Below are 144,179 nucleotides of genomic sequence, written 5' to 3'. Positions count from 1 at the left end.
GCAGAATTGCCCTGGCATGAAAATTTGAGTTTTACCCTTGGCAACTTATTACAACAAAATGAAAAGAGTCAAGAACAAAGAAGAGGGAATGGCCAAACTGTGAATCCGTCACAGACAGCTTAAAGAGGTTCAGGATCATTTTTTTTTTTTTGCGTTACGCGGGCTTCTCACTGTTGTGGTCTCTCCCGTTGCGGAGCGCAGGCTCCAGACGCGCAGGCGCAGCCGCCGTGGCTCACAGGCCCAGCCGCTCCGCGGCATGTGGGATCTTCCCGGACCGGGGCACGAACCCGTGTCCCCTGCATCGGCAGGCGGGTTCTCAACCACTGCGCCATCAGGGAAGCCCCAGGATCATTTTAAATGAAAAGATTCCAATGCTCACCAGTAGCTAAGGGGCCATATTTCACACATGACCGGCTGATCAGGACACACCATCAGATATCTGATCTGCAACAGGACAGAATGTTTAAAATTGGGACTACCCCAGAAGGTCTGACAAATCCGTGAGTTTCCCTGTAATGGATTCTGTTGCTGGCTTAGAAGAAAGTCATGTTTATGATGGCTTCTCCCATTCCTTCCTGAGTTCTGCAGTCCAGCATCTAACTCATCAACTTCTGTCCCTGAAAAATCTTTCCTCCACAGCTTTTGTGTCTGCATGTTTGTATACACAGCCTCACACATATCACCCACTTGTTTTCCAATGACTAAAATAGTCCTCATTTTATCTACAGCATCCCATGTCTGCTAAAAAGAAAGTGTTATTTTACCAAAAACGTGAAGCTTAGTTCCAATAACTTGCTACCCAAAGGCAAAGGATTTGAGGCAGCTCTTTGGGGCTAAAAACACATTAGTAAAAGCTTAGGTAGAATAAGGGAAAAGAATTAGTTTTGGAATTGTTTTCTGTATCTAGCTGTTGGGAGAATCTTTTCATGTAGGTGGTCTCCAAACCTTAAAAAAAAAAAAAAATTAGCATTCTTTCTTTTTAAAAAAATTTCTCTAAACAGAGACTATCTTAATATTGCACAACTGAACTGCAGCCAATTGTGCTGCAATCACCATCATCCAAGGATGGTTATAAGGAAGGTGGGATACTAAACCTTCTCTGGTGGGATTTCAACATGGTGCCTGAAGTCAAAAAAACCTGTGTGCCGGGCTTCCCTGGTGGCGCAGTGGTTGAGAATCCGCCTGCTGATGCAGGGGACACGGGTTCGTGCCCCGGTCCGGCAAGATCCCACATGCCGCTGAGCGGCTGGGCCCGTGAGCCATGGCTGCTGAGCCTGCGCGTCTGGAGCCTTTGCTCCGCAACGGGAGAGGCCACAACAGTGAGAGGCCCGCGTACTATAGAAAAAAAAAAAAAAAAAAAAAAACCTGTGTGCCTACTTGTGCCAGTCAAGTGTGGGAATGTGATAAATAAGATAAGGTCCTCAGAAGGCTGCAAAGCACTTAAGACATGAGCATGGGTTTTGGAATCAGATAACCCTGGAATCCAACCCCAAAGTGATAGATGCTAAAATTACTTGTCTAATCAATCTCTTCTTATCCTCGCTAAAAGAATCCAGCTTTACGTTCATTGTTCAGATAAAAATACTGTTTCCTGGCTTTCCTGGCAGATAGAGGTAGCCATGAAACATGTTCTGGCCAATGAGATGCCGGATATGATTCTGGGGAAACTTTTTAATTAAGAAGGGCAGCCGCAGCTGGCAGGGTCCTTCGCCTCTCAATCCTCTTCCCCTCTTCCTGCTAGAGGTCTAGCAGCCACATGGCAATGACGAACCCAAGGACAAAAGCCAACACGCTCTGAATGGCAGAGTGGAAAGACACAAAGAGCCTGGGACTTTGAGCCAATGCAGCAACCCTAGGTGGCCTCCCTGCGACATCTCTTTGCATAGACCAAGTAAACTCCAACTTGCATTAAGCCACCAGTTGTCAGGTGTTCTACAATTTGCAACCAAGCCATTTCTGAATGATAAATCAATGTCTCTGAGCTTCATTTCCTTATCTACAAAATGGAGATCTAATCTTTATCAACTTTGAAGATTTGCTGTAAAACCTGGTTGGTACATGTATAATTCCTAGCCCAATACCTGACTCACAGTAATAATTGGAGGCTATTATTATTATTTATTGGTAAGATTGAAATGAGTATTTATTTTTCTTTCAGGAAACTTAAAGGAGCAGAGCCCAGCTTTCCCTGAGATGGGGACTCTTCTGGGCAAGGTGCTGAGGTCATACTGGGGTGGAAGCCTCACCTAAGTAGGATGGTCTATAAATAGTCAATATCCAAAAACTACATCCTTCTGTTCTTGCTTTAGGAGATTTTTCTGGCTTATTGTTAATGCACACTAGCTGCTTCTAACACTTAGAGAGCAAGCTGTTGCTTTGTTTATAGTGAAACCGAATTCCTTGGCTGTATTTCATTCCTGAGCAGTAATAACAGCAGCAAACCGCAAAATTAGCATCTAATAGGGCATTTCAATTAAAAACCAGAGAAACATTATTTGGACCACAGATTTTTGCCTCCAAAGATAGCACTTCTTTTTTTTCTTTCTTTTTTTTTTCTTGAGTATGTGGAATTGCCATTAACTCTGTTTTATTTAGTGTGATATGCTTTTGGCCTCCTGGTTTCAATTTTGGGGACAAAATGATCAGTTGTTGCTTTTTCAACTTGTATAAATTAGTTTTAGGAGAAGGCTGTTTATATTTGGGGTCCAGCACAATCAATACAAGGGGCTTAAAAATAAATCACATGTGGTGATTTAGAGCATCCCTGGCCATGTACATCACAGCAGCAAGGCGCTGGGCGTTACTGCCCTACTCCTTCTGTTACTTTGCTACAACTCAGCCGAATAACTTAACAGTAGCACCTCTTTTTCTGAACTTCAGCTAAGCTAAATTTGGAATACTAGTCAATGAAGCGTGAGATTTGGTCCAGGCCAGAAAAAAGAGCACCTATTTGTTAAGGGGCCTGTTTGAGGAATGATAACTGGGGCACATAGCTATAATGACTCTCTCTGTCAGTAAAGCAGGAGTTTTCCACACTACAAAAATTCCAGGGCTTCCCTGGTGGCGCAGTGGTTGAGAGTCCGCCTGCCAATGCAGGGGACACGGGTTCGTGCCCCGGTCCGGGAAGATCCCACATGCCGCGGAGTGGCTGGGCCCGTGAGCCATGGCCGCTGAGCCTGCACGTCCGGAGCCTGTGCTCTGCAACGGGAGAGGCCACAGCGGTGAGAGGCCCGCGTACCACAAAAAACAAACAAACAAACAAAAATTCCAGTCAACTTTTCCAAGGTATTTTGAGTTTCTCAGTTTCCTAGAGGCAGGTGTATGCTAGCACTGTCCAGCAGAAACATAATGTGAACCACAAATGCCAGTCACATATGTAATTTCACGGTTTTCAGTAATCACTTTTTTTAAAAAAGTAAAAAGACACAGGTAAAATTAATTTCAATAATATATTTTATGCCAAAATATATCCAAAATATTATCATTCCAACATGTAATCAAAAAAGTTAATGAGATAGGTTTACCTTTTTTTAAAAAAATTAAATCCTTGAGACGGCTTAAAGATGGCGGAAGAGTAAGACGCGGAGATCACCTTCCTCCTCACAGAGACATCAGAAATACATCTACACGTGGAACCTCTCCTATAGAACACCCACCGAACGCTGGCAGAAGACCTCAAACCTCCCAAAAGGCAAGAAACTCCCCCACGTACCTGGGTAGGGCAAAAGAAAAAAAGAATAAACAGAGACAAAGAATAGGGACGGGACCTACACCAGTGGGAGGGAGCTGTGAAGGAGGAAAGATTCCCACACACTAGAAGCCCCTTCGCGGGCAGAGACTGCGGGTGGCGGAGGGGTAAGCTCCGGAGCTGCGAAGGACAGCTCGGCCACAGGGTGCGGAGGGCAAAGCGGAGAGATTCCCGCAGAGGATAGGTGCCGATCAGCACTCACCAGCCCGAGAGGCCTGTCTGCTCACCTGCTGCGGCGGGCGGGGCTGGGAACTGAGCCTCGGGCAGATCCCAGGGAAAGGTCTGGAGTTGGCAGAGTGAAAACAGCCTGAAGGTGTTAGTGCGCCACGGCTGGCTGGGAGGCAGTTCGGGAGAAGTCTGAAGCTGCCGAAGAGGCAAGTGACCTTTTCTTCCCTCTGATTCCTGGGCGCGAGGAGAGGGGATTAAGCGCGCCGCTTAAAGGAGCCCCAGAAACGGGCGCGGAGCTGCCGAAGAGATAAGAGACTTTTTCTTGCCTCTTTGCCTCCTCGGGCGCGAGGAGAGGGGATTAGGAGCACCGCGTGAAGGAGCTCCAGAGGCGGGCGCGGGCCGCGGCTGTCGGCGCAGACAGTGGAGACGCGTGTGGGACGCTGGGGTTGCTGCTGCCGCCACCAAGGGGCCTGTGAGTGGGCGCGGGCCGCTCTCCGCGCCGGCCCTCCCGGGAGCCCGTGCAGCCCGCCGCTGCCGGGGTCCCGGGATCCAGGGACAGCTTCCACGAGGACGCGCGGTGCACCTCGGGCCGGTGCAGCGTCACGCCGGCCTCTGCCGCCCCGGACTCGCCCCGCCCCCGTGCCACTCCCTTCCCCCAGCCTGAGTGAGGCGGAGCCCCCCAATCAGCTGCTCCTTTAACCCCGTCCTGTCTGAGCAAAGGGCAGAGGCCCTCAGACGACCTACACGCAAAGGCGGGACCAAGTCCAAAGCTGACCCCAGGAGCTGTGCGAACAGAGAGGAGAGGGGGAGGTCTCTCCCAGCAGCCTCAGAAGCGGCAGATTAAAGCTCCACAATCAACTTGAAGTGCCCTGCATCTGTGGAAAACCTGAATAGACAACTAATCATCCCAAGTTGAGGAGGTGGACTTTGGGAGCAAGATATACTATTATTTTCCCCTTTTTTTCTTTTTGTGAGTGCTTCTGTGTGAGATTTTGTCTGTATAGCTTTGCTTTCACCATTTGTCCTAGGGTTAGACTGACCCGTTTTTCTGTTTATTTTTTTAATATAAATTTTTCTTCTTAATAATTATTTTTTATTTTAATAACTATACTTTATTCTACTTTGTCTTCTCCCTTTCTTTCTTCCTTCCTTTCTTCCCTCCTTCCCTCACTTCTTCCTTCCTTCCCCCCTTCTTTCCTCCCTTCCTTCCTCCCTTCCTCTCTTCCTTCCTCCCTTTCCTCCTCTCCACCTTCCTTCCTTCCTTTCTTGCTTTCGTCCTTCCTTCATTTCTTCCTTCCTTTCTTCCTTCCTTCCCTCCCTCCCTCCTTCCTTCCTTCCTCCCTTTTCTTTCCTTTCTATTTTTTCTCCCTTTTATTTTGAGCTGTGTGGATTAAAGGCTCTTGGCGCCCCATCCAGACACCAGGGCTGTGTCTCTGAGGTGGGAGAACCAACCTCAAGACACTAGTCCACAAGAGACCTCCCAGCTCCATGTAATATCAGACGGCGAAAATCTCCCAGAGATCTCCATCTCAACACCAAGACCCAGCTTCACTCAAGGACCAGCAACGAACAGTGCTGGACACCCTATTCCCAACAAAGAGCAAGACAGGTCTAGAGCCCCATCCATTAGCAGAGAGGCTGCCTAAAATCATAATAAGGCTACCAACATCCCGAAACACACCACCAGACGTGGACCTGCCCACCAGAAAGACAAGATCCAGCCTCATCCACCAGAACAGAGGCACTAGAACCCCAACCAGGGAACCTACTCAACCCACTGAACCAACCTTAGCCACTGGGGACAGCCACCAAAAACAACGGGAACTACGAACCTGCAGCGTGCAAAAAGGAGACCCCAAACACAGTAAGATAAGCAAAATGAGAAGACAGAAAAACACAACAGATGAAGGAGCAAGATGAAAAGACACCAGACCTAACAAATGAAGAGGAAATAGGCAGTCTACCTGAAAAAGAATTCAGAATAATGATAGTAAAGATGATTCAAAATCTTGGAAATAGAATAGACAAATTGCAAGAAACAGTTAACAAGGACCTAGAAGAACTAAAGAGGAAACAAGCAACGTTGAACAACACAATAAATGAAATTTAAAATACTCTAGATGGGATGAATAGCAGAAAAACTGAGGGAGGAGAACGGATAAGTGACCTGGAAGATATAATAGTGGAAATAACTACTGCAGAGCAGAAGAAAGAAAAAAGAATGAAAAGAACTGAGGACAGTCTCAGAGACCTCTGGGACAACATTAAACGCACCAACATTCGAATTATAGGGGTCCCAGAAGAAGAAGAGAAAAAGAAAGGGACTGAGAAAATATTTGAAGAGATTATAGATGAAAACTTCCCTAATATAGGAAAGGAATTAGTCAATCAAGTCCAGGAAGCACAGAGAGTCCCATACAGGATAAACCCAAAGAGAAACACGCCAAGACACATAATAATCAAACTGTCAAAAATTAAATACAAAGAAAACATATTAAAAGCAGCAAGGGAAAAACAACAAATAACACACAAGGGAATCCCCATAAGGCTAACATCTGATCTTTCAGCAGAAACTCTACAAGCCAGAAGGGAGTGGCAGGACATATTTAAAGTGATGAAGGAAAAAAACCTACAACCAAGATTACTCTACCCAGCAAGGATCTCATTCAGATTTGATGGAGAAATTAAAACCTTTACAGACAAGCAAAAGCTGAGAGAGTTCAGCACCACCAAACCAGCTCTACAACAAATGCTAAAGGAACTTCTCTAAGCAAGAAACACAAGAGAAGGAAAAGACCTACAAGAACAACCCGAAACAATTAAGTAAATGGTAATAGGAACATACATATCGATAATTACCTTAAATGTAAATGGAGTAAATGCTCCCACCAAAAGACACAGACTGGCTGAATGGATACAAAAACAAGACCCATATATATGCTGTCTACAAGAGACCCACTTCAAACCTAGGGACACATACAGACTGAAAGTAAGGGGATGGAAAAAGATATTCCATGCAAATGGAAATCAGAAGAAAGCTGGAGTAGCAATTCTCATATCAGACAAAATAGACTTTAAAATAAAGTCTATTACAAGAGACAAAGAAGGACACTACATAATGATCAAGGGATCAACCCATGAAGAAAATATAACAATTGTAAATATTTATGCACCCAACATAGGAGCACCTCAATACATAAGGCAAATACTAACAGCCTTAAAAGGGGAAATCGACAGTAACACAATTATAGTAGGGGACTTTAACACCCCACTTTCACCAATGGACAGATCATCCAAAATGAAAATAAATAAGGAAACACAAGCTTTAAATGATACATTACACAAGATGGACTTAATTGATATTTATAGGACATTCCATCCCAAAACAACATAATACACATTTTTTCTCAAGTGCTCATGGAACATTCTCCAGGATCCATCATATATTGGGTCACAAATCTAGCCTTGGCAAATTTAAGAAAATTGAAATCGTATCAAGTATCTTTTCTGACCACAATGCTATGAGACTAGATATCAATTACAGGAAAAGATCTGTAAAAACTACAAACACATGGAGGCTAAACAATACACTACTTAATAACGAAGTGATCACTGAAGAAATCAAAGAGGAAATCAAAAAAACTTAGAAACAAATGACAATGGAGACACGACGACCCAAAACCTATGGGATACAGCCAGAGCAGTTCTGAAAGGGAAGTTTATAGCAATACAATCATACCTTAAGAAACAGGAAACATCTCGAATAAACAACCTAACTTTACACTTAAAGCAATTAGAGAAAGAAGAACAAAAAAACCCCAAATTTAGCAGAAGGAAAGAAATCATAAAGATCAGATCAGAAATAAATGAAAAAGAAGCGAAGGAAACAATAGCAAAGATCAATAAAACTAAAAGCTGGTTCTTTGAGAAGATAAATAAAATTGATAAACCATTAGCCAGACTCATCAAGAATAAAAGGGAGAAGACTCAGATCAATAGAATTAGAAATGAAAAAGGAGATGTAACAACTGACACTGCAGAAATACAAAAGATTATTAGAGATTACTACAAGCAACTCTATGCCAATAAAATGGACAACCTGGAAGAAATGGACAAATTCTTAGAAATGCACAACCTGCTGAGACTGAACCAGGAAGAAATAGAAAATATGAACAGACCAATCACAAGCACTGAAACTGAAACTGTGATGAAAAATCTTACAACAAACAAAAGCCCAGGACCAGATGGCCTCACAGGCGAATTCTATCAAACATTTAGAGAAGAGCTAACACCTATCCTTCTCAAACTCTTCCAAAAGATAGCAGAGGGAGGAACACTCCCAAACTCATTCTATGAGGCCACCATCACCCTGATACCAAAACCAGACAAAGACGTCAGAAAGAAAGAAAACTACAGGCCAATATCACTGATGAACATAGATGCAAAAATCCTCAACAAAATATTAGCAAACAGAATCCAACAGCACAATAAAAGGATCATACACCATGATCAAGTGGGGTTTATTCCAGGAATGCAAGGATTCTTCAATATACGCAAATCAATCAACGTGATATACCATATCAACAAACTGAAAGAGAAAAACCATATGATCATCTCAATTAATGCAGAGAAAGCTTTTGACAAAATTCAACACTCATTTATGATAAAAACCCTGCAGAAAGTAGGCATACAGGGAACTTTCCTCCACATAATAAAGGCCATATATGACAAACCCACAGCTAGCATCGTTCTCAATGGTGAAAAACTGAAACCATTTCCACTAAGATCAGGAACAAGACAAGGTTGCCCACTTCACCACTCTTATTCAACATAGTTTTGGAAGTTCTAGCCACAGCAATCAGAGAAAATAAAGAAATAAAAGGAATCCAAATAGGAAAAGAAGAAGTAAAGCTGTCACTGTTTGCAGATGACATGATACTATACATAGAGAATCCTAAGGATGCTACCAGAAAACTACTAGAGCTAATCAATGAATTTGGTAAAGTTGCAGGATACAAAATTAATGCACAGAAATCTCTGGCATTCTTATACACTAATGATGAAAAATCTGAGAGTGAAATGAAGAAAACACTCCCATTTACATTGCAACAAAAAGAATAAAATATCTAGGAATAAACCTACCTAAGGAGACAAAAGACTTGTATGCAGAAAACTATAAGACACTGATGAAAGAAATTAAAGATGATAGAAATAGGTGGAGAAATATACCATGTTCTTGGATTGGAAGAATCAACATTGTGAAAATGACTCTACTACCCAAAGCAATCTACAGATTCAATGCTATCCCTATCAAATTACCACTGGCATTTTTTACAGAACTAGAACAAAACATTTCACAATTTGTATGGAAACACAAAAGACCCCGAATAGCCAAAGCAATCTTGAGAACGAAAAATGGAGCTGGAGGAATCAGGCTCCCTGACTTCAGACTCTACTACAAGGCTACAGTAATCAAGACAGTATGGTACTGGCACAAAAACAGAAATATAGATCAATGGAACAGGATAGAAAGCCCAGAGATAAACCCACACACATATGGTCACCTTATCTTTGATAAAGGAGGGAAGGAAACACAGTGGAGAAAAGACAGCCTCTTCAATAAGTGGTGCTGGGAAAACTGGACAGCTACCTGTAAAAGTATGAAATTAGAACACTCCCTAACACCACACACAAAAATAAACTCAAAATGGGTTAAAGACCTAAATGTAAGGCCAGACACTATCAAACTCTTAGAGGAAAACATAGGCAGAACACTCTACGACATAAATCACAGCAAGATCCTTTTTGACCCATCTCCTAGGGAAATGGAAATCAAAACAAAAATAAATAAATGGGACCTAATAAAACTTAAAAGCTTTTGCATAGCAAAAGATACTATAAACAAGAACAAAAGACAACCCTCAGAATGGGAGAAAATATTTGCAAATGAAGCAACTGACAAAGGATTAATATCCAAAATTTATAAGCAACTCATGCAGCTCAATAACAAAAAAACAAACAACCCAATCCAAAAATGGGCAGAAGAACTAAATAGACATTTCTCCAAAGAAGATATACAGATAGCCAACAAACACATGACAGAATGCTCAACATCATTAATCATTAGAGAAATGCAAATCAAAACTACAATGAGATATCATCTCACACCGGTCAGATTGGCCATCATCAAAAACTCTAGAAACAATAAATGCTGGAGAGGGTGTGGAGAAAAGGGAACCTCTTGCACTGCTGGTGGGAATGTAAGTTGATACAGCCACTATGGAGAACAGTATGGAGGTTCCTTAAAAAACTACAAATAGAACTACCATACGACCCAGCAATCCCACTACTGGGCATATACCCTGAAAAAACCATAATTCAAAAAGACTCATGTACCAAAATGTTCATTGCAGCTCTGTTTACAATAGCCAGGACATGGAAGCAACCTAAGTGTCCATCAACAGATGAATGGATAAAGAAGATGTGGCACATATATACAATGGAATATTACTCAGCCATAAAAAGAAATGAAACTGAGTTATTTATAATGAGGTGGATGGACCTGGAGTCTGTCATACAGAGTGAAGTAAGTCAGAAGGAGAAAAACAAATACCGTATGCTAACACATATATATGGACTCTAAGGGAAAAAAATGTCATGAAGAGATTAGTGGTAGGACAGGAATAAAACACAGACTTACTAGAGCATGGACTTGAGGATATGGGGAGGGGGAAGGGTGGGCTGTGATGAAGTGGGAGAGTGGCAGGGACATAAATACACTACCAAATGTAAATTAGATAGCTAGTGGGAAGCTGCCACATAGCACAGGGAGATCACCTCTGTGCTTTGCGACCACCTAAAGAGGTGGGATAGGGAGGGTGAGAGAGAGGGTGATGCAAGAGTGAAGAAATATGGGAACATATGTATATGTATAACTGATTCACTTTGTTGTAAAGGAAAAACTAACACACTATTGTAAAACAGTTATACTCCAATAAAGATGTTTAAAAAAAAAATTAAATCCTTAAACTCTGGTGTGTATTTTACACTTACAGCATATCCCAGTGCAGACTAGTCACATTTCAGGTGTTCAATAGCCACATGTGGCCAGTGGCTAACTTACTAGATTGTAAGGCCTAAAATTTCATGTGTTGCCTTGACATCTTTGAGCCTCACAGGGCCAAGTCCTAACTCTGAGCTCTCCTGCTCTTAACAGATATGTCTCCCACACTAGGGAGGAAAGGCTCCCTAGCCAGCTAGTTCCCCCAGCAGCCAGACCAGCTGCTCCGCACCTGGTCCTCCACCTAATGAGTTTCACCTCTCTGCAAGCCGGTGGCATTATTCCGACAAGAAAATCACATCCTCCTGTGGGAACCAGACATCATCGCACCCTCTTGCTACTACAGAGCTTGTCTCCTACAGTCCCTGCTGCTTCACTTTATGACCTGTATGTGGCTCTGCATGGTATGTGGTGTCCTCCCCCAGGCTGTGAGTACATGGGACCAATAAACTGCTGTCAATCTCATCTGTTGTGTCCAGTGTCACTTATTCAGTTTTCCCTGGAACCTTAGGGCGAGACTCTCTCTCGCACCCACGAGGTTAAGAGAAGATAAGCAAAACAATAGCATGAGTCTATACTTTTAAGGAGTTTTATAGTCAATATTTCAAAATATCTGGAAGAATTTGGACTCATCTCTTAGTTTTCCAACTTTAACATTTATAGCACATTGTCTGTGATTTACATTGTCTGAAAAAGTTTAGTGGTATCTTTGTCATATATTTTCTTACTTTGTTAACATTTTTGGTATTGCCTCATCTTTTAGCTCAGATTTGTAGGTTGTTCTGTATTGGTTCTGTATTATCTTGTTGCATCTTCTGTCCCTAATTCCTACCTAAAAGAAACGATAGATTGAATTTAACCTATTAAAAAAAAACCCCACACATTGCAACATAAGACATTGTCCACGAGGAAGCACCTGAGTTCTCCCTCTAGGACCATGCATAATCCCCTCCATCAGTGATGCTAGACATAACAGGTAGCTTTGAGTCATCACCTGCTCCCAACGGTGATTTGTTTTATCAGTAAAAGTAGCTATAAGGAAAAATTTCATCTATAAACATATGATAAAATATAAATTGGATTTCACTTCATACAGTCTATTGAGGCTCAGCTTTGTGAGAACCACTCCTAGGACAGTGTAAAGAACACCATTTCTGTGTTCATTCAGAAGGGACTAGAAATCCTAGCTTTATCAATTAGTAGAGATGTTTTACTTCTCTGGCCTCAGTTTTCTCATCTGTAAAATGCAGATGATAAGTTACGTACCTCCTAGAACTTTTGAAGGATGTAATGAGAAGATCCACATTATGTACTTACACAGAACATATAAATGGTACTATTACTGTATGTCGCATGCTTTTTTTAAAAAAATTATTTATTTATTTTTGGCTGCCTTGGGTCTTTGTTGCTGCACGTGGGCTTTCTCTAGTTGCAGCGAGAGGGGGCTACTTTTTGTTGCGGTGCGCAGGCTTCTCATTGTGGTGGCTTCTCTTGTTGCAGAGCATGGGCTCTAGGTGCATGGGCTTCACTAGTTGTTGCACAGGGGCTCAGTAGTTGTGGCTTGAGGGCTCTAGAGCACAGGCTCAGTAATTGTGGCACATGGGCTTAGTTGCTCCGCGGCATGTGGGATCTTCCCGGAGCGGGGCTCGAACCCGTGTCCCCTGCATTGGCAGGCGGATTCCTAACCACTGCGCCACGAGGGGACTCCTCACACGCTTATTTTTAATTCTAACAACCATCACAGGAAACTATCTTAGAAAGAAAACTCTCTGATTGGAAAAAATACTTTAATAAATGCCCACTATAGAATATGGGACCACAAAAGTCTTTTTTTGCTTGTTTTTTCATATCACAAGAATACACTATTTATGACAACCCCACCAGTGATTAGAATCAGAGGGTAGCCCTATTTTGCTATCTCCAGTGACTGGCATCTAATAAAAGCAAAAGACTCCCTTATCTATGGGCTGGTGTCTAGGCTTCTGTTAGAGTTTCTTTCCCCTTGACAGTTATTTACCCACATTTTTCAGCTTGGAGAAATTTCAGATTTTTTTCCTGAAAATAGGTGCTTTAAACAGAAGACACAGGAGCATTAGAGACTCACCAGGGAGGGAGAGAAGCATATGGTGAGGGAATGTGCCCCAAACAAATTTCTCCTCCTTCATCCCTCCCTAACGCTGGTGCTGAGCAAATTATCATCTTAAATAACAAGGAAGAAGGGAGTGAATATTTATTGAGTGTCTACCTCACACATGTGTTTTGCTGGGTACTTTAGATAATAATTAAAACAACAATATTAGCTATCATTTAAAAAATAAGCATTTGCTAAGTATTGTACTAATTGTTTAACATCTATTTTTTTCAGTTCATCCTCATGACAATGTTATAAAGCAGATAAGTAGTTACCTCCATTTTACAGAGGAAGAAATAGAAGCTCAGAAAGGCTAAGTAATTTATCCAAGGTCACATAGCTAGTTATTCTAATTCCAGCATCTGGAACGGAGAAGCTGGAGCCGCCTGACTCTAGTTCATGTGTGTGCTCTTTTTTTTTTTTTTTTTTTTTGCGGTATGCGGACCTCTCACTGTTGTGGCCTCTCCCGTTGCAGAGCACAGGCTCCGGACGCACAGGCTCAGCGGCCATGGCTCACGGGCTTAGTTGCTCCGCGGCATGTGGGATCTTCCCGGACCGGGGCACGAACCCGTGTCTCCTACATCGGCAGGCGGATTCTCAACCACTGCGCCACCAGGGAAGCCCCCATGTGTGTGCTCTTTTCCACCCACCTCGGTACCTCTCAATAGGCAAAGATCTCCGTGAGAAAGATTGCCCTTTCTTATTAATCTTCACATGTCCAGTTCTAGTGGAGTCCCTCACTCATAGTAGGTGCTCAGTAAATGTTTATAGAATGAATAATAGTAGAGAAAAGACTGGAGAAAAGTAGTATGGTGTGTTAACATACTGCAAAGGAGCAAGCGAGGGAATGAAACAAGTGGGTGTCCTTCATAATTCAGAGTGACACCACGGAACACGCTGCACCATCCTTGGTCGGCTACATTTAATGACGCCCATACCTGATTTGCAAGGTCAGAAATAAAGTCAACTGCAGCGACCATCATTTTGTGAGTCTGGTTGGTCTCTTCATACCTGCTGATTTTCATTAAACGCTGTTTAGAAAAATAATTGTGTGACTCTGCCCTGTTGGCATTAAATATAAATCATTGGTTTGGCTGCTAAAATACAACATTCAAGGAGTGCAGAGGCTTTTTTTTTTTTTTTTTTTAAGATGGTTTAGCTGAAGACAGGAGATACTCGATTCTTTCCCATTGCAATCTGTCATAAGTGCGTCGTTCGCTTTGCTGGAGGTGCCGTGCTGCCCGTGTCGAAGAGCCATCAGTCACGGATTATGGTTGCAAGGGGTGCCTGGGTTTAATCTCATTTTTGAATGAATTAATATTATTAGTTTTGACAAATTAATGGTATTAAATGTGCAAGGTTAGTATGAATTATGTCCACATCCATCTATTACTAGATGTGCCTCATTCTTGTGTATGAAAGCTTATTGAATCAATTCAGTGGAATCCTCTCTCTTTTCTATTTTCTAAATACTTTCTTTGAAGCTTTAAAAAATGGACTAGTATACCTATGGACAAGAGTTTACTGATATAAATCTGTACTTCAGTCCATGCTATAAGGGGCTATATAACTGAGTCAGTTAACAGAGGAAGATAAGATTTTGTGGTAGTTTATTATATGTCCTTACAAATGTAATCACAGGTATGCTCCATCCAGGGAAATCCTATCCTCTAGAAAAGCTTCAAGTCTCCCCTCCTGCACTTTTTCCTTCCAATTAAAAAAAAAAATCAGTGCTAATATATACACATTTCCTCCACAGGGAAGGAAGGTGAGAAGGAGGGAGGGAGGGAAGGAAGGAAGGAAGGAAGGAAGGAAGGAAAAGAGGGCCATACGCTTCTGTGTATCTTTTTCAATTTGAAACCAATTTTTTTCTAACATAAGTCTAAATGAAACACATATTGTTAGAGTTGTATGTCAGCAAAACTAAAATTCATGCCCATGGTTGAAGTTTTTGGAGAGATGATGATCAAATGTGAATGACCCCAAATGATTTTTGTAATAGTATTTTTTAATTATTAATTTAAGGGGTCATAATGTTGAATGCTGTGAACCTGCTCATTTTTTAACCAGGACACCAGTGCATACGTTGATTGTGGCATACAGCAATTGTCACCTTTACTCCCTGTTTTAAAAACCTCAGATTTTCTTCAGATAATAGGCAGAGATTTCTTGATTTTAAGAAAGGTAGACTCTTCCTACCAGGTCTATGGTAATGTCATTATCCTTTGTGGTGATTCTGGTCAGTGAGATGTAAGAAGAAGGATAAAGCTTTTTAACTCCAATGTCAAGCGCAGTGTCTGGTACTCAATAACCATGTATTGCATTCATGTGATATATTCAATCTATATGTTATTAATGGGTATTTAACATAAAGATATTCTATACACTTGTACCTTTAATAACTTCTACAGACTTTTTCCTAGAATGTACATATATGTACTCAAGTGACCTATTATTCCCCTCCTGGATACCTATATCTCTTCATTTAAAATTTCCACCGTTTTCCATTTCATTAAAGCCTTTTGCTGACATTCTATAGAAGTGCTATCCAATAAAAATATAATACAAGCCACATACATAGCTTTTAATTTATTGGTGGCCACATTTAACAAGTAAAGAGAAACAGATGAAGTTAATTTTAGTGTTATGTTTAACCAATATATTCAATATTATTTTATTTCAACACAGAATCAGTATAAAATTTTGAGATATTTTACTTTCTCTTTTTCATATTAAGTCCTTTTTCCAGTGTGTGTCATATACAACAGCACATCTCAATTCACAATAGCCATTAGTGGCCAGACTTTCTTTTTCCCAGTCTAACTTATCCTATTGACCAGATAATTTCATATCATGTTCAATGTTTTAAAGTGTTTCCTTCCCCCAGTTATCAAATTTCTACTCATTTTATATCTTTCAATTTAATAAGTATATATTATTTAGTGCCTACTATAAAAACTGAAGGAAATACTTCCTACTTTTTTTTTTTTTTTTTTTTTTTTTGCGGTGCGCGGGCCTCACACTGCTGTGGCCTCTCCCGTTGCGGAGCACAGGCTCCGGACGCGCAGGCTCAGCGGCCGTGGCTCACGGGCCCAGCCGCTCGGCGGCATGTGGGATCTTCCCGGACCGGGGCAGTAACCCGTGTCCCCTGCATCGGCAGACGGACTCTCAACCACTGCGCCACCAGGGAAGCCCAATACTTCCTACTTTTGAGCCACTTGTTTGGTAAAGAGAGCCTACTCAGAACTCCTACTTTTCTCTCCCCATCATGCTTTGTATGCACCTGTCTTACAGTAATTATTAGGCCTTCTGCACTTAGGAAATGGCTAGGGAGACAGAGAGCACTGATTCTGCTTACAGGAGAGATTTTTGCCTATGTACTAGTGATAAGTATGGTTTTTTATCACAGAGGTATAAACTGGAAGAGGCTTCAGAAGGTGGGAAGGTTAATTTTATGTGTCAACTTGACTGGGCCATGAGGTACCCAGATATTTGGTCAAGCATGACTTCATGTATCTGTGAGGGAATTTGGGGATGCACTTAACAGTTAAATCAGCAGCCTGAGTAAATGGAATTGCCCTCCATAATGTGCGTGAGCCTCATCCAATCAGTTGAAGGTCTGAATAGAACAAAAGACTGACCTTCCCCAAGTGAGAGTGTTCTTCCTGTCTGAAGGCCTTTGAACTGAGACATCAGCTTTTTTCTGCCTTCCAACTCAAACTGAAACATCAAGTCTTCCTGGGTTTCACGTCTGCTGGCCTCCAGCCGGGAACCATACGGTCAGCTCTCCTAGGTCTCCAACCTGCTGACTCACCCTGCAGATCCTGGGACTCGCCAGCCTCCTTAAATCACACAAGCCAATTCCTTATAATAAATAAATAAATATCCTATTGGTTCTATTTCTTTGGAGAACCCTAATACAGAAAGCTTTTCATCCAACCTCCCTCATTTTAGAGCAGAATCAGCTAAAGACCAGAGAGATTCGTGATTTGCTCAAGGTCACACAGCCAGTTGGGGATGGACCAGGATCGGAAACCAAGTCCTCAAATTCCTACTTCAGTGCTCGTGCACCCTGTACCACATGTGTACAGCACCACGCTGGGACGCTCACATGCTCGCACTTTTTAAAAATGAAAGCAACCTACTTCAATGAGAATTTTGCTTTTGTACCCAGCAGGAGATATTTTTGGAGCTCAAATCATGATAGAAAGTCCATCAGTTATATGAAGAGAATTCATTAGCTAGGAGGTGCAATTAAGGTTGGTGGTGAGACGTCTGGAGCAGCGGGTGGTTTTTCAATAGCAATGGTAAAACCTGCCTGGAGTTGTGGCTGCACCTGTGGATCTGGGTTAATGATTTAATGAGTGAGCTGATCTGAGATCTGAGGTTTCTGTTTGGCACATTCTCCTAGTGTTCTGTGTTCCAACCCAGAGTATCAGAACCTTGAGACGCTCAGGGATCTATGTTAGAAAATAGCAATGCTGGGGTGAGCCGGAGGTCCCAGCACAGAGGAGACACACAGCTGCTGAGACAGCCTGTCTTTGCCAAGGTGGAGTGAGAATAGTGGCCAACATTTACTGGTTGCCATGGCCAGGCACTCTTCTAGGCCTTTTCCTAGAGTTAACTCTTTTATTCTTTCTTTTTTTTTTTTTTTTTTTTTTAAGTCACATCGCACCGCATGCAGCATTTTTGTTCCCCAAACAGGGATCAAACCTGTGCGCCCTGCAGTGGAAGCAGGGAGTCTTAACCACTGGACCGCCAGGGAAGCCCCTGGAGATAACTCATTGAATCCGACACTAATTCCATGAGGAGGTGCTGTCGATACCCCCTTTTTACGTGTGGCAAAACTGAGGGACACAGAGGTCAGGAAATTGTGGGTCTGGGGTCTAGCCCAGGGGGTCTGGCTAAAGAGCCTGTGCCCTTTGCACACAGAAGCCTGGGCATGTTTCCTCAGAAAACTTGAAGTTTTATGTTTAATTCGAATATCTGACTTCCTCCACTGCTCCCTGGGTGAGAGTGAGTAGACTTGATTTGGTCCCAGGTCTGTCACTATTTAGCCACCTGCCCTTTGGCAAGTCACACAGCCACTCTAGGCAACCATTTCCTTATATACAAATTATGTTGTTAGTTTAATTCCAACAATCACATCTAGCTATCAAGTTCTATGATCCTAATCACTCACTCTGAGATTATCCTGTTTAAAACTTAGTTTTATCATTACATGGATTCTTATTATAATCTTTTTCATTATATTCAGGAAATACCCTTAATAATACATAGGTGACAACTAATTTGTGAGTAAAACTCTGAGGGTATATATTTTATCCTTTGAATGATATTTTAATATCATGCCCTTCTAATATTTTCAAATGGGATCAGAAAAGAAGGATTTCAGAAGGAATTTTTCTGAGACAAGGTCGAGCAATGTATTAAGCTAAATTTTCTAAGGGTACACGGAACTGTCATGAGTGGGGAAATACACGATGCTTTGATTAATAGAGAGTCATTTGTGCCATAGGTTGTATTAATCACTGTCAGTGAAAAGAGCATGGTGTAGGCAGACAGGAGACAGGAATTGTAGCCCCAGCTCTGGCATCAGCTAGACTTGAGATCTCGGGCAAGTCCCCTTACCTCTTAGTTCTGTGTTTGAAGAGATTTGTTTAGTACAACCAATTTCCTTACCAGTATAATGGTGAAGATGTGGGCAGGGCCTACTGAAAGGGCTCGTTTCTGGGGCCACTCCCCTAATGTGGACCACCCAAGGTAATTGCACTCCTGGCATCTTTTACAGGCTCCGTGGGATATATTGTTAAAGGTGAACATTTCAAACTTGCATTGAAACGATGTTGAGAAAAGAGCAAGAGGACATGGTCTCCCTCACCCTCTCTCCAACCCCAAGCACAGGATCCAGGAGAAGCTGCCCAGGGGTCATGCCCAATAGCTAGACTCTAAAGGATCACCCTTCAAGAGCTAATGTTTTCCTTGAAGAGTAATGGAAGGTTATTGCCTCTTATGACTATTTCCCTTAGAAGCAGGGCTTTCAGAAACTACTCCCTAAAACCCAGCAGAACCACCATTACCTGAATATTTTAATTCATTTGGCCCTTTACAAGGGAGGTTACTTTATATTCCATCTGGTCTTTCCCAGAAATTCAATTTAATTCCATTCTGTTCAGTTCAGTGTAATTTGACTCTGAGTATATCTTCTAAGGAGCAGGGTCCCAGGCCTAGCTCTCCCATTCTCTAGTCCCATGATGTTGGGAAAATCACATACCCTATAATCTGTTCTAGCATTTCCCAGTAATGCTCCATCAGAATTCCTAAACTAATCTCTCCATTTTTTCCTGGTTGGAGAACTAGTCAATAAAACAATGTTTCTATATGTAAGTAGAGACAACTGTTCATCTTCATGACCTTTATGTGTGTGTGTGTGTCCGTGTGTCCTAAAGCTGCTTTCAAACTTGAGTTTTGGGCTTCCCTGGTGGCGCAGTGGTTGAGAGTCCGCCTGCCGATGCAGCGGACACGGGTTCGTGTCCCGGTCTGGGAAGATCCCACATGCCGCGGAGCGGCTGGGCCCGTGAGCCGTGGCCGCTGAAACACTTGAGTTTTGCCATATCTTTTTTTTTTTTTTTTTTGCGGTAGGCGGGCCTCTCACTGTTGTGGCCTCTCCCGTTGCGGAGCACAGGCTCCGGACGCGCAGGCTCAGCGGCCATGGCTCACAGGCCCAGGCGCTCTGCGGCATATGGGATCTTCCCGGACCGGGGCACGAACCTGTGTCCCCTGCATCGGCAGGCGGACTCTCTACCATTGTGCCACCAGGGAAGCCCCGAATTTTGCCATTCTTAAACACCTTTTTGGCGCTTCTCTAAAGATTCTGGGTGTTCTTTTTGTACCAGTGTATTTTGTACCACACCTACTAACCCCCAAGTAGGCACCAATCCCCTACAGTGACTAGCCCTAACCAATATTTAAGTCCTTAATTTTTTTTCAAGGTATGTGTGTTTTGCCCATGACGCTAATTTACGGTTAGGTTATAACAATGGCTATTTAAATTGCTGGGGACCTTATTTAAGGGAGAAAAAACCCTAAAGTGTTGTTTATTTTTATCATTATTCTTGTTTTAAAATTCTTCCAGGATTTTCTCTCCATACTTCACCTCATTCTAGGTATTTTAGGAATAACTAACAGTGAACTTGTCTGAGTAAAACTGCCCTGAGCTATTCTTTAAGTTAATTATCACTTCTTTTGGTCCTGTGAATTGCTGTTCAATGACTGTCAGCAAGTGGAATGAACCAAATTACTTTAATTATGGAGTAATTGCACAGAGTGATGGTAATTAAATCTTGATCAGTTTAAGTGAGTGAATTAATTGCTCTAACTTGGAATGCACACCACAGCAAGAGGAGTTGTTTTGTAGCTTAATTAACACCATCCACTAAAGTCTTATCATATCTAAAATGTAGACAATTAATGAGTTTGATATTATTCTCACCTTGACAAGAACTAGGACAGAATGCATGCTGAGAAAGGTAGTGTACTAGGGGAAAGACAGAAAACTTAATATTCGTGTCACTTGTATAGATACATTGGTTGCAATCTCTACTTTGCCTTCTGGAGAAATGTGCAAATAGAAATATTTCCATATAATTAGCTTCTGGCTCCATCTCATTTCAGCATTTCCTGAAATATGCAACAGTGTACATTTCCAAATTTGTTAATGTCTTAAATTTCTACTGCCTGAATTTCATTGTGAATCTATCCATCATTTCTTTCCTTTTAGTTTGGAGGAGTACTGCCCTTACGAAGGTGTGCCTGGGGTCTTCATAAAATTTGATCATTTATCAATCACTTATTCGATATAGATTTCCATGCTTGTTTTATTATCCATTTGCCAGTCCTAGGAAATGCTTTATGTTTTTAGAGGAACTTTGCTGCCTAGATCTAGATCAGTGATGCTCAGCCCTGAATATGAGCTAGACCTACAAAACTTTAAAAAGATTATTCATGCCCAGGCAGCCCTCCAGAATTTAGAGGGTAGACCCAGGCATGGGTATGTTTCAAAAGCTCCTTCTAGGGCTTCCCTGGTGGCGCAGTGGTTGAGAGTCCGCCTGCCGATGCAGGGGACACGGGTTCGTGCCCTGGTCTGGGAGGATCCCACATGCCGCGGAGCGGCTGGGCCCGTGAGCCATGGCCGCTGAGCCTGCGCGTCCGGAGCCTGTGCTCCGCAATGGGAGAGGCCACAACAGTGAGAGGCCCGCGTACCACAAAAAAAAAAAAAAAAAAAAAAAAAAGCTCCTTCTAATGTAATCACAGGTCGAGAACCACTGATTTAGAAAGTTCATACAGCCCATCCATTAACCCTCAGAGGAAAATGTTATTATCACAAATTTTCAGATGGAGACCCTCTGGCTTGGTCAAGTGGTCAGGACAGAATCTGAGGATTGAGACCTCAGACCCTCTACCACTGTCTCTTAAGAGCCAATTCTTCATATATGTTTCATAACCATGCTCTAGAATAAATCAAATTGATAATTCCCAGTTTACAAACTCGAGAAGCAAAGAAAATGAACATGATTTATTTAGCTATCTTGGGCATTGTCTCACTAAGCTCCAAATAATAAAAAGATGTATTGTTCTCAGCCCCAGGACTATTAATAGGTGTGTAGTTAGTTTCAGGGTTGTTTCTTAAGTGAGAAAGAGGGTGGTAAGGATTAAACAGAATTCGTTGGGGGAATAGCATTTGCTAGTTCAGCCCTAATTTGAGTAGAAAGTAAGCGTCTCAAAGTCATACATTGCAAAACCCAGAACTTGAATCTGGTCTTCTCTGATTTCAATGTCCATAGAGGTTGAGCCTCTATGTCAGAGGCTCTGGCTGAGCATTAACATAAAACAATGGGAACTTGACCCAAGAAAGTGTGTACGTTCTTGGAAGTGTTCACACATGACTTGACATGGGAGTTGGATTTTGAAAATTAAGATAGAGTTTTCTATGTGGAGAAACGGAGGAAAAATGTCTTGGAAGCCAAGGGAGCTGCCAGTGCTAAAGGATGCATGTTTGGGAAACTGCATGTGGGCTTGCTGTGACCAGAGCATCCGCTGTGGAGGGGAGAGATGTGTTAAAGCCCATGGACCAAAACCATCAAATCGGTTATTATTTGCTTTAAAACCTATACAAAGCTGGGATGAAGTGAGAGAGTAACATTGACATATATACACTACCAAATGTAAAATAGATAGCTAGTGGGAAGCTGCCGCATAGCACAGGGAGATCACCTCTGTGCTTTGTGACCACCTAGAGGGGTGGGATAGGGATGGTGGGGGGGAGGGTGACGCAAGAGGGAAGAGATATGGGAACATATGTATATGTGTAACTGATTCAGTTTGTTGTAATGCAGAAACTAACACATCATTGTAAAGCAATTATACTCCAATAAAGATGTTAAAAAAAAAAAAACCTACACCTGGGCAAAAAGGGTAAATTTATTTAGCTTGTTGTAGCAGGAGAGGATGATCAGGGAAGGTAATAGGAAGTTGACAGGGGCTCATTCGGGCTTCTGCTGAGTGGTTTTAAGGAGGGTGTAAGCAAGTGCAGGCCTGTTCTGGATTGAGTCCCATCCAGAACAGGGGCTATTCAGTAGTTGCATATTTAATTTAATCTAGGAGATGGAAGGATTAAAGCTGGGTTAGAATTATCGTGGTAGAGTCTTCCATGTTGGTTGGGAAGAGGGGATATTTACTCATTTTTGTGGTTGTGGAGCCTCCTTGTCTGTTTCAGACATGGTCATGGAGAGAAGGTGTCTGATCACTGTTCTGTGAGCACAGTTTATGTTCAGTTGGGAACATCACAGCCTGGCTGCCCCAGATGCTTTTTACTTTCTCAAGCAACCTCTCCCTTGATATACATGTTGAAGAGTTTTTAAAAGTGGAATAACATAATAACGTTTCTGTTTGGGGAACTCCCCTCAGGTGGCTATGTGGAGGATAGTTTTGAATGCGGCAAGACTAGATACAGATGGCCCAATAGGAGCAGAGGAAAGAAAATGCCCTGGGAATGGGGATGGAAAGGAAAGCTCTGCTAACAGATGCTTTAAGAGCAGAAAAGAGAAAACTTGTGCTACAAAACAATTCAGAGAGAAATAACAATGTAAACTTACTGGGACACACCACAGGATGTCTCTTTATCTCCATTGTTTCATTGGGGAAAACTACTTAGGGGGTAAAATTATAAAGGGTTTCCATTTCTTTGAAAACTAAAACCCAGGGTTTATTAAGTTCCTGCAGGGCAAATATAATTTCTCAGGCACCTGAAACTTGTTTCAGCTATGGTAATGGCCCTACAGTAGCCTTTTCTTACTTCGGATGCAAATAGTTTGTAATCTATTCATCCTGGTACAATTCAGAGCAAATAGACCAAGCACAGAGAGAGACTGCTGATTCCAGGTTTTCTTGGGAGATGGACTCTCTTCATCCAAGACTGTGAGTCCTGAATCAGCTGCCAGGAGCTTGAACAGCAGATAGAAAAGGCGGGTGATAAAAGAGAGTCAGGTTGCCCAGCACCTAGTTCCCAAGGAAAAGAGTAAATGGGCCATGCTGGAGAAACAAGAGATTAGTAGAATGCAGTAGAACCCTGGAAATTAGGAGGGGGGGGGGAAAAGAGGGAGAAAAGAAAGAAAATTTTCTTTAATGTCAGGCAGGAGGTTGGTAGTAACTGAGCATAAAGGAGAGGAGACCACCTTCTTCTAAAGAAACAGAGTGCTGGGCTTCCCTGGTGGCACAGTGGTTGAGAGTCCGCCTACGGATGCAGGGGACATGGGTTCGTGCCCCGGTCCAGGAAGATCCCACATGCCGCGGAGCGGCTGGGCCCGTGAGCCATGGCCACTGAGCCTGTGCGTCCAGAGCCTGTGCTCCGCAACGGGAGAGGCCACAGCAGTGAGAGGCCCGCGTACCACAAAAAAACAAAAAAAAAGAAAGAAAAGAAAGAAACAGAGTGCTTCAGATGTAGAGAACAAACGTATGGACACCAAGGGGGGAAGGTGGAGGGGTGTTGAATTGGGAGATTTGGATTGACATGTATACACTACTATGTATAAAATAGATAACTAAAAAGAACTTGCTGTATAAAAAAATTAAATTTAATTTTAAAAAAGAGTGCTAATTATATTGTTGTCTGACTTTTTTTATCCATAAAATTGTCATTTACTGATGTAAAAAGAGATGCATAGAGAAGATACACGCGATAGAGGGGAAAGTGAAAAGAACAATGAAATAAGTAAAATAAATCATTTAGTGTTACAACTCTTAATGGCCGTAAGATAGAAATTTTAGCCATGTAGAAGGAAAAATGTTATGGAAAAATCCAGTCTTTCCTTTTAGTCTTGTTTTGTTTGGGGGAGATTGCCTCAAGTCACTTAATTTTAATCTGTGACGGCACATTTACATAAAGAGCTTTGAGCAGAGTGCTTCTTAACATTTACTTCTACTCCATTTAACATAAATATTTTGAGGAGCAGACATTACTTTGAGAGCAACATTTCCTAAAACTCAGATGGCTTATTTACCCAGTTCTTCTACAGGCCTATCCTGCAGATTAATCTTTCCTAAAACTGTTTTTTTTAAAGCCAACTGAAACCCTCAGAAAGTGAGGATTCTATTAGTTCACGACCTTATGTTTTAGTGGAGAAAAAGTGGCTTTGCAACCCATAAAATGTATTAATGTAGGGATAGAAATCTTTATCCTTCCACTGATACTAGGTCCAATCAACAGAATGGATTAGACCTTAAGTCATCTGACATTAGTATTAAAACATATTTAAAAACACGTGTATCCATTACTGGCACACTATGTATGGGGCTTTATTTCTTGGTATTAAGACATATCCTGACCCCAAAAACATTGAGTAGAAATCATGACTATATGTGAAGTTGGGTAGGGAATACAGATTATGACTTACATCACTTTTTCAGTTAGTAGCAGAGCAAAGATTTGATGGCCATTTGAGAACTGATTAGTGAGACAGCGGATTAAAAAGAGGGGACCTTGTGACATATTTTGCTTCCCTGACTTTGAATGTGTCTGATTGCAGTGAAGGACATCTGCCATGATCAACCAGCGAGTCAATGTTCAGACTTCACAACCAAACAATGTTTTAACAAGCACATAAAGGCAGGTCCAAGTCTCCAAAAAGCAAAAACCAACTCTATTACCAACAAATTGGAAGTGGCATTGCAACAGCTATTTGTATGGTTAATTTAAATCATCTTCAGAAAATACGATTTTACATATTTCAAAATGTACCTCATTTTCCATTCAACTGCCTACATTTTTCCAGTGCCTAATTATGACTAAGTAACTCATTTCTTTAACATATTTTATGTTGAGCACCTGCCATCCATTTTCATGCTGACAAACCCCATGGAGTATATAGATGCACATCACATTGTTCCTGCTCTCATGGAGCTTAAAATCCACATGAAGAATCATTAAAGGTTAAATGGTGGCATGTTCAGAAAATAACTCTGAAAACATCCTAAGCCACAATATACTGGTTAAGTGTCAAATAAGTGGAATAGATCGTATATGTGCCCTCAAGCTGTGGCAGGCAGGAGATCACTGAGTTGGAGTTGAAGCTTTATGAGGAAATGAGTATTAAGCTGGTTCATGAAAGATGGATAGGAGCAGGGGTGTGCTTGTGGGCTGGGGGAGCCTGATCTGTAACATCTGCTATTTCCATAAACACTCCCACCATCGCTGATTGAAAGCTACCAACCTGATCTCACTGAATGTGACATGCGGAGAAATGTTCATAACTGGCTCTTGTGAGCCAGTGCAAGCCGATTCCAACACCACTGAACACACCTAGAAGTGATGAAGATTCATTCAGTTCAACAAGCGTTTTGAAAACAGAAAAGATGGTGTTGTTTGAGGTCTTCCTAAGAAGTAAAATAGCATTTGCCTTATCTCTTTTCCCCCATCAATCCCAAATTCAAGCATGGTCGTAATTATAAGTGGAACACTTTTGAAAACTCCAGAAGGATCTTTCCTATTAAAGGTGGCAGTGCTGACCTAGCACCAGCAATGCCTTTGAGGTGCTTTTCCCAGGGGTGCTGGTGGTAGCCTTGCCCTATGTATTTACCCCTTCTTTCTCAGCATCCCTTATGAGCAGGACGATCGGCCCAGATTAGAAGTTCAGGCTGTGTTCCTAAAACAGGTCAGAGTTACACACACGCACAGAATTAGACTGGATATAAAACTTGGTAGAACCTGGCTGATTTGCTCTCTCTTAGCTGTACATTTGAAGTGTTCGGTGGGGACCCCAAGTCCTGATCCCATCACTCAAGAAATGTTAAAATTCCTCTAGTGAATCTGATTTTAATTCAACGTGACTGCTAAAACAGAGGCTTTGGAAACGAAAGGAGTAGCAAATCTCCTATGTGAGATCAGAACTGGTAGGGGAATATTCTGCAGCAGCTGCTTTGGCTATATCTGTGGATCCAAAAGAATAAAATAAGCATTTCTAGCAACTTTCCAAGTGCAAATGCATGGCTGAAGGGGTAAAGAGGCAATTCATTCATTTGGTTCTAAAAGGATTAGAACAGACCTCATTTTCCTTGCTTCAAACCTTGCCTCCTTTCTTTTTCTTTTTCGCTTTTTCTCTACATCATCCCTTTTTCGGCTACCTCCCTTTCCATGACCTTGATTAACAGGCAACCCCCAAGCTTACAAAAACAGCTCTGGAAAGAACTATTCTGACGGTTGCTGGGGTGAGATTGCTCCAGTGATCTCCAGCAAGAATCACGAACATCCAGAGCAATCTCCAACCATTTGCTGCAAGGCAAATTTTGCAGCAGTTAGAGATCAAGAAAATTGCAACTTGGGCCAGACCAAAAGGTCACATACTCCTCGCTTCTCAGTTTATAAGACACCAATACTGCTTCCCCTTGGAAAGTTTCTGGGTCTTCAGAGCCAGATTTGCATCAGCTGAATAAAGCCTTTAACCTCTGTTTGAATCACTTGAACTATTTCCCTCCAACACAACAAATATTTATTGAGCATCTCCTCTGGCCAAGCAGTAATCTTGGTGCTTTCGGTACACAAATGAACACTACAAGGAAAGGACCCCGGCCCACATGGGGCCTACATTCCAGCTATCCACAGCACCATGGGCTGACTGATTCTGGATGAGACAACCGGTTTACATGGGGAGTCGAAAGTAAAGGCTGAAGGCAAAATTCTAGGATTTTAGACCCATTGCCTATTCCCTGAATGTTGTTTATGTACATAATCCTCTCACTGATGTCCCCTTTTCATTCTAAATTGGAATAATGTTCTGACTTTTACCAAATACTGGACTTTCCAGAAAGGTGAGGTGAGAGATTGAAAATAGAAAGCTTAACTTATTTGACAGAAGGAATGGGGAGGTCAAATACTTGAGACAGAAAGACACTGATTTCTCTGAGAGTAAATATAAAGTACCCAGCTCATAGTGTTTTGTAAGTATTACTAGGGCAATAAAGGACTATTACCAGGATAATCTTTTATTATCTAGAATTGCTGGTCCACAATGATAATAAAAAGTGGACTGACTTTTAGTTGGTTTTATTGTTTTTAGATTCTCTCCAGAGAACACCTTCCTTTTGCCTGCACCCGGGGATAACCACTCTTATGACTCTGCCCCCCACCCCCTTGGTACACCACTGCTCCTCCTTCAAACATTTTCTTAGGTTCATCTCATCTATAACATCTTTTTGACCAGCCCATGTCAAGCTGACTCCTAGTACTTGTTTCTTCTAGCATCTCGTATAGTCATTATACTCTGTCCATCTTCATTAGCCCTTATCTAAACATAAATGTTAATTACCCCTTTCTGTACACCCTGTACCTCCTCAAAAAGCACATAACAAGGATAGGACTGGGTCCGGCATCCATCACCTGCTGAATGACCTAACAGGTGCACAGTAATTGTTCATCAGTTGGTAGTGGAAGAGGGTGGGGATGGCGACGTGCAGACCAGTAACCCCCCAAAGGCCCTCCTTCTCTCATGGAGGGAAAGCGCATCAGTGTCCCAGCCTGGCCCAAGCTGTGCTCTCTGCAGAGATTCAGCTCTGTGTGCCCAGCAATGTCTAATGACCCGGTGTAGGTGGGGCACAGAGGGAGTCAGGCCGTTAAGCACAACCTGGTAGCAACATTTAAGGAGTAAAGGGCAGAATATGCTTCTGAGTACAAGGCAGGGACTTATGCCTGTGTCAGAGGGAGAAAAGGAAGCAAGTAAAAGCTTAGTGAGACTTTGGGGCCCAAGCAGTCCTGCCCCGGGAACCTGCATAACAAAATGTCTCACAAAAGGCTGGGACTCTGCTCATCTTTGCTACGAGCCCCCGTGCAGTCTCCAGACAATGGCAGGAGCATCGTGAGGAAGCAGTCTGATGCGGAAAAAACAGCAGCTTCGGGAAGGGACAGCAGGGCCTGGCAAACGGAGTGGTGCCTGGCAGGGTGGCCGAGCCCGGCGGGTGTCACCTGTCCGTGGTAAAAACCCCTAACATTTACTGAAAACATGCCTTGTTCCAAACACTAGGCTAACGTACATCATGTACGTTATTTATTTACTATGCACAATCCTCTGAGGTACTTTGAGGTCTCAGATATGGCGCAACAGAACAAGGAAGGTAACAGACTGGATTTGTTCGAGAACACACGTGAGCGCACTGCCCCATCCCCAGGAAACAGACACCTGTGGGGTGAGGTCTCCAGAGGCTAAATATTGGGGTTTTTCTGCTGACTATTTTAATCAAACCCCATTGGATTTCATGGGTTGGAGAATAAAATAATCATACTGGGTTAAGGAGAAGGTAGATAACCACAAATCAGAAATAATGTAGTCCTAGCTCGAATATCCCGAGAGAAGGAGCTGTGCAGTGCTGATGTCCCCGGGGCAGAGATGTAACTAGGAAGAAACTGATTAGCATTGATGGCTGGCAGATTGCTGTTCTGGCAAGTTGGAAAAGAAGAAAGCCAAGCCTTGGGGGTGTGCATGAGAGGGGGGTGGGCAGCCTCTCCCCCTCCCCCTTTCCTCCCCACCGCTCCTGGGGCAGGCTAATTAGCTAGTGCGCATTACTAGGCTTCTTAGCTACAGGTAGACCAGTGGTTCTCAATCTAGGCTGAACATTTGAACCGCCTGGGGCTTTAAAATAGCCTCCACCCACACTCACCCCCTCAGAGATTATCGTTTAATTGGGCTGTAGTGTGGTGGAGGAGGAAGGAGGGCAGAATTGGGTTTTTCTGAACTCCTCCAAGGGATTCTTATGTGCAGCTGCCTAGGTGCCAAGTTTGAAAACCCGTGGATTAGAGCAAGTCCTGATGGAGTTAATTGCACCTGATATTTATTGAGCAACTACCATCTCCAGGCACTGCGCTGGGCACTTTACATGGATCCTTTCCAATCCTTAAAATCAACTTGCAGGTAGGTATGCTCATCCCGTTTTGAGAAGTGAATACACTAAGCCTTAAGGCTAAATCAGGGTCACAGAGAGTCTGTCCCATCTGCCTAACCTCAAACGTAATCCTTTCCTGCTGTAACTGCTGCTCCCCTGGAAGGACAGTACCACCATTTCAAACACTGAAAAGAGAAGTAGAAAGAGACCAGAGATGCTCTTCTCAAACATTCTTCATGAGAGACTATAAAGACATGAAGAGAGGCTCTCGGACACCTTTTCTGCCAATATCACACATTGTCCTTGAAACTAAGGGTCCTTCCGTGCAGCTGTGCTGCCATCACCTCTGAAAGAGTTTGCCTCTGAAACTGTTAGTTACTTCATCTTTCTTGTTCTGATGATGGCGCTAGGCTATGAGCTAAGGGGTATAACCAAGGAGCTAGAATACGCAGTGCTTGTCTTTGGGAGATAGATCTCTTGTTGAGTTGAATAGCAATTCTTAAATGAAACTACTTTGAAATAATATGGGGGGGTGTGATTATTTGAAAGACCAGTAAATTGCTCTAGCCCCTAATTATTTAAAATGTGGTCCTCAGACCAGCTGCACAGACATCCTCTGGTGTCAGAAATGCAGAGTCTCAGACCCTACCCCAGATCTACTGGTTCACAGTCTGCATCTTACACAATCCCCGGGTGACATATTTATATATTTACACATTAAAGTTGGAAGGCGTGGTCAGGAGAAATATTGGCATTACTTCTCTCCCACTTTGTTGCTTTAGGAACATCTGTTTTACCCTTTTTCCTAAGAATTTCTCTCATACATGCTTTTTTTTTTTTTTTTTTTTAAAGAGCATAGCTGCAATTCTCCCAATTCTCCCTGCCCTTCTTAAAGTACATGAAACCACGATGAGCTGAGAACTGGGATCTCGTTCATAACTAAGTCTTTTGTCAGGTTTCCTTTTATGGCCCCAGGTGCCCTGGCACAGCTGCTGATATTTAGTTACTTTCTGCACCAGCAATTCTAGCATTTGGGAAGTGAAATTCATCTTTCTCTCTCTGGCTTATGAAAGCCTGGGGCAAAGGAGGTAAAGAAAGGGGAGCTTGGAGGAAATCAGCATTGGAAGTATCAGATGTAGTAGTGAGGTCAAACCATTTTCGTTTTAGGTTCTGGCGTTGTATTTAGACCTTGGCGATCTATCCCTTTACATGGAGATGGGAGGATTTCTTCTTAAGGACACAGACAAAGGTTTGTAGTTCTAAGGACTCAACATTTGACTCACAAGTCCTTAAACTGAGTTACACCCTAAACAGGGGTTGTGTGCCGCTCTGTGTTTGGAATGATTACTCTCGGAAATGTTCAGTGAAGTCCTCCTAAGCATGATCTTCAGACACTTGTAATATTAATTGTTCCATTTAATAAGGGAACCGCAGTCCCACTGAACCTTACATGAAGCTATGATTTTCATTTAGTCAAGTAATAAGGTGAATGGCTTTCTCAGATCCCAGATCTCCTCTTTCATAAACCTGTTCTGCTCCTTATTTTAGCATTGAGACTAAAGACCTACCTTTGTTATTGAACAGATTCACAAGCAAAACCTACTCAAAGCGAGGAATGAATCTGCACATATTGGGAAACTCTTTGGAGTTTAAGGATGTGGGTGACTGAAACTAACTGTATTATTCTTGCAAAGTTGCAGAATTATGCTATATGATGTTTGCATTTGGAAAAGTTAATTATCCTAAGTCATGGGTTAGAAATATAAACTGATTAGTGTCATAGGATAAAAATAAAAAGCAAGGCCTGTGACAGCTTCCCACTTTCCCTTGACTCCCCAGAAAGCCTCTTAAAGGAACATTTAAAACATGAGCCTTTGTTCCCTCAATCTATGGTGCTCAGGTCAGGTGGACCCTGCAGCGTGGCTGCAATATTTCAAGCAGGCACTCACAAATGTGTCATTTGACCTGCTGTTCTTCCAAAGAGGTAGGAAAAATGTGTTCCTTGCTGAGATAACTTGAAATCAAATAAACAAAATCTCTTTAATTCTTTGTAAATAGTTCCATATTTTAAGTGTAAACACAATAGAACACAAAGCTTCTGGCTTTTTTTAAAAAGTTTTTATTTTTTTATATGTGTGTGGTTGGATTTTTTTCTTCCAGTTTGTGTTTGTTTGATTTTAACAGTATAATTTACCTTTCAAACGTAGTGAATCTATTTCCTTTGGTCAAGAGTAACACACAAAAGATGGTAACATTGTTACTTGGTTAAATGCATACGGGTGCTTTTCTAAGAGTGCTATCTGTAAGCAAAGACAGATGTTCTTATTTATATTAACCATCACTTGATAGACCAGAGAAAAGTCTAAACCAAGGCCTGCAAAAAATTGAATGATATTTCCTTATGTAAAATTGGTTCTGGTCCATTGTTTTTATTTATCTGCAATAATGGTACTCACTCAAGTTTGTAATAACACCGTCATGCCTGAAGGGAGTTTGTTTTAGGTATTATATCTATTATCTGCTTCCTCTCCTTTCTTTAAACAGAATCTCCAAGGAGAAAGTCTGAATGTGGCTTGGATTTAAGAAGAAAAGAAAAAACAAAAGCTTTCCCAAATCCTCACTGGGTAGGATGTTATTTTAGATTGTTTTACAATTTTGAATAATTCTTGTTTGTTTGCCTTTGGCATTGAACATTGGATAAAACAGAACTTGCCTTATTCTTAGAGGAGAATTATAAGGCTTGGAGTCATCATAAATGTTCTACTAATTCCCTTAGCTGTTTTGAGGCAAGCCTACCTAACCTTTTGCCCAAACAAGGAATATTTATCTAGTGCTCCCTCGCAGCGGATAAATTTAGCAGTTTTGAAGTACTTGCTTTGCTTCACCACCACTAGAGTGTGCTCTAGTGCCATAAGATTCAGAATGTTTTCTTTAGGAAGTTGGCAAGGTAGACAGATGAAATGCCTAGGAAAAAAATCTTTTGCATCTAATTTCACAAGTGTCCCTTTAAGTGTCTTGGTAAGGTTGGATTATGCTTGTGGATATGATTAAAGTGGAACCGGAGACTTTACCTTCAATATTAATGTATACTGTTTTGAGTGAATTCATCAGTATTAACGTACACTGTTTTGAGTGAGTTCATTTTTTGTATTTGGAATTTGCCTCGTTTAGCTCCAATGGTAAGAATTATTTTCCTCTCCATCTACAAGCTATGTTTTCAGGCAGCAAGTCTTGATTTGTAAAATAACCGTCACCATGGCCCAGTGCATGGATGTATAGTGACATGACTTGGAAAGAATTCATTCCTTGAGTGTACTTTGCCCTTGTCTCAGTTCCTGGAAGAAGAGCCCTCCCCCAGTCTTGGACACCCTGATGGTGATGAGAGCACAATCTCAGTCTCCACACTGGGGGCCGGTCATGCTGGAGGACAGCACCGCACTCATCACTGTGATGCTAGCACGTTTTAGCATCACCTCCTCCTCCTTCAGTTCCGCCACTGGAACAGAGTTCTGCTTTTCATCTTTACTCCTCCCCAAGAGAAAGTGGCCCCTCATACCTCCACTGACCCACTCTTTTGCTCTTAGGCCTTTAAACAGCTTGAGATCCAGTATAACTTCCTTTTTTAGGCATCAGTATAGTTGCTCCAAAAAAGTCTGCAACAACATCCTTGTAGCTGGGACCCCTTGTCTGTCTGGATGTCTAAGGCTCGCTGCCCAGGGTTCAGCGACCACCACCTCTGGGGCTTACATTCTCCTTCTAACCAGAGGATAGCCCAGGACCACTTTCACAGCAGTATGTGGCTGGGTCCTGCCTAGACAGATGGAGAGCCAGCCCAGGTCCCGCTCTGGAGGCCACCCTGAAGCAGACTGGCCCTAAAGGGACCACAGCCCAGGGTGCTGAGGTGGCCCAATGCGCCAGGCTTCCTTTGCCCCTGGAGAGACCCCCCCATGGGTGTCTAACTACCCCTGTGCAACTTGTGCCCCCTCTTCCTATGAACCTCAGATTTAGAACAGACAGCATTCCAGCCCTCTTTTCAGCTGGGAGGTGGTGGTGAACAGTCTTTAGTTCAAAGTTTCTCTTGCACAATGGAGCCACAAAGAGGTAGCTTGGAAGATTTCAGGCCCCCCTCCTCCCTGCAGCCCTTGTTTAACCAGCAAGGGCTTGCTGCCCGAAATGCACAGAAGCCAGTAATATAGCACTTTTTGAGAAAAGAAAGAGGGTATTGCAAGGCTGACTGACAAAGAGACAGGCAGCAAGACTCTCAAATCTCATCTCCTAGATCCAGGGTTCCCTGCGAAATTCAAGGAGTTAGGGGAATTTTAAACTCAGAAGCTGATTGGCTAGTCTTGAATCAGTCCATATAAGCTACTCCAGCTGCTGGAAGCCAGATTTTCCTTACTGCAGGTCTTCTCACTTCGTAAAGGGCGCCGGTGGCATCATTTCTATTCTTTGAGTTCCGAAGACTGAAGATTCTTGGTTCTGGGGTCACACTGGAGGCAAGGGTTCCGGGCTGGCCCATGTGCTGTAAAATAACACAAGGTTTGATCAATCAACTACCTATAGAAGGAGGCAAAACCAGCTTAAGCTGGTGCTGCTTCAATTTGATTAATCAACGACCTATTGAAGGAGGCAAAACCAGTTTAAGCTGGTCAATGTCTTAGGTGCTGTTTCATAACCTACACCTAGGGCCTTTCAAAGCCACCCCAAATAAAAGCAGAATCTAAATAAAGGCAGCACGCTTGCTACATCAGTACAGTTTTAAGCCAAGTCACGTGAGGAGCAGCTTCTCTGGCTTCCAAGCAGAGCCCCATCCATGTGGACACAGGAGCTGTCTTTCTTCCGCTGCGGCTCCTGAACAGTGGGTCCTTCTGACTCCCCTTCCAGAAACCCAGGGGAACTAGCCTCTGTGGACTCTAGGCCTCCAGAGGCAAATGAGCACCATCTGTCCCACTCCTGACCCCGAGATGCTATCAGGACCAGGAGCCCCTCAAATACCACGGAGCCCCTCAAATACCACGGTTTGGGCACCTCGTTGGCTTCTGAGAACACCCATAAGGATTGTTTGTGTGACAGCAAAGCTCCCTTGCTGGTCCTGCCTTTTCTCTCACTCTCCAAGCTCCTCCAGCCTTTGTGCTCCTGTGACTTTGGGCAGAAAAGACGAACACAAACCCCGCAGCGTGATGCTAGGTATGGAAAGAGTGCAGGCCCCCAGTTTCTCAGCTTGTCAGTTGTGTGGTCGAAGTTTACTCAAACTTTCTAGGCCTCAGTTTCCTTCTTTGTAAAAGAGAGGTCCTTGGAGAACCAGGCTTGTGTGGTGCACTGCCAAAAGAGAAAATCATTGCTGTTAACTCAGAGGATTCTTCAATCTATAGAATGGTTTCTGCAATCCCATTTGTCAAAATTGCCTTTAAAAAAGAAGATAATTACTCCTTCTAGGGTTTATATTATGTACCAAACAAGCTGTACTTTCAAAAGCAACAAAGCTTTGACAGACTTAAAAAGAGAAAAGAATTTTGAGATTTGCCCCAAAATCAATGCTTTCCTACTGAACGTATGTTGGCTTTTTAAAAGTCATTGCAGGGCTTCCCTTCCCTGGTGGCGCAGTGGTTGAGAGTCCGCCTGCCGATGCCGGGGACACGGGTTCGTGTCCCGGTCGGGAAAGATGCCACGTGCCGCGGAGCGGCTGGGCCCGTGATCCATGGCCGCTGAGCCTGCGCGTCCGGAGCCTGTGCTCCGCAATGGGAGAGGCCACAACAGTGAGAGGCCCGTGTACCGCAAAAAAATTTTTTTAAAAATAAATAAAAGTCATTGTAGTTATTTAACATGGGAGAAATTGGCGACATACAAATGGCAAAAATAATATGGTTCCAGCTTCTGAGCTGCTCACATTCCCCTTGAGGATAGAACCACACACCTTGAAGTTGTGAAGAGAGACTCACATAGAATGTATATTGTGCATAATTATGGTTACTCCCAGTTTATGATGATGAATACTATATGATAATGGCATACCAAAACACAAATGCACTTATATTTGGGTGTTTTTCCCCCGAAAGCATTGGACCCATTCAATATAGTGACAGAAAGGTAGAATGTTGTGGAAAGAACATTGCACTAAAGCCCATTTCCACTTCTGCCATCAACCAGCTGTGTGGCTCAGGTGAGACGCTTAACCTCCCTGGCATCTGCTTCTTTATCTATAAAATGAAGGGTTATAACTTTAGATCAGTGGGCCCCAGACCAAGCCAGTCAACAGGTTCACCTGGGAAGCTTTGAAAATGTGAAGATACCCAAGATCTACCTGGAACTACTAATTAAAATCTCCAGGGGTGGGCCCAGGCATTTACATTTTTTAAAAGCATTGCCAAATGTTTCTGACGATCAGCCAGGTCTAAGAAATACCACCTTAGAAAACTGGCCATCCTTGGCCTTTCTTTAACACACCTGTTTTCTCATCCTGATTAAAGAAATCTCTCTCAAATTCACCCCAGTCTCTTCCATCACTTTCCCACTCCGTGCTGAGGGGTTTCATGATGTGCTCCTTTGCACCTGTGGCCACAGACAGACATCTCTGCTCCTCCTATGTCCTCAGGTCCCTCCTCCACTGAGAGCCCCGTCACTGTTCCCACTGCTTGGATTCCTGCCCCGGCAGCTCACTACCCCCGGCAAGCTGAAGCCACCGATAGGATGAACCCAGTCCCTCGAGCACATCGGTACCACCCACATATCCACATACCCAGGCTCTGGGGCGAAGGCTAGCCCAAGACAAGGTCACTTCAAATGCTCATTGAAGGACGTGGTGTCAAAGCAAGGGGTACGGACGAGACAGTTGCCCGTCATGGTTAATGTGTGGGCCCTGAGATGAAACACGTGGCTCCACCACTAACTGGCAAGTTAACTAACCTCTCCATAGCTCCCTTCCCTCCTCTGTAAAACAGGAATAAAAATGGTTTCTAGCTCACAGGGTTGCTGTAATGTAAAATGAGATCATGTGCCACAGCTACCTTTGTTTCAGGTGCTTGCTGCGCAGCAGGCAGCGTTCTAAGTACTGTACGAGGATTGACACATGTCACCGGTGGACGCGGGTCTCCAACCCAGGGAGGTAGGCTCAGACCCCACGGCCTCAGCCACTACTCCACAACCCACATAACGCACTTGCTGAAGTGCCTGGCACACAGTAGGAGTTCAATAATATTAATTTAAAGAAAGTCTGTCCAGACGACTCCAGGGCTGGCCTTTGTTTGTGACATTTGGACTCATGGATGTTGGCTTGTCCTGTAGAGGGGGAGGAAGGGCACAAGAGCGGAGGATTTAAGAAACCGAAGTAGCCAAACTAGACAGGTGAGAGAGATTTCCAGAGAGACCAGATTCTCAAAGGTTTTCAAGCAGGTGGAGATCCAGCTTCACCTGTTAGCACCACCTGAGACTAAGGACTGACGGAGTGGAGTGAGGGGAACAAGGGTGGGGTACATACACAGAGAGACATCTCTTTGGTATCCAGGTGGGAAAAATCTCTGCTGGCCCGAACTTGGCATTGGCGTAGATGACACCTGCCTTCAAGAGACCAGGGGGACTTGAACAACAAGTACATCACCAGAGGCCACTATGTAGATTAAGCCCAGAGTGTGGTGGCTGTATAAACCCCAAGACTCTCATGTGACCTGGATGGGATGGAAAGGAGCCCCAATAATGACTAGGTGAATTTCCTGACAACCAAGTGGGATGGAGAAATAATGCCTGCCATACTTAATAAGTTTACACAGTGCACAAAGCCTGGCACACAGATACCCAGCAGATTTTTTTTTTTTTTTTTTCAGTACCCGGGCCTCTCACTGTTGTGGCCTCTCCCATTGCGGAGCACAGGCTCCGGATGCGCAGGCTCAGCGGCCATGGCTCACGGGCCTAGCCGCTCCGCGGCATGTGGGATCTTCCCGGACCGGGGCACGAACCCGAGTCCCCTGCATCGGCAGGCGGACTCTCAACAACTGCGCCACCAGGGAAGCCCCCCAGCAGAGATTTTTGAAGTGAATAATAATAGAACAACAAACACTGTTGTTCTGGCTTACTCTGTGCCAGGCTGGCTGCTAAGCACTTAACCTAGATTATTTTATTTAATTCTGACAATATCACCGTTTTATACATGGGAAAAATAAGGTAAGAGCAGTTAAGAAACTTGCTCAGCTCCTAAGTGATGGAGGTGGGATTTGAACTCAGGTAGCCTAATTCCACAGCCCATGGACTTAAGCACTGCCCTGAAAGGAGCACAGCTCCTGGTAGGCCAGGTACCACCATCTTCCTGGGCTCTAGCGAGACTACTACTCTGCTGAGAGGCCCACCTCACGGTTCATGACCACTTCCTGCAATCTGTGCTTACTCTCGGTTCACTCCACGCTCCCCACCTGCTGCTCTTGCAACCTTCCTTTATGTCTACGAACATACATGCTTTATGTGCTACCCTCATATCCAGGACATTGCCTTCCAAGGTGAACACTCTAGAACTTACTAACCCCATCTTCTTTCATGTGCACAGGGGAGAAAGGTCTCATTTGCCCTTCAGGTTGCATATTTGAATTTTAATAATAACACTTGATGAATGCTCCCTCAATTAACTCCACTGATTTACTGGCAGCTTATTCCCAATGTCCTGAGCCCAAACTCGTGGTTGAACTAAATGATGCACTTAACATGGTGCATTCCCACAGGGGAGCAAAGCCCTTTTATTGGGTTTGTGGGGGGAAAATCCCACTAGAAATGGCACTAATTGCCCAGTCTGCCGTACTCCTTCTCCTGACCCCGTGACAGAAGTCTAGTATGTTCACGCCTTCTTCATCTCAGCTTATCTTTGGCTTCACAGGGACCTGCTGTTAACATCCTTCTAAAATGAAGACTCAACTGTCAGCGTCCTCACCTTTTCCATCTGGAAACGAGTAGGAGGGCTGGATCTGGGGCATCCTCTTACAGGATGTAATGCCAGCCCCAGAAGCCTTGGGGCGTGTAGGGCTCAGGCCCCCAGAAGGGTCCCCTCTCCCTACTCTCCTCAAGCTCCCATCCTTCAGAGAAAAGCCAGTTTCCCACTCGGCTCTATTACCTGGGAAGTAAGGGGCTTCTCCCTCACTCTTAAGGCTCAGGCAGAAGAAAGATGACCCATCTTATCTTACTTAGCAAGACAAATTTAACACTCTTGGGTTGTGTTATGGGTTGTGAAACACTAAGTTGTCCTTTGACTGTCAACATTTGGAGACACTATTCGCCTTCTTCTAAACCCCAGTTATTAGTGTGTGGCTATTTTCTAAAGGGAAAGAAAAGAATCAGTATCAGAAAATCAGTGATTTTACTTTTCTTCTTCTCCAACTTCCAAGATTAGATCATCAAAAGCAAACTGACACTTCTGCAGACAACTTTCTCAACTTTGGTGTTTAGTGTGGCTGAATGACAAACCATAGAATTTCAGGTCAGGGAGAAGGTAAAGAACAGGATTACAGCCCAGCTGACCACCGGGGTCTTGGGTTATTGATACTCAAAGAGCACCATCCAGAGACTCCATTGCCTATACCCAGAGAGACCACTGCATAGTCTATGGAAGGTAGCCTTTAATTATATGTGGAATCACTACTTGTATGCATATATGTGAAAATATTTAGTTCATCTTATCAACTATGTTAAACTCATCAAGATATTACACATCTATCCTTTGGTAATTTTTCTTCTGATGTTGAAAGCATCAATGCAGGAAACCTGAGAGAGAAGAAAGTGTACTAGACTGGGAGTCAGGTCCTAGATCATTAACTATGCCTGTGATTCAGAGCTTGTAACTCCTGTCACATGGAAGGTCCTATATTTGACTAACTAAATGCCTTTGGTGACTGTGGTATGCTAGTTTGAGCAAGCACACATGCTGTGCATAAGTGGGGGAAGAAATCAGAGTTTGCAAAGGCAATTTTGAGACATAAGGGGATGAGAAAGAGAGTGAGTAGGAAGCTGGGGTTGTTGTTTGAACACTTCTTTCCATTTCACTCGAACTCAAGCTTGTTTGGCATGAGTGGATCTCTGTGGAAACTGGAGAAAGGGCTGAGTTTGGGCTAATGCAGCATGACTAAAGAGCTACAGACAGTGTGGGACATTACAGCAAGATTTCCCACCCCGGACATATTGGAAAGGGCTTTGGGTTGAGGGTTTTACCAAAGTTAGACTAAATCTGTAGGGAGCAAGGAGCTTCTCAGATCACACCTAGGCTGCAAATGGATGGTTCATTTCTCTCATATATTTTCATTTCTACTGAATTAAGTTTTAAATGAAGTAGAAAAGTATGAGTTTTACTTGTCCTATTTTAGAATCATATCCTAGAGTATTTCTTCTAAATTTAGATAATAATAATGATAGCAAATATTTATTGTGGCTCACAACGAGCAAGGCTTTGTTCTTTTCATTATTTTACCTTCTCTTCAGACCAAACTTATGAGGATGGCACTACTGTTATTCTCATTTTGCAGATGAGCCATCCGAGGGCCAGAGAAGTTAAGAAACTTGTTCAAGATCACAAAGATAGTTAGTAGAGCCAAGACTTAACACAGCTGCTCCCTGAACTATTATGAAAATGCTTAATATAAGTTTCATAATTACCTTCTAAATTACCCTGTATAGTTACATGCTTCTTAAATTTCCTTTGTCATTTAATTTATCGCAGGTCTGATTTAGGAGAGACCTTCCTTAGGGTGGGTGGTTTAGATATAATCTTTTCTGAAAACATTTGGCAAAGTTAGATATCCCCTCTACAGCTTTTCTACTGTCAATCATCAAATACTTTTGCATGCATATTATGTTCTAAGTACTATGATAGGCACACTGGGATAAATCCACAGTCCTAGTATTCAATGTTCATTTTCAGTCTGATAGATACTTTTAACTATCATCTTCTTTACTGAATGTAAAAGTCATTATTTGAACTGAATTAGAACAAAAAGGTTTTGAAAATAGCTCAAACCATCAAAAACTCTAGTTGAATTAAGGTATAAGCTCACCAGATTTTGGAACAGTTGTACCATAATATTTAAGATTCATCTGTGTTGGGGCCAGACATTTCTTTTCCGAAATACTTATTGGGTTAATGGTTTGAATTTTCCAGACATCTGCCTCAAATGTGTTTTCTTTTGCTCAGGCAGAAAAAAAATATTGTTTGTCCCATATATTTTCTTTATTTTTGTAAGAGGTCTTATTGGAGGATGTATTAAAGATGGCTGTAAATTCTTTCCTACTCCCTTTGATAGGTGGAGTCCAATTCCCCTCCCCTTGAATCTGGGCCGGTTTTAGTGACTTGTCTGACCAATGGAATACAGCAGGAGGAAAATTCTGGGCTTTCTGAGGCTAAGTCATTAAAACAACAATAACGACAAAACAAACACACACAGAGAAACCTTGCAGCTTCCACCCTTGCCTCTTATAAGTCTCTGGTAAACAAACTGGAACAGGTAGTAAGTTCCAGTACCCTGAGACTGCAACATGTGACCGCTCAGATCAAAAGTTTCAGCCAAGGGCTTCCCTGGTGGCGCAGTGGTTGAGAGTCCGCCTGCTGATTCAGGGGACACGGGTTCGTGTCCCGGTCCGGGAAGATCCCACATGCCGCAGAGCGGCTGGGCCCATGAGCCATGGCCGCTGAGCCTACGTGTCCGAAACCTGTGCCCCGCAACGGGAGAGGCCACAGCAGTGAGAGGACCGCGTACCGCAAAAAATAAATAAATAAATAAAATACAATGCAGATGGCAAAATATATAGTAGTGCAGAACAACTGTAACGAAAGCCATATCTCTCATCCTACTTCTCCCTTCCCCATCTCCCGTCTCAGAAGCAACCACTTTTAACCTTTTCTGATTTTGGTTCTTCCCATGATTACCTCCCTAATAATAGGCCTCTAGAACGATCTGTTGATTTATCACTTTAAGACATTATCTATTAGTCCCCAGACACAATGAGGATTTGGCTCATTGCTACAATTCTCACCTCCACTTCTAACTTTGATAGTTGTAGGTTTAGCTTTTTTAATTGTTTACTTTTGTGCCTTTAAACAATATTCCTTTTTTGTGTGATATCTTAGAGTTTTGTCTGAAAAAAAATTGGTTCATTAAAACTTTGAGGAATACTGACAGATACCAGACTATGAAACCAAGTATTTATTTATTTATTATTTTTATTTAATTTAATTTTTTTTTTTGCGGTACACGGGCCTCTCACTGTTGTGGCCTCTCCCTTTGCGGAGCACAGGCTCTGGATGTGCAGGCTCAGCGGCCATGGCTCACGGGCCCAGCCGCTCCGCGGCATGTGGGATCTTCCCAGACCGGGGCACGAACCCGTGTCCCCTGCATTGGCAGGCGGACTCTCAACCACTGCACCACCAGGGAAGCCCCCAATTATTTATTTTTGCCAAAGATTTTTGCCAAATTGAAGCACAGTTCACAAAATTTATGTTTAAAAAGTCAATTGGTTTCAGGAGAGAGTTTAGTACTCTATTATATCACCAGAAGGGATTTTGAAAGAGAATTTACTTTCATGCTGAAAGTTATTTTCCTTAAGTATAAAACACCTCCATATAACCACTTATATTACAGGGAACTAAACAAATGCAGAAATATTCATGAGTTATTGCATGCTAACTCAGGGTAATATTCTTGCTAGCATTCATTACAAAACTATCCATTAGGTAACAGCTCTGCAATCTTCCTTCCCTTCTGTCTACTTTTTAAAATCATGAGATATATCATACAGATAGTAAAGTATATATTTATAAATAGTTTAAAGAATAATTATAGGACAGTGAAACTTTCCATGTCTGTCATCATTAGAATACCATTTTTTGGATTACTAGTTAGGCTGGTATTATGATTTTGATTTATTAAAGACTGCAATTTATTTTAAACCAAAGAAAAGAATAATTATAAAGGAGATACCCATGTAGCCACCACCCAAGTCAAGAATAGAAACACTGAAGAACAGAATAGCACATAAAGCCCAAATGTACCCCTTCCCATCAAAGCGCCCACTCATCTCTAGAGGTAACTACCACTGTCCCAACATCTGAGATGATGATTTTTTATTTTCTTTATAGTTTAAAACTCTATGGATATATCTCTAAACTATTTATCTTTCAACTTTAAATAACTAGAATCCATCTGTGTGTATTGTTTTATCACTTGTTCGTTTTGCTCACTATTTTTTGGGGGGTCATCCATATTATTCCATGGTAGCTAGCTGTAGTGTGTTCATTGTTTGGTATACAGTATTTCATTATATAAATATGCTAGGATTTATTTCTCTATTCCAGTGTTGATGAGTATCTGAGTCATTCCTATTTGGGGGCTCTTAGGAACAATATTGCCATAAACATTTTGTATCTGTCTCCTGGCTTCTCTAGGTACAAACAATAGAGTAGAACTGCTGAGTTGTAGGCTCTACATATCTTCGGCTTTACTAGAAACAACTGTTTTCCAAAGTGGTTGTACCATTTTGCTCTCCTGCTAACATTTGCATTGTTCTACATGCTTGCCGACTTTATATACAGTTAGACTTTCATTTTTGCTAATCTGGTAAGTGTGGAGTATCCCATTGTGGTTTTAATTTGCATTTCTCTGATTACTAATAAAGTTGAACACACTTTCATATATTTACTCTCAATTCTAGGTCAAATGATATGAGTATCTTACAGATTGTTGATACACATAGGTATATTGCCCTATAAAATGTTATGCCAAATTCCTTTATCACCAGTGCTCTAAAGATATTAAATATCTTTGGAATGGCCATCATCAAAATGTCTAAAAATAGTAAATGCTGGCATTGATGGGGAGAAAAGGGAACCCTCCTACATTGTTGGTAGGAATGTAAATTGGTGCAGCCACTGTGGACAACAGTATGGAGGCTCCTTAAAAACTAAAAATAGGGTTTCCATATGATCCAGCAATTCCACTCCTGGGTATATATCTGGAAAAGATGAAAACTCTAATTTGAAAAGATATATGCACCCCAATGTTCACGGCAGCACTATTTACAATAGTCAATATGTGGAAGCAACCTAAGTGTCCACTGACAATGAATGAAGAAGATGTGTGTGGGTATATATATGTATTATATATATATAAAATACATATATACAATGGACTATTACTCAGCCATAATAAAGGATGAAATAATGCCATTTGCAACAATACAGATGGACCTAGAGATTATCAAACTAAGTGAACTAAGTCAGACAAAGATAAATATCATATATCACTTATATGTGGAATCTAAAAAAAAGATACAAATGAACTTATTTACAAAACAGAAACAGACTCAGAAAATAATCTTATGGTTACCAAAGGGAAAGGGGGGTAAATTAGGAGTTTAGGATTAACAGATACATACTACTATATACAAAATAGGTAAACAACAAGGACCTACTGTATAGCACAAGGAACTAGAGTCAATGTCTTGTAATAACCTATAATGAAAAAGAATCTGAAAAAGAATATATATACATGTATGTGTATATATATATATACACACACACACACACACACACACATATATATAATTGAATCACTTTGTTGTATACCTGAAACTAACACAATATTGTGTATCAGCTACACTTCAATTTTAAAAAATCTTTGATAATTAGAAAGGTGAAAATGGCTTTTCTTTCTTTTATTTTAAATTCCCTTGGTTACTAATATATTTGAATGTTTAAAATTATTTTTCTAAGGCACTTAACAGGGATGTTTGCATCTTCTTGTATTGTCCTATTGTAGATGGCTTATTGGATAGTATTCCAGGTATCTAATTTCTATTGTTTCTAATCTAAAATTTCACAGGTATTTGTAAGATTAAGATGCATTTGACTTTATTTCAAGTGCAGTTTTGGGGGATAATGACAAAATTTTCAGGTGAATTTCACTGCATTAATATCTGTGAAGCTGCTCTGAATGCTGAGAAAGAATAAAACAAAGGGGAGGGACTTCTGCTTCCAGAGAGATGGAGTGGCCATAGTTTCCCCTATTCCTCTTGCTAAACACCCTGGATATTATATATAAGACAAACGTAACAAGACAGAAAGGTGGAGAGAATAAGGTAGACCAGACAGGAGCCTTGAAACCTGAAAAACAACACGGTGGTGAGATCCCTGGATTTCTTTTTGCTTCATGCAGCCCAGACCACGTGCCAGAGAAGTGAGAAACCCAGAGACACCAACAGCACAGACAAAAAAAAACAGCCTGCTCCCTCTGGTCAGAGGACAAGGAAAAGGCAAGATAGACACATTTAGAAAATAACTCTCTACTGTAGCCAGAAACCAAAGAGAAAACTGTGGCCATCCACCCCAACTCCAGCAAAAGCTGAGTGGGGAAACTTGACATCCACCCTTTCCAGTCGCCCCAGCACACCCACCAGGCTGATGGCAAAGAAGGCTGAACAGGGAACCAGACCTTTCATCCATGGCATCAGTGAAGTCCGCGTGGGGAGCACAGACTCCCACCCACCCAGCAGTAATGAGCTGTCCGTCTTCTCCCTGCTGTGGTGGTGTTAGAAGGGCCCTAGAGGAGAGTCAGGACTTGTGCCCAGAAAAAGGAGGGCACTCCCCCGCTCTGCCTTCTCCTCACCACGGTATCGTGTCGGAGGGGGCTACAGGGGAGCAGTCACGGGCACTCTTACCCCTTTCCCATTGAGGGAGGTATTTATCAGTGGAGGCCTGGTGGGGAGCTGGGACACCCACCTCTGCCCGGCTGTAATGCAGAGCCCTAGACTGTCCATAGATGCTAGACTTGGCTTTCCCTGTGGATTTCACACTGGCCTAGCCAGCCCCACAATCACATGAGACAATTCCTTGCAATAAATCTCCTAATTTGTATCTCCCACTAGCTCTGTTTCTCTGGTTGGATCCTAAATGATCCACATATTTTTCTGTTGTACAGTATGTATTTTAAAAAATTATTTATTTATTTATTTATCTTTGGCTGCGTTGGGTCTTCGTTGCTGCGTGCTGGCTTTCTCTAGTTGCGATGAGTGAGGGCTACTCTTCGTTGAGGTGCATGGGCTTCCCATTGCGGTGGCTTCCCTTGTTGCGGAGCCAGGGCTCTAGGTGCGTGCAGGCTCAGGAGTTGTGGCACACGGGCTCAGCAGTTGTGGCGCGTGGGCTTAGTTGCTCGGCGGCATGTGGGATCTTCCCGGACCAGGGCTCGAACCTGTGTCCCCTTCATTGGCAGGCAGACTCTCAACCACTGCGCCACCAGGGAAGCCACACTGTATGTATTATAGTAGCTGCCTCTAACCCACTGTGGAGTGAAGCAGAGCATACATAACAGGTAAATAATACTCTTTGCATATTTTGCTAGTCAGCCCAAGGATAAGGTCCAACTGTCATGTGTTTCCCTCTTTCTTCTACAACTACAACTCTAACATTTTCTGTTTTCATCTCTTCTCTTCTTCCCTCCTTCTTTCCATCCCCTCCATCCTCCAGTACATCTTTATCTCTTTACTATTTCTCTCCAAATACTCCCTTGGATTACCAAAAACCCATTTGATACTTCAATCCCTGTGACTTCCCACACTAATTCTCTCTTTCCCCTCACTGCCAAACTTCTTGCAAATGTATTCTATTTTCCCTTCTTCCATTTCCTCACTTCTTAGCCACTATTACCTTGTTTCCATATGTACTACTCTACTGAAACTCCATCCTCAAAGCAGATTAGCCATGAAGCTAAAAAGCTTAAATTTCACAGCCCAAATCTTATGGTTACAAAAGGGGAAGGGGAGGGAAGGGATAAATTAGGAGTTGGGGATTAACAGATATACACTACTGTACATAAAGTAGATAAACAACAAGAACCTACTTATAGCACAGGGAACTATATCATAATAACCTATAATGGAAAAGAATCTGAAACTAATACAACATTGTAAATCAACTATACTTCAATTAAAAAAATGTTTCACAGCCTGTCACTAGCACAAGGTCCTTCCAATGCCCATACCTAATTTTGTATCAGCAGTTTTGTATTCTTTTGCTTATATGATTCTCCAAATTGTATAAACTTAAGCCCCATAAACCTAGATGTGGCTCTCCTCACTGTCCTTCTCCTCTCTGTGACAACCTGACCACACAACCCGACCACACAAACATCACTGATATCATTTCATCCTTAGGTCCCTGTGGTGCATCCCCCTCTTCCACTGTTCTCTCCTCTTCTCCTGCCATTCCCTAAATGAAGATGCGATCTAACATTTGACCTCGACCTTGTTCTCCCTACATTATGCCTCTGTGAACTTATTAATTCATCTCATCCTTACATGACAACTCCCAAATTCAAACTTCCAGCACTGAGCTCTACCTCTCAAACATGGGCAAATAATTATGCGCTTTTTTTAAAAGGATCACTTGGAGCCCTTCTTTTTAAAATTTTTGTAGGGCTTCCATGGTGGCACAGTGGTTGAGTCCGCCTGCTGATGCAGGGGACACGGGTTCATGCCCCGGTCCGGGAGGAACCCACATGCCGCGGAGCGGCCGGGCACGTGAGCCATGGCCGCTGAGCCTGCGCGTCCGGAGCCTGTGCTCCACAATGGGAGAGGCCACAACAGTGAGAGGCCCGCATACCGGAAAAAATAAATAAATAAATAAAATTTAAAAATTTTAAAAATACATTTATTTATTTTATTTATTTATTTTTGGCTGTGTTGAGTCTTCGTTGCTGCGCGCAGGCTTTCTCTAGTTGTGGCCAGTGGGGGCTGCTCTTCATTGCAGTGCACAGGCTTCTCATTGTGGTGGCGCCTCTTGTTGCAGAGCACGGGCTCTAGACGCACAAACTTCAGTGGTTGCAGCACACGAGCTCAGTAGTTGTGGCTCCAGGGCTCTAGAGCACAAGCTCAGTAGTTGTGGCTCATGGGCTTAGTTGCTCCGCGGCATGTGGGATCTTCCCAGACTAGGGCTCAAACCTGTGTCCCCTGCATTGGCAAGTGGATTCTTAACCACTGTGCCGCCGGGGAAGCCCCATAATTATGCTTTTGTGAAAGTAATTGCCATGATAAAAACTTATCTTTTTATAAAACTCATGAGCAAAAGATGAAATGGATAAAAAAGGAAAGAAACATATGCTTGGCTCAATCAGTATTAATCACTGGCATGCTCTTTCAGAAAAGAAATTGAAGGCAGGCTGCCTTAGTAATCTATTGCTGAGCAACAAATTACCCCAAATTTAGTGGACTAAAACAACATTTATTATTTCAGTTTTTGCAGGACAGTAATCTGGGTGAGACTTAGCTGGGTCCTCTGCATTAGGGTCTGTAGTCAAGGCTGCAGTCAAGGTCTTGGAGGGAGTTAGTCATTATCTCGTGGCTCACGTGGGGAAGGCTCGGCTCCCTAGCTCCCTCGTGAGGTATTAGTGGGATTCAGTTCCTTGCAGGTTGTTGGACTGAGGGCCTCAGCGCCTCACTGGCTCTTTGGCTGGAGGTGACGCTCAGTTCCTTGCCATGTGGACCTCTCCATAAAGCACCTCAAAACACGGTAGGTGGCTTCATCAGAGTGAACAAGTGGGAGAGCAAGAGAGGTAGCGCTCGCCAAGGGGAGGGCAAGCAAGATGAAAAGTCGGTCTTTTATAACCTAATTTCCAAAGTGACATCCATCACTTTTTCCTTATGCTATTGCAGACAAGTGAGTCTCTAGATCCTGCCCACACACAAGGGGAGAGGATTACACAAGGGAATGAATACCAGGAGTCAGGGATTACTGGGGGTCCCTTTAGAAGCTGCCTACCTGCTCTCCAGGGCTCACAATATAGCAGAGAAAGCACTATGTAGTACCTGAGATGCTGACACAATGGCTACCTATCTATGCAAGTGTGTTAGTCACTCTACATTTGAGACTCTATGTTCCTGTCAGATTGCTTGTAACAAGTTTTAGATTGTCACTGATCTTCAGTGTATTTTGAGATGCATTCCAGGGAGGTTGCCCTCCTCTCCTCCCACTCCAGAATAATTGCTATAATAATGTAAAACGTAAGCTTAAAGATCTCACCAAGAGCCATGCTATGTGGTGATCCAAGAGTCCCCATTCTTTTTTGCATCACAGCTAGTTGGAAAGTGCAGTGTCTTCAGTTCATTTTCCATTGCGTGGTCAAATCTTCATCTAAATACTTCTCTTCATTAAAGTAGGAGAGAACTTTATCACGGTGTAAATTATTTGTATTACTACAGAAACTCAAGTTTCTCAACTCATCTCCCAAGTTTCCTCATGCTATAAGAAAAAAAAAGACCAACTAGTTTATTTTAATCTCTCTGAAAATAACTCAGCGATTTAACAATTAGCATACGGGCTTATAATTACTCGTAGTAAACATACGATTAATGTATGTATTGGCTTACTCGGCAGTACTGTGCGCACACGTGCCCTCGGGCTGGCGGTCTGGGGCCCCTCGTGTAGTTCCACTCCACACCGCAGGGGGCAGTCGCGGCCCTTCCTCACTCCCGCTTGGCAACCCGGCTCCTGTCTCTGTCAGACCCGACCAAGTCGCTAGGAAGTTGGGGGAGGCCATAGAGACGGAGGCCCTGGGCCCAGGCTTCCTTTCTTAAAAGAAAGCAGTCTCTTGTGATGCGCTAGTGGAAGGCACATTATAATTCTGTAAACCCTGGCGCGCCGTACGGTGCCAGAAGGCTGCCTGGGCCTGGCTCCAGCGAGACCCCGCATTTTCTCCCCCCGCGCCGGCGCAGAAGGTGCGGTCCCGTCCGCCCGGCCCGACCCGGAAGCCGCCGCGCGCCGCGCTCTCCCGTCGCCTTAGGGACACCCGGCTGCCCAGAGTCTTGGGGTCTGCCGCGCCCTCCTTCCTCGGTCCCCTCTGGCCCATGGGTCTCCATGGTGACGGCGGGGGCCCGGCCGGGGGGCGGGCAGCCCGAGCGGGGCCGCGGCGCTCAGGGGGCCTCCGCGGTGGCGTCGCCGTGTTCGCCGCTGTGGCCGCCGTGTTCACCCTCACGCTGCCCCCCTCGGTGCCGGGGGGCGACTCGGGTAACGTACTCTCAGGGTCGTGCCTCCTGCCCCCCTCTCTGGTCCGCACTGTCTCCACGAGGTCTGGTCAGCTCGATCCCTCCATCCACCCGGTGGGGCCCCTGCAGGGTTTTGCGTTCCAGAACCAACCTGTGTTTCTATTCGTGTAATTTTTCTGTAATTCTGGTCTCTGTTCTCAGGCTTTCGAGACGGGGCTGGTTGGTTTCGCCTGATGGGACTTACCGACTTCTCTCTCCACTTTTCCAGATCATTTTCCTGGACCTGAGTTTTTGCTTTCCATTCCTTTTTAGTTCACAAACATTATTTATTGAGTACTTATCGTGTTGTAGACAAAAGGACTAACAGGAGTGGTGGACAAGTATCTTGGAGAGTGTTGTAATGCGAGCAGAGACAATACACAAACCACTGAATAGCCAGCAGCATATTAGGTGGGGGGAATTTAATGGAGACAGTAAGAGGGAAATGTGATTGACAGTGGGGTAGGCAGTGGCTCCATCAGAATGGCTAGTTGGGAAGGCCTCTGAGGAGGTGATATTTTAGTTGAAACCTGAATGTTGAAAAGGAACCAGCCTTGCAGACTATTTGCGGGAGAACGCCTGAAAGGGTGGAAGCCAGTTGTGGCTTAAAGCTGCTTCTATTGAAAAGCGTGACCCCGTGGGCTATTTAAATCACATGAATAATCGTTATGTATTTGGGATGAGAGACAAGGTGCAGGTTTTGTTTTGCTGCCAAATTGACCATCTAATAACGCCTAATAATGATCCGTAATTTTGTTAGAATGGTGCTGTAAATTTGGGTCGTGAATGTATAGACGGAAAAAAAACTGAGTGCCCTAGTTCCTGCATAACAAAATACCCCCAAATTGAGTGGCTTAAAACAAGAAACGTTTATTATTTCACATTTTCTGTTGATCAGGAATCTGGGTGCAGTTTAAGCGGGTGCTCTTAGGACAAGGTTGCTGTCGTGGTATGGGGTAGGGCTGCAGTCCTCTCAGGGTTCAGCTTAGCGAGGATTAACTTCTAAACCCCATCCAGCTCTTTGCCAAACGGGTTTCTCTGTAAGCTGACTTTTGTCAAGAGAAAGAGATGGCACCTCTGCCTGACAACTCTGTCATTTCGTAACCTAATCTTGGAAGTGACAGACCACTGCCCTGTTTTATTCTTGGAAGTGAGTCAATATGTCAGCCCACACTCAAGGACGAGAGGATTACACAGTGAGAATACTGGCGTTGGGAAGCTTTGGAGGCCACCTTCAAGGCTGCCTACCACATTGAGGATCCTTGATGTTCCTTTTACACGTCATTACCTTGACTCTTTTTCAGGTCCTATTGAACAAATAGGAGCAATGTTTCATTAGTATAGTGGGGAACGGAGTTACCATATTTCTAAGGTTTATACTAAGTAATAGAAATAGCTTTATAGTTGTGAGAGTTTTGACATTGGAGAGCATTACTCAGAGGTTGAATAGTTCTGTAACTGTGAAAAAAACATTGACAGTTCTTTACCATGGTTGTTTGAGCCTGAAGGACAGGATTAGGATGAATAATAATAACACTTATTGAGTACTTACTACGTGCCAGAACTGTTCCAAGTGCTTTACGTGAATTATTTTAATCCTCCCAGCTACTACCCTGTGAGGTAGGTACTGTCTATTTCTTTATTTTATAGATGATAAAACGGTTAAGCTGTGTCCAGAATCACACAGCTAGAAAGTAGAGGCAGTCAAGGAAAGAAACCGAGTAGACTGACTTTAGAACATGCTCTCTTAACCAACCTGTGCTCTAAATTCTTTGTTAAATCTATCATCACGTATTTAGTGATAAAGTCTATTTAAAATTTACAGTTGTGTTACGGAGCCCAAGCTTGGTCTGCTCACCACATGACAGGCCAATAAATCGGGAGATGTGTTGTTAGAGCAAGGAATAACCACTTGAATCAGAAATGTAGCAGACCGAGAAGATGGCTGACTAGTGTCTCAAAAAACATCTTCCCTCAATCCAAATTTGAGCTCCTTTTATACAGATGGGGAGGAGGAGGGGCCCACTGCAGTGCCAACCAATGGCTGAGCGGGGCTGCTATAGCTCGCACCTGTCCCGCCACTATTACAACTGTTGACTTGTTTTTATTAATACTGTCTTTTTTCCCCAAAAGAATAAAGTTATCTATTCACTTTGAGTTATCAAACTTTGTAGGCATTCTGACTTGTTTAGTTTGACGCTGAACAGTGGTTGCTTCTAATATTTCTATGTTAATTTTGGGGAGTGATAAACTGTTTTCCAAGTGTTGCCAGTAAAGTTTGTATAATCACGTCTGATGATTTTGTTTATATGTTGAATGTACTGTTCTCTTTGAATTTTGTGTTTATGAAATTTTTTTTACCAATAAACAGAACACATCTCAAAACCAACATAAAGCATGTATTCTTCTTCCTGATAAGTCTTAAATTATACTCCATGAATCCATCACATTGTATGGCCTTGCCAAAATTTATTTTTTGTACTGCTTGATACACATAGTTGCTTTATGGGCAGGAGCACTCCTGGTCCTTCAAGGAAATGGTAGGAATCTAGCCTTCACTTCTGTTTGTTACCCTTGGGAAAAATAAATTAGCTTATATATGTGTTTATATATTTTTAAGATACTGTCTTTAACACCCTTGATATATGACGATATAATTTTATAATTAATATAAAAAGTATAATACGGAGGGAGCTGGGTTTTGTAAAGGTGAAGCTTCTGCTTACAACTCTGAGCTTGCCACTCATTTGTGTCCCAGATGAGAAAGCTGTGGTTCTCAAACTTGAATGTACTGGAGAATTGCCTGGGAAACTTGGGCCCCAATGCCAGAGGGTTTAGTGTATGTAGATTTGGGTTATAGTCAAGAAATCTTCATTTTTAAAAGGCATCTGGGTAATTCTGATGCAGGTTGTAGTAGGACAACATTTGAGGCAACCCTAGTGTAAAGGGTTGAGGGAAAGCAAGGACCCTTTCTCTTTTTTTTTTGTGGTGTGCGGGCCTCTCACTGTTGTTGCCTCTCCCGTTGCGGAGCACAGTGGGATCTTCCTGGACCGGGGCACGAACCCGTGTCCCCTGCATCGGCAGGCGGATTCTTAACCACTGCGCCACCAGGGAAGCCCCCTTTCTCTTTTATCATATTTACTTTCTCTTTTTATCATATTCAATTTTAAGAGGCGTGTTTAGCTTTTTATCAAGGGTGCATTCATAGACTTTGAATAGTAGCATCTTTTCTATTTAGATTTTAGTTTCACATTTGATAAGAGTTGGTGATGGAGGTTAGTCACATTCCACATTCATCTTTCTACTAACAGAACTCCAGCAAAGAATAATAGCATATTGACTTTTCAATGGTAAAAAGAAATTAGAGAAAATAGGCTATTTTTCTTAATGTTAAATGTAATTCTAAGTACATTTGAAATGGAGGAGAATGAATAGCCACCTTGGAAATCTGAACTGAGCTGTGCTTCATAGCACCTACAGAAATATAAAAACCAAAAATTGATTAAAACCATTTGGGACTGAAGACATAAAGAGCAAACCCATTCTAGAGTAAAACTATGAAATACTATAAAATACTGGTAACAGCTACAGAAGGAGTTATTTTAAACATTTTAAAACCATAAACAATTTCTTTATATAAGATACAAGAAGGGCTTTTGGCTTGTAAGATGCTCTTGAATATCTCCAGCAAAGTCAAAGATGTCCTTAAGTAAATGACTTAAGTGAGCAGTATCTGTCTTTGGTGCCCTCATGGGATTTCTGTGAAGTGAGCAGTCATTCAACCTGAGATAGGGGTGTCTGAGTAGCAAGGATGACAACGTGATAGGTCTTTTTTATGTGCGGGGCTTTTCTGTGTGGCACGAGGAGGGAGAGGTGCTGATGTCTTCTTGACAGAACCCTGAAATGGATAGGATATTTTCAACTTAGTGGAAAAGACAAATGAGAACAACTAACCAGAATAAAAGGCAATCTAACTAAGTGCTAAATAGAGAGGTTCCAGCAGGTTCTATGGAGGAGGAGGAAGTGATTCATTCTGATGGGTGAAGCTGGGGAAGGGTATGTGTAAGGAAAGGTGTCAATGAGAAAGTAGCAACTGAACTAGGCCTTGACGGATTTAGGAGAGAGTGCTGGATGAGAAAATGAGTGATAAGTGCAAAAGAGGACCATTCAGAGGAACAGTGGGTAGTCAGAACTGACAAAAGTGAGCATAGGTTTCATGGACATAAGCCTTGGAAAGGGAACTGGAAGCCATAGAGGGCTTGCATGTCACACTGAGGAATCAACTTCATTGAGTGCACAGAGAGCAGCCATTGAGCAGTTTTAGTCTAAGGAAACAATCTGACCTCTGGGGAGTGGGGATGGCAGTAATTAGTGATTTCAGTAGGAGGATGAATTGGAATAGAACATTGGTCAAAGCTGTTGCTGTAGCCCAGGCCAGAGAGAGGAAGGGTCTAAAATATGGTCAGGGCAGTAGAAATGAAGAGTACTGATATCCACTGAAGGTTAGAAAATGGACATTAATACATTTCCCAATAGATAATAGTACTTTCATAAATCATCAATTAATATTGATTGATTTCTTACACTGATTAAGTGCACAGGGATAATCAGAAATAGTCCCTGTGGTCTGGATACTTAAAGTATTAACAAATAAGCATTGAATTACTACATCATAATTTTAGAAGTAATTACTAATGGTGAGGAATTACAAAGAACTATGTAAATAATATGATTTATTGGTTTGAAAAAAATGTACTTTGGTAGTCAAAGCTTACCAAAATAACCTGTAGTTAATAAGCATTTGGCAATTGTTTAAAGATATCCAACATAATTAATGTAGAGAATGTATCCAAATGTCAGTTTAGGGCAGAATGGCACATTTTATAGACTGTTCAAATCTCCAGTGTCTGCACATTTTACATATCATAAGGTTGCATCTTTACCGACAGTTTTGTACTAAATTCTTGAGGGATAATACAGCATTTTACACCAATGCTCTGTAAGAGTTTTTATATATTTGCAAGGGTAGACAACTTTCAGGAGGGAAAGTAGACACTTTTAAAATTGAAGTATAGTTGATTTACAATGTTGTGTTAGTTTCTGGTGTACAGCAAAGTGATTCAGTTATACATATTACATATTCTTTTTTTTTTTTTTTTTTTTTTTTTTCTGTATGCGGGCCTCTCACTGTTGTGGCCTCTCCCTTTGCGGAGCGCAGGCTCCAGATGTGCAGGCTCAGCGGCCATGGCTCACGGGCCCAGCCGCTCCGTGGTATGTGGGATCCTCCCAGACCGGGGCACGAACCCGTGTCCCCTACATCGGCAGGCGGATTCTCAACCACTGCGCCACCAGGGAAGCCCAACATATTCTTCATTATAGGTTATTACAAGATACTGAATATGGTTCCCTATGCTATACAGTAGGACCTTGTTGTTTAAAATAAGCATTTTTAGAAACTAGAATTCACATATATTTACACTGACCAGTTATTAAAAACTATCAAAGATAGTTTGTTCAGTAATACCTAAGGGAGAACATATTCTGAGACTATTTCATGCTGTTAAATCTCTACAGATTTACAGTTTTATCCAGTCAAATTAATGCAAAACCCCAATGCAAGCATTTGGATTTTGAAAACTTTGGAGGAGTGTCATTTTCTAATAGTAATTATTGGTTTTCCATTATTTTTTCACAGGGGAACTGATCACAGCCGCACATGAGCTTGGAGTAAGTATTAGTTTTATTGTTTAATCAATGCTCTCATTAACAGTTTTAGGTATTAAGCAAGTTTAATTAAGCATGGAGTAAAGTAGATTAATTTATTTTCAAACCCCAGTTTTTAGTAACTTATAAGTACAGTACATGACAATTTACTTTAAGTTTTAAATCCAATTAAACTAAATCATAAAGCAAAGCCTTTACTATATATACAGTAGCTGGCTTATTATCACCCCAAATTTTGTATAAGCTATGGAGAATAAAATAAATCGGGTTAACAGTTTTAATAAGTTTATTATTTAATAAACTTTATTGTGGTGCATGATCCCTTTAGGCAAGACCTTAGGACTGTCAGCATGGTGGTAATCCGATAGCAGTGTGGTCTTTCAACTTACTAACCAATACGATATTTCAGAACCTGCTTTTTTTCAATAGCCTTTTAAATGACCCTAATGTACTGTGAACCCAGAGAACAAACTGCTTTAGAACTGACAATGAAATATGTCACCCTTTCTCTAGGTGACACACCATGTGATAGACCCTGCCAAATCCACTAAAGAAAATATTTATTTGTATTGGCACAAGAGGATTACAATAGAAAACCACTATTCAAACATTTAGTCATTGTCTCTTAATCTTTATACTTGCCTGAGAAAAGCGCTACTTTTCAATTAAAGCCGGTGTGACTCTTCCTTTACTAGATGAAAACCTTCTGACTGTTGCTAATTTTCCCTTAGGTTGCCCATCCTCCTGGCTATCCTTTGTTCACTCTGGTGGCTAAATTGGCAATTATACTCTTTCCTTTTGGTTCGGTTGCCTACCGAGTCAATCTTCTGTGTGGCTTATTTGGAGCAGTAGCTGCAGCATTACTTTTTTTCACCGTTTTCAGGTAAAGTAGTTGATTAGTTAATTTTGACTAATTGGAGATGGCCCATGTACATACATTACAAAAAAAAATCTTTTGTTGCTTGGTTTTTCCTAATCACTCATGTGATTTCACTTTCTCAATTTACAGTAATTTCATATGCGTTTGACTGCTTAAATGATTACACAGTTGGTTCTGCTTTATACAAAGGAGAGAAGGTGTCACCAGTTCATTATCACAGTTCTCTGGTTAGGCAGAACTAATAAGGTTTGTCATTTCAGGAAGATGCAGATGGGCCAGTTTAATTCAACAATATAAAGTTCATCTTTTGGTAAATGGTAAATATCACTTAATTACTCACAGTATTGCTGATAGGCAGCTGCCTATCAGGTCCAGAGCTAATACCTAATTATACTGTATTTTAAATATGCACATGTATACTTTTTGAAATGAGGCTGTTAACTAAGGAAATCAGTTTGGGTTGTGGTTTTAGTAAGGTTTCACTTTGTTCCATTATTGCTGTAGGGAAGATAGGCGAATTAGACACCACTTACTTCATGATGGAAGGTTTTCTTAGTTTGGAAGGCTATGCTGCTTTTAAAAAAACAGGTCATTAGTTTAGGATATTGCTAAACACATTTGTCTTTGCTTTTTATCTCTCCTTCGGTATTAACTCAGTCTAACCTATGCCTAAAAGGATTATAGTCAAAAATACAAATTATTCTTCCTGCAAAGGCGAAACCAAGTTAAAACATTTCTTTCAAAAAGTATTGCAGATTTTATTATAAAAACAAATAATTTTTGTATGTAAATAGAGTATAATTTGAATAGACAATTTCAAATGTCATTTTTGGAGACTAATGTTTTTATTTACATTTGTCATATCACTGCCCTTTGACTAAATTCTTTGTAAATTCCCTTTTGATTATTTGTAGAAAGGTAAAAGTTACAATAATTATGGCTAAAGCTTACTATTAAATCTATTTGTGGAAAGCTTTCAGATTCAAAGTTGTAATTGTTGATCATTTACGAAACTTTAATCTGTATTATTTAATTTGTTTCTATTTCAGTCTTACAGGTTTTCAGTGATAGCCATATCTTTAAGTATGAAATGTTTAAAATAACATTTCTGCTTGGATTAATTCGTGTTATGAATACTTTCTTTTTCTAAATGATTAGAATAATCATTATTAGAATTGTTCCTTCTGATGTTTTATAATTAAGGCTCTGTCATTTTCGTTGAGAGAAAAACTCTTTTTATTTTTAAATATCTAGGTTGAAGTTTAGAACTTACCTGTCTTTTATTAAATGTATGAGTTTTTGCAAGACATTTAAGACAAAGACATTTTAAAGAAAACTAATACTTGTATTTGTTTTGTTAGTTCATCTGTATTTTAGATTATTTCTACTACATATACATATATTTAAATGCCGTAGCCAGCTCTTAAGCAAGTAAAGTGATTCGTTTTCTAAAACTTTTCCATGTTTTCCACTATATTAATTGTCAGTGCCCTTCCACATAAAAACCACTGTAAAAATCATATATAAAAATCTTTATCTTTCCAGAATCTGAATAGTTTGGGACAATAGTTTTCCTTTGAGTTGTCCACATTTTAAAATAGCTTTGATTAGTTATTATGCTTGATTATAATGGGTTTTAGATTAGCACACAAGCCTGTGACCCTTTTCTTTTAATATACAGTCTTAATGATAAATTCGTATACTTGCTGACATATGTTTTAAATCAAAAACTCTTCATAGGCTAAATTGGATATTTGCATGCTTTTAGTAATCTAGTACTTTGGAAAAGTTGCTTTCTTTCTGAAAAGGGATCTGACAACATTATCTCTTACATATTTTTAATATGAAAATACTTCATTATTTTGAATACAAATAATTGACAAGGTACACGTCCTTTGGGAACAACCTAGTTCAAGTGGCAAATCTGTTTTGTCAAACAATAGCCACCCTTTGGGAAAGAGCAAGCCATCTCTATGGTAATAGGACTAACAGTAGCCTATTGATCGAGTGGAAGAAGACATTATACAATGTCAGCTGGCTTGTTACAATTTCATTTGTCGTATGACCTGAACCTAGCCTTTAAAACCTTCCTTCTGTGAATATAAGGCCAAGAGCAGGACGCGGTTTTTGTGCAGCCATTACAGTGACGGCTTTTTTCCTGTCCCAGTGTACAGTAAATGTATTTCTTCACAGGTTGACTCCTTCACCAGAACTCATTCAGGAGACATTTCACTACTTTATTCATTTGCCGACCAAGTCATCATTCCATTTTGTTGTTGAATATTGAAGGGTTTTGATCCAGGAGACAGCTGTATTCTTTCTTTCCCCCATCACTTAAGAGAACATTACTGTACATGTAGGATTAGTGCTGACTGGTGTGCAGGAAATTAATTCTTTTAACAGTTTTAGGTTTTTTTCAGGTAATTGTTCACATAGCATTCACTATATTTAGCTCTTGGGGTGGGTATAAAGACCTTTTGTAACTTTTAAACAAAGATTGTATTTCAAAAGCAAATTTCTGTTTAAATATGTTGATGTAAAAAGCTCCATTTTTTTCAGTAAACATGACTTAGACTGAAAGAACAATTTATTCGTTGTTTCCAATTACTCTGTAATTTTTGCTTTTCTTACATCTTTCTCTTGCTTTTAAAAGCCTTTAAGATGTCATTAACACTGCATATTTTGTCAGTCTTTCCTAATGGTTGGCAAGAACTCTTTTATATTTGCTTTGCCCTGATGTAGAAAGCATATGAGTAAAACAGCACATTGAAAGCTGTGTCACTCTAGTTTATTGAATTAAAAATAGTAAGATTGTGGCAGTTGTTTCTGCATGTATTTATTTATGTATTGTCCCCTTCAGGGGTATTTTAAAGCATGCACTATGTTAAGGGAGTTTAATCTAATATATTTCATTTATAGGAAATAGTATTCATTTTATTAATATGTACATCTGTGCATTTGACTGTACTACAGTTAGTGATTTAGAGAAACTGGGATTTTCTCTTTTAAGGCCAATGAAGTAAATGATTTTTTAGTTTGATTGTATGATATTTAAAATGTCATATTTGAAATTCACAAATCCTATTAATATAAAATTTTGAAAGTTATAGGTATGTAAATCACTAATAGGAACATCATTTAGCTTTCCTTAGTACTTGAATTTCAAAATTGTTTTCTAAGAAACCTCAAACTAGATCCTATATACTTAGTAAGGAAGGAGTACTGAAATCACTGTAATTAATATCAACATGCTTACATTTCATATGTTCTGGTAACACTGAAATAGAATGGAGTCTTTTGATAGTATCATATAAAAATTCTTTACTTGAGGGAAGATTTAAATTGCTTATGATCTCAGGTGAGGGCATGTATTGTATCATGTATTTTGATACTTACAAGGCAGGGAATATATTTTCAACAGGCTTGAGAGTCGGCATATCCTTTTCAAGCTAGTATGGGCCAAATGGAACTATAGAAGAATTCATTGAGCAATATTTGTTACACACTCATATGAACTGAAAGTAAAATTCTTTTAGTTTTTATAATCAAAATTCATTGCTTATTTTAAAGAGAGTAAGACAAAGTTACTATTAAGTAAACAGTTTTTCTAAAAGGCACTGTTTCAGGAAACTTGCATAAAAAAACTTTCTAACACCATTAACATTGTACAGTAAGAAATCAGATCTCTTAATGTCAAGCAGGTTCCCTAGAATATATGAATATTAATTATAATTAAAGGTATCTTGAAACTGTGCCTGCTTACTACAAAGAACTTAAAACCAATTTCAGTGATATTTAAATATCTCCTGGAAGACTGTTTTGTGCCAGTATTTTACTTATGCATATTTTATTTTTTATAAGTTATATATTCCTAAACATTCTGCCACTGCTAAAAATTAATTTTATTAAACTTTTGGAACAGAAACACTTGATTATGAGCACCGTGTCTGCTGTTCTTATAGCTTCAGCTAAGATTCCATTCAATAAAAATCGAAAATTAAAATGCCATACCTTAAAGAGCGTAGAATCTCCTGCTTAAGAGACATTTGGATTTTCCAGCTCAAAGAGTATTTTAGATTATTGCCATAGAGAATAATGTGAAGCTCTTCCTAATTTCAGAGGTAACTATGCATAAGTAACAAATAGTCACCAAGTTTTTGTAGTTGAAGAAGAATGGAAAGTACTGGAGCATTAATTTCTATTCAGGAGAATATCTGTCTTGATCCCTGGTTAATTGATCATATATTTCTCTCATACTTGTATTAAAATTGCATTGACTCAGAATGGCTAAGCATATTAAGAGCTTGGTTCATTTGCATTTTCTTATAAGTAGAGGGACATATTAGGCTCAAATAGCATTTCGTTTTGAAGGGAAAAAAGCAGGGCAAAAACTCTTTTTTAAGACTGTAGAGTCTCTTCTGACAGCTAGTCAGAGTTAGAATTAGTTCAAGGAAATGTTAATAATGCATTGCCTGGCCTAATCCCTTTGATATCACCAGGTATCCTCCTGTTCATGGGTTAATTGCTTTAAAAGCGAAGGCAATATTCTGAGCGGTGGGCCGCTTCACCTTTTCACAGCTGTTACCATTGAGTGACAACTAAATCCCATGTGTAAGATGAGGAAGAGCTCAGTCTCCAATTGGGAGAAAATTTATGTAAACCACAATCCCTTCAGAATGTGCGGAAGTCATAGACTTTCTTGATTTACTCTGCTTTTCCCAGAAAGCTCTATTGTTCACTTTCCTAAGTCCCATCAACCCTTTGTAGCAGAATATCACAGCGGCAGCAGATAGCTTGAAATATATAAATGCTATCATAGCTCTGATTAATAGCAGTGCTTATGAGTCAAGTCTGATAACAGTGCAGCTCTCCACTCAATTTCAGATACTGCTAATGGAATCTGTCTTCTCCAATTGTAATATGAGAAGGCCTAATTTGCCATGGAGCTTGGAGCTGTCACCAGTAGGGGATTGTGGGGTCAGATGGGAGCTGCCAGGTTTTTGCCCTGCAGCTTGTATCTCTCACTTTGAATAGAGCAGCCCCCTGCCTGCCAGTTAGCTGATAGGCCGCCGTGGGGTTTATGCCACTATATACAATAGGAAAGGGCTACATAGGCTGACTTTATAATTGTGAAGCTAGCTCATATTTCCACAGCTACTGTGCTGCATAATTTCTAATAAGTGGTTTTAACAAACGTCAGATTATGAAAAGTTTCCTCAATTACAGAAACTTATAAAACATTTAAATTGCTAAATCTGTTTCCTGCCGAGATTTTGCCACTGGAACTAGTCATCAGTCATTATGGCTATAATAATAAATGCGTATATTTCTTAAAGTTACAAATAAAATTATAAACCATAACTCATATAGATTTGCTGCTTTTCAAAGCCATAAAAAGTAGAAAGCAGTCTTAATGAATTGAAATATTACAATATACTTCATAACTTTGCATAATAAGAGTACTTTATATTAAATCTCTATTGTTTAGTAAGTTAGTGTTGCTGATGAAAGTAGTTTAATACCCTCATTCTGTTGATCTTAGTTATTTGGATCTTTTAAGTTTACTTCATATACCTTTAGTATATAACATTTTAAAAGTTATACAGCATTTTCTAAGTTTTCAGTTAAAAAGGACTTTGAGAATAATATGCTGGACTATACTTTTAACCAATTTCAGTTTTGCTACCAAATGCAAAATACACTGTCAAGATTGAGTAATAAGCTAATCTTGAGGCTTTGTATGTGTGCTTTTTTCTTTTCTTTCTTAAATTAATTTATTTGTTTATTCTTGGCTGCGTTGGGTCTTCGTTGCTGCGCGCGGGGCTACTCTTCGTTGTGGTGCGCAGGCTTCTCACTGTGGTTGCTTCTCTTGTTGCGGAGCACGGGCTCTAGGCGCGCAAGCTTCAGTAGTTGTGGCTCTTGGGCTCTAGAGCGCAGGCTCCGTAGTTGTGGTGCACGGGCTTAGTTGCTCCAGGGCATATGGGATCTTCCTGGACCAGGGCTCGAACCCGTGTCCTCTGAATTGCCAGGTGGATTCTTAACCACTGCGCCACCAGGGAAGCCTAAGGCCTTGTGTGTTTTTAAACATTTCAAACAAAATTGATGAAAATCTGTAATTTGGGAGTTATTTTAAGCTAGACTGTACCTTAAGATATTGCCTCCCATAGTGCAAGTCATTTGGCATACTGTGGAAACTTGGTAAAATGTAAAGTAAATGATGGTGATTCCTATAAAGCTCAGTTTGGTGTTTTCCTTTTAGATATTTGGATATAAGGTTGATGAGCTGTAATAAAGTGAATTGTTCTAAGCCTTGAATAGTTTCATCATTTATTGGTTAGTGAACAAATTTTAATTCTAATGGAAATTGTATAATTACATTTTATTTATGGAAGCTATTCATAATCTTGTTCCTTCCATTTCACTTGTGCCTTTTTCCTTTTCGAAGCCTTTTCCAGTTTTTCCCCCAAGTTTATTTAGTGGTTTTAAATCAGGAATAATACTTTGTATTTTTCCTTTAAGTGTACTGGTAGTTGATATTTACATAGCTGAAAATTCAGGGTAGAACAGTTTTCATCCTTTTGATAGAATCGCATGGAACAGAATAAACTTTGGTAGGATTTTACCTGGAGTGAAGGTAAATTTTTATAAAATATAGGAAAATGGGATTACTTGCAAATTTATTAAAGATGGAAATGTTTTACATTATTTTTTAGGTTCAGTGATGGTGGCTTCAGAGGTAGAACTTTAATATACCATGTCCCCAACTATTGATTTATGTTTATTAGGTCTAAACTTGAAAATGACAAGAAAAAATTTAGATTCTACTGCTCTCCAAATGCCCACTGACTATAATTTGCCCACCTGGAACATGTTAGATACTCAATACATATTTGTTGAAATGGTCTTGAGTGAACTGCCACTCAATGAGAAAGGTTTAGCTGAAACTGAAAACCTTTCTTGTCAGTAGCTTCCCAGTTTGACCATCTCCAGGTACATTGAAGAGAGAAATATATGAGTGTTGATTTTGTGAATGGGAGCCAGAGATAACATTTGTATAATCTTCATGAACAAGACCCAGAAAGATAAGAACCTGGGAGGACAGGGGCAGTAGATTTGCCACTAATTGTACCCTGCTTTACCATATCTCTTACCTGTAATCCGCTGCATTTTTTTAAAGTCGTGAATATGAGTTGACACTAATACTAATTTATTTAACAGTAATGCTCAGATGCTGTATTGTGGCCTTCCTGCTTGATTCTACTTACTTCAAGTAGGAGTTTTCAGTGTTGAAGGAAAGTAGTATACCCTCCATGTTGGGTTCTTTGCACACAAGTAACACTGAAGACAAATACATTCATGAATTTTATGAGGCACGTCAAATGTGTGTTCTGAAAGAATTTCAGGTTTCTGTTATTTGCCTTTTGATTGAGGGTTAGACAAACATGTGACTACACATGAAAATCAAATACTGTGTAGCGGAAAGAAAAATATACCTTATCATCAATAGCAAACCTGTGTCAGTGGTGTAAATTGTAACCTCCTGATTTATCCATTGTGTCAACAGATGAATAGTATTCCATAAGTGAGAAAACTGCTGCACAATCAGTACCTCTCTTAGGAACCTCATGTAGGCCTTACAGAATTCTGAGCCTCACATTTGTTAGGATGCTCTTAAAAGCATCACATATTCCTTACCCTAGTGGAGAATTTCTGTCATTTGCATTTTCCGGGTGAAATTTTAAATACTTAACCACCTTTCCCATACTATCTGTCATACTCTTGGTATATCTTTTCTCAGTGACTGACCACTGTGATCTCCTGGAATGTGAACTACATGGTTTTAGTGTTAGCCCAAGTTAAAAACAATTAGGAAAATTTATTTACTGCCAATATACTGCAAAATATATATTTATATATAACATATTTGTAAGATATATTTATTAATATAAAACATACTTCAATGACTTTAAGATTGTTATTTTGAATCATCCATATCATTACCTTACTCTGTTAGTGTGAGACCTTGAAAATTAAGCATGCCTCTTTAATAGTGTAAAAACTTGATTTTGATTGTTGACATGTGACTATCTTTTAAAATACAATGGTTGTTTTATTAAAATTTCACAGTAATGTTTGAAGTGTGTGTTCTTCATCTAGGCTTGTAAGATGTTATCTTTCTGTTAAGTCAGGTTAGATTCTAAGAAAATGTATTTCACTTGAAGAAGTGTCTCCCTTGATATCCTTCTATGAGGCTTTATGAGCCTCTAGATTGGGAATAGAAAACAGTTTTTTCTCATATTATATATAATTTATCATGAGGTGTTCTTTAGTTCAAGTGGAAAACAGTTTAGATTATTTGCAATTTATTAGTGAGTTCTGCTGAAAACAGTTCTCATTTTATTAACAACCTCACTTGAATTTCCCTTTTTTATTCCCTCCAGCTTCCTATTAGTGTGGTTGAAGTAGGTTCATCAATTTCAGCAGAAAAATGTACGTCTTTTAATTCTAATGAGCTAATTTTAAGATGTCACTTTAGCATATTAAGGGTAAATAAATTCATTAATTCCTTAGTTGCTTTTTGAAAAAATAATAATTACTTAAGCATATTTATTTAAGAGAACGAAATGAAAATTGAACGTAGGCCTTCTTGACTGCTAAGTGAAAACACAATGGTGTTTTTGATTATGCCATTTTTCTTTGAGGAAAAAACCCTTCATACTTAGTCTACAAATAGATGACAGTTGTTTTGTCTTATTCTGGAGGTACTTATATTTATACTCCATCTGTACATTTGACTTTATGGATGATACCAAACAGCTTGTTTTGTGGGCTCAGAACAACAATTTCATTTAAAACTCATGTTTAAGTAACAATATCAGATTAGATATTCCTTCCATATATTTTTGAAAGAAATATTGCTTAGCCAGAAATTTGGACTACCAATTCATGTACCAGTATTTATGCATAGTGTTTCACTCTACTTATATAATCTCACTCTGCCAAAAAATTACAAACATATGTTGTAGCCTTTTCAGGGGAAAAAAAAATATAGAGTGTGTGTTCTGGTTAGAATTATTGCCCAAAAGAGTTAGATTACAACTAACTAGTTTAATCATCCATTTTGGGGAACCCTTCATCGAGAAGGCTCATAATTGGTCCAACTCATAACAAAGGCCCCAGCAATCAAAACAGATGCTGGATTAATTAGAGGCTTTAAGAATTCAGTAGCCAACAAACACATGAAAGAATGCTCAACATCATTAATCATTAGAGAAATGCAAATCAATGAGAGGGCTTCCCTGGTGGTGCAGTGGTTGAGAGTCTGCCTGCCGATGCAGGGGACACAGGTTCCTGCCCCGGTCTAGGAAGATCCCACATGCCGCGGAGCGGCTGGGCCCGTGAGCCATGGCCGCTGAGCCTGTGCGTCTGGAGCCTGTGCTCCGCAAAGGGAAAGGCCACAACAGTGAGAGAGGCCCGCATACCACCAAAAAAAAAAAAAGAGTCATGTACCAAAATGTTCATTGCAGCTCTGTTTACAATAGCCAGGACATGGAAGCAACCTAAGTGTCCATCAACAGATGAATGGATAAAGAAGATGTGGCACATATATACAATGGAATATTACTCAGCCATGAAAATAAATGAAATTGAGTCATTTGTAGTGAGGTGGATGGACCTAGAGTCTGTCATACAGGGTGAAGTTAGTCAGAAAGAGAAAAACAAATACCGTATGCTAACATATATATGGAATCTAAAAAAAAAAAATGGTCATGAAGAACTTAGGGGCAAGACAGGAATAAAGACACAGACCTACTAGGGAATGGACTTGAGGATACGGGTATGGGGAAGGGTAAGCTGGGGCAAAGTGAGAGAATGGCATGGACATATATACACTACCAAATGTAAAATAGATAGCTATTGGGAAGCAGCCACATAGCACAGGGAGATCAGCTCAGTGCTTTGTGACCACCTAGAGGGGTGGGATAGGGAGGGTGGGAGGGAGGGAGATGCAAGAGGGAAGAGATATGGGGACATATGTATATGTATAACTGATTCACTTTGTTATAAAGTAGAAACTAACACACCATTGTAAAGCAATTATACTCCAATAAAGATGTTTAAAAAAAAAAGGATTCAGTAGATTCATAGAATTCATGCCTTTAAAAAAAAAACTGATAAACAGATTTAAAACAGTGCTTGCTAAGTCATCTTTTGTTTTTAATTTATTTATTACTTATTTGGCTGCATTGGGTCTTAGTTGCGGTATGCAGGATCTTTTGTTGCAGTGCGCAGGCTCTTTGTTGTGGTGCACAGGCTTCAGAGCGCGCAGCCTCAGTAGTTGTGGTGCGTGGGCTCTCTAGTTGTGGCACATGGGCTCCAGAGCGCATGGGCTCAGTAGTTGTAGCGCATGGGCTTAGTTGCCCTGTGGCATGTGGGATCTTAGTTCCCTGACCAGGGATTGAACCCGTGTCCCCTGCATTGGAATGTGGATTCTTAACCACTGGACCACCAGGGAAGTCTCACTAAGTCATCTTATTTGCTTAAAAAGTTTAAGACCAGATTCACCTACAGACATATTTGTCAGTGTGATTTTTGCAGCATCACTTAGATAAGTCTTCTGCACATTTAATGTCTTTTTCTATCTCAAATTCCCAGTGGCTTATTGATATGAAAGATTCATTGATATTTGTCTCAAAAAGACATAAAATGGAAACTCTGAGGTATTTCGTTTGAAATTTCACAAAAATTTGAGAAACTAAGGGATCTTCTTTACACATCAGTGTGAAAGGCAATATGAGTAACTGTGAACCTTCCATATTTTATTTTTCCCTTTGAAATATTTGTGTTACAGACAAGGAATAAATCAAGTAATATGAAAAAACTTTTAAAGTAAATTATTATTTCTATACTGTTGCCAAAAGAATATTTAAACACTTGAATTAAAGTACAGAATGATGAAATGATTATTCCCTAGTTTCTGAAAGATATATCCATATGGACCTCACTTTATTTTTAAAAAATCAACGTAACAAAATCAAAATGAATCTTTTACTTTTTTTTCCCTTAGTCGCATTTGTTACTAAAACATCACTTTTATAACAGTAAAGGACAGCAGTGGTAAAGGACATGGTTCTTAAAAGAAACAAAATTTACTCCACTACCAAAACATCTTTTCTTTCAATTTTTTACAATTAAAAAAGAATAATTTCTAAGTAATGGCATAAGTTATTTTATAAAGCATTACTAGAGATGGTTGGACTTAGGTTGAGGTAATTAGACACCATTGCACTTTGGATATTTGAAGAGCATTAAAAACTGAAGATAAAGTATATCTGAAATTAAATACATATATATAAACATTTAGTTTTCAAAAAATCATATAGCTTTTCTAGGGATACACAAATACACATATATGTAAAGTGCAATATACTTTTACCTTTTAAAAAGTGCTAATATGCTGACATGGCTATCTAGTGGTATCAGTAGTCCAAAAATAATTCTCTTGACTTTGTAATACTTCAGAGAGTTTTAAGTTCCTCACATCTGGTTTCCTTACTATGTTTTGATTAGGTTACAGTTAAAATATTCTCTTCCTCAGAAATACAGAAAAATCTACCTATTCAGTACACATTTAGTATGTTTAGTTTAATGAGAATCTGGAGATGGAGCAACTACCCTAGTCTCGGTGAAAGTACTTTCGGGAAAACTTCTCGGAGTGGTGACGCCCGTGTTGAGTTGTAAACAATGAGTGGCGGTGGCCAAGTGAAGGCAGAACCATGTTCCAGACACAGAGAAGCTCCTGTGCAGAGAAACCCAGAGGCGGAGGAGAAAGAGCCTGTGGGCACAGGGGCTTACAGGTCATTGAGTGTCGCTGGAGTACAGCTCGAAACAGGCTATGTCCAAAATGAAGCTACAGGTGCACCGAGACCAGACCACGAAAATCCCTGTCTGTTGTCATGGGGAGCTTGGGATATGCTTGACAGTCAAAGAGGAATCCTTGAAGGGTTGGAGGCAGAAAAGTTCAAGATCAGATATGCTTGAGGTCCCTCACTGGTGGCAGTGGTGGGCCTAGCACTGGAAGCAGGCAGCACGCAAAGCTGCAGTATTGGTGTGAACCTGAGGTGAGGATTCAGATGAGCTGAACTAGGGCAGTGGTGATGTGGGTGGAGAGAAGAGCGTGAGTTTTTAAAATGTTGATGAAGTACAGTTGGCAGGATGTGGTATGTTTGGCAGGGAGAAGGAGAGAGGAGCCCTGATGATGACTCCTAGGTCTCTTAACTTAGATAACTAAACGAGGAAGATAATGAAATTTACTAAGATAGAGAACCCGGGAGCAGGAATGATTTCAGGGAGGAGGATGAGAAACCAGTTTTGCATGTACGGACACTGAGGTTGTATGGAATATCCAGAGTTGGGGTGGCTTTGTGGTGAGGGTACAACAGTAAGTTGGGGGATAAGGTAAGTTCAAAACTAAGGGAGAGGCATTTCTGGAGACATTTGGTTTCTTTAGTTTGTAGCTGGCAGGTGAAATCAAGATTGTGAGTAAAGTCACCCAGGCAGAGCAGAGTGAGAACAATGTCCTGAGAAAGAAATCTTGGGAAACACTGGCTTCACAGGAGTTCAATGCAAGAAGAGGAGCCATTTGGAGAAAACACATAAGGAAGATCCAGAGCCATAGAAGGAAAACCAGAGGATGTGAGGTCCAGATGTCAACTCAATGACCCGGCGCAACCAAATAAATAAATGTTTTTTTAAAAATGCTTTTAAAAAAAAATCTCAGGGAGATACCACTTCACACCGACTAGGATGGCTAGAATCAAAAAATCAGGTAACAGGTGTTCACTAGGTTTTGGAAAAATCAGAACCCTCATCCATTGCTAGTGGGAATGTAAAATTATGTAGTGACTTTGAAAAATAGTCTAGCAGTTCTTCACATGATTAAATGGGTTGCCATAGGCTCCAGCAATTCCACTCCTAGTAACATACCCTAGAGAAATGAAAGCATATGTCCACACAAAAACTTGTACACAAATGTTTATAGGTGCACTATTCATAGTAGGCAAAAGGTGGAAACAATCCAAATGTCCATCAGCAGAAGAATGAATAAGCAAAATGTGGTATATATATACAGTGGAATATTAATTCAGCCATAAAAAGAAGTGAGATACTGATACTACAAGTTGGATGAACCTCAAACACATTGTGCTAAGTGAAAGAAGCCGGTCACAAAAGTCCACATATTCTATGATTCCATTTATAAGAAAGCCCAGAAGAGGGAAATTCACAGACAGAAAGTAGATTAGTGGTTGCTTAAGCCTGGCAGTGAGATTGGTGGTGGGCATAGGGGGGAGATAGTTAAAGGAGAGAGAGTTTCTTTCTGAGGTGATGAAAATGTTATAAAATTGTAGTGATGGTTGCATATATCTGTAAATATACTAAAAATCTTTAATTGTACACTTTAAATGGGTGAATGTACAGTATATGAATTATGTCTCAATAAAGCTTTTTACAAAAGGAAACATTCAAATCTAGCATTGGAAAAAAAAAGAGAAGTTGCAGAGCTTGCAGAATTTCTAGCAGGGCTGGATTACCAGGCTCTGAGCCCAAAATATTCAGAGTCCTAGGCAGGTGTATGCTAGTGAAACCACCACTGCTGCCATCTCTGGGCCCCAGACACCCCAGCTTACACCACCAACACTGACCTGGATTCTGAGCACTGCCCCTCAAAGTGCTGCCATCATTGTCTATGAAAATGATGCACAAATCCCACCAGCCATGTCTGATTCTGTCTCCATCCCTGCTTCCTGGCCTCACGATTTTCCAATTCAAAGAATGGAGCAGGTAATTCTGACAGACAGAGCCCAAGTCATACACCCATGCTCTAGCTGCAAAGGAGATTGGAAAAGTATCTCGTATTTTCAGTGTGTATAATAGGAGGGGCCGTGCCTCATAAACTCGTATCCCTCAAGCATAGGAGAGGATTTTAGATGTTAAGCAGCAAAACCAAAAGAAAAGAAAAGGTCCACTACCCTTTTGTCTTCAATTTATATTAGGACTACAACCCAAATTCCTATAGACTGAGTTGATTTCTAAGCAAGCTCATTTGAGATGCTAAAAAGATCAAGATTATAGGTTTGATTTCCATTACTGGTTTTATAATCAGTTACCTTCTCTTCTATAACCTTACTCAGCAGTCTCACAAATTATTTCTCTGATACCAAGAAAAATCTAATGAAAGTATATGGATTATTTGTTCTAAAACCATCCTGACCTTGGCAGGGGGATGGTGTGGGACAGAAATCAGGTGGGGAAAATTCAGATTATACAGACCTTGCTGTTGTAGGATAAGTCTTCAATAAAATGCTAATGTACATAACTATCTGTAATAGTCTAAGGTGACTGGATAAATTTTATCACTGAAGTTGATAATTTTACCTTTACTCTTCAATTTCTAAAACCTTATGAAATATTTGAAAAGGCAGTTAACATAGTTCATAATTCCAGTAATTAATGTCAAGAATTCAAACACTAGGATATCTTCCTGAGCATAATAATGTGTTAAAAATCATTGTAGATTAGTGAGTCATGAGTTTTCTTCCTGAGGATTTGTACATATCAGTTCTCTTTAATTAACTGTTTGGTGGTTTTAAACTTTAACTAATTGCCCTTTCAAAAAAAAAAAACCGGTTAAAATCAATCTTGACAGGTGCTGTGCACAATTCAAGTTGGTAGTATGTTGTGTTGATAAAACAGAGACATAAACACGATTCTAATAATGGACAAAACTTCTGTTCTATTCTTCACTCAAGGAGGTGCATGGTTAACCAAGTAAAAGTACAATGTATCATTATTCTGGAATAAATTATTTGACATTAAAACTAAAATAACCATCTTTTACCCCATAATGTCATGGTCCTAAATAGCTAGACTAACTATTTCAATCCTGGTTCTACCACTTAATTACCTACCATAGGACTTGGAAAAATTACTTGGCCTCCCTGAGCCTCAGTTTCTTCATTTGAAAAAAGGAGACAAATCACATCTACTCATAGGGTTATTGTGCAAATTAAATGAATTAATATAAAGAAGGCACTTAGAGCAATACCTGAAACACAGCTAGCAAGAAACTCAATAAATATTAGCAAATTATCTTGGAAATTTGCTGATTTGTTTTTTTAACTTCTTATTTTGACGTAGTTTCAGATTTATAGAAAAGTGGCAAGAAGAGCCCAACTCTTTGTCTACCCTTTACGCAGGTTCCCCAGATGTTAGTATTTTACCACATTTGCTTTATCCTTGGCTCAGTGGGTATGTATTTATTGTTTTGTTTTGTTTTTTAACCATTTAAGAATAAGCTGCAGTCATAGTATCCTTTTACCCTTAAATGCTTCAAGATATTTTCCTTAAAAACATTTTCTTGTATATCCACAATGGAGGTCTCAAAATAAAGAAATTATCAATGATACGACACTGTTACCTAACCTTCAGACTTGATTCAATTTTTCCAGTTTTCTCAGATAGTGTGCTTATAGTAGAAGAAAATCCTAGATCATGTCTTTTATTCTATTGTGTTATCCCTTTAGTGTCTTTAATCTGAGATGGTTCCTCATGATTTTTTTGTTTGTTTTTTGTCAAGACCTTGACATTTTTTGATATATACAGTTATTTTGTACAGTGTCCTTCAGATTGAGTTTGTCTTTCCTCTTGCTTAGATTCAGGTAATGCATTTTTGGCAGGAATGCCATAGAAAGGATGCTATATTCTTTTTATTGCAATAGATAAGGAAGCATATGATGTTTGTTTGTCCCATTACTGGGCTGTTAACTTTGATCATGTGGTTGAGATTGTGTCTGTCCAGTTTGCCACTGTAAAGTTACCATTTTTCCCTTTGTAATTAAACTATTTACAGGACGATACATTTAGCCTATGTACATATTTCTGTTACTGCAAACCTTTTACCCATTTTGGTATCCATTGATTATTGTTATGACAGTTACCAAATGGTGATTTTAATTCCATCATTTCTTCTACAGTTATTAGTTGCCTTTCCATGGACTTTCTCTTCTCACCCAATTTTTGTATCACTATAGATTCATAGATTCTTATTTATTCATTGGGTTTACAGTCTATTACTATAATTATCTTGATGATCAAGTTATCCCCAGTTTGGCCATGAGAGCCCTGTAAGCTGGCTCCTATGTCCTTTTGTCATGTCTCCGTTTGAGCAGTTCCTTTCTTTTAAGTAGAGGAAGGAATCTTGTATCTTATGCTGACTGTCCAGAGTCATATTGAGAGCTGAAACTTAGAAGTTCCTTTAAAATGTTACTAATACTTGAAGATTAATTCATTCTCTCATTTGCTAAGTTTCCTTTCTGTGCTTGGGGCTAGATGCTTCCAATCTAAGTGAAGTTTAACTCCAGTTCATATTTCAAAAACAATGTCAAAATAATTGTTACAAACAATTAAATGCTATCGATATGCAGAGATAGGCTAGAAACCAGGGAATTGAAGAGAAAATTGAGAAAAGAGCAGAGTTCTAATAAAGGAGCAGCGAGGATATTCAGTTCAGCACTACAGCATGAGCAAAGGTGCAGAGCTAGGAATAGTCCTGTCTTATTAGGGAATTTTGAGGAGCTTGACTAGTTGGTGAGAGATCATGTTGGTAATTAGTGGCTAGGGGTGTCTGGTTTATTGGGAGCCTGGATTCCAGGCTAACTCATTTCTAATTTATCCTGTAGGGATGAAAAGTATTCACAAAGAGTACGTTTCAGAAAGTTTAATCTGATGTTATATTGCAGAAAGGTTGGAAAAACATAAGACAAGTTAGGAAACTATTAAAATAATTGAGTCTAAGGCAATAGGAATACAAATGCAAAGGAATCTGGGAAGGAATTTGGAAGGAAGAAATAACTTTAGGGTACTGAATCAGGATAACTGGGAGAATGGAGTACTCTGCAAGAAATAGGAAACTGATAATTTTTATAAGGGAAAGAAAACAGAAAAATTATAAAGAGAAACTCAAAGAAAAACAGGTTTGGTGATACTGAAATTTTTTAGCTTTTTTTTTTTCTATTAAGATTTATTAAAAGCCATACAATTACTCCATAATTTTTATACAAAGCAATACAGCTAAAAAGTAATGCCCTGGAGCCATATAATATCATAATTATTAGACACAGAGATGCTTGCTGAATAATGCTTGTAAGCAATAGATTTTCAGTAATAGCTTTAATTTTCATAGCTTTAGATTTATAGTGAAATAGGAAGTTGTTTTGGTTTGATATGCCACATTACCAGTCTCAAATCTTATCTCTGAATTGAGATCCAGTTTCCTTGACTGATTTGAAATGTGGGGCTCTTGTTAGCATTTGAGGGCGAGGAATTTGTTTCCAAGTGTAGCATTTGATTCTTCTGGGTTTCTAAAATTCACATTCCCATCCTTCTCTTTAAAAGATATATCATTTTTAACTTTGACTTTGTGTAAAGAAGAAATCATCAGAAACTAAGAATCTAGCTTACAAGATCTTAAAAGCACCAAATATTGTGATCAAGACATATTTTGCCAAATGTTGGGAGATGAATGTAGGAAGTACCTAGATCCAAACATTCCACAATAAGTGAATGTTCCTGAACAGATATTCTGCCGTTTCATTAATTTTTACAATTAAACACATTTCAGTCTTAACCAGTCATTATCATTCTTCTTAGATATAGCAAGAAAAATGACACAGGTTTGTTATCTCTCTAGCTACTGTCTCTTCAGGCTTTCTGAACTGGCTTGAATCCTAAAGGTTACATCTGAGAACTAAACCTCATCCAATCCATAGGATACCAAGCAGGTTTGTTCATTTGTTTGTTAATAGGTTAATATATGGACTTCATAATTAAAATCTGTTGAAAGGAATTATTACATGAAGTAATGTATTAACCATCTAATGTGTTGGGATAGTGCTGGGCGACTGTCATAATTGCTGCTGCTACAGTTCACAAAAAGGAAAATAAAGTCGGTTCTTTTTGTTGGGAAAGAAGATTTCATGTTATCTGTATTTGCAGGCTTTCTGGCTCATATGCTGGAGGAATCCTTGCTGCGGGGGTGTTTTCATTTTCTCGTCTAACATGGCAGTGGTCCATTGCAGCAGAGGTTTTTAGCTTAAACAATCTGTTTGTGGGGCTGCTTATGGCTCTCACTGTACATTTTGAGGAGGCAACAACTGCGCAAGAAAGATCAAAGGTAACCTATTTTGATCAAAGTGAAATCCCTTTTTGTTTTAATTTTTAGACAGATGCTCTATTTCTTTTTAACTTTGGTTTAGATATTGTTTATCTATTCTGATTACTGTCAAGGTAATCTAGGCATGTTGAGAGAGAAAATATTCTCAATTCTTTTACTATGAACCATGAGAGCCTTTATAAAACATGAATTTTTTTTTTTTTCTTTCGGAGTTCAGAAGTTTTTTGGAGAATGAGGGTGTTCTGAAATCCCTTTTGAGTCCTATGGGAAAGATAGACTTGTTGGTTAATCCACCATCGTGTGTGTGCGTGTGATCTTAAGATGCCAAGTCCTAGGTTGACTACCTTAAATTATTTACCATTATGGCACATTGACATTCTCTAATTGCAAAAAAGATCAAATTTGCACTTTTTTTTTTAACTAAAAGGAGAGGATCAACTGTAAAATGAAGTAGTCCCAAAGAGATGACAGTGACTTCTAAGGCCAACACTATCATCAAAATAATTTGAAATGTGGAGAAACCCTGTCTTCTAAGGGCTTACTGTCTATACATTGAAGAGTGCCAGATCATCTTAGTATATGCGCAGCCTATGTCATTAAAGATTATAGAAACAAAAGAATATAAAAGTTTATCTGTGGCTTCCATAAACAAACCTGTGGTGCTATTAGAGTTTATTTTTTGTTTAAAATAAACTTGTTTCTGATTATGAAAATAACATATGTTCAAAAATAGCAGAAAGACCACCCATAGAGAACCAGGTTTCTAAATAAAAGTGTTATATCCAATTTATTTAATTCAGTAGGAGAAAAAGTAAAACAAAATTGTTGAACTTCAGTTCTAGATTCCACTTGAATGAGAATTACACAATATCCTGTTAGTGTTAGGACATGTCATCATATAGGACTTTGTAAAACTTAGTTTGAAGACAGTAATTTAAAGTCACTCTGCAATGATTTGATGAGAATGAAAAATAATAATAAAAAATAATGGTGATAAATATTAGTGCATGTTAAAGCATGACTGCTTGCATCTAAGAGGTTGATTTTAACCTGAGTTATCGTACAAATGCTTAGCTTTAATATAAAGAATAGCTTTTTACTATTGTGCTGTTTTTCGTGAATTTTTTAACTTAGATATTTTTCTTTTATTTATTTTCAGATAGCTAAAATTGGTGCTTTCTGCTGTGGCCTTAGCTTATGTAATCAGCACACAGTAGTAGTCTATGTTTTGTGCATAATACCATGGATTCTCTTTCGACTTTTAAAAGAGAAGGTAAGTTTTTGAGTAAAAATGAAAATTCATAATATTTTATTTAAGCCCACTATGATATTTATGGAATCAGAAAATATGGGGCTTGCTTTATTTATTTATTTATTTCATATAAAGCTTGATAGGAATATCATTGAATCTATAGATGGCATTGGGTAGTATGAACATTTTAACAATATTAATTATTTTAATCCATGAACATGATATATCTTTTCATTTATTTGTGTCTTCTTCAATTTCTTTCATTAATGTCTTATAGTTTTCAGTACACAGATATTTCACCTCCTTGGTTAAATTTATTCCTAAGCATTTTATCTTTTTTGATGTTATTGTAAATGAGATAGTTTATTTTTTTCCAGATAGTTCATTGTTATTATATAGAAAAACACAACTAATTTTTTTGTGTTGATTTTGTATCCTACAACTTTCCTGAATTTGTTTATTAGTTCTAACAGCTTTTTGATGGAATCTTTAGGATCTTCTATATAAGATCATGTCATCTGCAAACAGAGACAATTTTATTTCTTCTTCTTTTTTTTTTTTTCTTTTGGCCCTGCTGAGCTGCATGTGGGATCTTAGTTCTCCTATCAGGGATCAAACCCCTGCCACCTGCAGTAGAAGCATGGATTCCTAACCACCGTACTGCCAGGGAATTCCCACTTCTTCCTTTCTAATTTGGATTCCTTTTATTTCTTTTTCTTGCCTGATTACTCTGAGTAGGACTTCCAGTACTATGTTGAACGTGAGTGGTGAGACCGGTGAGTGGGCACCCTTGTCTTGTTCCTGATCTTAGAGGAGAAGCTTTCAATCTGTCACCACCGAGTATGATGTTAGCTGTGGGCTTGTCATATATGGCTTTTATTACGTTAATGTATGACCCACATCTGTTAAATCAGAATTATTTTACAGTGGGATCAGCCACTGGCTCAGCTCTGCAGATGGGCAGAACTGCTGGCTAAGATCTCTGCTCTGGCACTGCTGCAAGCAGGAACGTGGTCTGCCAAGATGGGAGACTGGTTGCTGTAAGCCTTGCTCCCCTTCTCCGTCTCTAGCTGATCCCCAATGGTTGAGCCCTGAAGATCCCCCCAGTGGTCCCTGTGAGGTGAGAACTTAGTGAGCCTCCTGGGAAGCATCCTGCAATGCTGGGGGAGCTGGATATCCACCTTGGGCTCTCTTTTCCCACTGGAAAAACTGTAGTCCTAGGGGAGTCCTCTTGGTGCAGTGCTGTGCTGGCCTAGGGGAGAGGTGACATGGTCAGAGTGCCCCCTGACACTTTGAAAGGGGTCCTTCTCAGTGTCTGTGGTCCAGGAGTATGCTTTAGCCTCAACCCCAGTTTCTGGGATTTTCACAGTGGGGCCATGTCTATGGATAGTTGCTGATGGTGTTTTGTGAGAAGGACTGAAGTTGGGAATGATTTATGTTGCCATCTTGATGGTGTCACTCTTAGCCAGTCTTCTGATATCACAGGAGGTGCATTTAGATATCAGAGAGGTACATTCTCTGGCATGAACTTTAAAAGCAAATCTTTTGTGTTAGTTCTTTGAAGGTAGAGCCGTATTCTTATATAAAACAAGCAAGTCTCATAGTTGACAAGTTAGGAACCTGGTCTGAGAGCCTGTTTACTCTGTTCTTAGATCAGCTACTGATGAATGATGAAATTTGGGGAAGTATGACTCTTCAAAGGACCTTTTATTTTCATTATCTAAAGAGCAGAGGCTAGAAAATAAGATCTACCAGTGAAGTGACAGGGAGTTGGATCTCACTGGTCAGGTGATCTAAGGCAGAGCCGGAAGTCCTGAGTCAGTTGGTTGCAACCCTGACTGCTCACTTAAATTATCTGGGAAGCTTTAAGAAAGTCAGAGAGAGTGTGCATGTGTGTGTGTGTGTGTATGTGTGTGATCCCACCACCCTAAAATAATTCTGATTTAGCTGATTTGGGGTAAGGCCCAGATATTAATATTTTTTAAAAGTTCCCCAGGTGATTCCAGTATACGTGCAGCTGGGACTCAGAACCTCTCTCCTGCACTCTCTGAAATAGTTCTCATGTGATTGTTTCCCTGTTTATTTCCCATACAAAAGGAAAATTCTGCAGCAACTGCATCTTGCCATGCTAAACTGAACCTTATAATATGCAGGAACTGCCAAAATCTAAACATTTACTTTCTTTAAAGCCACTTTTAAGAATAGCAAAAGCATATTTTTCAATTAGTTATTTCTTACACTTTTTTCATCCCATCATTTTTATGAATCTCATTACCACTTTAGAAATGTCAAACAAAATTAGTACTATAGTAAAAACAATCCATTTTCAATTAAGAATGTTTATTTGAAAATGCTGATGTAAGTCAACTGCTTTTCTACTTCTGGTGAATGCAAACTTTGGTACTCATATTCACTGTCACCTATGAATTTTCCTTTTTTGTAAAGGAAAAATGGACAATTTCCAATCACAATATTTGTAAGAGACCCTTTTCCCAGTTACTAAAGCAACCACTATTTGTGGTTGCTTTCTAGTATACCAGAATTCTTCTGGACTTAATCTTTATAAAAATTTGGCAGTGTTGTCCATTGTTTTAGAAATGTGAAGATGAGAAATATATTCTCCTTGAGGCAAGACTGTTGCATGCAACAACAAATTTCCTTCCTTCCTATGTAAATTGAGAAAAAAGAACATTTGGATGAACTGGGATGTTACTTAAAAGCTAGCTTCATTTGTGCCAAGTATTTCCATGAAATGTCCAAAACACTTGTAGAAAGAACATATTGTCAATGTACAATCATAATAAAGTATATAGTTGAAGTCTGCTCCTGATGATGGGAATGAAGTGAATCAGTATTAAAACAATATTTTGGGCATTTTCAAAAACGACCAGACACAGTAATCACTTCCAAGTGGGTTATCTCAGCTGTGCAATGCTGCATGTCATGACATGGTTTTAAATGTAAAAGATGCAACAAACATGATACTCATGAATCTTTGCTAATATTATTTGCTTCACTCAGATTTCACCTGCCATGCAAAGGAATTCAGACTGATGCAATTTTCTAGTAATCCACAGTAATCAAAAAGTTTAACATCGTATTCTGTGGTGACTTAATATAAATTGAGAGATCAGCTCTGAGTAAACATATTTGATGTTTTCCTTGATGTGTTCTTGAAGTTCCAGGATGAATCTGACTAAAATAAACATTATTATACACGTGACACTGTGTGCTCTGACGCAGGAACTCTCCCTGGGCTCTTTGTTGAAGTTGAGTCTGTACCTCTCTGCTGGTTTGCTGCCCTATATCTACCTTCCTATCTCATCCTACCTCCATCAAGCCCGTTGGACCTGGGGAGACCAGACAACATTGCTAGGATTTTTGACACATTTTCTCAGAGAAGAATATGGAACATTCAGTCTGGTAAATTTATATTTCAAGCCCTTTTAAGGAAATAAGTGGCAAAACTTCAGTGTTCTGCCTGGACCTTGAGTGGAAAAAAAAAAAAAATCAGTGTTTGTATCAATGACAGTACCTGGAATTTTCATTTGTTATTTGTATAGCAGACTTGCCCCTTGGAATGTAGCCTTTCACATATGTTAGAAAAAAAAATGAATCACTTAATCCGACATCATCCTGTTGTATATACTGAATGTATTTTTCAGAATAACAAGCAGTAAAAAGACTGCTGCCAGCAGTTGAAGCATTTCAGTCTTGTTAGCATTGGGTATCACTTTGGGCTCTTGGTCTGTGATGAAAAATATTTGGAAATGATTAAAGGGAAAAAAAATCTCAAAAATTTTAATATACCTTATGAGTATATTTGTTTCTTTTTTTAAAACATATTTGATGAATCAGTGTTCATGTTAGTATTCAGTGGGGGATCTAAATATGTAAATGCTTCATAAAATATGATCTCACACAATGGAAACTGTATGTTCTAAAGAAATTCAAAAGGTCTTTCTTTCCCTAAGACATAAATTAGGGGAAGACACTAAATGTGGCTGTAGGTAATGGCTATCTGAAAAGTGAAAGGATAAACAGATGGGTTTTTATTTTAAGAAAGACAGTTGTATCTGATTTTTCTTTCATGGTTTGTACTTTCTGTGTCTTAAGAAGGCAACTCTCAGAAGATTACAATATTATATGACACCATTTATACAAAATTCTAAACCATGCAAAAACTAAACAGTCTATTGCTGAAGGATACATAAAAAGTAGTAAAACTATATATTTTTAGAAAGTAGGGTAATAACTAACACAAAATTCTTATCCCCCAGTGGTAACTGGGGATAAGAAAGCCCTTTTGAGAGCTTTGTGAGATACCTTATGGTATTCGTGCAGTTCTGTTTCTTCAATGAGTGGTGAGTCTATAGATTTTTTAAAACTCTTTATTCCCTAAATATATATTATATATGTTTTTTGTATGTAGGAGGTATTTCATAATAAAGTCATTTAATAAAAGGATAATTATTATTTTTTGACTTAGAAAGTTTGGTACTTTAAATTTATACTCTGGTTTACTTACATTGGTTATTCCATTGAAATATTGCTTGAGGGCCATTCCAGATTTGAAATGTGTATAATTCACACATAATTGTGAAATTACAGGCAGGCGATAATGAGCTTTAACCAAAGTGCCCAAAAAAAGAGCTTAAAGAGACTTTGTAATGAAAGTGTAAAATCTGTTAGTTCATTAATGTGTTAATCATTCCTGCTGGAAGAGTTTAACTGATTTTTAGCCAATTATTGTCTCTGAAATTATTCCTAAGGGATATCTGTGTTTAGTTTTCACTGACTTCTAAAAAATCCAATAAGGCTCTGAAGTAAACACTTTGAATGAAGAGACAAGTTGCATTGTATGTTTAAACATGTATCTTTTAAATCAGGGTAATTAAAACACAATAGTCTACCAAAGCTTCAGTTTAATGCTTATGCAAATAAACTTTTTTATGTTTAGGCCAAATCTGAAATAGGATCCAGTATGTCTGAAATATTGCTGTGAGTATGAAATATCTTAAACTATTTTTAAATGAATTCTTTATTAGTTCCTTTAAATGATTTTAGGGATTTCTGAGTTTATCTGTTTGTGAAGCAGTATGCCTGAGATGTAGTTTTAACCTCTGTGGTTAACAGTTTTTGTGTATAATGACAAATATTCCAGCATTTCCTTCAATAAGATAAAGCTTAAAATGAGCAATAAATAAAACAGTAAATAAGACTATTAGGAGACTAAATACAATATATAAAATGAAGATGTTTCAACTTTCAGTTGTATACAAAATTACCCAATGTATTGTTGCTTTAGAAATAACTTTTTCTTTGTTTATATCTTCTTTCTTTTGGAGACATTTTAGAACATTGTATTTAGCACAATTTGAACAATTATTTTCTTGTTATTTTGGTTTGAGCTATATTCATTTAATTCTTCAAACATTAATTTATTTAATGTTTTATAAGACTTCCTTTAAGTTCTCCATAGGCTCTATTTTGACACGCATATTTTTAAACATCCAGCCTTATTAGAACCAGCTTAAGCAAATATATTTTCATTTATTATCTATTAGAGTTCTTTGAAAAATCGGTTAATATTTGCTTTAAAACCTATACAAAGCTGGGATGAAGTGAGAGAGTAACATTGACATATATACACTACCAAATGTAAAATAGCTAGCTAGTGGGAAGCAGCTGCATAGCACAGGGAGATCAGCTCCGTGCTTTGTGACCACCTAGAGGGGTGGAATAGGGAGGGTAGGAGGGAGACACAAGAGGGAGGGGACATGGGGATATATGTATACATATAGTTGATTCACTTTGTTATACAGCAGAAACTAACACACCAGTATAAAGCAATTATACTCCAATAAAGATGTTTAAAAAAAAACTATATAGATTAAGGCAACTTGAAAAATATACATACCAGTTCTGTAATATTCTTACAATATTTTCAATATAAAATTAGGGATGAACAGGTTTCTCTGACACTAAAGTGATCTCCTAACTATTAATATGGAATTCACAGGACTACTTGAAAACTATTTTTAAAATATGGGGAAAATATTTCAAATCGATATGTGAGGTAGTTCACAGGTTCTCACAATTTCTGTCTTGTTCATTTGCTAGCTTGCTTGCTTCCTTCCATACTTCCTTCTTTTCTTTTTAAATTACTTTCTTTTTACTCCAAGAAATGATACATAATTATTACAGAAAATTTAGCAAATACAGGTAAGCAAACCAAGAAATTAAAATTACTATAATTCCAACATGCAGAGATAACCACTGTTCTTAATCCATTAACATTTTTGTCTATATCCTTCCAATATTTTTAATATTTTTGCTTGTTTTTAAAAATGTAATCATAATGTATACTTTGTTTTGTTAGCCTGCTGTTTTTCATTTAATACTATACCTTGAAAATATTTCCCTACCACCAATTATTCTTATATAACCTTTTGAGCTTCTTACAGTTGACTTTAAATACTTCTTTTTATGTCTGACAGAGACTTTTGTGGCTCCTTTTTCTTTTCTGTTGGGAAGAAGGTAGCAAGAAGCCCAGTTCCTCTTTTAAAGATAAAGACAACTTTATCAGTGTCTCTGGGCTTCTCCTTTGTTCTGCTTTTCTCCATGCCAAGACTCCCTGCCTGCTTTTTTCTACCTACCTTCCAAAGTTGTTATCATATTCAGGATCACTAGTATATTTTGTCTTAACAATCCCACATGAACTCCAGAGAAGCCTCAAGACTAATCCTAGACCATACATCTAACTTTCATTAGTTGCACATAAAAGTCATTTATTGGGGAACTTAAAGGCCTCCTTTACATTGAAATAATAGCAGTTAGGTCATATACTTAGAAAAAAAGACTTGACAAGAGTGATGACCACTCACTCCGACACTATTTGCTCAAACAAAATCATAATATGGTATGGGGGCATAATCCTAGCACTCTCTGAATGAGTGAGAGAATTTCTAGTCTTTAATTGTTTCAGGTGGACAAGAGTATTGAGAAAGGCAACTCATAATTAACTTACTAGAAAATCCTTCAACATGATGGAACCTAATCATCTACTCTTTTCCAGTCAAGCAAATTACATTCTTTCTCCATGCATATCTTTAAATTGCAATCCTGTTGAATTGCATACTGGAAATTATCGAATCTAACCCTAGGCAGTGACCATGTTTTAGAGCTTAACATTTAAGCAACCGATCTCCAAGAATAAATTTTGAGACTGACTTCATTCCTTTTGAAGAATGGTTTGAAATGGGCCTCATGCTGGAATCAATTTTTCAAGTGTATTTGAAAATGAGTAAGGATATCTTCTCATAGTAGATAAGTTTCCATTAGTAAAATACACATTGTGTGGTTTCCATAATTATGGCATCACATTTTCTCCAGTAAAATTGCCAGTAGGGAGAAGAAAGTTCTTTGAGATAGTGTATAGAGTCATTTCTTTTTAAAGAATTGGAGACTGCTAGAGCTGTTTGAGAACTCAGATAACACTTAGAAAATGCTTATTAGTTGATGAAAGAATTTAGATTAATTGTGGGGAAAAATACATTTCTTGGAGATTGCTTAAACATTTTTTTGAACCAAATAGTATAGAAAACAAGGAAACCTTTTACAGAAGAAGATAACCTAGAAAAGGATGGTTAGAGATCACTTCTCTTTCCTTTTTTCTTCATGATTAGATCTCCAGAAAATTATTTGAATTGTTTTATTTTCAGTTTCACACGACTTCTTATCAAACTAATCTAGGATACAAATTGGTTTATAATATCTGTATAGTATACCAATATCAAAAATACCGAATAATTATTTGTTCTTATCTCAGGTCAAATTGTGTAAGTTGTTAACCAAATGTTACAACTGGAAAATATCTTAGACTGTTTAACTCTTTCTTGTGGTACTTTTTCTCCCAAATTTAAAAGAATACAAAATAATTTTAAAATCTGACTCAAAGCCTTAAAATTATTCAGTACATATTCAGATATGGTCTATAAAGAATGCTTTATTTGGAACTAACAAATTTGGTTTTTGCCAACAATAAATTAGATTGTCTTTTACAGTTCTCAGGTGACAAATATGAGGACCCAACTCTCACTCAACATTCAAGCCCTTGCAGTTTGGGCAAATATATGTTTAGTAAGAAAGTGAGTAAAGTAATTCCTTTTTCCATTATTTTTCCCATGTTCATTAATTGAATTAATATTTCAATATGTCATTATAGAACATTGGCAATAGTATTTTATATTCCAAATAAATGACTCTAACCAGTTCTATTAAGGCAAATATGTATTGCTTTTTTGCTAGGTTTTTTTTCTAATTATAAATGAATGACTTTGAAACATTGAACAGTATATTATAATCTAACTAGGTAGGCCATCTGATATCTTAAACCTCTGGTTTGGTCTCTTACTATCCCATAGCCAATTATTGTTGCTTTGCAAAAGAGGCAAACAATTATTTAAACTCCCCTGAAGAAAAAAGTAACCTCCAATGATAAAAGGAAACCTAAAAAAATATAGCACTATTAACCTCCATTAATTTCTTGTTCATTTACTTTCTAGCCTGTTGAGTATATTTTATGTAAATATATATTTGTATATACATTTATAGTTTATTTCCTTAACATTATATTTTGAGCTTTTTCCCATACCATAAGAGATACTTAGAATCATTTAAATTTCTGTATAATATTCCATACTATAACCTAGGACAATTAATTTAAATGTTCTCCTATTTGAGGGTCTTAGATTGCTTCCACTTTTTCCACTATTATAAGTAATACCAAAGCATTGTTGTGGATTAATTCTTATCCACATTTCTGGTTCTTGCTTAAAAATTTATGCCCACATGTCAAATTACTGGGTCAATGAATGTGAATATTTTCTTTAAGGCTCTTGATATATATTATCAAATGAACTTTTCTTGAACATTGTAGTAACATATATCCTCATACAACTGCATTCTCACCAGCACTGAGATTTGTCTTTTTAAAATCTTTATTATTTTGATGCATGAAATTACTCTCTTGTTTTGCATATGTTTAATTACATCTTAAATTTAACAAGATTAGTAATTTATATTTCTTCTGCAGATTTTAACTTCATATCTTTTGCTGCATAGTTCCAAATTATGCTGTCGACAATATGTAGTGCAGTGTATGGTTTATTACTATGCTTTGGTTATCTATTCCAACTCATATTTTTAAACCTAAGATCTTTCTTTTTTCCTACTTAAAAGTGGAAAGTTTTTTAGTTCCAAATATTTTTTTCATAGTTTAAAACTATGTAATATTATTATTGATATTCATGTCACATAAATAATTTTGGACATATTTTAATTTTTTTATAGGGACAGACAGAACTCATCATTAGTATGGCTTTTTACTGGAATGTTTTGCATTTATTCATTGTTCTTTGCTTGGAGGGCAAATTTAGATATTTCAAAACCACTTTTCATGGGTGTGGTAAGTTTTACTTAGATATATCCTTTGACCAGAAAGTTAGTGAAGAATGTACAAATTTGTCTTTCATGAATCTTGTAGAAGAGCAAGTTATCTCAGAACTAGTTAAAATTGTATATACATTATTATAAATCAAAATTTAAATTATTGAACCAGTAAGCCTAAGCCTTCTTTTTTGGGAGGGGGGAGCAGGAAGCATTGTTTAGTTAACACAATAGTTAAATAGAAAAATAAATGTAAGGTAGATTTCAGTGAGTCATTTTATATGTGTGCTTGCAGATATAGGTACTACTGCACTTCTCCTGGGATTTTTTTTTAAAAATAGCAAAGAAATATGGGTTGTAATTAGGGGCTCTACCAACACATTCCCTTATTTCTTACCTTACCAGTCCAAGCCTGTGCAAAAGAGCAAGTATATTTCTGTTTTTCCCTAACTACCATATGAGATTAGAGTATTTCTTCTCCTTACAGAAGAAACTATATAAATGTAGATAGCTTTTTTTTTAACAGCTGAAACAGTGTGTGTGTGTGTGTGTGTGTGTGTGTGTGTGTGTATGTGTGTGTGTGTGTGTGTTCAAGAGGCCCGATGAATAATACCTTACTTGAGCACCTGAGTTCTGAATCAGTTGAGAACACAATAAACCAGTACATTGGGTGGGAGAATCACCTTTGTTACCCATAATGCTGAGATTGGAGAATGTGGTTAACATCTGTGGGGAAGGGAGTCTCCTCATCCTGCATCCCTGAATGGGCTAGTCACAGGCAGTGCTGCACAGGGCAGGCCTCTCCCCTCCGCAGCTCACCGCACCCCAGAGTCTGCCTGTGGACAAGTACTTCCTGTGGGCATCTCACTTCCAAGAGGAAGAGAGAGGAAAGAGGAGGGCTATGCAGGCCCAGTCCCAGCTCCCAAACTCCCCAGTCAGCTCAGTCCCTACAATCCTTCAGGAAGAAATAAGTGAGGGTAGAGAGAGGCCAGGAGTGTTATACTAGTGGAGCTTCTCTACATGGAAGGAAACATCAGGAGTTAAGCAAAAGCATTTCTCCACCTCTTCTGCTTTGCATGTTAGAATAAAGAGTTCAAGATGAAGTTTGTAGTATAGAAAATAATGTGTGGATCCAAAAAGGGATATCCAAACGTCAAACAGGGAAGGAGGAATGCTTGAAAAATGAAAAATAAAGTGACATGGAGTTAGGTTGGAGAAGTCAGTTAAGAATACCTAAATGACATAGGCATAAGCAACTAGATAGATGCAATATGTTTTAAAAATATATAGACACCTGATTGATTGCATGAACCAGTCAACTGGACACACTGTTTGCATGCCTCTTTCACAGGTGGAACGATTCTGGATGCAGAGCAATGCAGTGGTGGCTGTCCTCGCTGGCATCGGTTTGGCTGCACTTGTTTCTGAGAGTAACCGAGTACTGAACACCAATGGGCTTCAGTGTCTGGAATGGCTTTCAGCAACTCTTTTTGTAATTTACCAAATATATTCTAATTATAGGTAACACATGGTTATTTTTATGAAAAGTAGCATTCAAGCCAGAGGCATTTGGATATTTAGATTCTAGGGGTTTGTCTTATTTTTACCTTCCACTAGTTTTCAAAGTGAGACAGCTTGGTCTGAATGCAGTGGTTCTTAAACTTTTGAACAAGAATCTCATCATGAGTGATTTGTAGTTTCAGGCCATTGCAAACAAGGTTTTGGGTGGTACATGTAAACACTCTGTATATTTTCCACTAAGGAATCCTAGAGATGCTTTGTAGAATCTGGAGTGTATGTAAAATTCCATGATCTAAAATACCACTTAGATGGAGACTAAAGACATTTGGGGTTTTTTTGTATGCCCTAAAATAATTCACTTTATGCTTCAAAGATTTATCTTTTGAGTAATCCTTGGCCCTTATCTAGTACTCTCTGTAGTAATATATATTAAGTATTTTAAATAATCAAAGTTCTAGAAGTTTCTTAACCCTTATGCATTATTAGTATTATATGTGTTTTTCAAAATCTGCTTAATAACCATTATAATGAAAACTTCAGTCTAACATAAAAGATGTAAAAGTTTAGATGATAGTTCATTTATTTGCAGCAGTATTGAGTAAACATTACAGAAGTGGAAGAGTCCATTGGAGTTTTGTTACACTGAGATTTGATTGGTACTTTAAAAGATTACATTCTCCCTTTCAAGTTAACTTGAAAAACTGATGTTCTTTATAATACTAAGGAAGAGCCAGTGTTAGGAAGGCTGTGTCACCAGGAGGCCTTGTGGGAAGGGGATGCAGGTCCCAGATACAACTCCAAGCTCAAGAAGGGTTTGCCGAGCCCATAGTGTGTTTCCCACCCTTAAAAAAAAAAAAAAAAAAAAAAAAACCTTAACTATTTATTTATTTATTTTTGGCTGCACTGGGTCTTCGTCGCTGTGCACGGGCTTTCTCTAGTTATGGAGAGCGGGGGCACCTCTTCATTGTGGTGCGGGGGCTTCTCATTGCAGTGCCTTCTCTTGTTGCGAAGCACCGGCTCTAGAGCGCAGGGTCAGTAGCTGTGGCTTGCGGGCTCTAGTTGCGCAGGCTTCAGTAGTTGTGGCGCATGGGTTTAGTTGCTCCGCATCATGTGGGATCTTCCCGGAGCAGGGCTCGAACCTGTGTCCCCTGCATTAGCAGGCGGATTCTTAACCACTGCGCCACCAGGGAAGTTCCACTCACCCTTTTTTAATCCCAGTCTTCTCGTGGCTCAGGTCTTTAGTAAGGCAATTCCAGTTCCACGCCAGGGATGCCTGCACAGACTGGGTGGTTTGGTTTGGTTTTGATTCTTTTTTTACCCCAGGTGAATGGAATAGACAGCAACTTTCCTGGGTGGCAAAATGTGAGGCATCGCCCTGCAATGTAGGGAATCACAGTAGAAAATGGTTGCATCAGTTACAAAGGCAAGGATAATATTTTGTTCCTGGAAGTATTCATTTGCTTTGTGATGCTAACCCAGTGATTCAACTTTAGGCTGTGTTTTTCAGTCCCATTACATGTAATGGACCTGATAATAACAGGAAGGACATTACTTGTTCTGTTTTTCGATGCTTTTCCTTTCTTGTATTCTTTTTCTTTTTTCATGGAAAGCTCTCAGAATTCATGCCAGTTTTTTCTTTGAAGTTAGAAAGTCCACTTCATCACTGAAAAGAGTTGTACTGCTATTGTTGGCAATGGCAAATAATGCCTGGAGAGAAGTAAACATCTCAACAAATTATTCCTTCCCTTCTTTCTCATTGGTCTCATTCTCTAGTGATTTCTCAGTCCTAGAAGGGAGAGAGGAACACAGGGAGTCTTTGGTCCAGGGAAGTGGTGGAAAGGATCAACCTCTGTGTGCAAGAGAGTCAGACAAACATGCAAATTTATGCCAGAAACTGGCAGATTTCCTTTTGCATTTCTGAAAATTCCTTTGAGTTAAATGGAATTAACATGAAATTACCTTTAACTCCAAGTGGAATCAGAAACCTTACTTCTTTTTAGTGAAATTGGATATGCTTTTAGGGAAAAAAAGTACTTATTATTGACCACTAACTGATTCCCTTTTTTTATGGAAATGATAATGAATTCCAGAAGTAAAGCAGTATGCTGATTATTTTCAATTGCACAGTTAGCTCCTTCTTTTTTTTCCCCAGTTAATAGTGTTCCCTTTTCAAATATATGCATCCTCTTAGAAGATATGTTAGAATATCTTAAAGCACTAAATGTAGATTGTGTGATGGGAAAGGAATGGAGCAGGAAATAAGCCCAGTCTTATTAAAACTAAAACAATGTGTTGCTATTTTAATATTTTGTAATCCTTTTATTTAGCATTTGTGACCAAAGGACCAACTATGTGATCGATAAGTTTGCAAAGAATCTTCTAGCCTCTATGCCTCATGATGCAATTATCTTACTCAGAGGAGATCTGCCAGGGAATTCTCTCCGTTACATGCATTATTGTGAGGGACTGAGGCCAGATATTTCATTAGTGGATCAGGAAGTAAGTATATGAAAGATACACCTAGAATATAGTAGTAGCGATCATTTTAAAACATATGTTTTTTAAAGAACTATTTTTTTTAAACATTGAGTGGGTAGTTTCTATGATCACTCTTAGGTAAAATATATATCACATTCTTTTCTTTATTTTAACTAATAGGAAAAGTCATGGGTTGCTTCTTTCCTTTTTAAACTGAATGTTCTAAGAATTAATGTGTTTCATATTAGATTCAAACAGCATCCTAGGTCTCTAGTTCACATGACAGACCATGAAAATGTTGGTTGTAAATTTATTTTTAAATTGTTCTTTTACATCCAGCCAACTCAACCATTCAAATTAACACTTCCCAGTGATCCAGGGATTAAAATAAATTAGGTTGACTATAAAATAAGTCATACTGCAGGTTGGTATACATTTCATGCAAAATAGAAATTATTAACCACAATTCTGCTATAGAATTTACTTGTAAATTTTGTTGATCTTATGACAAAAGTATTTTTGGAGCAGACTTGTGAAAATTTCAAGGTCTATTAAAATAATCTTCTTGAACTGAAAAAAATATATGTAAACTACAGGATTTATTGTTTAAGCCATAAATAGTTAAAGGGAACAAATCTTTCTCTGGTGTTTTTAGAACAGTTGTCAGGAAAAGAGAAATTCTTAACCTTGAAAAACTACATTTAGTTTGATTGAGCAAACTATTAGGCACAATACTTACTTCATTCAATTAATGAATAATTAAAATTTTTTGAGAACACTATAAACAGATTTGCAAATATAGGGAAATTTGAAATTACACATATTTTTAGAAGGAGTTTGCATTTATATCATGTACACAAATGATTAATTTGATCTTCATCTAGCATCTGACAAAAGCTAGATCATTTGTTGAAAATATGGTATCTTACTATGATTTTAAATACTCTTTGGGATGACAGCTACTATGATTGAGAAGCTTGGATTTCAAAGTTAATTAGACCCAAATTCAAGTCCTCATCCTCTCACTTCCTGGATGTGTGACTTGGGTCTATTGATTTTTCCTCTCAGAGCTTCTGTTTCCTTATCTATAAAATGGAAATGATCATTAGATAAGTAAGTTAGGATGCTTCTCAATGTAAGGAACAAAATCCCCGACTAAGAGTAGCTTAAACTCTGGAGGGGTTTTTTGGGGATTTTTTTTTTTTTTTTTTTTTTTTTTGCGGTACGCGGGCCTCTCACTGTTGTGGCCTCTCCCGTGGCGGAGCACAGGCTCCAGACGCGCAGGCTCAGCAGCCATGGCTCACGGGCCCAGCCGCTCCGCGGCATGTGGGATCCTCCTGAACCAGGGCACGAACCCATGTCCCCTGCATCAGCAGGCAGACTCTCTACCACTGCGCCACCAGGGAAGCCCAACTATGGAGTTTTTAATCTCACAAGACAAGTAGTCTGGAGAGAGGAGGTTTTAGGATTGATAATACAAACAGTTCCATGATGACAGTGTTTTGGGGCAGCTTTTCTGCAGGTCTCTTGAACTGATGGATGCCTGGTTCCAGACATCACAAGCAAAGTGCTTCTTCTGGGGTCTCTCTCTCTCTCTCTCTGTATTGGGAGTAACATGTACCCCGGATGCCCCCAGCAGACCTCTACTTGGGCCCCACTAACCAGTATTGGGTCACATGACCACTCCTAAACTACTCACTAGCAAAGGAGAATGACTAGAACTACCTGATTAAAACCAGGATTGTGTTAGTTGGAAAGGATTGGCTGTTGAGTGGGCAATCAACAGTATCTGATATAATTTAATTATTCTCACATAATAAGGTTATTATGAGAATTAAATTAGAAAGAGTAAAGCCATAGCACACAGTGGGTATTTAATTAATGTTACTATACCCAAGAACTGAAACTACTGGGTAATAAACTCTAATTCAATAAGTATTTTTTGAGTATTTACAATGTACACTTAGATTAAAATTAATTCATCACTTCTAGTTAAATGACTTGTATAGAGAAGTAAAACATAAGCATAATTGCTCAAACGATGATATCCAAACTTAATGAAGCTTTGAAGGTGTAATAGGAGTCTTTTCTTTAAAAAAAAATCTGTACATATACAAGTATAGAATGAAGTATATATTAAATGTAGAATTAAGAAAAAATTGATACTAATGATTTATTTTAATCAAAAGAATATGTAATTAATTTGGAGCTACTAATAAATTCAGATAATTTAACCAAAGGGTTTTGAGGCCTAGGTTATCATATAATTGAGCTTCTCAAGGGCAGGGATTATATCTTCATTATAGGTGAGCAATACTTGTTTTTTGAATGAATGAATGAAAGAACAGAGTAATGACATGTCTCTATATTTTGCTTAGCTTGTCTAGTCTGGCCATCAGAAAGACATTTCAGGTCTAGCAAACAGTTTGGGAAGTATTCTATGCCAGGCAATGTGATAGGTGCAGAGGCAGTGAGATGAAAACAGCCCCTTTCATGTAGGAGCTTGCAGTCTAGTGAGGAATAGGCTAAGAGCTATAACTGAGGTAGGTACAAAGTGCTGTAGGAGCATGGGGCCTGGGGAGGGCATCTGAGAGGCCGTGGTGTTTAAGCTGGTTCCCAAAGCTCAGTACTCTCTCCAGGCATGAGAGCGGGAGGTCATTCTGGGTAGTCTGGCAAATGCATGGAGGTAAGTGAAACTAGGTGCTGATTTTATTGATGGTTGATAGTTATGATTTAAGGCATGAAACCTAAGTTCTAAGGCATTAGAAGAAGAGTCACTGCCACATACCCCAGTTGCATTTGTATGTACTTTTCAATTATGTTTATATTTAATGAGTACCTCCACATTTTAGAACCTCTTCATTGTCCTTGATAAACTTGATTCTTTTTAAAGAAACATATTAGGGGCTTCCCTGGTGGCGCAGTGGTTGAGAATCCGCTTGCCGATGCAGGGGACACAGGTTCGTGCCCGGGTCCGGGAAGATCCCACATGCCGCGGAGCGGCTGGGCCCGTGAGCCATGGCCGCTGAGCCTATGCATCTGGAGCCTGCGCTCCGCAACAGGAGAGGCCACAACAGTGAGAGGCCTGCGTACCACAAAAAAAAAAAAAAAAAAAAAGAAAGAAAGAAAGAAAGAAGCATATTAAAAGCATGATATCATATTTTATCTTTCTGGCAGATGATGACTTACGAGTGGTATTTACCCAAGATGGCAAAGCATTTACCAGGCGTCAAATTTCCTGGGAACCGTTGGAATCCTGTGGAAGGAATATTACCTAGTGGAATGGTCACATTTAATCTTTATCATTTTCTTGAAGTAAATAAACTGTAAGCACTCTTTTCATATAATAGCTTTTCTAAAATCTTAAGCTTTTCTAAAATTGTTTATGTAGCAGCTGTGCTTCATCCAAAAGACCAATTTTCTACACCTATTTCCCTGTCACCGGTGAGATTATCTCTGTAATTAAATTGAATATCTGTGCATAAATGAGGCCAGGCAGAAATAAATGTTATTGTTCTGGGTAAAAGAAAAATAAAGACAGATTAGCAAGAATAGCAAATAAGATCTGAGTACAATTCAGAGAAATTGGAGATGTGCCTGCCTACTTGAAATCATTGCAGGTAGATCGCAAGCAATTATAGTTTCCCCCGATCAACACCATGGCCCCCTTTTAAGTTTAATGCAAATGTTTTCCAGGAATAATCACTATATAAAAATAGCTTAAGGATTTTTTTCTAAAGGATAAGGCATTTTTATAAATTAGAAAAACACCTACAGTTATGCTGGCTGAGATAACATATGAGAATTGTGAATTCTATACTTGAGAACATAAAATTATTCATAGTTAAGGTCAAGAGTAAATAACTCCTTCAGTGGTAGAGTGTTGAACATTTTTCCTGTCTGTGAAATGCTTGGGATTGTCCAGAGCGTGAAGAAGAAAATTTATTTCATAATTTCTATTCTCTTATAAAGGGGACTTCAGAAATTCTTTGTAAAAGTTAAACTATCCCTTACCAAGAACCTAATGATATGGTACTTTTGGTGTTCAGAGTGTGAAGTTTACTTTGGCTCATGAAGTAATATGAAGGTGATAGATATAAATGTGCTGTGAGAGTAATATTTAATTGTTCTATTGTGGAATAAAATGTTAACAATTAACATCTCCAAATCAGCATTTTTTGGTAAATTTTATTTAATTCAACCTTATAAACATTAATTGAACCTACTATGTACCAGTTTGTATTAGGCAATAAAGTGAGACAGTTCCAGATTTAAGTAAGACTACAATCTAGTTGTATCTATACACAGATATGAATACAATTGGCCATATTATGATGGCATAAGCTCTATACTAACAAAGCCTTGTAAAGTGTGAGACACAGTAAATGTTCAATGTGTGTTTACTAAATAGATGATTTAATTGACAGTATAAGCCAAGTGTTCTGGGAGCATGGATGAGGAAGCAATTAATTCTTCCTGGGGCATTCATGCAGTATTTATTTAATAAATATTGGGTATTCAAAATGTCCCAAGACCTATACTAGCTGCAGATGCATGGGTGTGATCTCTGCTGTTGCAGTCTTTCAGAGAGGTGTCAAGTGGTACCTTAAACATGAAACAGGTAAGTTATAGTATCAGCTGGCAAGCATGATAATAGCGGTATGGATAAAATGTTGGAGACTTAAAGGCTAAGTAAGAATTTGCCAAGTGGGTAGGAACAATTAGGATACAGAACACATCCATGACTCCAGAAACTCCCTTTTGCTGTCCTGTGTCATCATACTGTCCCCGAAGCCCTAACCCTCACAACCACTGATCTATTCTCTGTTCCTATAGTTTTAACTTTTCCAGAATGTCATATAAATGGACTCATAAAGTATGTGACTTTTTGACATCAACATATTTCACTTAGCATAATGCCTTGGAGATCTATACAAGTTATTGTTGTATATCAATAGTTTATTCCTTTTCATTACTGAGTAGTATTCCATTGTATGGATGTACTACAGTTTATCCATCCACCTGTTGAAGGACATTTGGGTTGTTTCCAGTTTGGGGCATTTGTGAATAGAGCTGCTATAAACATTCATGTACACGTTTGTGTGTAAATATGTTTTCATACCTAGGAGTGGGATTACTGGATTGTTTGTTTTTTTACTATTGAGTTGTGAGAGTTCTGTGTATATTCTAGATTCAAATCCTTTGTCAAATACGTGATTCATAAATATTTTCTCCCAGTCTTTTTGTTCTCTTCAAAGTGTCTTTTGCAGATAAAAGTTTCTTTATTTTGATGAAATCCAGTTATCATTTTTTTCTTTTATGGATCATACTTTTTGATCTCATATCTAAGAACTCTTTGCCTAATACTAGGTCACAAAGATTCTCTCATGTTTTCTTCTAAGAGTTTTATAGTTTTATGTTTTACATTTCAGATCAATGGTCCCTTCTGAGGTAATTTTTGCAAGGGTGTTGCTTAGAACAAAGGTCTTTTTTTGCATATGAATATCATTTGTTGAAAACATTCTTTCTTCATTGAATTGCATTTGCACCTTTTTCTATATTTACAAAAAAATCCTTCTGTGTTTTTGGTTGGTTTTAATCTGATTAGTGTTTTCATGGTATTTCTCTTTTTATCCTTTTGCTTTTAACCACCTATGTCACGTTTAAAGCGGGTTTCTTGTACACAGTACATATTTGGCTCCTGTTTTATTATCCATTCTGACAGTGTCTGTGTTTTCATTGTGTATTCAGATCATTTGCATTTAATGTAAATATTGATATGTTTTAGATGTACATCTATCATTTTATTATTTGTTTTCTGTTTGTTTCTCTGTTTTTCATACCACTGTTTCCCTTCCTGCTTTCTTTGGGATACTTTGATTTTTTTCTAGTATTCCATGTTAAATTATTTTTACTATGTCTCTTGGTAAATTTTTTCAGTGGTTGCTCTTGGAATTACAGTATACAGACATACTTAACTTTTTACAGTCTGCTTACTACTTCAAGTGAACTATAGAAACCTTAGTGGCATATAAGTTCCTTTAACCTCCCCACTTTTGATTGAGTTGTCAAATATATTAGACATGTGATAATTTTTGTTTTCCACCATCATACATATATTTTAAAATCTAAGAGAAAAGATAATCTAAAATATTTGTCCACATATTTACCAGATCTGTTGCTCTTCCTGCAATCCTGATATTACAAGCTTCCCTCTTGTATCATTTCTCTTCATCTGAAATTAGTCCTTTAGCATTTCTTTTAGAGCAAGACTGTTAGCAGTGAATTCTCTTAGTTTTCCTGTATCTGAAAATGTCTATTTCACCTTCATTTTTGAAGGATATTTCTGGATATGGAATTCTGGCTTGATAGTTCTTTTTTTTTTCCCTACCACTTTAACAATGTTATTTTATATCCTTTTGACATGCGTGGTTTCTGATGAGAAATCTGCAGTTATTCAAATCATTGTTTCCCTTGTGTGAAATGTGTTGTTTTTCTCTGGCTGTTTTCAAGATTTTTTATTTGTCTTTAGTTTTCAGCAGTTTGATTATGATGTATCTGGGCATGAATTTCTTTGAGTTTAACCTACTTGGGATTTACTGAGTGTCTCGAATCTGAAAGATTATGTCTTTCACAAAATTTGGAAGCTTCCTGACATTATTTCTTTAAGTACTTTTTCTGCCTCACCTTCTTTCTCTTCTCCTTCTGGGATTCTGATGACACCAGGTTAGACCTTTTGATATTGTCCCACAGGTGCCTAAACTCTGTACATTTTTCTCAATATTTTTTCTCTTTGTTTAAATTGTATAATTTCTCTTGATCTGTCTTCAAGTTCACCCAGTGGAGGAGTAATAGGAATTTGCTCCCAACCTTTGGAACCACAGCTCCTCTGATTAGTGAGAAGTGTTCCCCTTCTTCAGATCTATAGGGACCTGCCCAGCCACCACTTCTGTAACTGTGCTGCTGCTGGCACAGTATTGCCCGGTGCCCAGGGAAGGAAAGAAGGGGAAACATCCTGGGGATTTCCTCTGCTCTCCACAGTCCGTACAAGTTCCTTTTCCTGCCTTTCGGTCTAGGAAAAAGGGGGGGGGGCTATTCTTGGAGTTCTTTCTGTCCTTACTTGGTATGTACTTTTGGGTTTCAGGCTTCCTTTGAGTCCAGGCCAGGTAATCCTGGAAGGGGAAAAGGGATAAACTCACTGCGGATTTTGTGGAATTTAGAATTCTGCTTTCTTCCTTCAATCTTCTTTCTACCATTTACTTTTCAGTCTTCAGATAGTTGTTCCAGGTCTTCTGTTCAGAAATTATAGTTGTGTGCAGTGAGAGAGACAGAATAGAATATGACGACTCCATCTTCCCTAGAACCAGAACTCTATTATGTTTTACTTTATGTCAGATATCTCATTTAACCTTAAACAGCTGTGAAAGATAGTTCACACCAATTTCACTGATGAGGACACCAGACACAGGTAATTAAGTAATTTCCCCCAAATCATAGAGGTAATACATGGTGGAAAAAATCCAAAATCTAAGCCAGAAGTGTCTTGTTTCAAAGTTCATGAAGTTTTTACTTTCAAGTAATTGCTCCTAATATGCCCCTTTTTTTTTCTACTTGGTAATAACTGTTAAGATATACACCAAAAATTGGAATAGAACCAGTCAATTATAATGTTTTTGAGCCAAGCTTATTTAAACCATTTCTATTACTAATTTTTGCAGGATTTGAAGATCCTAATAGTTAGTCAAATCTAATTAATTTTATTCAGCAAATATTGTGTATTAGCTATGCATCATGCTATGTGGGATTTAGAATTAATTCAGAGATAGAGAGCCTATCCTCAGGATGCTTCTGGGCTTCTCAGAAAGATTTATAAATGAAGATAACAAGTTCAATAAAATAATGTTAAAAGAGATTAAATATAAAATGCAATGAAAATTTGAGGAAGGAGAGATTAGTAGTAGTAGTAGTACTACTACTACTACTACTACTATGAAGACATATTTCCACCTATAAAATTTTAAAGGTATCAAATAATATGTATATTTACACATGAGACAGAACCACAGAAGTCCTTGTAACAGTGCTTATCCCCAAGTGATTTTTTACAATGTCACAAACAGGTAGTTTTATCATTTATGTCTGTGTGCTTCGCCTCAACCTCCCAAACAGCATTTTTTACACTAATATCAATGTAAATTTTTTTATTTTTAAAATTTATTTATTTATTTTTGGCTGCATTGGGTCTTTGTTGCTGTGCACGGGCTTTCTCTAGTTGCGGCAAGCGGAGGCCACTCTTTGTCGTGGTGCACAGACTTCTCATTGCGGTGGCTTCTCTTGTTGCAGAGCACATGCTATAGGTGCATGGGCTTCAGTAGTTGTGGCATGTGAGCTCAGTAGTTATGGCTCACGGGCTCTAGAGCGCAGGCTCAGTAGTGGTGGCGCACAGGCTTAGTTGCTCCGTGGCATGTGGGATCTTCCCGGACTAGGGATCGAACCTGTGTTCCCTACATTGGCAGGTGGATTCCCAACCACTGCACAACCAGGGAAGTCCCTCAATGTAAATTTAAAACAATCTATTTGGGAGAGATTTAAATAAACCAAAGTGTTCACAAATGGTTTATTGGTAACCGAGATTTAAGGAGTCAAAAATGACCCTTCATGAGTTAACTTTAAGTTAAAAATGTGTATTTTTCTGTTTTCAATAGAAAAGAAACATTTGTTTGCATAGGAATTCATGAAGGCGACCCAACCTGGAAAAAGAACTATTCACTTTGGCCATGGGGTTCTTGTGACAAATTAGTTTCTTCGGAGATTGTATTCAACCCTGAGGAGTGGATTAAACTTACGAGAAACATCTATAACTGGACTGAAGACTATGGAAGGTATGGAGAGCAGTTGTGTTTTTCATCAGTGTATAGCCATTTTGTGTGCCTAAAAAACTTACTAAATTTTGAGATGCCTTTTAATTATTTGAAATATTTTGTGTTTTTTTATTAGTAGTTAATATTATTATTTGCTGCCCACAGAGTATTGTAATAGAGAAAGAGAACATATATTTCTTGTCGTCAGGCTTGGAGATGGAGGAAGGGCGGTGGTGGTTGATTGGGCACCACAGTAGTTAAACATGTGCCACCGTCCACCTCCAGCTGTTGTAATGCTACACAGTCCACCATCCTGTAGCTTAGACCCTAAAAGTGGAAGAGATTTATTAACTGCAACAGAGCTTTAAAAGGCACTCACTCTGTAGCCCATGATAGTTTCCACCTGCATAAACTCATATTTTTTTTTCTTCAAGAATGGCAGATCACTTCTCTGTAGGGAAGACTGGGATTTGAGTAACTTTTTCTTCAGTTGTTTGTCATCAGCCTTGGTCTGTCGTTTTGGGGATGATTAGTCTTCCTGGCAGCATTTCTACCTAGACTTGACTCTCTCCCATATGGAAGATGAGTCAGCATCTGAAGATAGGTGTCTCCATTGCCTATTTTTTAAATTATGAATTATTCAAAGATTAGATAATTATTGCTTATAATTTAAGAACAACAGTCAAGATCATATGAACAAATGGTACCAAAGTTTTTTGAGTCAATATGAGCAAATAGACCACATTGCCGTGCACCAGCGAGAGCTGGATAAGTAGTTCTACATCAGAGTACTCTGTGACGGCAATTCCCTGGTGGTCCCGTGGTTAAGACTCAGCGCTTTCACTGCCGTGGCCCAGGTTCAATCCCTGGTCAGAGAACTAAGATCCCACAAGCTGCACGGTGTGGTCAAAAAAAAAGTACTCTGTGACCAATGTGAGGAAAAGTTAGAAAATCACCTGTTCTCCAAACAGCTGATGACAGTACAGGTACATGGCATCACTCATTATCTCCATTCTGTCAAAACAGATACATAATAAAAGAAATTTTAATTAAGTGAAAAAAAAAATCAGCAAATGGTTCAGCCAGTGTTTTTGGAGCAGCATCCTAGCTCCAGCAATGATTTATCCAAGCCAGGAGTCCCCTCTGTTTACAGCTCAGTGGCTCTTAGCTGTGTCCATAGAGTGACCCAGGCCTCACCCCTGCCCCATCGCCCACCTGACAGTTCTTAGGAACAGCTGGCTCCCCAAATGCCTCCAGCCTCTTCCCACTAATCTTTAGTTTGCCCCCGCGAGGCACTGGGGCTCATTGTGCAGTTTAAGAATACATTTACCAAAACCTCAAATTCCTAACGATCAGATTTTCCTAGGAGAATAAGTTTGTTATTTTGGTCTCTATCCATACTTCAGGATGCAGCCTATTTTATTTGCCTTGTAAGATTATAAAACAAGAATTACATGTCCACAGCAATAAAGGTAGCTAGCAGAAACATGTTACCGTTTTCTTGTAACTGCAGGTTTGCTCCATCTTCCTGGGAATCTGTGGCCAATGAAGAGATGTGGCAAGCCAGGTGAATAATGTACACGTGTATGTTTGCAGTCTGTTTGTAATGCAGCAGAAGAGCCTCTGGCGCTTTTCACCTGGGGAGTAGTGGTGTGTGGAGATCATAAAAATAATACTTATGAGCAATTATTTTGTTTGAGGCATTGTACTAATCATTACCCATGCATAATCTCATTTCATCCTCCCAATAACCTGTGAAGAAGTTATTATTATCCCCGTTTTACAAAAGAACAAACCGGAGGTAGAGAGGTTACTTGTCCAAGGCCACATAGTTCTACCAATAGAGTCCAAAACTCACATCTGTCTGACTCTGGAACATTCCTAATTCCTATGCTCTCCTATCTCAACTAAACCAAAATGAGTGTAATTGATTGAGGAGAAGTTGATAATTACAACCCTGTCTCCATGTGTAATGTGCTAGTTAATTATTTAAGCACTTATTGAAAACTTCCTAGAGACCAGGCACTGTGTTAGGCATGGAAGCTACACATAAGAATATGACACAGTTCCTCCTCTCAAGGAGCTCAGTCTAATGGAACAGACAGACATGTTCAAAGAGATCTGACTATTCATGTGCTAGATACTGTATTTTACTGTTGTTCCTGTGTGGAGCAAACACTTCATGGTGATGCTCTTGGCTCTCTGAGTTCCTGTCATTCTTTTAAAATATTCAAAAAATCTAACACTAACAGACTTTGGCCTAAATATTAATGTAAAAGTCCTAAGTGATGCAGACAGGGGTACCAAGTATGAAGTGCTTCCTCCAGTAAAAATGTGTTGATGCCCACTCTGGGCCAGGGACTGTGCTTTGCACCAAGAACTGAGTTAGGGTGTAAAGGGCTTACATACATTTAAAGAGGTTTTTTTAAAAATTGTCAAGAGGGACTTCCCTGGCGGTCCAGTGGTTGGGGCATTGCCTTCCGGTGCGGGGGGTGCGGGTTCGATCCCTGGTTGGGGAGCTGGGATCCCGCAGGCCTCGCGGCCAAAGAGCCAAAGCATAAAGCAGCGGCAACGTTGTGACAGATGCAATAAAGACTTTGAAAGTGGTCCACATCAAAAAAATCTTTAAAAAATAAATTGCTAAGAGATGGTTCTTGACAAAATAACAATTACAAAAAAGATACAGTTTTTGCAGTAGTGTTTTTGAAAAAGTCAGCAAATTGCACATTTCAAGTTATCAGCCCAGTTATAGGAACAAATACTTGCTTTGAAGAACTAATCAAAGATACACCGAATGTCTCCACAATTCCTCACTGTGATTGAATGCAGGAAAGCTGGGGGAGAAATCACATAAAAGAAGAAAGCAGGTCATTATTCAGGCAGGTATTGATTTAATTGGTGTGCTGAATACAATTTGGATGAGTTCATGTGGTCAAAGAGTCCAGCCATCTTTGAAGAACTGGTCACACATGGCATGAACCGTCGCAGTGGGTACCTTCAGGGATATGCTGACAAACTCAGCAAGTCTCCGCCTCCTAGCTGCTCTTGCATAATGAAATGTACATCTGGAGGGAAGATGATATACAATAGGGATGATGAACCTAAGCTTTTTTCTAAAAGATTTGGCAGTAGGTGTGAATGCAGTGTCTTGGGATGGCGGGGGCGGATTACCGTTGGTTCAGAGTAAACTATTAATACGAGAGAAGTGAAAAGAATACAATAAATGGTTTTGCATGTTCCTTATCAATGGAAAAGTCTGGCACATTTAGCTTTGAATGTAAAATTGACATGAACACCCTCCCACTCCCAGGATGAAAACACCATTCTTCATCTTTAACCTGGCAGAAACTGCAAGTTTGCCTTCAAATGTGAAAGCTCAACTCTACACTCACGCGTATAACGTATGTTGTACTTTTACATATGTAAATTTATTTGGTGGGAGGGTGGTGGCTGTTTGGAATGGAGAAAGGGTGTATCACAGTAGAGTTTTTACTTTTTTGTGTCCAGCTTTATTTGGCATTATAAAGCATATAAATGGAAAAATAGTCATGTGTATCACAAATGATATCTAAAGTAAATGGCTGTGGTCTGCAAAATAATGAAAGAAGTTCATGTCCTAATCTCCAGAACCTATGAATATATGGCCTTACATGGCAAAGGGCACTTTGCAGATGTGATTAAGGATCTTGCGGTGGGGAGATTATCCTGGATTATCCGGGTGGGCCCAGCATAATCACAAGGGTCCTTAGAAGAAGGAGACAGGAAGGTCAGAGTCAGAGGAGATGTGGCATTGCAAGCAGAGGTCAGAGAGAAAGACTTAAAAGATTGCCACACGTATGGCCTGGAAGATGGAGGAAGGGGCCACAAGTTAGGGAGTGCAGGCAGCCTCTGGAAGCTGGAAAGGGCAAAGAAATAGATTCCAGAGCCTCCAGAAGGAACACAGCCCTGCTGAATTTACAAAAACCTTGATTTTTATGACTTTTGACCCCTAGAAGTATTCAATAATATATTTATATTGTTTTAAGCCACTATATTTGTGGTGATTAGTTACAACAGCAATAGGAAACTAATATGATGGCTTTATTTTTAAAAAGAAACAAGTTCTGATGGGTTGCCCTCTATGCAGAATCATGATCCTGGCTACACTTGAAATGATCGGGCCGTGGCTGGCTGGGATTTCTTTTTTTTTTTTTAATTAAATTTATTTATTTTTACTTATTTATTTTTGGCTGTGTTGGGTCTTCGTTGCTGTGCACAGGCTTTCTCTAGTTGCTGCGAGCAGGGGCTGCTCTTTGTTGGGGTGCACAGGCTTCTCATTGTGGTGGCTTCTCTTGTTGTGGCACACGGGCTCTAAGGTGTGCGGGCTTCAGTAGCTGTGGCACTCGGGCTCAGTAGTTGTGGCTCGCAGGCTCTAAAGCGCAGGCTTAGTAGTTGTGATACATGGGCTTAGTTGCTCCGCGGCATGTGGGATCTTCCTGAACCAGGGCTTGAACCTGTGTCCCCTGCATTGGCAGGCGGATTCTTCACCACTGCGCCACCAGGGAAGCCCTGGTTGGGATTTTATGAGAGAGATAAAGGGTCATGGAGAGTGGCTCTGTCTTCTGATGTGGCCCCAGGAAACCAAACAGCCTTCCCATCCAGCCACACTGAGGCTCTTGCTTAGCTGGTCCTCTGTGATGGCAAGGGGAGTACAGAGCAGAGGCTTGCTTTGCTGTAGCGCCATGTTAACAAGTGCCGCTTTTCTGTGATTTATAGCACTGGGCTCTTCATCGCCTTCAGAGGTAGTCTTGGAGCCTGCTGTGTAGGAAAGAGATATCCTGGCGAAGGCCAATAAGAACAGAGCCCAGGAGCTGTATGTCTAAGCAAGTGAGGAGGTATTTCTGCTGTCTCTGGGCTGCTGTAGATCTACTCAGCCAGGGCATTTGTTTGGTGCCGAGTCAAAATTGCATGGTGTCCAATTAGTATGACAGATTTTACTCCTCAATTTTGTGCTCATTGGTCCATTGTTTATTCATTTATTCATTCACTCACTGAGCATTTATGGAGCACCCAGTCTGTACCAAATACTGTGATGGAGACAATCAGGAATATTGCCTGCTGTCAAAGAGGCACAAGCTAGAGAGAGAGAGTTGGAAGATAAGGTCCTCAGTTACTTCAGTCATGAGAGTTACAAGAGGTTTGCAGGTGGGAGCAGAGAGCAGCATATGAGTACAGCCTTCTGGGGAAGGAGTGGTGAGGAAGGGAGGGAAGGCTTCTAAAGGAGATGTCACTGCAGTGTCATCTTGAGAGATCAGAAGGAACTGGCCAGGCAGATGTGGGGCAGGGTAGCGAGAAAGTGGGGGAGGGCGGACAGTCCATAACGACGGAACCACAGGGACAAAGGTGGAAACCTCCTAGGTGCCCACTCAAGGACAGCCAGGGACTAGTTATAGGAAGCGGCATGCTACAGTTCTGTCTGGCAGTCAGGAGGTCCAGGTTCAAGGCCTGCTCCACCATTCACTGTCAGCTGTGAGCCAGTTAACCTTTCCAGACCTCTGTTTTTTCTTTAAAAAAAAAATGGACTGTAAACTTTATAGATTATCTCTCATATCCTGGTCATATCTGGTTCATCTCTAATACCCTGTGATTATGTGAAAAACAAGTAGTATTTAGTTGGGAGAAATCTGGGACTTACTAATATTTTATATTCTCATCAGTGATCTGTTCCATGGTCAGTTGTTAGGCCACTACTGAAGCTAATCCATGGATTTATTGTCCCTTTGGGCCTGTGAGCATTACTGTGTTCAGTGAACACAAGTCTGTAGGTATCGCCTGCCTTCACATATGTCTCCAGATGTGTGACATCATTTGCAAGACAAATGAGGCCAAATACTCCATGGGTCAACACAAAGCAGCCCCTAGTACAGGCTTTTCAAGAACATTCTTGTTAGGTATAAAAGATATTTTTGTTATTATTTACATTATCCTGCTCAATAGCTTATACAGAACATTAAGTTCAGGTATAGTGGGAGAGCAAGAATGATCTTTGTTATCTTTAAGAATACATCTGATACATTGAAGATATCCCCCCAAGACAGAAGACGTTCCACTAACACTAATGTCACAGTGATACACGCCTAGGGGGGGAAATGTAATTCAACATGATGAGAGATGACTCTTAGCTTTTTAAGATACAGCACATGTGGCCTAATGGGCCATCCAGAATGAGTCGATGATCTAGAAAAGGGGAGCGTAGTTGTTCTGATGCCTGAAGACTGAAGCAAGGAGGTCATGAGCGTGCCTCTTGTTCTCTGGGGCCACTGGGAGATGAAGTGCCAGCATCTGTCTTGCACTCCAGAACCTTATCAGGATTTTGAAAACTTGGGAAAGAAAAGAACCTAAGCAGTTCCTGAGCACCTACTTTGTTCCGGGCAGCCTGCCATGCATTTTACAGATGTCCCTCATCAGAGGGAGGCTTGGGAAGAGGAGCAACGGATAGGGAAAAAAAAACCCAAAAACTCTGAGGAAAGGTAGAGAAGCTTTGAATATTTTACTAAGAAAATAAACGGGTAGGGGGCTGACTTAATAGCTTTGATGTCTATAAAAGTGCAAGGTGACTCTCCTATTTTATGGAGTGAAGAGAACTAAGGGGAAAATAGCTTTTAAAGGCAGCTTGAGGACTGAGGGTTATTAAATATCAAAATGACATATCACATACGGATTGGGAACTTTTTCATGGGGATGTTGTTCTGAAATAGATTAGGTAGGCATTTGTCTGTTCTGGAGTAGGGGTTGGGGAAATAGATAATATAATTGGGTCCCTTTCAACTGGATGATGTAATGAGGATAGTTCTAATTCAGAAAGCCCTTGTCCCTGGAGAAAGCATCATTGCTTGTCCTGTGCTCTCATGGAGGCTACTGGTTAACTCAAGTGCCTGTGGATCTGACTCCAATTTGATAATCCCCAAGAAGGCTGTGAAATTCCCAAATAAGCGAGTATAATATTCTCTTTTGTAGATTTGCATCTACTTTTTGGTTTATTTGTTAAATTTTGATGTTTTTCCTCCTGAAAACTCAATATAAAAGATTCTAACTCTATCCAATTAATACTATCTCTGATATTGAAAAACAAAATTCTGAATTCCTATGGGCAAAGTTTTAACTATGAAAATTGTAATTTTAGGACACTGTGAAGATTTTCAATATCACTTTAAGGATGTCTCTTAAATTCTATTATGCCCAGTCTGTTTGATGCTGGATTTGTTTGATGTGTTTTATTGTCGCTATTGTTATTACTGTTGTTTATATTATAGAGAGAAATTTATGTAAAAATGAGGGACAAAATTTAAATTTCTTCAAGTTCTTTTTCCATGCAGTTTTCTAAAGAAAGCTATTTTTTTCTCCAATAGCTAAATTTAGAGTTTCAACCTTTCTGCCTGTTGAGTAAATAGCTTTCCATGAATTAGAACTAAATCCCTTTCTCAGAATGTCTTTCTGGAGGAAGAGCATTTTGTCCTGACACAGTGTGTCTTAGGTTCCCTCTGCAACATCCAGAAAACCCCAGAAGCAGTTTTAGATGAAGCACATTTGCCTCCTGCTACTGTAATAATTACAGTAACATCCTTGCATTTTCTGCATGGCCTAGCAACAATTAGATTTTTACTGTAGGCTGCTTGGATTTTTTTTTCTGTGTTAATTTCTCTGTGTGTGTGTGTGTGTTGTTTTTTTTAAAGTCAAGGGATAACAATGGAATACCAACATTTTTGCTGTCTTCCAGCTTTATAAAGAGATTGTGTATTTACGAAAGGAACATCCAGTGAACTGGCATAAGAACTATGCCATCGCCTGTGAACGGATGCTGCGCCTTCGGGAAAGAGGTGCAGACCCTGAAGTCTTGTTATCTGAAACCATCAGACACTTCCGTCTCTACACTCAGAAGGCCCAGAATGATCCACAGCTGGCTGATATTTCAGTTGCTCTAAAACACCTAAGAAAAGAACTGCAAAGTCTGAGAAATATGAAAAATGGCTGAGACAGCAAACTGTGAAAAACCTGCTTGGCGTTTGGCTTCCAAAATTCCAAAATCTAAAAGTTTTTCATCCAAGAAAAGAAACAGCATTAAAAAAATGGAAGCCTAAGTCATCTCGCAGATATAAGTACATGGTGCAGCCGTACCGTTTCGGAGGGGGGGCGGTTAGAGACTGAGATGTGCTATTCATGCAAATTCTATTTAGCCCATGTTACTGAATTAGCATTTCAGCGAGAATATTTTGAAAAATCTTCCTACTTCCACAGTCTTTCACCAAATGAGTTGCTTGATTAGATTCTAGAAGAGAATGAACTGTTTTCATATACTTAAAATATTGACCATGAATCTTAAGGGCCTTGCTTATTGGGATTGGTATTGAAATTAAATTCTTAAAACATTAATACCATACCAAAGACATTCTTTGTTTCCAAGAAGTGAAATCACTTTTTTTTTTTAAGAATGAATCTTGTTATGCTTCAAGTTAGAATACTGGTTTTTTGTTTGTTGTTTTTTTTTTTTTTTTTTTTGAGTAGCTGTGGTTGTTACATAATCTCACACTTCAAACTAAATGCCAACCAAATGATATTTTGAAAAGGTTGGGGTTTTATTGTCTTAAATCATTCTCTGAAATCACTAAAAAATTAAGCTAATTGTTGTTTGCTTTTTTTTCAGTTGCTTAAACTGATTGGCAAGTAAAAAAGGATTTTGTCTTTCCTTAATTAATTTTATATTCATGTTTTACTTCTATTTGGACTCATAAATCTGGGCCCAATAATTAGTCCTGCTGCCAAAATGCCAAAAAAAAAAAAAAAAAAGAAAGGGCAGGGGCTCGGGGGGTGTGGGGAAGTGGTTCAATAAATTCATTTCTGTTACAAGCATCTTTTATACATATTACTAAAGAGAACATAGTAAGAAATGCAAATAATAGTTCTTTATTTTATTATGACAGTTAATTAATAGCAACCTGTTTTAATGAATAAAGTCACTCAGAGTCCTTCAGCACTTCCTAAGTAGAGGCCTGAATCTGTAGGGATTCTTTTCCCCGCAATTGTATAGCTCCTAGACTCCAAGAACTACTATATAGGCCCCTGTATAGAAATGCTCACTAATGAAGAGGGAGGGCTAGAAGCTTGTCTGCATTCAAAGATCACTGGTGAGTCATTCAGCAAGAAAAGGCCCCTTACCAGGAATAGTCACAGTTCCGTGGCATTGTACTAGCAAAAGGGTCTGATCAAAGGTCTCCTGTGGAGCTTGCATGGTTCCCTTTCATACTACGACCATAATTAAAACCACTAATTCTCTTTTAAAATGCTGCAGGATGCCATGTAGGCATCTGTCTGGAGTGTCCTTTGTGATGTCATAAGCTGTTAAGGACCAGTGCCGAGGGCTTTTGAGTGAAATGCCAGTCATGAAGGTGCTTCAAGACAAGGGTGCCTCTAAAAGCTTGACAGGGCCTTGACTGCACAATTCGAGCTGAATTTGCCCCTTGTCAGCTGCCAGTAAATAAATCTCAAAGGGGGAAAAGCTGAAGTTTCATTACCTGATCCATGGGGCTTTGTTGGTTTTGGCATCACACAGGGGAAGCTCTTGCCCCTCCATTCTCTGGATTTGAAGATGTCCATTGGAGCCTGCAGTGCCTGGACGGGGTTCAGAGCGGAACCTTTTGAAGAGTGTCAATAGTTGTAACAGTTCAGCTGTTAGGAAGACAAATAAATGGAGGAGCTCATTAATCCGCTTTTGGCTCTCAGTGCCTTTTGCCCTTTTATCACAGCCTTATTAGGCTCCTACTCATCTTGAACCAGAAAAAAATGAATTGAAGTTGTTGAGTACTAATTGGCAAAGACTTTTAATCATGGGCCAAGAACTTTCACTGACTTGAAAGTAACTTCTCCACAGGGAAGGACCAAAAACCTGGTTTACCTTAAAACAAAAACCTGTTGGAGTGCAGTGTGGTGTAAAAATTTAAGGAAGCATTGATAAATTGGCTAAGTTGATCCATTTGAAAGAATTATGTAAGATTATGATTTCCACTTTTCTTTAAAAAGAGTACAATAAAATTCGTATATGCATTCCCTGGAAACGCATTGTCTTTATTATTTCAGAAAAGAGATTGCATGCATACGTGAGATGATCATATTGGTTTTGAACATCTACATATTGTATATGGAATAATATGTAAATATTCACTTCACCATCTACATACACATCTGGTGTTGGAGTAATATTTCCTATTTATGGCCTTAAGAATGGAAAATGAGGGCCTCTTTTTGAAAATATCTGCATTTTAAATGTGTCTATAATGTGGTACTACATATATGCCTGAATATGCTTTGCATATTGACTGTTGTCTGATGGTGCATAGATTATTCTGTATTTGTGCATCAGTGGCTTTGGACCACTCTCTGTTTGAGAAAGCAATGATATGATGGCCCACAGTACACAGGATCATAATCATTGAAATTTCCAAAAACCGGCAGTGAATGAAAAAAGAGCAAACTGAGCTGAGATTTTTGGGATGTTGGGCTTCATTCCCAGATCAACTACTTTGAAGAATTCTTTCCTTTCTACTGTGTGAGGTTAAACAAGTTGCTTTCTTTTTCTTTCTCTTACTTCTCCTTGGCTAGTACACAAACACCATAAAATCTGACAGAAGGGGTATCCTTTAGTCTAACCCCCGACGTGGAAGAGAATGTGAAGCAGGTGACTTCTGCAGGTTTTGGCTGGCATTCTCCTAGCAGTGTCCCTGGAGTGCTGTGGGTTGGCAGGATGACAGGAACCCTGCAAGGCCAAGTTCTGCCTGGACTTTGGCCTGAGGAGCAAGTGGGAGCCAGCAAAACTGTCTGCTTCTCCACATGCTGTGGTGCCCTCCTGCCCGGCACCGAGGCTGGCACACACCAGAGAGTGAGTGGAGAGGGAGATTGTGGCTTCCATGTTCCCTAACAAACCTCCCCAGCCCTGTTCCCGCTGATGGAGGTATGCTTGCTTCTTGCTATTGACTTTCCTCTTTTCTTTGTTTTTTTTCAAAGGATCCTTTTTTTTTTTTTAATGCTTTTTGTTCTATAACTCAAAATGCAGCCAAAATAGAAGTGAATCAATGACTAGTGTCCTATTTTGAAGTCTTCTAATAGAAATTGTGAAATGTTATTTCTGCCTATATTCGTAGTCCTTTCTAATGACAGAACCATGATGTTTAGCCTTTATTATACTTAAATAAAGCCATTTTGAGTGTTAGGATTATTGTATGATACCCTGCTGATTTCTTTAAGTCATCAGATTAGGATATGAAAAGTAGTTTTTTAATTTATATTTTGAAAGTTAAACAGTGTGAGTCCTTTTTCATAGTTCCTACCAATATCCCTCAGAATTTAGAAATGTTAATACTTTTTAATATTCAGGACAAAAAGTTAACACCAAAGATTTTTTTTTAATGGATCCTATTACAGCAAATCCTTTTACTCTGTTTTAATTCTGGTATATTTTGTAAAAGCACCAATGTAGAGTATTACTTAAAATTCTGTTCTTCTAACTGGCTCCAAGTCCTATGGTTCGGTAAAGAAAAAAACTCAAACTCAGTAAGAGATTCACACTGCTTTGTTCATCCTCATATTTTGTTGTGAATGCAAACCCATTCTAAGCCTTATACTAACAAACAAATAAGTAATGTTTTCCAGGGATTCTGGAAACACCTAAAGGCCAATATCTTGACACAGCATTACAGAGCAAACAGGGAGCTAAAGCTTTAGCCGCGATCATATTCAATGAAGACGTCATTGTCAGTACCTTCTAAAGGTCTGTTTGATTTGGATCAGCGTGGACGGTATAAAACAGGCCTCAGGAATAGCACGATGTGCTTACCTGGATATCGGAAGGTAAACTAGTAGGAATATATCTTGAGGAAGAGATTTTTCTGAAAAAAAGGTCGGATTGCTCTTCAACGATGTAACATATATATATATTTGTATATCCTGGAAAGATTAGCTTATGTCATATCGCAAAAAGAAAAAGATGGGAGAGACAGAGGTTACAAAACTGTAAACATAGAGCCTGAAATTATTGCCCTGTAAATAGAGTTATCTGGATCTTTTCAACCGATCCCAAGTGTTATTGGTGAGGGTTAATTTTCAATAGCGCAGATATTGTGATGATTTTAAAAAGTTGATAAGGTTGAGAAAGTTTCAAGGTATAGATCGAATACAAAGGCAAATAATTGGACCATGTTCCCATCCACATGATCCAACTTCACAGAGCACCTAAGTAGTTGCAAGTCTTTTTGCACATAATTGCCATTAGATGAGGTTAATGTTAAATAAATGTCTAATAAAAGATAAATAGAAATAAGCCCAATCGAAATTTTAACCCATTCAGAATGTTAATTGTTTAGAATCTGTTATAAATCTGTACAAGTAGTATGGGGGGGGTAACATAGGTGAATTATACTTTTTATATTGGTAAATTCATTATATATTATAAACTAATAAATGAAGATTTCATCCTGTTTTTTAAAATATGCAAACAAACCATAACCATCTTCTATTTTAGAAATGTTATCAGGGGACTTCCCTGGTAGTCCAGTGGTTAAGAATCCTCCTTCCGGGCTTCCCTGGTGACGCAGTGGTTGGGAGTCCGTCTGCCAATGCAGGGGACACGGGTTCGTGCCTCGGTCCAGGAGGATCCCACATGCCGTGGAGCGGCTGGGCCCGTGAGCCATGGCCGCTGAGCCTGCGCGTCCGGAGCCTGTGCTCCGCAACGGGAGAGGCCACAGCAATGAGAGGCCCGTGTACCGCCAAAAAAAAAAAACTAAGCCCTTAAGCCTCAACTACTGAGCACATGAGCCACAGCTAGAGAAGCCCATGTGCCACAACTAGAGAAAAGCCCACGCACCACAACTAGAGAGAAACCTGTGCCACAATGAAGAGCCCACGTGCCGCAAGGAAGGTCCCGCGTACTTAGCTGTGTTGCAACTAAGACCCAACGCAGCCAAAAATAAAAAGTAAATAAATAAATTTTTTTTAAAAAAAGAAATGTTGTCTCAGGAGTTATTTTATAATATAACCTTTTAAAGAAAATCTTTGGAGATTTCTCTCATATAAATAAAATATTCCCTAATGGTTGAACCATTGGAAATACCCTTAATACCTATGGTTGTCACTTATATGCAAAAGTATGTGTGATTAAAGCCACAAAGGGAACAATGCTTTTGAAGTCAGACCCAATTTTCTCTTCCTTGGATTATAGTGTGATGGAACCTAAATGAATCACTTATTACCACACACCCTTGAGTACCATCTGAGACACAAGAAATCCCTGTAATGTCTGGCATGCCAAGACTTTTACTCAAAAACTACCACAGAGGATTTGAGGACAGGGTAAAAGATGCAAGGACTAGAATCTTGTTACAGTATCTCCCCCCAAAATGGGTTTTGAAAGTGGAAGGAAAACATTATATAATTGTTTTATTTATTAAAAAAAAATTTTTTTTGCCTGCACCATGCGGTTTGCGGGACTTTAGCTCCCTGACCAGGGATCAAACCCGGACCCCCTGCAGTGGAAGCACAGACTCCTAACCACTGGACCACCAGGAAATTCCCTAAAATTGTTTTATTATTAACAGTGCTTTTAAAAGTTAATATTAAAATAAATCAAGGCCTTTTTTTTTTTTTTTTTTTGCGGTACGCGGGCCTCTCACTGTTGTGGCCTCTCCCATTGCGGAGCACAGGCTCCGGACGTGCAGGCTCAGCGGCCATGGCTCACGGGCCCAGCCGCTCGGCGGCATGTGGGATCTTCCCGGACCAGGGCACGAACCCGTGTCCCCTGCATCGGCAGGCAGACTCTCAACCACTGCGCCACCAAGGAAGCCCCGGGCCCGTGAGCCATGGCCGCTGAACCTGTGCTCCGCAACGGGAGAGGCCACAACAATGAGAGGCCTGCGCAACGCAAAAAAAAAAAAAAAAATACTCTAGCAAAAGCCACAGAAGCTTTAAAAGGGGTTGTTTATAAATAGAAGATGATTCATTTATCAAAACTCTAGGTTCCTCTGCTTGAAGACTTAAAAGCCAATCTACCAGGTGAGAGGAAGTTTCAAAAATAGTTTTGCTTATAGAAGAATGAAAAACCAAAGTTCAATTATGCAGAGCTTAAAATGGGTAAGTTCACTGATAGAGAGTACTTGTACTTAGTGGTTGTTTCTATTTAGTGTGTCATAATTTTTCACTAAAATTAGAGCATATTTCTTCAATATGTGGACTGGTATCCACACAGTTTTTATACTTTTCTTTCAGTGATCAGAGTTTTAACCATTAACCTGTGCAGTAACCTGCATTCATCTGGAGGCAGCTCCCCAAAGTGCAGGACTGTGCCTAGTTACAGTGATACTAAGGCCGGGTCATAAAGCCAATTTAGTGGAAATTGACCAGCTTTTTCATAAGGAAATAGAATAAAAAATATAATGTATCAGAGGCAACAAGGGTAGCTATTGTTTCTCGAAGTTTTGTTTCATTTCATATATATGTGTGTGTGGTTTATGTACAGCATATATATCATACTATGAATGATATATATATACATTTACATATAAATATATAAATGTATGTGAACTAGGTCATAATATAAAATGTACTTTTTATTGCGGATCACAGTAAAGAATAAATGTGAAAGCCGCTGGCCTAGGAGAATTTATCCCAATTTATTGAATATTAATGCCAAATAGGTTGGTTAAGGGATCATCTAGTATAACTAGCACAGCTAATCTAGGGACTAGAACACAAGGTTCTTGGCTCAATCTGGTATACTTTCCCCTCTTCCATCACAGTTAAATGAAACCAGTTACATTCTACTATCAACTCTGTGTCACACTGACCCAAATTATGCAGTCATGTTAAAATTATGATAAACTTTTCTAGTGGTAAAAAGTGTGTGAAATCAAGAACTATGCCGTAGGAAATTGTTTAAAAGCCATACACTGAACTTCTTTCTTGCCCTCCTCCAAACCTCTGGAATATAATTTCTTTTTTTTCTTCCTTTCTACACGGGGCCAGTTGTATCCCTGGCTTTTGATAGAGAATTTTCCTACCCATTCTGGACTTAGGAATATATATCCAAATTAAAGGCTTTAGTGTGATAAGAAAAAGTCACTTTGAAATCCAGGAACTTATTAGCATAAATTACATTCCAGCTGAATCAGCTACTGAAAGCTCCATTTGAAAAATGTCGCTCTAGTTATTATACTCCTTCCCCCTCCTATGCAGGGTTCAGAACATAATAGTACTTCTATGTTTTGCAGAAGGAAATATGTCCCAGCTCCAATGGAAGGTTCATTGAGTTGGGAATTAGACTTTTCCTCCCAGAAACCAAAACCACCTAGAGCCAGTGTTCATGATTGTTCTGTTTGGTTCAGCCGCTCTATTAAAAATTTTTGACAGTGTCCAGAAGGTCAGAGGCCTCTGTGAAGAACTAAATATCTGTTTTCCTAATTATGAGCCTTACCAATTCAGAGTTTAGATGATAATGATTTCTTCCAAATTTGGCTCTGAAGTCATAAGTATGATTTGTAAAAATGTGTAACAACAATAACAATTATTCTTATAACAACCAATTCCATTTAATATCCATTGAATGGCTTCGTTCCTGCATTTACTATCAGAGCTGGAGGTAGTTTGGCTTTTCATCTTTGGGAGGCAAATAAATTTAGTGTCATTCATGCGACAAAGACTCCTTCTGATGTGACCACACAAGCCATGCTGCATGCGTTTATGTGACAATACTTTTCTCCTTTCACATGTCCCCTTGTGAACAATTACATAGTTGATCTACAGAGCCTAAACCTGTTGAATATTATGAGCTAATTTTTACAAGACAATTGTGGGAGCCTGTGCAAGAATCAAACAAAACTAGAACTTTATTTTAAATCAGTTCCATAAGATTTCTTAATAATTGTGCTTATAACTGTCATGTGAAACATGTGACCTGCTTGAAAGTTTGTAAGATAGATATTTTATGTTCCTTTTTTATTATAGTGCTGCTGGATTAAATAACTACTTTAACAAACACCTTCATCTTACCTGAAAGCTCCCCCAGCAGTGTGCAGTCTCCTGCAGGAACTCACTGTCACCTCCCATGGAGGGAAGGGCAGCCCAAGATCTTGTTGCCTGCATGAAGCAGTACACACACACACACACACACAGAGGGACGTGTGCCTGGCGGGTTCACTGTGTCCCTGAAAGAGCAGAATACTAGTCCTTCCCAACTCTTCCATTCACATTTCCAGGTGCCAGGCTGTTCCAGAAAACACAGGCCTTTTCTAGATTGCACTAGAACACTGTATAGTACAGTGGTTAGGGCTGGACAAGGGCTCTGCCACTTGGTAGCTGGATGAAGTGGTGCAAGTGTCTGTGTGCCTTAACCTCCTCATCTGTAGAAGGAAGTTATAGCAGACCTACCTCACGGTGTGTCAGGAAGGACGAAATGGGCTGACGCAGACAGCGTGCACGGGAAGTGTACCCGGCGCATAGCCACTGTTCCCAGTGCTGTCCTCATTAATGCACCAGAACACCAGTGCTCCACTCTACACACCTGACTACACTAAGTCTTCAAAGCCTCCTGCTGCTTTGCTTCTCTCTTGAATGTTAAAAAGTTCTCACTAAATATACATCTGAAAAACAATTCAATTTAAATTACAATGATAATTATAAATAATGTGTTATTTAAATTATACGGAAAACTGGCAATTATAAGAGCATAACCAAGAAGAACTGAACACATGAAGAAATGAAGTCAGTCCCATCAGTAAGGGAAACACGACTCAACCTGCGAGTACGTGTGTGCGTGTGTGTGTGCGTGCGCGCGTGCACACACACACACACACACACACACACACACAAAGTAAAATCCATTCCACGCAACCCCAGTACCATCACTGTCTTCCCTTCTTTACTGGCTTCCCCAAACCATGGTCCACTAGGCAGGAAGCTCCAACATTATTACTATTTGCCTCTTCCCAAACTGAGATTTTGCCATCTACACATTTGATCTGATGCCACTTTCCCCCAAAGAGTGTAGATTCTGTTGTAGATTCCCAGGACCTCTCAAAGAACAGCCTCCTCCCAACACAGCTTCGCCAGGCACTTTGAGGAGAGATATGGGTCGGAAAGCTTGGAGTTCTGAACTCACAGCCACCACTGGGCTTCCAAAACCATGCTGGGGGCGGGGCCACAGATTTGCAATAAAGAATGAGTGGAGGGCCCGTCAGTGTGCTTTGTAAATGAGTATCTCATCCACTCAATTTTTTAAAACTCATTTAAAAAAATTCATTTAATTTTGGGCTTCCCCGGTGGCGCAGTGGTTGAGGGTCCGCCTGCCGATGCAGGGGACACGGGTTCGTGCCCCCGTCCGGGAAGATCCCGCGTGCCACGGAGCGGCTGGGCCCACGAGCCACGGCCGCTGAGCCTGCGCGTCCGGAGCCTGTGCTCCGCAACGGGAGAGGCCACAACAGTGAGAGGCCCGCGTACCTCAAAAAAAAAATCATTTAATCAATAAACAAGTTTTGAGCTCCTACAGTGTTCTAGGCCCCGTGTACTAGGTTTTCAGAGGCGGATGGGAACCAGACAGACTAGGGCCTGTTCCCTAGGGAACTTCCAATCTAGAGAAGGAGAAAACCAAAATGCAAGCGTTTAAAATCTACCGGAGGATTCTTTCGTACTACCACTACATTTAACCCCACTGAGGAAATCAAACCTGCTGTCTCATTGTTACAAATGCTGATTGAGAAATGTTTACCACCACTGCCTCAACACAACACGGTTCGCACCCACGGAGACGTCCTTATCTCATTCCTAGCTCATAGAGAGCCCTGCTGAATCCACGAACGGCTGCACTGGATCACAAAGCAGTTCCTTTCCCTACACTTCCATCTTGGTCCTCCTCTCCTCACACTGGCACCATGGTAACGGAGAAGGGAAGAGAGAGGTAAGAAAAGCATGCTGAATGCTCTCAGGCTCAGTGCCTGACTCTCTGGGACCCACCCCCCAGGTTCTAAGAGGTGCAATGGCTCCCTCGGGCCCTCAGCACATGCTGTTGCTTCACTCCGTTGCTGGAAGAGAACAGGCCCCTCTTCCACAAAGCAATGAGAAGGGATCAGCACTTCTGTAACATTCTTGCCAAAAATGTATAACCTCAATGTAGTCACAAGAAAATAGCACCCAAACCCAAATTAAGGGACACTCTGCAAAATACCTGACCAGTACTCTTCAAAAGTGTCAAAGTTGTGAACGACAAGGAAAGACAAAGCGTGTGACACAGACTGAAGGAGACCGAGGAGTTGTGACAACTAAATGCAATAAGGGATCCGGATTAGATTCTAGAACGGAAGAAATATTAGTGGAAACACTAGTGAATCCGAATCCAAGTCTGCCGTGTAGTTAATAGTTAATAATGTTGCACTAATGTCAGTTTCTTGGTTTTGATCATTGTACTGTAGTCATGTAAGCTATTAAATTAGGTGAAATTGGGGGAAGGGTATACAGGAACTCTCTGAGTTATTTTTGCAACTTTTTTATAATTCTAAGATGATTTCAAAATAAAGCGGTTTAAAGAATTTTTTTTAAGGCAAAGCACTTCTTTTCTCTCTTAGTCCTTGTCGTTCTTTATTGAAAGCTTTAAGCCTCAAGATGAGCAATAGCTAGCACAGTGGTCTTTACTACTTGGGTGCACCAATGATCAAAGAGACGAGATCCTTAAGGCCAAAGGCCACGGCCCTGCCATTTGGGTAGGTGGTCCTCACTGGCCCTGGGCCTGAGTCCCCTCCTAGTGGCTGTCCAGTGGGACCTGGGTGTGGACTGGGCATCTCCAGGGAGCCTGAGGCTCTGTTTCAGCATCTTGGGGGAGGCTCAGGAGAGGTCTGTGGGATTAACTTCCCCGAAAAGCCACTGGACTCAAACCCAGTTTGAAGACAGCAGGATCTCGCCTTGGATTATTCCTGTGGTCTGGGTTTCTCTCTTCAGGCGGTCCTTCTCCAGGAGAAGAGGGAGTGAAGGCAAAGCACCCTTAATTCCCTAATTCTTTCCAAAGATGATTCAGGTTTTTGCAGCTTCATTAGCATTTGCAGATAGAAATACATTTTAAGTGGCATTATGCTAAGTAATTATTCTTACAGGATGTGAAATTAAACACATTTTACTCAGCATGAAATTATTCCTGCCACGTACAGAGTTTGGTGACAACTTGAGAGCTTGGACGGTGGGTTGCACGGAGGGGAGAAGCAATCTATGTATTAAAAAAAAAAAAAAAGGCCAACCCAAAATATTCCACCAAAGGTAAGTCCTTGTAGCAAAATAATTTTGGCTGGATGGAATATTAAACCTGCTACTATAAATTTCACGCCTTGCATTCTTAAAGCAGATGCAGAGGGATGATGCCAAAAATTAATGGGAATTAATGCGACTTGTGTACTCTATCCAGTAGAGGGCATAGCAGATAAGCGTTGTGTGTGTTGGTGACTTAGCGACTGATAAGGCTTGTTTGTAATTGCTTCTGTAAAGATATGTAGCAGCATGCTTGGTTGCTTATTTACATTTAGGAATGTGGCTCGGAATAGGAGGTTTAGATTTATAACTTTGTTTTTGTCTGTCAGCACATGGGAGACTTTGGGTCGTTGTGAGCATTATATTTACCAATGCGTAATGTTAAATTGCTGGATTTAATTGTTACAGTACAGTGAATTATTCTATTATTTCTTACTTTTTTATCCTTAGGAAAATTCAAACTTTCCAGGCTTTAGGGCAGGATAAAATGGCTCTGAGCATGTCAATGTCTCAAGAGCACATTATTTTCTTATTGGATTGTATTAACTTTACAGATGGAAATTTGAAGGAGAATTAGAAGGCTTAGAGATGGGAAATTTGGAGAAGAAAAGAATAACGTCTTAAGATTTCTGGAGGGGTTAACCGGTAAGTCATTCTGAAAGCTGCTGATGCTAATTCTCATAGCAAGAGACATAGCAGACCCTAAAATTATCAGGAACGAGGCACAGAACTGCTAAGAAAGAAGAGAATCTCGTGTCACACTCAGAATTGCCAGAGGATTATTCAGGTTTTCTGTCTCTATCTCTGTCTCCGTCTCTCCCTCCCTCCTCCTTTCTCAATACCTGCTATAACTGGCACAGATTTTTCTTCTGTAAACTCCTAATAGGGCAACTTTCCATGATCTAGGCAGAGGGTGTTTGGCAGTTCCACTTAGTTTAAAAAACAAACACAGCCCTCCCGCCTCAGATGCACGTATTTGGACCTGAAAGGACAGCAACATGACATATATAAACAAACATTCATCCATAAGCACTCTAATTTGCAGCTGAAGGGAAAGCTGTGGGAATAAACCACCACATAATAAAACCTAGCAGACAATAACGTTAAAAGGAAAACGGCACAGGCCCGCCACCTGCCAGGGAACCGGCTATTTCCTGGGGATCAAGCGGCTGGGAGGCGGCAAGCACAGGTGTCCTGTCCACGCTGTGGGATCGGATCTCGGCCAGGCACCAGCCGGCTGGGCTGGAGTCCTGGCCGTCACCGCCTCCGCCACCACCACGGACTCCCCTTCCTCCACCTTTACCCCCAGAGCTCTTCCCCACCATTTCGGAGGCTTCCACGCAATCCCCAGGCCAGAAGTGCCCCTTTGGGAAAACGAGCCGGGGGAAGAAACTCACCACTGTGCTGGCTTCTGGGGGGGTGGGGGGCGAGGAGCGTGGGCTCCAGGGTGGCAGGAGACTTGCTGTGTGCCCGTTTTTTGCTTTGAATTTTGTACCATGAGCAAGGATTGCCTAATCTTAAAACTGTAGAGAAACGGAACCTGAACCGAAGAGAGATGAAGAGTGACTTGCCCGTTCTTGGAACCTGCTCTTGTTTACTCTCTCCTTGCCGCATTGACTTCCTCCCCTTGTGCTTTTCATAAAGGAGCAATGAGTCTTTCTCCTGGGAACAGACTCTACTGCAGATCTTGTTATTTCTCCTTGGAAACTTTAATTTGTTGTTTATAGCACTCTGTTTCTTTACAGATGGACTCCTCCCTTGTGTGTGTGTGTGTGTGTGTGTGTGTGTGTGTGTGTGTGTCTGTCTGTCTGTCTGTCTGTCTGTCTGTCTGTCTCTGATGGGTGACTAGCTGGAGGTGGTGAAGGACCCCTGTAGGAGGGGAGGGAAGGAACCAGAGAAATGACAGGGAGAGAATGGGGAGGGCCCGCTCATCATTGGAAAAGTTGTGGCAGGAGAATTCGACCTGAAAGCTTATAAATTTAGGGTTGAGTTTTAGGATAAATTCAAGTTAATGTGAAAGTTAGGGCCTCCAGAACTCTACCTACCTCCCATCCCTCACTCAAAACCCTATTGGCACAGAAAGTTATATGTACACCCAAAATGGCAAGAGCCTCGATTTGGTTCCTACATAGCTGCAGCTGCCAATAAAAAGCCTGAATCTTGCCTCTCTTCTTAGATAGCTGCTTCTCTTGCCTTAAAATCTTTCTAAGCAGAAGCTATATTTAATATTGCAAATAACTACTCCCATGGCTTATCGGTCAGGGTCCCCCTTGCAAAGTCCGGAATCCATTCCAGCTAGTGTCAGCAGAAAGGGCCTTAGTACATGGCGTTAAATGGCTCACAAATTAGCAGAGACAGGCTCTAGGTTAGTCCTTCCCAGGATGAGCTCAACACTGCTCTGCAGAGCTGGGTCACCAGCAGAACTGTGGCTTCCACCACCAGGAAGCTCTCTGCCAAAGCAGGAAGCTACTCCAGAACCACAACACCCCTGCCGCCCTCGGGAAGCCACCATGGTCAGGAAGCCCCTGCATCTGCTCCAGCCTGAACCACCCGACGGGACACTAGAACCCATACCAGGAAACAGCTGACCTGCCATAGCTTTCAACACACAGAACCAGTGATCACACACAGCGAAACTAAATGTGCATGACCACACTTCCAGCGAAAAGAACAGAAGTAACGGCTGCGTCTCACTCCTGTCTTCCAAACCCCGTGCATCTGAATGGCTGAACGGAGCTCACTTCCAGAACCCCAGCTGCAAGGTTGGTGTCTGAGAAATACAGTTTTCATTTCCCAGCCTCTGCAGTATGGCAGGCATTCTAGAAGGCGGTTGGAATAAACGTCAAACATCAGTACACTGTGTCTGCTACACTTCAAACAGTTACAGTGCTGAAAACATGTTTTTTTGGAAAAAGCTTATTTACAAACTGTACACAAGAGAAAATAGTTTCTTTTGAACCAAAAATAAATGTGCATTCTGAAATGGACAAATTCGTAAAGTGGGATTGTCCCAACAAGAATGTATAGGTATTGAGGTCAACACACAAAGAAGCCGGGGATGGGAATTCTTTCGTTTCCTCTACCCTAGAAATAGAGGAATCAGCAAAGGCCAATGTACTGTAACTGTTTCTGTGATATCTGGAGCATGGTAAGCAGTACATTTTTAGAAGATGGAGCAGAAGGGCAAATAGCAGCTGATCTCACCTCGTAATGGCATGGGAACTGGTGTGGACTCCCCTGTTGTGAAGGCTAGAACTGAGAAAGGAAACTATTACATCAACAGTGGAATGGGTTAAACATGTAAAGTGGTCACGGTGGGAATTGGGTCTACATACAGGAGTAGTGGAATCAACATGCCTCCAACAAGACCAGAGGGCCTGCTGATAGGAGAGAAACACCCGTTGTATTTCTTTTCCGTTGTCACTTGAGAAGCCATCTGAGGACAACCTGGGCATAAGTGGCAGTATCTCCCTGGGCCACTGCTGGAAGGCAGAGCAGGAAGTACCACTCAAGAGTCAGAACTAGGACAAAGTTGTTTTTGCTGCAGGAAAAAAGCAGCTTAAAAAAAGAATTTCTGAGAACTCAAAATCCAGTGACCCAAGAGACTACAATACACACACTGTCCCAAGATTTTCAGAAGCTGGAAGACCACTTTTAAAGAAAAGCATAACCTATAACCAAATAACAGAGGCCACAGATTGTGGAAGGAGGTGGATAGAGCAAAAAAGACACAGCAGAGATTATCCCGTGGGGAACCCTTACAAAGCCTCACGCAATTTATGATGGAAAGTCAGGACTCCAACTGAGAACCAGAGCGTGAAACAGGTAGCTGAGTTGCGATGGCCATGCAGAGTGCAGTTCCCTGATGTCACAGCGTAAAGTTCAATCTCGTGGTGCCTTGAGGGGAAGCAGAGTCAACCGCTCTAAAGCTCTGAGTTACTGACGACCTTCAGCATAGACATTAACTTGTCTTAGTCTTTTCATTTGTTTACTTCTTTAATAGATTTTTTTTAAAGTATCTACTATGGGTAAGGTAATATGAAAGGTATGGTACTCTAGGGGGGTTATTGCTTTATGAGGGCCAAATAGAAATGAAAAAGCAATTACATTGTAATGTGGTAACTGCTAAAAAAAAAAAAAAAAAGGAGAGCACAGAGGGTTATGCAGGAAACCCACCCAAACTCGGAGTGGGCAAGTGGTAGGGAAAGCTGCCTGGGGAGGAGACACTGAGAGGGGAGGAGGACAGTCAGCCAGGCAGACAGCGGAGGGGGCTAGAGCAGGAGGAGAAAGTATTTCAGGAAGAAGGAATAGTGAGTGAAAAGCCTCAGAGTGGAGAGAGAGTGTAGCACATTCAAGAATTTATAGTAATTCTGGATGTTTGAAATGTGGAATTTGAAGTAGTAGTGGCAAGAAATGAGGCTGTGAAGAGAGCATGGAGCAGCCCATAAAGGACCTGAAGGCTCACATGACAGAGCTTGGGTTGTATGTTAGGGTGATGGGAAACTATTGAAAGAGTTCTACGCTGGAGTGTGATGCCATGTGAATTTAGGATGATGAGAGCGAGGGCAGTGTAGAGAATAGACTGGAGTAGGGGCAAGGTTGAAAAAGAGAAACCCATCAGATGTGGCTGCAGTCACATAGAGGTGATAATGGGGCCGAGCTGGGGCGACAGTGAAAGGCAGAAAAATGGACATATTCTAGAGAACCACAAACCTGGAAAGGGCTCTTAACTCTGCCTAGCGTTCCTGGGAAGCCTGATCTCTCTCTCTCCAAGACAGCTATCACAAGTTTCTTCTCTCCTCTAAACTCCAGCTCCTTTCCTCTACCTCTTAGCTATCTCCCATTTAATTGAGAAAATAGAAGCCATTAGAAAGGGTTTCTCTCTTCCTCGCCATCACACCTACCTGCTCCTGTGCCCATCTTCCCCTTCTCCGCTTTTGAACCCTCCTCCTGTCACAAGTCAACCCTGTCCCAAGCGTGACATCCTATGATGGCCACCTTCTCAAGGACTCTGATCCTTTGGACTTCTTACCTTCCACATCATTGGTACCTCATTCCTTCCCTCTCCCTCTCCCTCTTGCCTCCAGGATCTGGCTTTGCCTCTCTCTCCAAGCTTCCGTGGGTCTGTTCCACTCCTTACCCCTACACTTCAGCCACACTGGCTCCAAACACTCCAAGCTCCTTCCTACCTGAAGGGCCTGTGTAAAAGCTGCTCCACCTACTTGGAAAAGATCTTGCCACTTGTACTGGGTTGAATCATGTCTCCCCCAAAATTCATGTCCACCCAGAATTTCAGGATGTGAACTTATTTGGAAATAGGACCTTCGTAGATATAATTAATTAAGATTAAGTCATACTGGGTAAAAGTGGGCCCTAAATCCAATGACTGGTATTCTTATAAGAAGAGGAGAGGACATATAAAGATACAGACACAGAGGGAAGGGGACCATGTGAAGATGGAGGCAGACGTTGGAGTGGTGTGTCTACAAGTCAAGGACTGTGGGTAACCATAGCAACCAGGAAGGGGCGACAAAAAAATCCTTCCCTAGAGCCTTTGGAGGGAGCGTGGTCCTGCTGATCCCTTGGTTTCTGACCTCTAGCCTTGAGAATTCTGAGAGATAAAACTCTGCTGTTTGCAGCCTCCCAATTTGTGGTCCTTCACTATGGCACCATTCTCACATGACCCATCCCTTCTTAGCCCTGTGCCTTCCCTAGGGGGTTCTTCCCTGGCCACCTTATCTAAGAGTTTCACTCATATTTTTCTTCTTTGCTGAAACAAGTTCATTTTCTTTATAGTCCTTATCATGAGAGGATGTCATGTGTATTGGCTTATTTTTGTCTATATTATCTATTTCCCACACTAAACTCTAGGCTCCAAGAGGACAGGGATCACATCTGATTGTTTACCTCTCTAGTACTGGCCTAAAACCTGGTAAGTATTCAGTAGATATTTGGTAAATTAGTGAAATAATAAATAAAGGAAGGAAGGAATGAGGTACTTAGAAGTTGGAGTGGACAGGATTCATGACTGGTTAGATGCGAAGGGAAGGGGCTGGGGTAGTCGGCGATTCCAGGTATCCCACTCGAGTCCTTGGTGGATTCAGCTGCCCTTCACTGAACTGCAGAGCATGCGAGGAAGAGCAAGTTTGGGGAAAGGTACTGAGTTCCATTTTGGAGTTTTGAGTCTGAGGTGTCTGTGGGTCATTCAAAAGTAGAGGTCAACTAACTGACATGCCTGTTTCTGCCTTCGCACCTCCCCCAGCCTGTCTGTAACACAGCAGGCCAGGGGAGCCTTTGAAAACATGAACAGCTAACTCCCCTGCTCTGCTTACCACCTTCCAGTGGCTCTCACTATTTATTTTACTGGTTTATTCATTCTCCGGCTTCTCTGACTCTAGCAAGATATTTGTTCCATGAGGGAAGGGCTTTCTGTCTGTTTTGTTCACTACATATATCCAGTACCTACAACAATGTCTGGCAGGTAGGAGGTACCCAGTAAAATGTTGCATAAAGCAGTAAGATTCCATTAGGTCTCTGGGTTATGGGTCTGGCACTCAAGGAGTGAATTCTAGGCTGAAGATGAGGACTAGAAGCCGTTGACAGATGATAGATTAGATAGGTAGATAGACAGATAGGGAGGGAGAGAAAGCTCCTGGAGTGGATGTGATCTCCCATGGGCAGGACATAAAGTGGAAGAGACAGTGGGTTAGGACCAAGCCCCAAGAAACATGAACCTTTAAGAAAAGGGCAGAGAAAGTGGTATCCTCAAAGGAGACTAGGAGGCAACAGCCAGTGTGGTATCAAATAACCAGAGCTAGAGAGCATTCCACAGAGGGAGTGATCCACAGTCAAGTACGACTGAGAGGAAGCAGACAAAGAATGGCAGCTTCATGAGATGGTAGAGGTAACAATCCAATTTCAGTGTGGAGGAATGAGTTGGAGGCAGGATATGCAGACAGGAAGTTTAGCAGCTGGTATGGACAAATCTCCAAGAAATCAGACTGAGGAGAGACTGGATGATTACTGGGGTCAATATGGAGGTTTTCATTTAATGATTGGAGAGAGTAGAGCCAGCTTCAATGCTGATGAGGAGCAATAAGCAAAAATAACAGTTTGTGGACATAGCTGAGAGCCTGAATTGCCTGTTCTGCAGCAGTGAGAATGGGCTGTAGAACAGGTAAAGAAAAGGGACAAGTCCTTCTGTGAAGGAGGGGGTCAAAGAAAGGTGGGGCAGTAGCTTACAATGGCAAGAATTTGTTTCTCACTCACAGTCTGTAATTAGATTGGAGATAGGCCGATCTAAGTTGGAGCTGGCCCTTGGCTCCAGGCTGTTCAAAGTATCTCTCATTTTCTGGGACCAGCAGAGCATGTTCTTATTGCAATGGCAGAAGCCAGTGGAGAAAACCCAACCGTACAAGCACATCTCTAGCCTCTGCTGACATTCCGTGTGCTATCATCCCATCAGTGAAAGAAAGTCACTTGGCCAAGCTCAAAATCAAGAGTTGGGGAAAGTATACATTGCCAGCTTGAGGCCATGGCAAGGCTGTGAGTGTGTAATTCTATTATGGGGGGTGGGGGCAGGTGAAGAATTGAGGATGATATTATCATTTTTATTTATTTTTATTTTTTATTTTTTGGCCACACAGCTTGCAGGATCTTAGTTCCCCGACCAGGGATTGAACCCACACCCTCAGCAGTGAAAGCACACAAGTCCTAACCACTGGACCACCAGGGAATTCCTGATATTATCATTTTAATTACTATCACCTCATCTAGGCTGTACGTGGTACAATTGCTGTAGCTCCCAACCAGCCTCCCCACTTCTGATTAATCCTTTAAGGCATCAGATTCATCCTTCTCACATGCCATTATCATGGTGTCACTCCTCTTTCCAAACCCTGCCTATAAGATAAAGTCCAAAGTCCTTGGCCAGGTATCCAAAGCCTCCCAACCCAACTTGTACAGTGTATTCCCTTCACTCTCCAAGATGTACGCTCCACTTGGGCCAGTTTAATACTACTCACCCTCCCCCAAACACTTCCTTTCTTAACCACTTCACCACTTATCTAAAGTTTGCTTATCCAAGGTCTAGCTTCCATGAATTCACCCCAAACTCCTCCAGCCCCTCTTCTAAACCCCTATAAGTAAACGTCAACTGAGTTTTTACTACCCTTTTAAAATTTAATTATATAAGGAACTTAAATATAGTGACTTAAATTATGAATATGTTTTGCTTACATATTTGCTAAACAAATATTTGCTCTTTTCAGCCTCCATTTGTCAACCAACTAATATCGTGATTGGCCTCCTACCAGGAGCTGAATGCTTACTGGAAACCTGGTAGAGTCCTGCCCCTCGGGAGTCTCCGGTGGAGTACAAAAACAGGGCAACGGGTACTTGCAATGCAATAAATGCTACCCTGGGCGGGGAGCATGGAGAGTCCGTAGGAGGGCACTGTCCCAATTTAGAGGAAATGGGAGGCTTTCCAGAGGAAGGTGAGATAGATCTGGATGGTCAGGGGCTAACTAAGTCTAAGAGAGGGTAAGGTGGTTCAGGCTGAGAGGACGGTGCGGGTAAAGGCACGGAGGCTTGAAGGAAGGCAGTGTGTTTAGGGAATAAGGTCTGTGTGATTCCTAAGTAGGAGCGAGGGCTGGGTAACAGAGGGACAGCGTGGAATGGTGGGTTGAGGCCATCTGCTGAAGGATTTTGTGTGCCATCCGCAGGAATTTGAACTTTATCGGGGAGTGGGGACGAGATGAGGCCAGAGAAACATATGGGGTGGACGGGCCTCCCCTTTATGTTTCTTCTCAGGGTTATGCATGGCAGTATTTGCCCTCCAAACGGCAGCCAAGGGCTGACCATACAGCGAGAGCCCCGTGCCATCCTAGAGCCTTCTTCCCCTCTTAGCATGTCTCAGCCCCAAACTGAAAGGGGGATCTTTGAGATGATTTAGCAGTTTCCCATTGCCAGACGGTCCCCGGATCACCTGTCCTACCACCTCCCAGGATGATAAGCAGTGAGTCCGCATTCTGGGGTAGGGCTGCATCAACACCTGCACGGCCCTCTTCACTCCTGCCCATGGCAGCCAGGGAGTGGACTGTCCTTTTAGGACCTGTTAACATAGGCTTGATCTTCAATTTATCCCTAATTTAGAGGCAGGGAAAAGTATTTCATCTCCCTCCATATTTTCAAGGTGTTTTTCAGGCACCGTCCATAGGAGCCTCAGCTGCTTGGCAGAGAGATCCCTTTGGAAACTTTGGCGCCCTCCGAGGCTGGCGGTAATTGGAAGTCCCCATCACAGGGTCACCTCTCAACATGGCTCTGTGTGTTCTGGAGTTTGATAAATACCAGGAAAGATAAATTTGATAAATACCAGCATCACAACGCTGTTTCCTTTGCTAACTCGTTCGTATGCTGTCACCCCTCCTCTCTTCGTTCCATGCAGGTGTGCGTGGTGCATTCACAATGCTGTCGCACTGCCCCCAGGCCCTTCATGCCCTGGCCCTGTGCTTGATAAGGTGAACATTGCCTTCCTCCCTCTCACCTGCCAGAGACAGAAGCAGGACCTCCCCAGCATCCACAGTTCCATGGTCCCCACTTAGGAATGCCCCACTCAATACTGCTTTCTGGCTACAGCCCCTTTCTTTGCCTTCAGAGACTGGCGGAAAACCTCCCACATAGCTCTCTACCTACACATTCAGAATGACGTGTAATTTTATTGTAACCTAAGATGTTTCTAGAGGAGGTGAGTGAACCACACTGAGCCTTCGAACATTCCTCACTAAGTCTTTTGCCCAACACACCTTTACATCTTACCACCATAACCTGTTTGCTTTCTTGAGATGACCATGCATCTCCCTGGCTCTGAGGATGGAGCGGGGCCTGTCGGCTCCAGCCTCCAGTTTGCGTCTCTAGGCATTTCTTCCAGGAGCGCTGGCCCTGGGTGAGGAGCTGGCGTGCGGCATGTGGTCAAGAGTGTGAGCTCTGAGCCCAGGGGACTTGTGACGCCACCCTCCCTTCTCATTTACCAGCTCCTGGGGTCTCTGTCTGAGTTGAAGCCACCAGCAGGTGGTAGGAATTCTGTTCTTCCAAAGCCCTAAGTTTGAATACCAACTCTGCCATCTTCTGGTTGAACAATCTTACCCAAATTCCTGAACTTCCCTGAGCCTCTTTTGCTACCCTGTAGAATGGGCACACTACTTACATGGAACTATACATTGGAAATACACATGGGAGTTAATACTACAATATCCATTTCATCCCTCTACCATTAGGTAGTGGCAACGTTACCATCTGGGGAAACAGGGAAGCTACCGGAAGCCATCCTATAACTACGAGGAGAGTTCTGACTCTGGACTACAATCAGCAAGACTGAATGAATGCAAAGTCTTTAGTAAAATATTTACAATGGTTGTTTGAATCGTTGTCTCTCCAACAGACTGTAGGCTTCTCTAAGATAGGGACTTTGATAGGTCTGGCACATAGGTAGTATCAGTCCTCAAACTTCATTCTTCTTGAATATTGTGTTGACTCTTCCGGGCCTTTTGCCTTTCTATATAAAGTTTCTAATCAGCTTGTTAATATTCACTTGCTGGGATGTTGATAGGAATTACATTAAATCTATATAGGTCAAGTTGGGAAGAATTGACTTCTTAACAATATTGAGTCTTCCTAGCCATGAGCACTGAATACCTCTCAATTTACTTAGATCTTCTGTGATTTCTTTCATCAGAGTTTTTTGTTTTCCTCGTATAGATCTTGCACACGTTTGTTAAACGTATACCTAAATATTTCATTTTTATGTGCTAATGCAAAGATTGTTAATGTTATGTTGTAGGCAATAGGAAGTCAAAGAAGTGGCTAAACAGAGGAGTAATAATGTACATTAATTTCTAAGGAGATTGTTCTACTAACAGTGTGAAAGATGGGTTATATTTAAGTAAAATTAGAGGTAAGAAGACCAGTCAGGAGAATTTTTTTTCAATGTGTACAAGTGGAAGCAAAGACCTAAGAGAAGTAAGTAAAGGCAGAAGGTATAGGAAATGTTAAATCTGACTCAAGAAATAAGGCAAATAACAAGGATGCTCTTTCTCTGAGAAAGCCAAGCAGACAGATGTTGCAACAGCCTTGATGACCATTCACCTATACCAGTCTGCCCAGGGAAGTGGTATTTAAAGACCAGAAATGGCAGTGTTAGCTGTCTACTCCAGCATCCATTAATCCCCTGCCCTTTTTCCTGCCTAACACAATCCCAACTTTGCTCAGGAATCCTCCTTCCCCACCTGGCCAAGAACTACAGGGTTGACCTGCTTGGTCTATGGCTGCCCCTGTCCCCCTTGCCAGGACTGAATCAGAAATGGGCAAGTGGGCCAATTCTGGCCAGTGGGACAAAAAGGCATGTCTGCTGAATGGGGTGGGGACAGTAGCAATAAAAAACTTTTCCTCCATCCTAAGTGAAAGCCGCAGGAAGAAATGGTCTCCTGCCTTGCTCTGGAGGTTGTCCTGAATTTGTGACTCCTAGGGCTACTGTATCCAAATTGCTATCAGCCTGAGGATGGAGCCAACAGTGAAGGTGCTGTAGCACAGGGAAAACACTGTTGAGCTGCTGAATCAAAGAAACCACATTTCTTTATTGGTTAAGCCAGTATAAGTTGGGATTTCTGAGACTTGTATCTGAAAGCATCCTCTCTGTTACACCTGACCTTATTCATCAGCTAAGCTAAAGAAAGCTCACCTGCTACCCACCCACCCCTCTGAGGATGCTAAGTTCTTTTCTAGTGTCAGGTTAGATCATACCCCTAGAGTAAGGACTTTGCCTGCTTGTTTACTGCTCTACCCTCCACATCTAGAACCTGACATTTAGTAGGAACTCAATAAACATCTAATATATCAGTGAATGAATGAAACACTGAAGAGCTAAAATTTGAGTCACATTTGTTTGGCTACTCCCCACCCCACACTCTGTTTTCTCCCATTAAAACTTACCATTATTGAGTTATGAATGTTGCATGCCTTTGACAAGTGACAAAGATTATAGCAAGAAGTAGCTATATCAGAATAGCCTCTGCGTTTGCTATATGAAAAGACAGTCAAACACACTTGTATGATGTATTCAGAGTTCCTATACAAAGTCTTCTACAAGAAAATTAATGTCAGAAAAAAAGCATACCTCTCTTGGAGAATTGTTCTACTTCCTTCCAGTAGGTTGTATGGATGATCTAATTGAATGTCCTTTTTCACCCTGGCTGCCAGGAAGCTCAGAGCCTAATCTGATGCTAAATCACAGTAACTCTATTACACTTCACAGTCAATGCTTGCTTCTTCTTCCTTTCCATGGCTTTGCTTTTCTAATTTTAGTTGAATGACCTTATTGTGTTTGCCTTTATTGTAAGTTGCTTCAAATCCTTTTCAGAAAGAGGTGCGTATTTAAAAAAAATTAACAACTCAATTTTAAAAAGCCATGCAGAGCCTGAGTTGGCACCACTTGCTCTTTGTAATAGCCTGGAAGGGCCCCCAAAGTAGCCTGGTGCTTTATCTTTACAAACACATGTCAGCCAGAGCAGCAGTGCTCACCGGAGATCTCCCGAGACAAGGGCAAAAATCACCCGTCATTTTCTACTGAATGGGTGTCTGGAGGACCATTCAGTCTCCTAGTGGCTGGATTTGGTGGGGCGGATTAATGTGGAGAGCCCTTGGAAAAATCAGCATCGCCCCTTCCTAAACCAGCTATTGTTCCAGAGGTGAGTGTTCTGTCTAGTTTTGGAGATAGAATCTCTTTCCTGCCTGGCCCCCAGCCCCGCCGGCTTTGTATGCAGAGTCCTGTGTCCTTCCCCTTCCCTGCACACGCCCTCCCCCGACTCTGGACCTCAGGTCTCTCCAGCCAGCCCTCTGTGCCAACTGGTAGAGGGTGCTCTTGTATAGCAGATCTGAATCCCTCCCCACCAATGAGCCCGATGCCTTCCTGCTCCAGCCAGGCTGCCTCCACCAGCTGAAGGCCCTGGAACCCTCCCGTGGGGCAAATTGCTGTTTTTCTTTCCAAAGACTGGCCTAGGCCATGCCCCCCAAACACTGCTGAGCTGGCCTCTTTCCCCTTCAAGCTTGTGTGCCCCTCTCTGTGCTCCAATATCCCCACAGGTGGAACAGAATGAAGCTAAATATGGGAGGACATAGTTTGATTTGTGATATCTATGTTGAGTCAGAGAGAGAGAGAGAGAGAGAGAGCCCTCTCCGAGCTCTGCAATAATAGATTTTGTGATTTAATTGGAAATTTAGTAAATCTGCTAAAACATTTAGTGGTTTAAATTTTTCCTGTTCTGCAAAGAAACAAAGGCTTCTGGTTTACCCTGTGTCTTTCAACAACTTTAATTTCATTTGTAGATTACGGATGGAAGTAGCATTTCCACTCGATTGCATACTGGGCATTAAGAAGACAAAAACCTTCATTGTTTGCAGCCCTCGGAATTTTTTTTCAGACATTAAGCTGTAGGTGGCATTCTTTATACCTGACATCAGAGCACTTTTGTCAGGCGTTTAGTTGACAGGATTTACTGCAAGCCCATCCTAGGTGTGTGAAGCAGAGAAAACAAGAAAATATTTTGTTCGGGTGGGCAGACAGAGGAGTGCACAGGCCCATCAGCCTGACTGGGTAACCGCTGCTTTTCAAACTGTGTAATTAAAGATCTTTAGAGTTCTTTGAAGGGAATTAATTAGTAGAGAAAGGCTGTTTTGTTTACAGTCTTTATCATCAACATAATCAAAAGCTAGCCTTGATATTGGGGGCAAATTGGACTGAATTCTCCCGAAGCGAAAAATGCTTCCTGCAGAGCTGTTCTTGTTTTTGGAGGTTTGTTCCATCTGTGTGTTAGCTTGCCATTGGGTGGAGGGGAGAGGCCGGTGGGGAAATAGAGCACTGTGTCTGGGGCAGGATTGCCAAAATACCCGTGGCCCATGTAGAGGCCCCATCACCAATCCCCACGTGTGGATGGTGTGTTGGGAGGTTGCGGTTAGTGTTTAGGTTCACCTGTCTGGATGCTTTGTCTGTGGGTAGCTGTGTTTTCAGGTCTGGGAAGCCCTGCAGAAATCATCTGGTAATGTGTCACAGTGGATCTCACTGTACTGGCCTGGTGGCATCAGTGCTTCGTAATCAACGCTGACATCTGGGTCCCACTCAGACCTACTGAAGAACCTCCTGGGATAGGAATCAGGAATCTGTGTTATTAACTCACTACCCAGGTGCTTCTGATATGCAGCCAGGTTTGAAATGTCGAACTACTGACTTATGCCCATGTCCTTTTGGTGAAAGGACATGGGCATGAGGTGGGGAGAAGAGCAGGGGTACCAGGGAGATTACCTTGAGATTAGCAGAGAAGGCTGGTCACAGGGTATTATGACCATAGTCTCTGAGTATAGACTAAAGCTGCCGAGAGGCAGGTCACTCTTCACATAGTGCAAGCAAACCCTTACCATGAAGGATTCTCCTATAAACCTAGCCTGAACGATAGGGGTCGTTCTCCAAACCAAGAGAGGCCGGGGGCAGCTTTGGCTCCATTGCTCCCGTTCCCCCAAGAATCCCATTTCATGGTGCCAGGAAATGTTCTAAAGGACCAGCATCTTAGGGGAGGGAGCTGAGTTGGTCATATGTTTATCTGAGTGAGAAGCAGGTCTCAGTAGAATCTAGGTTTCATAGGCCCAATTTCATCTGATTACCTTATGATCATATTCCAGATCCTATCTTGTCTTGGTCATTACAAGAGCTCAAAGACTTCCTGGGTTGCCCAAATTGTCTTTACCTGGCCACCTCTGTAATCCATATCCAATCCATATCCACCTCTGTAATCCAATCCACCAGTCCTATCCCTTTACTTTAGTTTCATTTTCAATGAAAAGTTTCTATTGTAGAAATAATACAAGTGTGTTGTTAAGAAGAATTTTCTTAAACAAGAGAGGTGTCCAAAGTGGGGAGGGAAAGCTCTCCCTGCAGTCTCACACTTCAGAGAGAATCCCTGTCAAAGGTGTCAACAACCTCATTTTCCAGATGTGGACACGAGGGTCCAGAGAGGTGAAGTCAGTGATTCTGTGGCAAAGCAGGAACAGGGGCCCCTGACCTCTCCGCCCAATGCTCTTTCCACCTATTCCTCTTTGAAGGAGGCCTCTGCCAGCACCCCAAGCTGTCAGAGACTTTTCAATGCTATTGACAAGGAGATGACTTACTCATTTCTCATGAATCAGTGAAGGTGATCAACACACTTCTCTGGAAGCCTGAAGCCACACCTCAAAACCGATTCTTCGGGATTACAAGAAACATATCCTGTGGCTGATTTCTCTTCCACCCCTCTGGCCTTTATACCCATCACTTTCTCATCACAAGGCTTCACTTCTCCGAACCAGGTTCCCAGAGGTTACAGATTCTCAACTAGGAAAGCAGAACTGAGCATGCTTTATCCCTGTGGGCCAGCTGGGGCCCAAAAGCAGAGCACCTGCAGCCATGCTTCTGAAAGATGCCGTGGGGAAAGCAAAGAAGGCAGGTGGAGTTAAAGTCCCCTAGCAGAGCCCACTATGCTTTTCTAAGAGCTCTCCAAAGGGATTTTTCACTTTTTCCCAACATTCCTGGGGACTCAAGCCTCCCCGGGGTTGTCATATCTTTATACCACACACAATCTGGTGAAGGGGTCGTGAGTAGAGAAATATTCTCGATTCCCAAGTCCTGGGGGGCACCCAGGCGCACTGTGGTTACAATGAGAGTCTTTCAACAACACTAGAAAAGTGGAGGTTTATGCTTCAGGATGTGTTTTGTTTTGTTTAACACACCCAGTGAACAATCACGCTCAGCCCAGTCCGCAGTACTTGCAGAGTCATAATACAACAATAATAAGTTTCATTACATTGACTCACGTATGAAGAATCGAGCATGTGCCAGGCACTAGGCTAGCTGCTTCACATAAATTATCTCATTTAATCAACTCAAGCAGAGGGAGTTATTATCACTTCATTTATAGATGAAGAAATTGAGACTCAGAAAAGGTACCCAAGGTCACACAGCCAGTTGACAAAAGAGTGAAGTTTCCAGTCCAGGTTGATTTCCTTGCAAAGCTGGGTAGTTTATGAATATAAATGCAGGCCTGGTGTCAGATCTCAGCCTATACCTCCCACACCCTGAGACAAAGCTCATGGGGGAAGGCAAGGTTGGCTAAAGTGAGGACTGGTTTCCCACCCTGCAGCCTGAGTGGATGCTGAGCCATGTCCACCTGTCGTGTTGGGAAGAACTTTGGGGGCCACCATGTTACCTGAAAACATGACAACTGCAGACTCAGCTGAGGCTAGGAATTGGTTATTCTGCCTTGTTGGTTTATTTATTTTACATTTAATCCCCTTTTTCCCTAGAAAAATAATCTCCACCTCTTTTGAAGCCCTTTACCAATAGTTCTGTTAACTGCAGTTATGTATGCTGAGCACAGCAATTGATAAAGAAATAAAGGCTTCTGTCAGATCTCAGGGTGGAGGGAAGCCAAGGGGACACTAATCAGCGAGGGAGACCTGGCCAGCTCGGAAGTAATTTTCAGGCTAGCCAAGAGCCCAGAGTGGTGGGGTTTTTTTCCTTTCCTTTTTTTTTTTTTTTTTTCTTCTTTTACCATTTTAAATCCATGTCAGCAGAGTCAGGTTCTTGGTGCACCCCTCTGAGAAACTTCTTGCTTTTTCAGCTTAGTCTGAATCTCCCCTGTATTGGCCATGCCATTATTGAAAGAGACCTCAATTTTAATTCTCTTCTCTTCTGTGGGCCCCTCTTTCTTTCCCTCCTCCCCAAATGTTTTAGCATCTGTTAATCCCAGTTGGAAACCTTAGCAGATAAAAGTCGTGTTCTGTGTAGATTGCTTCCAGAACAAATACGGGGTGGTAGATAATTTAGCATTTGGTTTCAAGAGGGCTTAGCGTAGGGGCTGCAGAGGACACCACCTCTTCCTCATAAGACATCCAGTAAAAGCAAAAGCAAAGTTAATTCCCAAGCTCAGATGGAATGCATGTAGATCAGGTTCATTTCCAGGACGGTCGCTGCCTGCGTTTAGGTGATATTAGAAGCCACCATGACAGCAAAGTAGTTCTATGCATAGCAGTTTAGTGAACACTCTGAGGACTAGTTTTTAGTGAAGCTATCAGGTTGAAAAATACCAAGTCACAAAGTTTTAATGAAACTAAATGTGGATCAAGGTATCATAAAGAGCATCCAGGACGACTTAAAAGATCCACGGGTGGAAATTAGAATGGATCTTCAGGATTTATTTGGCAAAGCCCGTCTATTTTGACCTTTTTTCCGTTTCATATTAAGGCTACTCAAAGTGTGTTTTGTTTGGCTAAGGCTGGAGGAGTTCAGCAGCTACTGGGGCTGTTACGCTGATGCCGCCACTGAAGTTTAGCGGCATTAATTGACTGATAAGGTCCCAGGCATCAAACAGCAGAGAGAAAGGCCATCGGAGATTTTCTTGCTTTATTTCTCTCTGCACTTCATTTACATCTTAAGCCATATTGGTGATCCAGATTTGAATAAAGCCACAGCTTAAGCAGTGATTAGATCTCAATAGTTTGGATTTTCTATGAAATTGCGGCATTTTTACTAGATGTATTTAGAAATACTGGTGAAAACTGACACCTTGGGTAACTTTATCATTTAAAATGAAGCTTCGGGTGGATAAAAAAAAAAACCCAGCTAAGATGTGGGTATTAGTCGCCAGGCCTTTGACTCAAGCAGTGTCAGAGGTTAGAATTAGACAAAAGCCAAGCTCAGCACGACTTGGGCAGGAAAGAATGCAGATAAGTCAACCCACCACCTTCCCCATCAGCCTACTCTCCCCCCAAATGTTAATCGAAGCAGTGATCCCATAACCTGAAGAAAAATAAGGAAGCCGAAAGGAATATATAATGCAACAAGGAGCTTTTTTTATTCTGAGATTTTTTTTTTTAATCATGAAGCAATATTTTTAACTCTGAGGTTAACCTGCTAATCCTTAAGCTGGTGATATGACAGTGTCAAATGTGATGGGATTTTTGTGATTCTCATTATTGTTATGTATTGTTCTTTCCCTGGTATTCCATATTAATATTTATAAATGCCCTTTTTATAGAACCAAGAGGACCAAAACCCATTATTAAATTTTTAAAATGGACAAACCTCGCATCCAATATAGTTGATTACAATTTAGAACAAAAAGGATTTCGGTAGTAATCCACTTCTTGTTTCTCATTGTTGTTGATTTGTGTAGACAGCAGAGCTCCAGACGTTATTTTTTTTTTTTAACTACTGTTTGCACAAAGTAACATCCAAATGACAGAGAATAACAGAATATCGATTGTGCTTCACGAGAAGGAGGTGAAAGGCACCATGAGCAGGTAAGAGGGCATAATGGAGAAAAGGTGTGCATTTAAAATGCTAAGTCACCCACCAAGAGCAAGGGCTAAATGGAAGAATCGATTAAAATTTTTAAAAGAGGGGTTGTTCATTCAGTTGTTTTCAAGTGCCTCATTTTACTTGACAAGTGGCCTCTGGAGGGTTCAGTAGGCATCCACGTGTGTGAAAGAGGAACTCTTTTAATAAAGAGAGGCAAATCAATCATGCCATGGCCTAACCATAGACAACAGTCAAAACTCGCAACTAATCTACCCAGTCCCTTCTCCTTTCAGCACCACAGGATGATGCAATCAAACATCCTTTGGAGTCAGAAGGGAAGAAAAAGTCTCCACCCAGCTCAGGGTAGACTATGTTCCCAGCACTAGGCAGCCAAGAATAGTCTTCAGTCCCAGAGAGGAATATTCATGGAAGGAAGATATTTCATGGCGGACTGGCCCCACCACTCCCTCTGCATTTAAAAGGACCTAAGTAACTCAGCATAATTAGCCGGAGTGTGTAGGGCTAATTGGTTGTGGTTTGGGGGAGGGGTGGGGGTGGTGGCTAGGTGGCCTGGTTTTGTAGAAGAACAATCAAGAAAGAGAAAAGGTAGCATCTCTGCTCATGAGGCCGAGAATCCGAAGCAGTTATGACAAATTACTAGAAACGTCTCAACTCTTCTTAGCCTTTTGGAGAGAAGGTGTCTTCATGGGGGATATTTTTATTCTTGTTTATAAAAATCATTTTTTCCCAATTCAATATCCAAAGCCTGGGCTTCAGAATCAGACCTAAGTGTGAGTCCTGGATCTTCTCCTTCAAGCTGTGTGTTATCTTGGGCAAGTTACTTTGTCAAGCTTTCTTGATTATAAAATTGGGAAATGGGGAAGGATGAATTGGGAGTCTGGGATTAGCAGATACAAACTACTATATGTAAAATAGATAAACAACACATATATATGGAATCTAAGAAAAAAAATGTCATGAAGAGATTAGTGGTAGGACGGGAATAAAACACAGACCTACTAGAGCATCATGGACTTGAGGATATGGGGAGGGGGAAGGGTAAGCTGTGATGAAGTGAGAGTAGCATGGACATATATACACTACCAAATGTAAAATAGATAGCTAGTGGGAAGCTGCCGCATAGCACAGGGAGAGCACCTCTGTGCTTTGTGACCACATAGAGGGGTGGGATAGGGAGGGTGGAAGGGAGGGTGACGAAAGAGGGAAGAGATATGGGAACATATGTATATGTATAACTGATTCAGTTTGTTGTAAAGCAGAAACTAACACACCATTGTAAAACAGTTATACTCCAATAAAGATGTTAAAAAACAATAATAATAAAAAATTAAAAATTAAAAAAATAAAATAGATAAACAACAAGGACCTACTGTATAGCACAGGGAACTATATTCAATATCCAGTAATAAACTATTTATAATGGAAAAGAATATGAAAAAGAATATATATATGTATAATGGAATCACTTTGCTGTATACCAGAAACTAACACAACATTGTAAATTAACTATACTTCAATTTTTTAAAAATGGGGAAATGGACACCTACTTCATGCTGTTGTGGTGAGGATTAAACAAGAAGATGCATGTTATATGGGGCCTGGCACAGAGTGCAAGCATGCAAGAAACGGCAGCTCTAATTAATAAATCTATGACTTTGGAGATTTGAAACTCTGTTTCTTGTGGATGATTTTCTCTCTTTTATCCTCTTCTGGTTTAGGAATTATAACCCATGCATATGGATCTCTGTAGGTTTGCACATGCGAAAAATAAACCACATGGGATACTGTGGAGGCCCAGGCTGCTTGAAGAATTCCAGGCTATATTTGGCCTTCTGGGATAAAACACTTGGGCATTTATTTTTACTTGCAGGTTTTTATTTTTTAATTTTTTTTATTGGAATATAGTTGATTTACAATGTTGTGTTACTTTCTGCTGTACAGCAAAGTGAGTCAGTTATACATATATATATATATATCTACCTGTTTTAGATTCTGTTCACATATAGGTCATTACAGAGTATTGAGAAGAGTTCCCTGTGCTATATAATCTATTTATTTTTGGCTCTGTTGGGTCTTCGTTGCTGCACGTGGGCTTTCTGTAGTTGCGGCAAGTGGGGGCTACTCTTCATTGTGGTGCACAGCCTTCTCATTGCAGTGGCTTCTCTTCTTGCAGAGCATTGGGTCTAGGCGCACAGGCTTCAGTAGTTGTGGTGCGTGGGCTCAGTAGTTGTGGTGCACGGGCTTAGTTGCTCCATGGCATGTGGGATCTTCCCGGACAAGGGCTCGAAACCATGTTCCCTGCATTGACAGGTGGATTTTTTTTTTTTTTTTTTGTGGTACGCGGGCCTCTCACTGCTGTGGCCTCTCCCGCCGCGGAGCACAGGCTCTGGATGCGCAGGTTCAGCAGCCATGGCTCACGGGCCCAGACGCCCCGCGGCATGTGGGATCTTCCCGGACTGGGGCATGAACCCGTGTCCCCTGCATCGGCAGGCGGACTCTCAACCACTGCGCCACCAGGGAAGTCCGGCAGGTGGATTCTTAACCACTGTGCCACCAGGGAAGCCGGGGCATTTATTCTTAAACACAACTATGGTATTTTCCAACACCAATAAGGAAAGAAGAGTCAGAACTGATGCCTAGTGGTTCTGACAGTTATTTTATTATAGCGCAGGGTTCCAGCCACAGAGCTGGCATGTTAGCTCCCAGCTGAGGAATATTGTATGTTCAAAGCAGCAATAGTGTAACTCAATTCCAGTGAAACCCAAGTTTGATGAAGCAATGAGAAGGCTATTCATCACGACCAATCTTTGTAGAAGCTGGCCTCTCCTTCTGGGGAAACATGTCTTATGTTTCAAATATGTGCAATGGCCTGGGTTTGCAATGTGGCATTAGTTCAAAAAATATGCTGAGGATGCAAGCTTCTCAGACCTCTCAAAGACTTGTCAGCCTACCTCTTCTTGAAGTCCCTGAGTCCTGAGCAAAGTGGCAGAGATTTGCTTTGGGTGCTTTTCTCTTCCTTTTCACAAGAGACCCCAGGCTTCTCTCCATGCTCTCCTCAGGCAGTTGGTGACCTGAGTTGGCCTCCTGTGTCTTCCCTCTCCACCATCAAACCATTCTCCTCCCACTGACTTACCAAAATTTACTGCCCTCTACGCTGTTTCCTCAGGACCTTGAATGAGCAACCCGGCGCTCTTGATAAACGCTTGATCATAGTTGAATACATGTATTCAGTGACTGGTACTAACCTAAAGTAATAATGACTGATTTCCCCTCAGATAACATTTCCTTTCTGCCAGGCAGCTTTTGTGCCCTTTCTCATATAGACGAAGGGTACCTTTTTGCTCCAGCCGTTACTGTGGCACACCTGCACCCAGCTGCTGCCCGACAGTCCCTTTCCTCAGCTGTGCCTCCTTTCTCCCGCTTTCTGCCCAGGTCTCCTCTCCCTCCTTGCCTGTGGGGGCCAGCTTGGCCACTCTAATACTACCATGCACAGATCTGGAGCGGGAGGGCGCTGGCACTCCCCAGAGCAAATTTTGACCAGTGGAGGTAAGAGCCAGTGAGTAAAACTCCCCTCTCTCCTGTCCTCCACATGATTCTCCCGAAACTCCCCCGGGGGGGGCTGATCTCACTTACCCACAGTGATAACCAGCTCCCTAATGCAACCCTGGATTGGCTTTCCCCCACTCCAGATTCCTAAGTTCACATCTCAAAATAAACAACCTGCACATAAGCCCTTATCTCAGACTCTCCTTTCTGGGAGAACACAAGGTAAGACAACCCTTCTAATAGAGGACTTCTCAAGAAGGCTCACTTCCTTACCTAAGACAATACATCTCCACAGTGGAATTTCTGTTCTGTGGGATATATGTTCTGGTAGTGCTCTTCCCTGGAGCCCCCAGAGCTACCAAGGCATAATCTCCCATAGCTTTTGTCATGTTAGATTATCACGACCTGTTTGTTTACCTCGCCAGTATACCAAATTCAGGGATAGTGTCTCTTCTTTCTGTATCCATGTGCCTAGCCGAGTGACTGGCATGCGGTAGATACTTAATAAACATATGTTTGATGGATGGATGAATGAATGAATGAATGAGTGAATGCAAGAGAACCACAGCTGTCCCATATCCCATAGGGTAGTTAACTATTTACATAAACCCTATCTACATCCTCCCACATACAAATATAGTACAATATAAAAATAATAGAACAGAATTAAGTTAAATTTTAGGGGAAGAAAAAAGAAATATAAACTCTCATGGATAATCCCTCCCACACACAAAGAACACTTTTGTCATTGCACATACCCTTCAACGGCGTCCCTCCCTTGTCACTTCTTGCTCTTGCTACTGACGAGCCAGTCCCATTTTGGTCCCTTTCTTCTGCCTTCCTGGATGATCCTTTAGGTATAATTTGGATCTGTATTGATTTACCTTCAGAGATTCCTTGAGGGGATTTGTAAGAGAGTCTTCTATCAAGAATATCAGGTCTTGGGCGTCCCTGGTGGCGCAGTTGTTGAGAGTCCGCCTGCCGATGCAGGGGACGCGGGTTCGTGCCCCGGTCCGGGAGGATCCCACATGCCGCAGAGCGGCTGGGCCCGTGAGCCATGGCCGCTGGGCCTGCGCGTCCGGAGCCTGTGCTCCGCAACGGGAGAGGCCACGACAGTGAGAGGCCCACGTACAGCAAAAAAAAAAAAAAAAGAAGAAGAAGAATATCAGGTCTTTCCCCTGTGCTCCTGCAGGAACTCTCTGTCTACAGGCCCTTGTGGAGCATTCTGGAAGAGTTTTCCAACTCCAGTTTGATGAATTCCAGACTATCAGTAGTTCACATGATGACACTATCCTCGTCGGCGACTTCCTAAAGGATCCAGCTGCCCAAGCCGAACACCCGCTGCTCCCCTTCTCGAACATACATATGTGTCTCGAGATAAGTAATCATACACTGACCTCAGACTTGTCCAGGACCCATTAAAGCTGTGGTATTTAGTGCATCTGCCAATACCAGGATGAGGAACAACAGTAACAAACTACCACTCACTTTCCCCGGACCAGCCTTGGAGCGGGGTTTTAAGACTCCTGTTGGGACACAGTTGGTCTGCAGTCGACCCTGGATGGTCTACTCAGCACAGCTGACTGCTTCCATGCTGCTGTCAGATGTCTTTTATCTTTTGTGAATGACTGGAAGTTTTAAACCTCACTTCCCTCACATCCCCTCCTTCTGTCCCCTCTGCACCTGTTTTTTCCTCATTTGGTCCCAGACAAAGATGACTTATAAATATATTTAGTGTTTTGCCAGGAAAAAAAAAAAAAAAGACTATCAGGTCCTTTCTATGAGGCTTTAAGAACACTCATAACTGGGGTGACGACACACATATTTTACCTGGACTTCCCATAATAAAATACAAAGCCGACTTGGGAAGTTGGTACAAGAAGAGAAATTTCATCTTACAAGGCATTCCAGGGTGCAAACAAGCTCTGCTCATATTCCCTTACCTTCCATCTGAAACATCCTGTGCAACTGTGAGATTTTTCTCTGAAACCATATATTCCATTTGGGGAGATGCTGAACTAGCAGGTCGGGAAGCAGGATCTCTATGGGAGAGTATATCTCCAGGGTTGAGCACCCCTCTGTGGCCAGTAAGACTCAGCATCTCTGTGCCATCCCCACAGCTGGTAGATAGACATATTCTCTCACTGGCTTAAGCGGAGTTTAAGACTTAATTACAATAAAGCATTTGGAACAACTGCGGGTCTGGACATTATCTTACTTTAAATTTAGTTTCCCACTACATGAGAAATTGAGCTTTTAGCCGTGTTTTTCCTATAAGAGAAGTAGTTGCAGTGAACTGAAGTAAGTTTAATCTTGCCATGCTAATAGCCATGATTTATCAGTTACGATGTCTTTGTTTGCGAGTAACAGAAAGTCCAAATCAAACCAGTCTGAACAATAAGGAGATTTATTATCTCATATAACGGGGAAAAAAAGTGATATGGTAAGTTCCAAGACTGGTTGATTCTGGGAATTCCCTGGTGGTCCAGTGGTTACGACTGCTGTGGGCCAGGGTTCCATCCCTGGTAGGGGAACTAAGATCCCACAAGCTGCGTAGTGCGTTAAAAAAAAAAAGACTGCAGCTTAAAGATGTCATCTAGGACCCAAGTTCTCTCTACTCTGCCATCTTAAGTGTTAGCCTCACCTTTGCGCTGTGAGTGAGATAGCTGTAGCAGTCCATCCCAGGCTTCACACCCAGACCCAAAATCCAGAGGAAAAAAGCGAAATGACCTCTTCGTGTGTGTGTGTGTGTGTGTGTGTGTGTGTGTGTGTGTGTGTGTGTGTGTGTGTGTATTTAGAAGAGAGGAAACATTTCCTTAAAGTACGCCATCAGACTTTATCTCACATCTCATATCTAGAATAGGATCTTAGCATAAGCTAAATTATGCTCTAGTAAGAAATAATCCCCAAACCTCAGTGGTCTCACACAGCAGTTTATTTCTTTCTTCATGAAAAGTCTGCTGTGAGTCCAGAGACTTTCCAGGGTGGAGATCTCTATGAGTTGGCTCAGAAATCTTGTAGCATCTGCATCCCCAAATATTCTTCCACACTCATTGTGGCAGAGGAATGTAGTGGTAGAGGGTGTTGTGCAATAATCCACTGAATCCTGGAGCGATACTTGTCACTTTCATTCATGGCCCACTAGTCATATGGCCCCATCCAGACGCAAGTGGATGAGAAGGGAAGGAAAGTAGAAACAGATATGGAGGGCGCCAGAAAGCCTCCACCACTGTGCCCAGTCCTGACCAACTGCTTGCAAAACTGGTGGGAGTAGAGCAGTGGAATAAGATTAGGCTAATCTAAGGTGGGATGGATGTTGGGGAGTAAATTACAAATCTACTCCAGGTAAGTTGAAGATTAAGAAGACAACAAACATAAGTCTTTTAGATTCTTGGAAGATGACACAGAGATCAGAGAGGCAGCTCATTCTGGATTGCTCGTGTATTGATTACCCAATCATTGATCTGATCATCAGAGAAAAGGAGAAGAATGACAATTCCAGTTACACGTGTTAGAATCTTACCTAAACACACCACTACCTAAACAACTTGAATTTGGAGATACAGATGCTTTTTACATCAAGATTCATTTGCACACCACAATAGAATATTTGATAGCCCATACCATGCTTTTTGACCCTGCAGAGCTAACTCTATTAAATTAAAACTCAATTATGGGCTTCCCTGGTGGCGCAGCGGTTGAGAGTCCGCCTGTCGATGCAGGCGACACGGGTTCGTGTGCCGGTCCGGGAAGATCCCACATGCCGCGGAGCGGTTGGGCCCGTGAGTCATGGCCGCTGAGCCTGCGCGTCCGGAGCCTGTGCTCCGCCACGGGAGAGGCCACAACAGTGAGAGGCCCGCGTACCGCAAAAAAAAAAACACAAAAAAAAAAACAAAAAAAAAACACCTCAATTAAATCTCTAGCAATCACATTCAATCCTGGATATCAGTAAGAAGCTGGTGGGCAACTTTTGGAAGCTCTTTTTTCCTATAATACCAAAGAGAGGACACTATAAAACGGTTCTTCATGTTACCTCATTTCTCAAAATGGGACTTGGACTCCTCTCTAACAGCATCTGTCACTTTTTTAAAAACTTCTTTTAGTCCTCTCACCCATCCAAGGAGCAGCTGCATAAAAATTCCCCAGAGAATTGTAAAACCATGCACAAACAGGTAAAAGTAAATAAATAAATATAAATAGAAGCAGCTCAAGTCTGGATATTCAGCTAGAGGAGCTGTAGTATGTGGCTTGGGAATCTGCATTTTTAAAAAGGCTCTCAAGTAATCGGGATGTGCTGCCAGGTCTCACATCACAGCTGTCTGTCAACAGGTAAAGAGCTCCCTATTGACAGTTTTTTTCTTCACTTGGTTAGTTTATTTAACAAATCATGGTTCTCTTTACCGTATTAGGACAACAAAGTAATGTTTATTGAGCTAACTAGAATGATAAATCCAGTTGGCAGTCACTTCATTGTGTCCAAGTTTAGTTCTTTTGTTTCTTAACGCTTTTCTGATGAGCTGGATGAGGATGTCTCCAAAGGAAGCACAGATGTTTCTTTCTGATTTGACACTTTATAGAATAAATTGTAATGTAATTGAGCCCACCTTTAATATAGCTTTCTCTCATTATAAGCAGAAGTGTTCGAAAGTGTTCATTGCTTGCCCCTTACAGTAGAAAAGTGGATGATAGAAACCTTGCTTCCAACTTTGTACCTTAGTTTCTTCATCTGTAAAGTAGAGATAGCAATAGCATCTACTGCAAAGGGTTGTTAAAAATTAAGCAAAAGAGAACAGAGAACCTAGAAACAGACTCACACAAATATGCCCAACTGAATTTTGACAAAGGTTAAAAAGAAATTCAATAGAGGAAAATAGTCTTTTCAAGGTTGTTGGTGCTAGAGGAATTGGATGTTTATAGGGAATGAGGGGGAAGAAAGACTTCAGTGTCACATCTTATATAAAAATGAACTCAGAATG

At 40.6% G+C, this 144,179-nt stretch overlaps 1 protein-coding gene across 3 annotated transcripts; it reads left to right on the top strand.

Annotated features, from left to right (window-relative positions):
• The first annotated feature begins 49,228 nt into the window (after positions 1-49,228).
• Positions 49,229-108,046, top strand: TMEM260 (transmembrane protein 260). 3 transcript variants are annotated; one of them, XM_059059496.2, is made up of 16 exons: positions 49,229-49,543; positions 55,256-55,287; positions 56,016-56,167; positions 74,219-74,396; positions 75,556-75,669; positions 78,892-79,071; positions 80,609-80,649; positions 83,715-83,798; positions 85,003-85,117; positions 86,450-86,619; positions 88,947-89,118; positions 92,275-92,423; positions 97,803-97,979; positions 99,472-99,525; positions 101,269-101,359; positions 105,715-108,046. In XM_059059496.2, the coding sequence occupies exons 1-16, from the start codon at positions 49,384-49,386 to the stop codon at positions 105,967-105,969; spliced, it is 2,124 nt and encodes a 707-aa protein (XP_058915479.1). In that variant the 5' UTR covers positions 49,229-49,383; the 3' UTR covers positions 105,970-108,046. The 3 variants fall into 3 exon arrangements, with proteins under 3 accessions (XP_058915479.1, XP_066884530.1, XP_066884531.1); XM_067028429.1 differs by lacking the exon at positions 88,947-89,118 and having other exon boundaries at positions 49,295-49,543; positions 86,450-86,590; XM_067028430.1 differs by lacking the exon at positions 101,269-101,359 and having other exon boundaries at positions 49,295-49,543.
• The last annotated feature ends 36,133 nt before the right edge of the window (positions 108,047-144,179 follow it).

This window comes from Kogia breviceps, chromosome 3 (assembly GCF_026419965.1).
Source record: "Kogia breviceps isolate mKogBre1 chromosome 3, mKogBre1 haplotype 1, whole genome shotgun sequence".
In the NCBI taxonomy this organism is placed as follows: Eukaryota; Metazoa; Chordata; class Mammalia; order Artiodactyla; family Physeteridae; genus Kogia; species Kogia breviceps.
This window is presented reverse-complemented; position numbering and strand designations above follow the sequence as displayed.

Bases quoted from the DNA above. Each gene is read 5' to 3' on its own strand.
- TMEM260 (XM_059059496.2), top strand. From the start codon at position 49,384: ATGGGTCTCCATGGTGACGGCGGGGGCCCGGCCGGGGGGCGGGCAGCC. The intron at 75,670-78,891 runs GTAAGTTTTTGA...GCTCTGACGCAG, and splicing joins TTCGACTTTTAAAAGAGAAG to GAACTCTCCCTGGGCTCTTT. The intron at 97,980-99,471 runs GTATGGAGAGCA...TTGTAACTGCAG, and splicing joins TGGACTGAAGACTATGGAAG to GTTTGCTCCATCTTCCTGGG.